The sequence below is a fragment of the Mustela lutreola genome, chromosome 17 (assembly GCF_030435805.1).
Source record: "Mustela lutreola isolate mMusLut2 chromosome 17, mMusLut2.pri, whole genome shotgun sequence".
In the NCBI taxonomy this organism is placed as follows: Eukaryota; Metazoa; Chordata; class Mammalia; order Carnivora; family Mustelidae; genus Mustela; species Mustela lutreola.
Genome location: NC_081306.1, coordinates 31,193,343 through 31,337,521, shown reverse-complemented (window position 1 = coordinate 31,337,521; position 144,179 = coordinate 31,193,343). Strand labels below are relative to the sequence as shown.

General features: G+C 41.6%; 1 long non-coding RNA gene and 1 other non-coding gene across 4 annotated transcripts; both read right to left on the bottom strand.

Moving 5' to 3' along the window:
* Positions 1-19,846: 19,846 nt before the first annotated feature.
* LOC131820204 (U6 spliceosomal RNA) lies at positions 19,847-19,953 on the bottom strand. Its single transcript, XR_009349522.1, has one exon. It is a non-coding gene; the product is annotated as a U6 spliceosomal RNA (small nuclear RNA).
* Positions 19,954-47,213: 27,260 nt separating this feature from the next.
* On the bottom strand, positions 47,214-131,933 carry LOC131819937 (uncharacterized). Of its 3 annotated transcripts, none has more exons than XR_009349391.1 (3): positions 131,765-131,933; positions 58,638-58,697; positions 47,214-47,437 (listed from the first exon to the last, which is right to left on the bottom strand). It is a non-coding gene; the product is annotated as an uncharacterized LOC131819937 (long non-coding RNA). The 3 variants fall into 3 exon arrangements; XR_009349390.1 differs by lacking the exon at positions 131,765-131,933 and adding an exon at positions 67,191-67,277; XR_009349392.1 differs by lacking the exon at positions 131,765-131,933 and adding an exon at positions 60,950-61,036.
* Between the last annotated feature and the right edge of the window lie 12,246 nt (positions 131,934-144,179).

Below are 144,179 nucleotides of genomic sequence, written 5' to 3'. Positions count from 1 at the left end.
GAAAACAGAGTCGGTTTTGTGGGCTGCTATTGTTGCTTGCCTTAGCCTAGTATTCCCAGCACGATGGGAGAAACCCGCATAGAGCGATAGCCTCTTTGCCAGGGCATCCCCTCTGGGAAAGCACAGCATTCTTTGGGATCAGAGTCAGGTCTGTGGGATGCTGCCTGCTGCTTGCGGGAGCTAGTATCCACAGCACGGTGTGATAAACCCACATGGAGCGAAATCCTCTTGGCCTGGGCATCCCCTCTGCCTGAGAGAGAAGCGCGGTGGCGCCTGTGGAAAGAGCCTTAAGGGACACGTCTGTCACTGCAGAGCGACGGAAGCCTGGCTGCTAAGGAGACACGACGGGAAAATTAGGGCAGGGGAAAGGGATCCACTCTGAGGAAGGAGTCTGGGCAAAAAGCCTTTGGGCTCAAGGAGACAGCAGCAGCTCCTTGTCCACCTGTCCGTGGTGGGGACATGGGCTTGCCACCACGCCCTACCCTGAACTCGAGAAACAACTCCCAGAAAGAACTGGCCATCAGATGCCGTCTCCTACCAGGATGTCGAAGCTTGCTGGCGGCACGGGGTTTAACGTGAAAGAGTGGGGATAGTAACCCAAAGCTCCCTATTCAGTGCAAAGAGCAGTGTGCAGGGATCCTGTCACATTCCTCTCCTGTGGGAAAAGCACTGGCCTAGTCTGCGAGTCCTACTGAGCGCCAGAATAAAAGGCCAAGCGATGCCTACACGGGCGATGGTAGTGTGCATAGAGTGCCATCCTAGGCTACGCACGCTACTGCACGGTTGTGGCTTGTCTGCTTAGTTCGTACCGGCAGGGTGAACTCAGGACGCGAACATGGAGCCCGTGAAAGTGAGGCCCAAGAGGCACCAGCTCTCCCGCAGCTCTTCTTCCCTGACGCGACTGAAGCCGTGCGAGGAAGCAGCGGCGAAGTGCTGTTCGCTCCAAGCCAAAGGCTCTGCGAAAGCACAGCATTCGCTGAGAAGTGTTCTGGCGGCTGCTGCTGCTTGCCTGAGCCCAGTCTCGCGGTGGGAGAAACCCGCATACAGCGAAAGCCTCTTTGCCTGGGCATCTCCCCTGGGAAAGCACAGCTTTCCTTGGGAAATCAGAGTTGGGTTTGGGGATGCTGCTGCTGCTTGCCTGAGCTAGTCTCCGCAGCACGGTGGAAGATACCCGCATGGAGCGAAATGCTCTTTGTCCTAGCATCCCTTCTGCCTGGGAGAGAAGAGTGGTAGCACTAGTCTGTCACAAAGCTCCCCAGGAGCAAATGTGGGGAAGGCGCAGCACGCCGCCCCCGGGGAAGAGAAGGAGCCCTTGGCCTTGGGGTCGGGAAACCTCGGGAAGCAGGATAGACTGCTGTACACGAACAGCAGGCCAGTGGCAAGACAAGTGTCACCGGCTCCCTGTGCGGAGAGATGGAAGCCTGTCTGCTAAGGAGACATGAGGGGACGACTAGGGCAGGCGTGCGTGCTCCGCTCTGAGGAAGGAGTTTGGGCAGAAGGCCGGCCGGTCCTGTGCCTCTGGTCCCAAGGAGAGAGCATCACCTTGGACACCTGTCCCAAGGGCAGACTGGTTTCCCCCATGTGCCATACCTGGAACTCGCAGAAACAACCCCATGGAGAAACGGGCAGTCAGATGACGTCTTCCACCAAGATGTGGCAGCGTTGTGGGTGGCAGGGGTGTGCCGGGGAAGGAGTGGAGACAGTCCCCCACAGTTCCCCATCCCAGTGCACGGGCCGTGTGCACAGATCCTGCGCCTCCTCTCTCCTGTAGTGAAGGCACCGGCCTAGACCCCGAATCTGCCTGAGCGCCTGAGCAAAAGACAAAGCCTTACCTAGGCCAGGAGATGGTAATAGGCATAGAGTGCCATGCTAGGCCACGCACGCTGCTGCAGGGTTGTGACTGTGTCTTCTTAGTTCGGCTTAGCAAGGTGAACCCGGTCGCGGACTTGGAGCCCGGGAAAGCAAGGCCTAAGAGGCACCAGCCCTCCCGCGGCTCTTCTTCCGTGCCGCTCCAGAGCCAATGACCAAAGCCTTGCTGGGGAAGCAGCAGCGAAGTGCGGTTTGCGCCAAGCTGAAAACCTCTGCGAGAGCATAGGAGTCGCTGGGAAAACAGAGTCGGTTCTGTGGTCTGCTTTTGTTGCTTGCCTTAGCCTAGTATTCCCAGCACGATGGGAGAAACCCGCATAGAGCGAAAGCCTCTTTACCGGGTCATCCCCTCTGGGAAAGCACAGCATTCTTTAGGAAATCAGAGTCGGGTCTGTGGGAGGCCGCCTGCTGCTTGCCGGAGCTAGTCTCCACAGCACGGTGTGATAAACCCGCATGGAGCGAAATCCTCTTGGCCTGGGCATCCCCTCTGCCTGAGAGAGAAGCGCGGTGGCGCCTGTGGAAAGAGCCTTAAGGGACACGTCTGTCACTGCAGAGTGTCGGAAGCCTGGCTGCTAAGGAGACACGAGGGGAAGATTAGGGCAGGGGAAAGGGCTCCACTCTGAGGAATGAGTCTGAGCAGAAAGCCTTTGGGCTCAAGGAGACAGCAGCTCCTTGGCCACCTGTCCGTGGTGGAGACATGGGCCGGCCACCAGGAACCTACCCTGAACTCGAGAAACAACTCCCAGAAAGAACTGGCCATCAGATGCCGTCGTTCACCAGGATGTGGAAGCTTGGAGGAGGCACGGGGTTTAAGGGGAAGGAGAGGGGACAGTCCCGCAAAGCTCCCTGTTCAGTGCACAGGGCAGTGTGCAGGGATCCTGTCACCTTCCTTTCCAGTGGGGAAAGCGCTGGCCTAGTCCGCGAGTCCTCCTGAGCGCCTGAGTAAAAGGCCAAGCGATGCCTACACCGAGAGATGGTAGTGTGCATAGAGTGCCAATCTAGGCTACGCACGCTACTGCACGGTGGTGGCTGTGTCTGCTTAGTTCGGCCTGGCAGGGTGAACCCAGGACGCGAACATGGAGCCCGGGAAAGCAAGGCCCAAGAGGCACCAGCTCTCCCGCAGCTCTTCTTCCCTGACGCGACTGAAGCCTTGCTGAGGAAGCAGCGGCGAAGTGCTGTTCGCGCCAAGCCAAAGCCTCTGCGAAAGCACAGCATTTGCTGAGAAGTGTTTTGCGGGCTGCTGCTGCTTGCCTGAGCCCAGTCTCGCCGTGGGAGAAACGCGCATACAGCGAAAGCCTCTTTGACTAGGCATCTCCCCTGGGAAAGCACAGCTTTCCTTGGGAAATCAGAGTTGGGTTTGGGGATGTTGCTGCTACTTGCCTGAGCTAGTCTCCGCAGCACGGTGGAAGATACCCGCATGGAGCGAAATACTCTTTGCCCTAGCATCCCTTCTGCCTGAGAGAGAAGAGTGGTAGCACTCGTCTGTCACAGCGCTCCTCAGGAGCAAGTGTGGGGAACGAACAGCACGCCACCCCCAGGGAATAGAAGGAGCCCTTGGTCTTGGGGTCGGGAAACGCTCGGGAAGCCGAATGGCCTGCTGTGCACGAACAGCAGGCCAGTGGCAAGACAAGTGTCACCTGCTCTCTGTGCGGAGAGATGGAAGCCTGTCTGCTAAGGAGACATGAGGGGACGACTAAGGCAGAGGCGCGTGCTCCACTCTGAGGAAGGAGTCTGGGCAGAAGGCAGGCCTGTCCTGTGCCTCTGGTCCCAAGGAGACAGCATCTCCTTGGCCACCTGTCCCAAGGGCCGACGGGCTTGCCCCCAGGTGCCATACCCGGAACTCGCAGAAAAAACCCCATGGAGAAACGGGCAGTCAGATGCTGTCTTCCACCAAGATGTGGCAGCTATGTGGGTGGCAGGGGGTGTGCCGGGGAAGGAGTGGAGACATTCCCCCACATTTCCCGATCGCAGTGCATGGGCCCTGTGCACAGACCCTGTCGCCTCCTCCCTCCTGTATTGAAGTCACTGGCTTAGACGCCGAGTCTGCCTGAGCGCCTGAGCAAAAGACAAAGCCTTACCTAGGCCAGGAGAAGGTAATAGGCATAGAGTGCCATGCTAGGCCGCGCACGCTGCTGCAGGGTTGTGACTGTGTCTGCTTAGTTCGGCTTAGCAAGGTGAACCCCGGGCGCGAACTTGAAGCCCGGGAAAGCAAGGCCCAAGAGGCACCAGCTCTCTCGCGGCTCTTCTTCCCTGCCGAGACAGAGCCAATGACCAAAGCCTTGCTGAGGAAGCAGCAACGAAGTGCTGTTTGCGCCAAGCTGAAAACCTCTGCGAGAGCATCGGAGTCGCTGGGAAAACAGAGTCGGTTTTGTGGGCTGCTATTGTTGCTTGCCTTAGCCTAGTATTCCCAGCACGATGGGAGAAACCCGCATAGAGCGATAGCCTCTTTGCCAGGGCATCCCCTCTGGGAAAGCACAGCATTCTTTGGGATCAGAGTCAGGTCTGTGGGATGCTGCCTGCTGCTTGCGGGAGCTAGTATCCACAGCACGGTGTGATAAACCCACATGGAGCGAAATCCTCTTGGCCTGGGCATCCCCTCTGCCTGAGAGAGAAGCGCGGTGGCGCCTGTGGAAAGAGCCTTAAGGGACACGTCTGTCACTGCAGAGCGACGGAAGCCTGGCTGCTAAGGAGACACGACGGGAAAATTAGGGCAGGGGAAAGGGATCCACTCTGAGGAAGGAGTCTGGGCAAAAAGCCTTTGGGCTCAAGGAGACAGCAGCAGCTCCTTGTCCACCTGTCCGTGGTGGGGACATGGGCTTGCCACCACGCCCTACCCTGAACTCGAGAAACAACTCCCAGAAAGAACTGGCCATCAGATGCCGTCTCCTACCAGGATGTCGAAGCTTGCTGGCGGCACGGGGTTTAACGTGAAAGAGTGGGGATAGTAACCCAAAGCTCCCTATTCAGTGCAAAGAGCAGTGTGCAGGGATCCTGTCACATTCCTTTCCTGTGGGAAAAGCACTGGCCTAGTCTGCGAGTCCTACTGAGCGCCAGAATAAAAGGCCAAGCGATGCCTACACGGGCGATGGTAGTGTGCATAGAGTGCCATCCTAGGCTACGCACGCTACTGCACGGTTGTGGCTTGTCTGCTTAGTTCGTACCGGCAGGGTGAACTCAGGACGCGAACATGGAGCCCGTGAAAGTGAGGCCCAAGAGGCACCAGCTCTCCCGCAGCTCTTCTTCCCTGACGCGACTGAAGCCGTGCGAGGAAGCAGCGGCGAAGTGCTGTTCGCTCCAAGCCAAAGCCTCTGCGAAAGCACAGCATTCGCTGAGAAGTGTTCTGGCGGCTGCTGCTGCTTGCCTGAGCCCAGTCTCGCGGTGGGAGAAACCCGCATACAGCGAAAGCCTCTTTGCCTGGGATCTCCCCTGGGAAAGCACAGCTTTCCTTGGGAAATCAGAGTTGGGTTTGGGGATGCTGCTGCTGCTTGCCTGAGCTAGTCTCCGCAGCATGGTGGAAGATACCCGCATGGAGCGAAATACTCTTTGTCCTAGCATCCCTTCTGCCTGGGAGAGAAGAGTGGTAGCACTAGTCTGTCACAAAGCTCCCCAGGAGCAAATGTGGGGAAGGCGCAGCACGCCGCCCCCGGGGAAGAGAAGGAGCCCTTGGCCTTGGGGTCGGGAAACCTCGGGAAGCAGGATAGACTGCTGTACACGAACAGCAGGCCAGTGGCAAGACAAGTGTCACCGGCTCCCTGTGCGGAGAGATGGAAGCCTGTCTGCTAAGGAGACATGAGTGGATGACTAGGGCAGGGGCGCGTGCTCCACTCTGATGAAGGAGTCTGGGCAGAAGGCAGGCCTGTCCGGTGCCTCTGGTCCCAAGGGGACATTATCTCATTGGCAACCTGTCCCAAGGGCAGACGGGCTTGCCCCCAGGTGCCATACCCGGAACTCGCAGAAACAACCCCATGGAGAAACGGGCAGTCAGATGACGTCTTCCACCAAGATGTGGCAGCGTTGTGGGTGGCAGGGGTGTGCCGGGGAAGGAGTGGAGACAGTCCCCCACAGTTCCCCATCCCAGTGCACGGGCCGTGTGCACAGATCCTGCGCCTCCTCTCTCCTGTAGTGAAGGCACCGGCCTAGACTCCGAATCTGCCTGAGCGCCTGAGCAAAAGACAAAGCCTTACCTAGGCCAGGAGATGGTAATAGGCATAGAGTGCCATGCTAGGCCACGCACGCTGCTGCAGGGTTGTGACTGTGTCTTCTTAGTTCGGCTTAGCAAGGTGAACCCGGTCGCGGACTTGGAGCCCGGGAAAGCAAGGCCTAAGAGGCACCAGCCCTCCCGCGGCTCTTCTTCCGTGCCGCTACAGAGCCAATGACCAAAGCCTTGCTGAGGAAGCAGCAGCGAAGTGCGGTTTGCGCTAAGCTGAAAACCTCTGCGAGAGCATAGGAGTCGCTGGAAAAACAGAGTCGGTTCTGTGGTCTGCTTTTGTTGCTTGCCTTAGCCTAGTATTCCCAGCACGATGGGAGAAACCCGCATAGAGCGAAAGACTCTTTACCGCGTCATCCCCTCTGGGAAAGCACAGCATTCTTTAGGAAATCAGAGTCGGGTCTGTGGGAGGCCGCCTGCTGCTTGCCGGAGCTAGTCTCCACAGCACGTTTTGATAAACCCGCATGGAGCGAAATCCTCTTGGCCTGGGCATCCCTTCTGCCTGAGAAAGAAGCGCGGTGGCGCCTGTGTAAAGAGCCTTAAAGGACACGTCTGTCACTGCAGAGCGACGGAAGCCTGGCTGCTAAGGAGACACGAGGGGAAGATTAGGGCAGGGGAAAGGGCTCCACTCTGAGGAATGAGTCTGAGCAGAAAGCCTTTGGGCTCAAGGAGACAGCAGCTCCTTGGCCACCTGTCAGTGGTGGAGACATGGTCCGGCCACCAGGAACCTACCCTGAACTCGAGAAACAACTCCCAGAAAGAACTGGCCATCAGATGCCGTCTTTCACCAGGATGTGGAAGCTTGGCGGAGGCACGGGGTTTAAGGGGAAGGAGAGGGGACAGTCCCGCAAAGCTCCCTGTTCAGTGCACAGGGCAGTGTGCAGGGATCCTGTCACCTTCCTTTCCAGTGGGGAAAGCGCTGGCCTAGTCCGCGAGTCCTCCTGAGCGCCTGAGTAAAAGGCCAAGCGATGCCTACACCGAGAGATGGTAGTGTGCATAGAGTGCCAATCTAGGCTACGCAGGCTACTGCACGGTGGTGGCTGTGTCTGCTTAGTTCGGCCTGGCAGGGTGAACCCAGGACGCGAACATGGAGCCCGGGAAAGCAAGGCCCAAGAGGCACCAGCTCTCCCGCAGCTCTTCTTCCCTGACGCGACTGAAGCCTTGCTGAGGAAGCAGCGGCGAAGTGCTGTTCGCGCCAAGCCAAAGCCTCTGCGAAAGCACAGCATTTGCTGAGAAGTGTTTTGCGGGCTGCTGCTGCTTGCCTGAGCCCAGTCTCGCCGTGGGAGAAACGCGCATACAGCGAAAGCCTCTTTGACTCGGCATCTCCCCTGGGAAAGCACAGCTTTCCTTGGGAAATCAGAGTTGGGTTTGGGGATGCTGCTGCTGCTTGCCTGAGCTAGTCTCCGCAGCACGGTGGAAGATACCCGCATGGAGCGAAATACTCTTTGCCCTAGCATCCCTTCTGCCTGAGAGAGAAGAGTGGTAGCACTCGTCTGTCACAGCGCTCCTCAGGAGCAAGTGTGGGGAACGAACAGCACGCCACCCCCAGGGAATAGAAGGAGCCCTTGGTCTTGGGGTCGGGAAACGCTCGGGAAGCCGAATGGCCTGCTGTGCACGAACAGCAGGCCAGTGGCAAGACAAGTGTCACCTGCTCTCTGTGCGGAGAGATGGAAGCCTGTCTGCTAAGGAGACATGAGGGGACGACTAGGGCAGAGGGGCGTGCTCCACTCTGAGGAAGGAGTCTGGGCAGAAGGCAGGCCTGTCCTGTGCCTCTGGTCCCAAGGAGACAGCATCTCCTTGGCCACCTGTCCCAAGGGCCGACGGGCTTGCCCCCAGGTGCCATACCCGGAACTCGCAGAAAAAACCCCATGGAGAAACGGGCAGTCAGATGCTGTCTTCCACCAAGATGTGGCAGCTATGTGGGTGGCAGGGGGTGTGCCGGGGAAGGAGTGGAGACATTCCCCCACATTTCCCGATCGCAGTGCATGGGCCCTGTGCACAGATCCTGTCGCCTCCTCCCTCCTGTATTGAAGTCACTGGCTTAGACGCCGAGTCTGCCTGAGCGCCTGAGCAAAAGACAAAGCCTTACCTAGGCCAGGAGAAGGTAATAGGCATAGAGTGCCATGCTAGGCCGCGCACGCTGCTGCAGGGTTGTGACTGTGTCTGCTTAGTTCGGCTTAGCAAGGTGAACCCCGGGCGCGAACTTGAAGCCCGGGAAAGCAAGGCCCAAGAGGCACCAGCACTCTCGCGGCTCTTCTTCCCTGCCGAGACAGAGCCAATGACCAAAGCCTTGCTGAGGAAGCAGCAACGAAGTGCTGTTTGCGCCAAGCTGAAAACCTCTGCGAGAGCATAGGAGTCGCTGGGAAAACAGAGTCGGTTTTGTGGGCTGCTATTGTTGCTTGCCTTAGCCTAGTATTCCCAGCACGATGGGAGAAACCCGCATAGAGCGATAGCCTCTTTGCCAGGGCATCCCCTCTGGGAAAGCACAGCATTCTTTGGGATCAGAGTCAGGTCTGTGGGATGCTGCCTGCTGCTTGCGGGAGCTAGTATCCACAGCACGGTGTGATAAACCCACATGGAGCGAAATCCTCTTGGCCTGGGCATCCCCTCTGCCTGAGAGAGAAGCGCGGTGGCGCCTGTGGAAAGAGCCTTAAGGGACACGTCTGTCACTGCAGAGCGACGGAAGCCTGGCTGCTAAGGAGACACGACGGGAAAATTACGGCAGGGGAAAGGGATCCACTCTGAGGAAGGAGTCTGGGCAAAAAGCCTTTGGGCTCAAGGAGACAGCAGCAGCTCCTTGTCCACCTGTCCGTGGTGGGGACATGGGCTTGCCACCACGCCCTACCCTGAACTCGAGAAACAACTCCCAGAAAGAACTGGCCATCAGATGCCGTCTCCTACCAGGATGTCGAAGCTTGCTGGCGGCACGGGGTTTAACGTGAAAGAGTGGGGATAGTAACCCAAAGCTCCCTATTCAGTGCAAAGAGCAGTGTGCAGGGATCCTGTCACATTCCTTTCCTGTGGGAAAAGCACTGGCCTGGTCTGCGAGTCCTACTGAGCGCCAGAATAAAAGGCCAAGCGATGCCTACACGGGCGATGGTAGTGTGCATAGAGTGCCATCCTAGGCTACGCACGCTACTGCACGGTTGTGGCTTGTCTGCTTAGTTCGTACCGGCAGGGTGAACTCAGGACGCGAACATGGAGCCCGTGAAAGTGAGGCCCAAGAGGCACCAGCTCTCCCGCAGCTCTTCTTCCCTGACGCGACTGAAGCCGTGCGAGGAAGCAGCGGCGAAGTGCTGTTCGCTCCAAGCCAAAGCCTCTGCGAAAGCACAGCATTCGCTGAGAAGTGTTCTGGCGGCTGCTGCTGCTTGCCTGAGCCCAGTCTCGCGGTGGGAGAAACCCGCATACAGCGAAAGCCTCTTTGCCTGGGATCTCCCCTGGGAAAGCACAGCTTTCCTTGGGAAATCAGAGTTGGGTTTGGGGATGCTGCTGCTGCTTGCCTGAGCTAGTCTCCGCAGCACGGTGGAAGATACCCGCATGGAGCGAAATACTCTTTGTCCTAGCATCCCTTCTGCCTGGGAGAGAAGAGTGGTAGCACTAGTCTGTCACAAAGCTCCCCAGGAGCAAATGTGGGGAAGGCGCAGCACGCCGCCCCCGGGGAAGAGAATGAGCCCTTGGCCTTGGGGTCGGGAAACCTCGGGAAGCAGGATAGACTGCTGTACACGAACAGCAGGCCAGTGGCAAGACAAGTGTCACCGGCTCCCTGTGCGGAGAGATGGAAGCCTGTCTGCTAAGGAGACATGAGTGGATGACTAGGGCAGGGGCGCGTGCTCCACTCTGATGAAGGAGTCTGGGCAGAAGGCAGGCCTGTCCGGTGCCTCTGGTCCCAAGGGGACATTATCTCATTGGCAACCTGTCCCAAGGGCAGACGGGCTTGCCCCCAGGTGCCATACCCGGAACTCGCAGAAACAACCCCATGGAGAAACGGGCAGTCAGATGACGTCTTCCACCAAGATGTGGCAGCGTTGTGGGTGGCAGGGGTGTGCCGGGGAAGGAGTGGAGACAGTCCCCCACAGTTCCCCATCCCAGTGCACGGGCCGTGTGCACAGATCCTGCGCCTCCTCTCTCCTGTAGTGAAGGCACCGGCCTAGACTCCGAATCTGCCTGAGCGCCTGAGCAAAAGACAAAGCCTTACCTAGGCCAGGAGATGGTAATAGGCATAGAGTGCCATGCTAGGCCACGCACGCTGCTGCAGGGTTGTGACTGTGTCTTCTTAGTTCGGCTTAGCAAGGTGAACCCGGTCGCGGACTTGGAGCCCGGGAAAGCAAGGCCTAAGAGGCACCAGCCCTCCCGCGGCTCTTCTTCCGTGCCGCTACAGAGCCAATGACCAAAGCCTTGCTGAGGAAGCAGCAGCGAAGTGCGGTTTGCGCTAAGCTGAAAACCTCTGCGAGAGCATAGGAGTCGCTGGAAAAACAGAGTCGGTTCTGTGGTCTGCTTTTGTTGCTTGCCTTAGCCTAGTATTCCCAGCACGATGGGAGAAACCCGCATAGAGCGAAAGACTCTTTACCGCGTCATCCCCTCTGGGAAAGCACAGCATTCTTTAGGAAATCAGAGTCGGGTCTGTGGGAGGCCGCCTGCTGCTTGCCGGAGCTAGTCTCCACAGCACGTTTTGATAAACCCGCATGGAGCGAAATCCTCTTGGCCTGGGCATCCCCTCTGCCTGAGAAAGAAGCGCGGTGGCGCCTGTGGAAAGAGCCTTAAAGGACACGTCTGTCACTGCAGAGCGACGGAAGCCTGGCTGCTAAGGAGACACGAGGGGAAGATTAGGGCAGGGGAAAGGGCTCCACTCTGAGGAATGAGTCTGAGCAGAAAGCCTTTGGGCTCAAGGAGACAGCAGCTCCTTGGCCACCTGTCAGTGGTGGAGACATGGTCCGGCCACCAGGAACCTACCCTGAACTCGAGAAACAACTCCCAGAAAGAACTGGCCATCAGATGCCGTCTTTCACCAGGATGTGGAAGCTTGGCGGAGGCACGGGGTTTAAGGGGAAGGAGAGGGGACAGTCCCGCAAAGCTCCCTGTTCAGTGCACAGGGCAGTGTGCAGGGATCCTGTCACCTTCCTTTCCAGTGGGGAAAGCGCTGGCCTAGTCCGCGAGTCCTCCTGAGCGCCTGAGTAAAAGGCCAAGCGATGCCTACACCGAGAGATGGTAGTGTGCATAGAGTGCCAATCTAGGCTACGCAGGCTACTGCACGGTGGTGGCTGTGTCTGCTTAGTTCGGCCTGGCAGGGTGAACCCAGGACGCGAACATGGAGCCCGGGAAAGCAAGGCCCAAGAGGCACCAGCTCTCCCGCAGCTCTTCTTCCCTGACGCGACTGAAGCCTTGCTGAGGAAGCAGCGGCGAAGTGCTGTTCGCGCCAAGCCAAAGCCTCTGCGAAAGCACAGCATTTGCTGAGAAGTGTTTTGCGGGCTGCTGCTGCTTGCCTGAGCCCAGTCTCGCCGTGGGAGAAACGCGCATACAGCGAAAGCCTCTTTGACTCGGCATCTCCCCTGGGAAAGCACAGCTTTCCTTGGGAAATCAGAGTTGGGTTTGGGGATGCTGCTGCTGCTTGCCTGAGCTAGTCTCCGCAGCACGGTGGAAGATACCCGCATGGAGCGAAATACTCTTTGCCCTAGCATCCCTTCTGCCTGAGAGAGAAGAGTGGTAGCACTCGTCTGTCACAGCGCTCCTCAGGAGCAAGTGTGGGGAACGAACAGCACGCCACCCCCAGGGAATAGAAGGAGCCCTTGGTCTTGGGGTCGGGAAACGCTCGGGAAGCCGAATGGCCTGCTGTGCACGAACAGCAGGCCAGTGGCAAGACAAGTGTCACCTGCTCTCTGTGCGGAGAGATGGAAGCCTGTCTGCTAAGGAGACATGAGGGGACGACTAGGGCAGAGGGGCGTGCTCCACTCTGAGGAAGGAGTCTGGGCAGAAGGCAGGCCTGTCCTGTGCCTCTGGTCCCAAGGAGACAGCATCTCCTTGGCCACCTGTCCCAAGGGCCGACGGGCTTGCCCCCAGGTGCCATACCCGGAACTCGCAGAAAAAACCCCATGGAGAAACGGGCAGTCAGATGCTGTCTTCCACCAAGATGTGGCAGCTATGTGGGTGGCAGGGGGTGTGCCGGGGAAGGAGTGGAGACATTCCCCCACATTTCCCGATCGCAGTGCATGGGCCCTGTGCACAGATCCTGTCGCCTCCTCCCTCCTGTATTGAAGTCACTGGCTTAGACGCCGAGTCTGCCTGAGCGCCTGAGCAAAAGACAAAGCCTTACCTAGGCCAGGAGAAGGTAATAGGCATAGAGTGCCATGCTAGGCCGCGCACGCTGCTGCAGGGTTGTGACTGTGTCTGCTTAGTTCGGCTTAGCAAGGTGAACCCCGGGCGCGAACTTGAAGCCCGGGAAAGCAAGGCCCAAGAGGCACCAGCACTCTCGCGGCTCTTCTTCCCTGCCGAGACAGAGCCAATGACCAAAGCCTTGCTGAGGAAGCAGCAACGAAGTGCTGTTTGCGCCAAGCTGAAAACCTCTGCGAGAGCATAGGAGTCGCTGGGAAAACAGAGTCGGTTTTGTGGGCTGCTATTGTTGCTTGCCTTAGCCTAGTATTCCCAGCACGATGGGAGAAACCCGCATAGAGCGATAGCCTCTTTGCCAGGGCATCCCCTCTGGGAAAGCACAGCATTCTTTGGGATCAGAGTCAGGTCTGTGGGATGCTGCCTGCTGCTTGCGGGAGCTAGTATCCACAGCACGGTGTGATAAACCCACATGGAGCGAAATCCTCTTGGCCTGGGCATCCCCTCTGCCTGAGAGAGAAGCGCGGTGGCGCCTGTGGAAAGAGCCTTAAGGGACACGTCTGTCACTGCAGAGCGACGGAAGCCTGGCTGCTAAGGAGACACGACGGGAAAATTACGGCAGGGGAAAGGGATCCACTCTGAGGAAGGAGTCTGGGCAAAAAGCCTTTGGGCTCAAGGAGACAGCAGCAGCTCCTTGTCCACCTGTCCGTGGTGGGGACATGGGCTTGCCACCACGCCCTACCCTGAACTCGAGAAACAACTCCCAGAAAGAACTGGCCATCAGATGCCGTCTCCTACCAGGATGTCGAAGCTTGCTGGCGGCACGGGGTTTAACGTGAAAGAGTGGGGATAGTAACCCAAAGCTCCCTATTCAGTGCAAAGAGCAGTGTGCAGGGATCCTGTCACATTCCTTTCCTGTGGGAAAAGCACTGGCCTGGTCTGCGAGTCCTACTGAGCGCCAGAATAAAAGGCCAAGCGATGCCTACACGGGCGATGGTAGTGTGCATAGAGTGCCATCCTAGGCTACGCACGCTACTGCACGGTTGTGGCTTGTCTGCTTAGTTCGTACCGGCAGGGTGAACTCAGGACGCGAACATGGAGCCCGTGAAAGTGAGGCCCAAGAGGCACCAGCTCTCCCGCAGCTCTTCTTCCCTGACGCGACTGAAGCCGTGCGAGGAAGCAGCGGCGAAGTGCTGTTCGCTCCAAGCCAAAGCCTCTGCGAAAGCACAGCATTCGCTGAGAAGTGTTCTGGCGGCTGCTGCTGCTTGCCTGAGCCCAGTCTCGCGGTGGGAGAAACCCGCATACAGCGAAAGCCTCGTTGCCTGGGATCTCCCCTGGGAAAGCACAGCTTTCCTTGGGAAATCAGAGTTGGGTTTGGGGATGCTGCTGCTGCTTGCCTGAGCTAGTCTCCGCAGCACGGTGGAAGATACCCGCATGGAGCGAAATACTCTTTGTCCTAGCATCCCTTCTGCCTGGGAGAGAAGAGTGGTAGCACTAGTCTGTCACAAAGCTCCCCAGGAGCAAATGTGGGGAAGGCGCAGCACGCCGCCCCCGGGGAAGAGAAGGAGCCCTTGGCCTTGGGGTCGGGAAACCTCGGGAAGCAGGATAGACTGCTGTACACGAACAGCAGGCCAGTGGCAAGACAAGTGTCACCGGCTCCCTGTGCGGAGAGATGGAAGCCTGTCTGCTAAGGAGACATGAGTGGATGACTAGGGCAGGGGCGCGTGCTCCACTCTGATGAAGGAGTCTGGGCAGAAGGCAGGCCTGTCCGGTGCCTCTGGTCCCAAGGGGACATTATCTCATTGGCAACCTGTCCCAAGGGCAGACGGGCTTGCCCCCAGGTGCCATACCCGGAACTCGCAGAAACAACCCCATGGAGAAACAGGCAGTCAGATGACGTCTTCCACCAAGATGTGGCAGCGTTGTGGGTGGCAGGGGTGTGCCGGGGAAGGAGTGGAGACAGTCCCCCACAGTTCCCCATCCCAGTGCATGGGCCGTGTGCACAGATCCTGCGCCTCCTCTCTCCTGTAGTGAAGGCACCGGCCTAGACCCCGAATCTGCCTGAGCGCCTGAGCAAAAGACAAAGCCTTACCTAGGCCAGGAGATGGTAATAGGCATAGAGTGCCATGCTAGGCCACGCACGCTGCTGCAGGGTTGTGACTGTGTCTTCTTAGTTCGGCTTAGCAAGGTGAACCCGGTCGCGGACTTGGAGCCCGGGAAAGCAAGGCCTAAGAGGCACCAGCCCTCCCGCGGCTCTTCTTCCGTGCCGCTACAGAGCCAATGACCAAAGCCTTGCTGAGGAAGCAGCAGCGAAGTGCGGTTTGCGCTAAGCTGAAAACCTCTGCGAGAGCATAGGAGTCGCTGGGAAAACAGAGTCGGTTCTGTGGTCTGCTTTTGTTGCTTGCCTTAGCCTAGTATTCCCAGCACGATGGGAGAAACCCGCATAGAGCGAAAGCCTCTTTACCGGGATATCCCCTCTGGGAAAGCACAGCATTCTTTAGGAAATCAGAGTCGGGTCTGTGGGAGGCCGCCTGCTGCTTGCCGGAGCTAGTCTCCACAGCACGTTTTGATAAACCCGCATGGAGCGAAATCCTCTTGGCCTGGGCATCCCCTCTGCCTGAGAAAGAAGCGCGGTGGCGCCTGTGGAAAGAGCCTTAAGGGACACGTCTGTCGCTGCAGAGCGACGGAAGCCTAGCTGCTAAGGAGACACGAGGGGAAGATTAGGGCAGGGGAAAGGGCTCCACTCTGAGGAATGAGTCTGATCAGAAAGCCTTTGGGCTCAAGGAGACAGCAGCTCCTTGGCCACCTGTCCGTGGTGGAGACATGGGCCGGCCACCAGGAACCTACCCTGAACTCGAGAAACAACTCCCAGAAAGAACTGGCCATCAGATGCCGTCTTTCACCAGGATGTGGAAGCTTGGCGGAGGCACGGGGTTTAAGGGGAAGGAGAGGGGACAGTCCCGCAAAGCTCCCTGTTCAGTGCACAGGGCAGTGTGCAGGGATCCTGTCACCTTCCTTTCCAGTGGGGAAAGCGCTGGCCTAGTCCGCGAGTCCTCCTGAGCGCCTGAGTAAAAGGCCAAGCGATGCCTACACCGAGAGATGGTAGTGTGCATAGAGTGCCAATCTAGGCTACGCACGCTACTGCACGGTGGTGGCTGTGTCTGCTTAGTTCGGCCTGGCAGGGTGAACCCAGGACGCGAACATGGAGCCCGGGAAAGCAAGGCCCAAGAGGCACCAGCTCTCCCGCAGCTCTTCTTCCCTGACGCGACTGAAGCCTTGCTGAGGAAGCAGCGGCGAAGTGCTGTTCGCGCCAAGCCAAAGCCTCTGCGAAAGCACAGCATTTGCTGAGAAGTGTTTTGCGGGCTGCTGCTGCTTGCCTGAGCCCAGTCTCGCCGTGGGAGAAACGCGCATACAGCAAAAGCCTCTTTGACTCGGCATCTCCCCTGGGAAAGCACAGCTTTCCTTGGGAAATCAGAGTTGGGTTTGGGGATGCTGCTGCTGCTTGCCTGAGCTAGTCTCCGCAGCACGGTGGAAGATACCCGCATGGAGCGACATACTCTTTGCCCTAGCATCCCTTCTGCCTGAGAGAGAAGAGTGGTAGCACTCGTCTGTCACAGCGCTCCTCAGGAGCAAGTGTGGGGAACGAACAGCACGCCACCCCCAGGGAATAGAAGGAGCCCTTGGTCTTGGGGTCGGGAAACGCTCGGAAAGCCGAATGGCCTGCTGTGCCAGTGGCAAGACAAGTGTCACCTGCTCTCTGTGCGGAGAGATGGAAGCCTGTCTGCTAAGGAGACATGAGGGGACGACTAGGGCAGAGGGGCGTGCTCCACTCTGAGGAAGGAGTCTGGGCAGAAGGCAGGCCTGTCCTGTGCCTCTGGTCCCAAGGAGACAGCATCTCCTTGGCCACCTGTCCCAAGGGCCGACGGGCTTGCCCCCAGGTGCCATACCCGGAACTCGCAGAAAAAACCCCATGGAGAAACGGGCAGTCAGATGCTGTCTTCCACCAAGATGTGGCAGCTATGTGGGTGGCAGGGGGTGTGCCGGGGAAGGTGTGGAGACATTCCCCCACATTTCCCGATCGCAGTGCATGGGCCCTGTGCACAGATCCTGTCGCCTCCTCCCTCCTGTATTGAAGTCACTGGCTTAGACGCCGAGTCTGCCTGAGCGCCTGAGCAAAAGACAAAGCCTTACCTAGGCCAGGAGAAGGTAATAGGCATAGAGTGCCATGCTAGGCCGCGCACGCTGCTGCAGGGTTGTGACTGTGTCTGCTTAGTTCGGCTTAGCAAGGTGAACCCCGGGCGCGAACTTGAAGCCCGGGAAAGCAAGGCCCAAGAGGCACCAGCTCTCTCGCGGCTCTTCTTCCCTGCCGAGACAGAGCCAATGACCAAAGCCTTGCTGAGGAAGCAGCAACGAAGTGCTGTTTGCGCCAAGCTGAAAACCTCTGCGAGAGCATAGGAGTCGCTGGGAAAACAGAGTCGGTTTTGTGGGCTGCTATTGTTGCTTGCCTTAGCCTAGTATTCCCAGCACGATGGGAGAAACCCGCATAGAGCGATAGCCTCTTTGCCAGGGCATCCCCTCTGGGAAAGCACAGCATTCTTTGGGATCAGAGTCAGGTCTGTGGGATGCTGCCTGCTGCTTGCGGGAGCTAGTATCCACAGCACGGTGTGATAAACCCACATGGAGCGAAATCCTCTTGGCCTGGGCATCCCCTCTGCCTGAGAGAGAAGCGCGGTGGCGCCTGTGGAAAGAGCCTTAAGGGACACGTCTGTCACTGCAGAGCGACGGAAGCCTGGCTGCTAAGGAGACACGACGGGAAAATTAGGGCAGGGGAAAGGGCTCCACTCTGAGGAAGGAGTCAATGCAGAAAGCCTTTGGGCTCAAGGAGAGAGCAGCTCCTTGGCCACCTGTCCGTGATGGAGACATGGGCTAGCCACCACGCGCCTACCCTGAACTCTAGAAACAACTCCCAGAAAGAACTGGCCATCAGATGCCGTATTCCACCAGGATGTGGAAGCTTGGAGGAGGCACGGGGTTTAATGGGAAGGAGAGGGGGAGTCCCGCAAAACTCCCTATTCAGTGCACAGGGCAGTGTGCAGGGATCCTGTCACCGTCCTTTCAGGAGGGGAAAGCACTGGCCTAGTCCGCGAGTCCTGCTGAGCGCCTGAGTAAAAGGCCAAGCGATGCCTACACCGAGAGATGGTAGTGCATAGAGTGCCGTCCTAGGCTACGCACGCTACTGCACGGTGGTGGCTGTGTCTCCTTAGATCGGGCTGGCAGTGTGAACCCAGGACGCGAACATGGAGCCCGGGTAAGCAAGGACCAAGAGGCACCAGCTCTCCTGCAGCTCTTCTTCCCTGACGCGACTGGAGCCTTTCTGAGGAAGCAGCGGCGAAGTGCTCTTCGCTCCAAGCCAAAGCCTCTGAGAAATCAAAGCATTCGCTGAGAAGTGTTTTGCGGCTGCTGCTGCTTGCTTGAGCCCAGTCCCTCGGTGGGAGAATCCCGCATACAGCGAAAGCCTCTTTGCCTGGGCATCTCCCCTGGGAAAGCACAGCATTCGTTGGGAAATCAGAGTTGGGTTTGGGGATGCTGCTGCTGCTTGCCTGAGCTACTCTCCACAGCAGTTTGGAAGATACCCGCATGGAGCGAAATACTCTTTGCCCTAGCATCCCCTCTGCTTGAGAGAGAAGCGTGGTTGCACACTTGTGTCACCGCCCTCCTCAGGAGCAAGTGTGGGGAAGGCGCAGCACGCCGCCCCCGGGGAAGAGAAGGAGCCGCTGGCTTTAGGGTCGGGAAAATTGAACAGCCACATGCAGAAAAATGACATTGGATCATTTCCTTACACCATACATGAAAATAGACTGGAAATGGGTGAAGAAGTATAATGTGAGAAAGAATCCATCAAAATCCTTTAGGAGAGAGCAGATAGCAACCTCTTTGTCCTCAGCAGCAGCAACTTCTTCCTAGGAACATCGCCAAAGGCAAGGGAAGCAAGGGAAAGAATGAACTATAGCGATTTCCTCAGATCAAAAAGCTTTTGCCCAGCAAAGGAAACAGTTAACAAAGCCAAAAGATGACTGTCAGAAGTTATCTGGGAGAAGATATTTGCAAATGACATACCAGATAAAGGGCCAGTATCCAAAATTTATAAAGAGCTTATCAAACTCAACACCCTAAGAACAAATAATCCAATGAAGAAATGGGCAGAGGACATGAACAGACATTTCTGCAAAGAATACATCCAAATGGCCAACAGACACATGAAAAAATGCTCCACATTACTTGGCATCAGGGAAATACAAATCAAAACCAGAATGAGATACCACCTCACACCTTTCAGAATGGCTAAAATGAACAAGTCAGTCAATGACAGATGCTGGCGAGGATGTGGAGAAAGGGCAACCCTCCTACACTGTACGCGGGAATGCAAGCTGGTGCAACCACTCTGGAAAACAGCGTGGAGGTGCCTCAAAAAGCTGAAAATAGAACTACTCTAGGACCTAGTGATTGTAGTACTGAGTATATACCCTACATATACAAACGTGGCATTCTGAAGGGGCACATGCACCCAAATGTTTATAGCAGCAATGTCCACAATAGTTAAACTATGGAAAGAACCTAAATGTCCTTCAACAGATGAATCAATAAATAAGATGTAGTATATATGTACAATGAAATACTATGCAGCCATCAAAAGAAATGAAATCCTGCTATTTGTGATGTTGTGGATGGAACTAGAGGGTATTATGCATGGCGAAATAAATCAATCTGAGAAAGACAACTATCCTATGATCTCCCTGATATGATGAAGTAGAGATGCAACATAGGCGGTTTGGGGCGTACGAAAAGAAAAATAAAAGAAGATGGGATTGGGAGGGAGACAAACCATAAAAGACTGAATCTCACAAGACAGACTGAGGGTAGCTGGGGGGAGGTGTGTTGGGAGAGGATGGTGGGGGTATGGACATTGGGGAGGGCAAGTGCTATGGTGAGTGATGGTGAGTGCTATGAAATGTGTGAACCTGGTGATTCACAGACCTGTACCCCTAGGGATAAAAACACATTATATGTTTATAAAAAAAATTAAAAAATAATTTAAAAAATCCATTAAAGAGAAAACACATATTGCAAGCCCAGAGCTAATCTCATATTCAATCAAAAAAGTTTGAAAGTTTTCCCCTTAACGATCAGAAAAAAGACAAGTGTATCCACTTTCACTACTCTCATTTGACATACTACTGGATGTCCTAGCCAGAGAAACAAGGAACATAAGGAAATAAAAGACTCCAAAAAAAAAAAGGAAGAAGTAAAATTTTATTTTTTTGGATAACATGAACTTACATGTTAAAAAATCCTAAAAACTTCACAAAAAATTTTGAATAAACAAATTTAGTAAAGCTGCCAAATACAAGATCAATATATAACAGACAAGAATTTTGTTTTGTTTCATTTCTTTTTAATATGGAATGCTTCCCAGTTTTTCATGTCATCCTTGTTTAGTGATCACGCTAATCTTCTCTGCATCATTCCAATTTTAGTATATGTGCTGCCAAAGTAAGCACAAGACAGGAGCATTTTAACACTCTAATGATGAACTATCTGAAAAAATAAAGAAAACAATCTAATTCACAATAGCATCAAAAATAATAAAATACTTAGGAATAGATTTAACTAAGAAGATGAAAGATCTGTACTCCATAAACTATGACATTGATAAAGAAATTGAAGGAGACACAAACGGAAAGATAGCTCATATTTATGAATGGCAAGAATTAACATTGTTAAAATGTCCATACTACCGAAAACCATCTGTAAATCCAATTCCTATCAAAAATCCAATGTTAGGGGCGCCTGGGTGGCTCAGTGGGTTAAGCCGCTGCCTTCGGCTCAGGTCATGATCCCAGGGTCCTGGGATCGAGCCCTGCATCAGGCTCTCTGCTCAGCAGGAAGCCTGCTTCCTCTTCTCTCTCTGCCTGCCTCTCTGCCTGCTTGTCATCTCTCTCTGTCAAATAAATAAATTAAAAATCTTAAAAAAAAATCCAATATTATTTTTTTACAGAAGTAAGTAAAGAATCCTAAAATTTATATGAGACCATAAAAGACGACAAATAATCAAAGCAGTTCTGAGAAAGAATGAAGAAGAGAAATTACACTTCTTGATTTGAAACTATACTACAAAGCCCTCATGCTCAAAACAATAAAGTATACTGGCATAAAAACAGACCCATAAACAAGTAGAACAGAATTGAGAGTCCAGAAATAAATCCTTTCATACAGTCACCTAATATTTGACAGGGGCCAACATATGTAATGGGTAAAGATAGTCTGTTCAATAAATGATATTTAAAACTGAATAGTCACATAAACAGTATGAAACTGGAACCTTATATCACTCATAAGTCTTAACTTGAAATAAATTAAAGACTTAAAGGTTATGCATGAAACTACATTACATTTCCTAAAGGAAAACATAGGACAAATTCTCCTTGACATTGGTCTTGCCAATAGTTTTCTGGATACCAGACCAAAAACACAAGCAAAAAAAGCAAAAATAAATAAATGGTACTACATCAAACTAAAGTTTCTGCATTGCCAAAAAAAAAGAGAGAGAGAATGAAAACACAATCCACAGAATGTAAGAAAATACTTACAAATCTTATATCTGAAAAGAGGTTAATAACCAACAGATACAAATAGAAAAAATATATATAATTTAAAAAATAGCAAAAGGATCTCAATAGACTTTTTTTTTTCAAAAAAGTTATATAAATGACCAACAGGAGCATTAAAAAGTGCTCAACGTAAAAAACTCAGGGCAAAGTCATTATGTTGTTGTTGTTGTTGTTTACCTCTGAAAAACACAGCAAGATATTACTACCTCTTATAATACATACTACCCAAAAATTGAAACTAACAAATTTTGGTAAATATTGGGGAAAATGGGGAACTTATGCACTGTGATAGGGATATAAATTTGTATGGAAAACAGTATGGAGATTATTCATATTATTAAAAGTAAAATTACCATATGATTCAGTAATCCCACTTCTAGGTATATATCTAAAGGCAACGAAATCACTGTTCAAAGACATATCTGCACTCTTATGTTTATTATAAAATTATTAACTCTAAGCAAGAGATGGAAATAACTTCAGTATCCATTAATGGATGAAAGAATAAAATAAGTATGGTAAAAATATACTATGGAATACTACTTAACCATGAAAAATTAAGAAATACTGCCATTTACAACAGCATGGATGGATCTTGAAGGCGTTATACTAAGTGAAATATTTCAAAGATTGTATATATTTTTTAAATTTATGTATTATGATATCCCTTACATACAGAATCTGAGGAAAAGGCAAACTAATGGAAACTTAGAGTTGAGTTGACAAGAGGTGAACCTGGGTGGAATAAGGTGGTCAAAGGGTACAAACTTGCAACTATAATATGAAAAAGTTCTGGGGATCTAATGTACAGCATGATGATCATAGTTAATAATATATACATACATTTTTATTGTGCTTCCCTTTATTAAACTTTGCATATATCACATTCTTACAAGTTGAAAGTTTATAGCAATCTTGTATAAAAGAGGTCTGCTGCCACCATTTTTCTAACAACATTTGTTCATTTTGTGTCTCTCTGTCACATGTTGGTAATTCTTGCAATATTTCAAGTTTTTTCATTATTATTGTATTTGTTATGGTGATCTGTGATCAGTAATTATGACCCACTGAAAACTCAGAACTAGTTTACTTAAGGTATATACATGGTTTTTCTTAAAAAGCATAATGCTTTTGAACAGTACAGTATAGTGATTATTTTTTATATGCACTGGGAAACATAATTTTTTATTTGCACTGGGAAACCAAAAAAAAATAATAATTTGACTTAGTTTTTTGAGATAATCACTTTATTGAGGCAGTCTGGAACAAAACCCACAAGACCTCTGAAGTTTATCTCTACTATACTATATACATAAAAGTTGCTAAGAGAATAGATCTTAAAATTCCTTACGATACATGCATAAAAAACAGTGGCAACTATACAAGATAGTAGATGTATTAACATTTTTATATAGATTATATTGCAATAAAGATGTATACCAATTTATCAAATTGTACAAAATTTACACAATGTTAAAAGTTTGCAATGTTATAAGAAATCATTTCTTACATTTACAAATTATAATATGTCGTTTTTTTAAAATAAAGCTGGAAAAAACTTTTTGTAGAATTAATCTATTTTTCAAAAAAGGAAGTAAGGAAGTAGAAACTGCAACGAACTCTGAAATAATAGAATATAAAATCCATTTTCGTTATAGACACTGTGACAAAAACTATTACTTAGTTTACAATGAAGGAGTACTTATGAAGCATGAAGGATGGCCTATAAATAAGGCTGAAGGAGCTCAGTTTTAAGGTTTAAATTTAAAATCTTCTTTTGAAATACTAAACTGACCACCCATTTTTCCAAACATAAATGTCTTAACTGCATGAATTTATTTCATACAACTCTATAATCTAGTTTCATAAGAAAGCAGCATGCAAATTTTGAATTAGACAGACTTGCTTATTCAGTAAAGGATACTTCACTAAAAATAAATAGAAGAAAAATCAGCATATTTATTATGATAATTATTATTCATAATGAGATTCATATTGAATTAGGGAATATATATCCTCAGAGGGGGTAAAGTAAAATGAAATTTATTTTGGTAAATGTATCTGTGAATAGTCAATACAATGCCTCAATATAAATGAATATTACCATTTTGAACAATTTAATTACTATTATTAGAATTATTATAAGTATAAAAATAGCTATCATTTTAGCATGGAATATGAGACTCTCATGCTCCATGCTTCATCACATCCACACAACAACTCTGCATAATAAGTATTATCATCACCATTTCATGGGTGAAAAAACTGAGGCTAACACATTTAGATAACTGGTTTATGATTAAATGGCTAGTAAAGATGCATCACACTAATTTAGGCTTTATGATTTCAGAATTGTATTCTTTCCACTGCACATTCTATTACTCTGTAAATACTTGGCTTGTTTTCATTTAGTTCTTTAATTTTATTCATGTGGTGATGGCTTAAAGCTTCATTTAAAGGAAGCTTAAAAAATTCATTTAACCAAAAGCTCCCAAGAATTAAAAATGTCATGGATCTAATGTAGACATGGATATCATTAGTTAATGGGTAACTATATATTTTCCACTCTAGTGAGATAACAATCAGAGTATTTTTCTATGTTTTAGACTCTCAGTGTTAAAAAGGACTTTGTTAAAATAGAAATATTTAGACAAAGGTGATCAAAAGTCTGGATCAGGTCACCTTAAGATAAATATGAGGAAACTGAGGAAACAAATGGAGATTTGAACACTGAGCTATGATATAATGAATGGTTTAAAGTATTTAGTAGAGCATAGAAAAGCCCTTTAAAGCCTGGTCTTAGCCTAGCATTGCAGCTTCTGGTATATTTGTCTATCTATCATCTACCTACCTATCTATCTATCTATCTATCTAGATATAAATTTGAAAACTTTTTTAACTTAAAGATTTTGAGAAATAGAACATAATCAGCACCATAGAAGATCTGTTTATGATAACAACCTAGCCCCTCCTCCCAGTTTGTTAATATTCTCTCTTATTTAATGTAACATTGTGCAAATAGACCACTACTGATCTGCCGTTATGAATGAAATAGCTATAATCATCTGTGTGCATATCCTGGTGAAAATATTCATTTAGTTCCATGTTGTATTTCTAGGAATGGACCAAATCTTTATTTAAGTTTTTTAAGTTTTCTAAATATTGTCCAACTTACCTCAAATGTTTTTATTATGGGCACTTTCATTCTTTCACATTCTTGCAAGACAATTTTACTGTTGCCCAATATGGTAAGTGTGTAATAGTATGTCATTTTAGGTTTTAATTTATTTTTAATTTAATTCAATTTAATTCCAGATTCATAATAAAGATAAACAGTTTTTATATATGAGTGGCCATTTGGATTACCCTTTCTGTAAAGTACATGCTCAAATCTTTTGATTTGTGTCATACTGACTTCTTTAATAGATTTTCTGAATGAACTTTTAGCTGTGTAGGTCTTCTCTATTTTATTTTGAACTTGTTTTCATTTCAAAATCTTTATATTTATTTTCATAATCTGCTTTTATTTTGCTTTGTCTATTATCTATGTATCTATCTATTTATTTGCAAGCAAGAGAGAGCGAGCAAGTGAGAGCACAGGGAGGGATAGAAAAAGAAGGGGAAAGAATCTTAAGCAGGCTCCACGCTCAGCACAGAGCCCAACTCTGGGCTCTATTTCACAACCCTGACATCATGACCTGAGCCAAAATGAAAGAAATAAAATACAATTAAGGTGTTAAAAAAAAAAGGAAAAAGAATTGGAGGTTTAATTAAGTGAGCCACCCAGGCACCCCTGTGGTATCTTAAATTAGCTGTCATATCTTTAAAGTTCTAGAGTATCCATTTGGTTCATTTATAAAACCTTTCTCAATATCATTTTTAGTTTCAGTTTTTGTTCAATTTGCTTCCCCTCTCATTTCTTTGAGCAGAGTAATCAAGCCATTTTACAATCTTTATTGATCATTTTAACATCATACTTAATCCCATTTTGTCTATCAAATCTTGTTAATGGTTTTTCTTTGTGTGGTTTGTTACATTTTGCTATGTTCAAGACATTATATTTGAAACTCTTATTGAGTAGGGATAATTAAGAGCTATAATAATGGTATGGTCCTCCTTGGCAGGATTTTATCTTATATTGGAGACTCTACAAGACAATCATACTCCAAATTCAGTGATTGACTTTCTCAGTTTACACAGAAGGCAAGGTAGGCTATAGTCTTATTTCTGCTTCTCCTTGTGCTTTGGGGATCTCAACTTAAATTTGGGTTGTACCAAAGTCCTCAAATTTGATTGCTGCTGGATTTTGAATTTTGTTTCTCTAGTATCAAGAGTCTATTAACAACACAGCTCAGTGTGTTTTAGCAGTTTCAAATGCTCTCATAGCTAAAATGGCTTCAGGGCATATATCTCTAGGCTCTCATTGTATTTCGTATTTTGGCACAGTAATCCCACCCTTGATTTTTATAATCATTCTGATATTTTTAACTTTAAAAGCTATTTTGTCTGGATTATTAGTTGTCTTAAGTAGGAGTTTTTAGATCACCATTACTAGAAGCAACAACAAATATACATGAAAATGTCTGCAGTAGTTTATCACATCTTTATGGCTTTGAACTTCCATAAGCTGAGGCATCCTTCTCTAATCACTTAGGCAAACTCCAATTTACCCTTTAAAACAACACAAGAATTGCTTCATTTAAGAACATGTTCAGGGATGACTCTTCCCCACTGTTCTTACCAACATTCCCACACACTCTTTGCTACCCACACCTTGTTTATGAACTTTCATTAGGTATATCAGCGTGACCAGAATTTTGCTCTATTGTATTTTTGTCCTTTAGAGCTTTAATTAAATATGAATTCCATAAAAAGTCTGTCCCTTTTCTTTCAAACTTGGGTTAGTTATTTCTTCTCATTCTTTGTCAGAAGTTACTTTATTAGAGAAACTTATAGCTCTATTGTGACTTTGGAGCCTTTACAGTTTTTTGACTGGAAAAATCACCCATCCCTAAGATTTTTACACAGCTTCCTAGCTGATATTATTCAGAAATCTGTTCAAAACAGACTTTTTCAGGGAGGCCCTTTCGGACCACTCAGTTAAAAAGCCTCTTCTCAATCACTGCTCTTTTTAAAATGTGCTTATTTAGTTCAAATATGCATCACTATTAAAGAAAAACCAGTACGATTTTTTTTTTTTAAGTTGGCTTACCTATTATCTATCTCTCCAACTAAAATGATTTCTCTGTGCTGGGGTTTTGTTGTTCTCATCTTAAACCAGGCACTCAGTAAATTGTCTCTGAATGATTGAATTGTTTGACTCCCTTGCTAGATTCTCAACTTCATGAGGCCAAGGATTGTTCTATTCAGTTCTTCTTTATCCTCCATGTCTGTTATATTGCAGTCAATTACGTGACTAATGGGAAAAATCACAGAAAGAGTTAAAACAACAGAAAAACCCTGTAGGTTCAATAACATAAAGCTTTCTAAAATTATTTAGCCCAGGAATTGAATACTGGCTGCACTTTTGATTTTTTTTAAATGGTATTGAATTTAATTTAAATGGAAATACTTGAATGGTAGAATAATAAAAAAATTATAAAAGCAACTTGCTCCTTAAAGTAAGAATTATATAGGGCATCTCTCCTAAAAGCAAAATTTTCAAATGTCAAACATCTGAAAGCATAGTAGGAGAAGTAAGAGTGTGAATTGTATTTCAATGCTCTTTTCTTTATATTCAGCAAACAGCTTCATTCACACCTTTCCAATTTTTTCAACTCTTTTGACAAAGCCTTAAGAGGAGTTACTGCTGATGACAACCATCACAGCCTAACAGGAGAAATTTTATAAAGAAAAATAATAGCATGTTTTTCCCAAATTGTTAAGGATATGGTGAAGCTCTGTCGGATTCAAAAGAGGAATGTGCAATTCCATGCTATATATCATAATAACTTATTTTAATAGTGGCTTTGCAATTTTTCAGATATATCCATTTACTGAAACCACTATCAAATAAACAAAACAAACAAATTAACAGGGGTTCGAGACAGAAGTTATCTAATCTAAAAATAGCACATGTTCACAGAATACACAACACATATCCCAAGTACTACTATAGGTTTCAAGTAATAATCAAAACAATAGTAAAAATGATTCAGACCCTACCAGTCAAATCATAAATGGGACCTTAACTGTAAATCCTTATCTTTAGATCAAAGCGCGTAATTGGGTGCTGAAGATACATTATAGAACTAATATGTTATAGAACTCCTCTGAAATGAGTCATTTATTCCATCACTTTTCCTGCACAGCTGCTGACCCATGTTTTGGTTCCTGGAAATAGCTGCTACCCTGTCATACTTCTTAAAAGCACATATATTGATAACTCTACTCATTCCTCCATTCCTCTGTGACTGTCACTGTGTTAAAATGTGGAATCAGCTGACTCACTTGGGGTGGTAATAAAGTAGATGAGTTTGCAAAGTATTTTGTTATTTCTAAAAATGCAAAAACCAAATTACATTGAAATCATAAGGGGTGTTTCAGGGAGAGCTGTAGGATGTGGTTTCTTGTGTAATCCACAGAGATTAGCTCCAACACATATTTCAACTCTCCTCTAGGAGCAACCTTAGTGGTAAAGCAAGAAGATAAACAGATGTATACGCACCCTGGCACAAAATTATCACTTATGTTTGGCTTCCTAGTCTCCTCGTGTTACTTATTTATCTTAACTTCTCTCTGAAATCAGGGAACACAGAATCTCAATCAGTTGACATTTTTCTACTGAATGACCCAATAGTGTGATCATACCCCTAAGACTTTTTTAAATTATTTCACTCATAATCCCAAATCTGCTTTGCTTCCTCATCTGAGTACACTGTAATTTGATTTCAAAATGAGGACAGTTGTCAGTAATGCCACATTCATTAATCTATTTTACAATTCCATGTACTTAGAACTATGAAGATATGTTAATAACATCCATTCCAATAAGCCACCCTAAATTTATTATCATGAAACAAAAGTAAGAGAATTCAAAATCATCCATGTATTTGCAACTTATTGCAATAAAGCCTTTATCAATAGACTTCCCTGTGCACATGGTGGTCAAATTGCTGGTGAAAACCAGCCAGATCTATTACAAGCTTTCTCATGGCTTCTAGGTAACCCAAGTGAGCCTTTATTGATACTGGGAAGGGATAAAGCAGGGAAGGGATAAACAGTGGTGTAAGAATTGGCTAGACAAAAGTAATGACTCTCATTACAAAGTGAGTATTTTAAAGCAAAAGAGCCTGTTGGGTATATTGTTTTATAAAATAGTGGGTTTTTTTTATTAACTTTTAAAAATTCAATTAGTTAACATATAGTGTACCATTACTTTCAAATGTAGATTTCAGTTATTCATCCATAGCATATAATAGCTAATGCTCAGTACTTACTGTTATAGCTTCTTGAAAGCAGAATTTTAACCCACTGAGCCACCCAGGCGCCCTTGAAAGCAAACTTTTAGATCACATTTTCTGATTACTTCCATGTAGTACAACACTTTCCTGCTAGCAACCTTCAAAACATACAGTTTGTGTATGGGAGGGGGTTGGGGAGAAGGGGGTGGGATTATGGACATTGGGGAGGGTATGTGATTTGGTGAGTGCTGTGAAGTGTGTAAACCTGGTGATTCACAGACCTGGGGATAAAAATATATGTATATAAAAAAATATATGTTTATAAAAGGGTGTTAAAGAAGAAAAAAAAAAAAAAACATACAGTTTGTTAGAGGGATTTCTTTAATAATAAATAAATAGGAATTTATTTAAATTTATAAATATATAAAATAAGTAGGAATTTATTTAAATTTATTTAAATATTGCACACTGTTTCATTGTTCATAAATAAGGTAATGATATTATAGCCATTAGTTGGTAGCACTGATATATCACTTTCTTTTTACTCCTCAGTGCATTCTCTTTACACAAAATAGATATATATTTTAAAAGAATCTGAATCTGTGGCAAACTTTTAAAAAACCCTATACAGTAAAGTTTATCATTTTAAGTAATCTCAATTATCTTCCTCAATTGTGATAGTATATCCTTCTATCTAGGCCAGATATTGTATGAGGGATTTGAAGAGACATACTTTTCTAAATTTCACTTTTCTCATCTGCAAAATGCTTATCAGGATCCTACAATAAAATACACTTACAATTTTTAGATGAAAATTTATTTACTTATTTTAAGATTTTATTTCTTTATCAGAGAGAGTGGGCGAGAGAGCAAGCACAGGCAGAATGGCAGGCAGAAGCAGAGGGAGAAGCAGGCTCCCGGCCGAGCAAGGAGCCCGATGCGGGACTCAATCCCAGGATGCTGGGATCATGACCTGAGCCAAAGGCAGCTGCTTAACCAACTGAGCCACCCAGGCGTCCCTTTTGATGAAAATTTAATCTGTATAAACAATATATTTGCTGTAATGCGTGGTTCATGGAAAACATCTTAATTAATTGTAAGCAACAACAGTATTAGAAATTAAGTAAATGTTTCTATAATATTTAAAGTTTTAACACATAATGCCAGTGCTTTGCCTTATTTTCTCAAATCCCTTTACCACTTTCACTGACAGAGTCAAATGTACTTTTTCTACTAGTAGCCAGCTCTTTGTCTTTTGTCAGAAAGATGCCCTTGTGAATTATTTATAATAGAGATATTAGCAATAATAATAATAATAATAATAATAATAAGTAGCAATGAAAATGTTAAAAAAAAGTTTTCTTAACTAATTAGGGTTCTTAGACATCAGTTAGAGGGACCACCTCTGGCAAGCAAATTAATCTGCAAAACATTCCCAGAATTAACAATTCAATCAGATACAGGGTTGTCCGTAGACTGAAAGGTGAAGCAAAAGGACTAGGTTTGGAAAATAGGTAAGGACAGTGAAAAAAATGATCAAATTTTTAGGCAAAATAAATTCTTAGGTGTCCTTTCAATGGAGTCCTGGGCATTATGTAGCAGAAACTCTGGAGATTATCTCAATCCATTGGAATCACCCCGTTTATTAGCTTGCTATTGACAAAGTTATTTACAAACTGTAGAGCAAGAGGTTATAATGTAGAAAACTGATGGTAATGCACAAGATTCTTGTTAACAATAATGCAAGTTAGTGATTTTTCATTAGAAAACATAAATTCTATATCCCAAATTATGGGCCCAGAGCACTACTGCTGCACAACTCTGCTTATATCCCAAATAACCATGTGAACTAGTTTTAATATCTGCTTCTCTTATTACTTTTTGAATAAAAATTCCTGACACTAGTATTTTATAATTGTGTGATAATCATGCATTTAATTTCTTGGAGAACAAAACACACTTTAGCATAGCTAGGTTCGTTCACAGAACCAGCCTTGATAACACACTTCTATAAGTTAGAAATGATGTAATAAATGTAGAATATTGGGCACTTGTTTGGTATTCTTTGCCATGTTTTGCACTATCTAAAAAGAGATCAGTGAACTTGGACTGGAGTTAGTAGACATGGAAGAAAATAAAATATTACAGAGAAGAATACTCTGTGGTCCACAACCTAAACGGGCTGGGATTCCCATCATTTGGATCCCTGTAGCTTTACAAAAGTCAATTAAATTTTTGTATCTCCGATTAAAGTTGATCCCCCAGTACTTTTTCAAACATCTCTTGTAAAGTATTGTTTCCCAGAAAAAAAAGGATTTTGCACATGTATCTGCCTTTGTCTCTGATCATGATCTCAGTCAGGATCCTGGGATCGAGCCCCATATCGGGCTTCCTGCTCATTACGGAATATACTTCTCAGTCTCTCTCTGCCGCTACATCCCCCTGCCCCACTCATGCTCTCTCTCTCTCTCAAATAAATAAATACAATCTTTAATTTTTTAATTAAAAATAAGATAAATAAAATAAAAAGTCTGGTCTTACTGCCCCATTTAGCTCCTTTTTTTTTTCAGTTGTATTTAAAGCAGCATGAGAGAACATGAGGCTCTCAAACTTAAAAAAAAAAAAAGGAAAAAATTGAGTTTTGTTAGGATTTAAGATCTTGTCTGCTAGACAAAAATGTTGGCTTTGTTAACATGTGAAAATTAACAAAAGAGAATAAGATAGAACTCTAATAATTTTTGTAGAAATTAAAAATTTCCTCCAACCCAATTACATACAGACCCATTAAGTAAATTCATTCCAATGTCCCAAACCGACCTTTTCTAATAGTTATGCATCCGTGTAAACAGGGTCAACCCAAGGAATGAATAAATATTATTATTTTTTTCCTGTCTCTTCCACAGTCACATCTGGGTATATTGGTAGCAAGCCAATTATCTATCTTATAAGACATGATATCATAAGGAAGGGTATTCTGTCCATTTGGAACAACTGAAAATCGTTGTAATTTTATCTTGGTGCAGTAACTTGAGATGGCACAGTGTGGGTTATGAATATATTTTATTTTTTTTACTGGGAAGAAGAGATTATAGAGATATTGGTTATCCAAGAGAAACTGACAGGTGTTGATAGTTGCCAGGTCAATATCCATTTACTTTTTCCTTTAATATCAGAAAGCACTGAGGGATTGACAACAAGGAAATTTAAAACAACATCAAATATTTTATTGTCTCTTTTCTAGTTACATTGTAACCATATGACAAAGTATCAGTCGTACAAGATATCATTCTCTTTTACCTCTATCTTTCTGCCAGAAATGTGGGCTTAATAGTGAGAACTCCAACAGCAATTTTTGCAACTGTGAATAAAAAGCCATGAAAACCTCTAAGATACTTCACTTGACTTTCTTAGGACTCTGAACCAACACCAGAAAACACTCTCTGTAGTCTTCTTGTTAAATGAAAAAATATGGTTAAACCACTTTTGACAGTCTACTACATACAGCAAAATGTAAATCTTAATTGAAATATGTCCTCTCAGCTGTGCTTAAGCAACTGAGTCCTGAGCTTTTCAGGTTTTCAGTCTGAAAGAGTACACCTCTGGTGCTCTGAAAGGGAAGAGAAAGGACACCCTGTTCTCCATATAAATTAAAGAAGAGAAATCTGTGCATTTAAGTGGGCCATATAAAATTTATCAAGCAATTATCTCCTAACTCCTTCCTATCCAAATTACCTGATATGCTCTCCCTACTCCTTTAATCCACGTTACTGCCTTTTCCAGGATTCTGTATCACATCACAACATGTCTTCTGTTATTTCCTTCTTGCAAGCTAGTTTTGTTTTCTCCATCTAAAAAAATCAACAATCATTGTGTATTTCAATTCCCATTTTCCTCAAATGCATTGATTCTTCTTATCTATTACTCTTTTCTCATACTCAGTGTCTTTGTCTTTATGGGGTTTGTACTTTGCTTTACCCCATCCTTTACTGCCCTTATATAATCAAATCTAATAACTTCTTAGAGAAAGTTAAAAATTCCTGCATAGCCACACGTGAACACAAAGTCACTGATTTTTAGCAAACCTATAAGATAGTCAGACATCCATTCAATTTCTTTTTTTAAAGATTTTATTTATTTATTTATTTGACAGAGAGAGATGACAAGCAGGCAGAGAGGCAGGCAGAGAGAGAGGAGGAAGCAGGCTCCCTGCTGAGCAGAGAGCCTGATTTGGGGCTCGGTCCCAGGACCCTGGGATCATGACCTGAGTCGAAGACAGTGGCTTAACCCACTGAGCCACCCAGGCGTCCCTCCATTCAATTTCTTAACTGAGTCTCAAATGCATCCTGAGTTCTAACCTAAACCTAAGTTCTACTTCTTACACGTTGTTCTATGACCAAATTCTTTCAGTTCAGTATTTTGTAACATGTAAATATTAATCAATTGATGCTTTGTTTGTGTATTTCTATGAAAATAATTTGAATGATTTATTGTTATATTTATAGATTTATAATCAAAGTTTCATCAGTTGAAGTTTTTGGAAATTTCAGATATAATGATTAACCTAAAATGATACTGCCTCAAATCCCTCTGATATCAAGGCCCAACACCTGATTATAGCCAAACCTGTGGTGGATAGTTCCATGGGAAATTGCAGCTACTTAACACTGATAGCATCTCATGTTCTCTCTCTCATTTTAGAATGTCTCCAACACAACCCAAAAGTGTAGGAGAGTTAATGTCCTCTGAGGACAGCTCTCAGTGAAGTGGAAATAAGAACCATAGGTAAAATTGTCAGTTTTCAGGTCTTCATGAGGACAACTTAAAGAAGTTTCTTAGGACCTTTCAGTAAAAGCAAGCCTTCATTTTCTATCCACAACAATTATATCAACAATGTACCTCTTTGACAAAGTTGCTTCTTCACTGTATCACTTTCCCATTCTTTTCTACCTTGGGTAATCTCCCAGATAAACTAACAGTACTCAAATCCTTTGTCCTACTCTTTGCTCTCAGGATAAATGGAGCCAAAAGTCTTAGATTAATATCAAGTTCTGAATGGGATCTTAGAGCTATTTCTGTCCAGATTTTCATAAACATAGGGACCTTTGAATTATCAGGCTATAAGTAAGTTCTAAATGGAGGGGGCAAAAGCAAAAAGTAGAAATTTTTATGTTTGATTTTTAATCATGATTAATTGACTTTATTGATTATTAAAAATACTAACTTTATAAAAGCGTGGATCTTTGTAAAACAATGTCATTATGTAAGAAATAAGTTGCATAGTCCTTTTGAGAATATTAAACCAAGTGTTCAGGTGCCATCTAATTTCTTGTTTAATCCAGAACTTTGGTGTGCATTATCTTGAGGAATAGGATTTTGAAGTCCAGACAGACTAACAGAAAACTGATCCAAATGTGTGTGTTTATATTTCTGCTTTTGTTGTAAAAATCAAAGTGTGATTGCTGGTTTAAAATGGTAAAACTAATAATGTTCATGGACTCTATTATAAATTTTCTAATTGTATGGGAAGAATCCAATAAACATAGAATTAATTGATTTGCAAATCCTCAAAGAGCTACAGGATCAGGTAGTGGTATGTTCTGATTCAACAGCATCATAATGCAGCATTTTATATGTGTGGCTAATAGATATTTTCATGAGTGTTTGCTAGCTAGTCATCCAATACAGAGAAATATTAGGTAGGGTAATTACTCACAGTTCTGTTTAATAAAATGAGAGAAAATTATCAAATGACACTAATAATAATAATCCTATAGCAGGCTAAATAATTCAATGATAATTACAAGTATTAATCCGGCTTTCTTCCCTGATTATGACTCTTCTCTCCTTTATCCTAATGGGAGTAGCAGATTGTCTGCAATGAATTGTGAAAACCCAGCAGTGACTTTGGCAGTGAAGGCCTCCCATCAATTTTGATAGGTTAAAATGATTCTGGTTGGTCTTGAGCAAATGTGCCAATTTTTTTTTCGGTGTGTGTCAGAAAAGAAAGAAGCAATAGTAAATTCTTGCTGTTATTCCATGGAGCCAATAAAATCATACTGCCAACAAGAGGCTGTTGACACCGTAACTGTAGTTAACTGTCTTGAATACTAGGCCTGGAAATAAAATTCCAATATTTCACATAACCTCTTTTTTTTTTAAAGAAAAAAACAAAACAAAACAAAACAACTATACAGCTTACATATAGGGCCCTGCTATTGTGTAACTATTTTTGAACATGTCTACTGTGTGTGTATATATATATGTATTTTTTTTCTGTGCAATAAATTCATTTGGAGATAAATTTGGATTGCAAATTATTTTGGGGGAGGCATGGTATTTGTGGCTAGTCTTACAAGTAAAAAGGACTAAAAGAAAGAAGAAAAACATTGTTTATTACAGCATATTTACATCTGTCCAAAGTACTTATTTACTATAATACTGACTAATGTATAATACTGTACACAAAGAAAGAAGTTAAATGAGTTATAATTCAGTTGAAGTATAGCTGGCCATTTTAAAACTTACCACTGAATCTTTCTGGTATGAAATGTGATATCTGGCAATCTGGTCCAGTTCATTACATCAGGTCATTTGTATGTTCTTATTACCATTTTGATAGCATAGCACATTTTATAACCCAGACATTTTACAATGGAACTATGATGCATGTATTTTCAAAAGTATAGACATACATGAAGCTAAGAGGTCAAAAAAGATGAATGTCCGTAGTACCATATAGACTCAACAAATAAAAGTGTCCAAGGCTCTGAGTGAGATTTATGAATATTGTATAAGATTAGGCCAACATGTGGTTTTGATATAAATAATCTGTTCTTAAATTAGAATTACAGTCGTTGAGTACAGTGTTGAAAATGGCAGATAGATTTTAGCTATCTTTGCTCACTAGGGAAAATGGAAAAATGTTTAGTTTGGTCAGATTTTCACTTAACTTCTGAAAAATCTTAAGTTTGAGAGAACCCTTCTGAAATAAGAATCGTTAAAGACATAACCCCTTTGGCACAAGTTTTCAAGAAACTTGTTGGATGTTGTAGACAATTATATGGCACGCGTACTGCTCTAGATGTTTCATGCCAATAATATGTAATCCATACCAAGGCGACATATACATATAGAGATGTTCCTCAGCTTACAAGGGGGCTATGTACAGAGAAACACATAAAAAATTGAAAATGCATTTAATACCCCTAAACTATCAAATATCATAGCTTACCTTAAGCTTATTTAAACATACTCAGAACACTTACATTTGCCTGCATTTGGGAAAAATCATCTTAAGCAAAGCCTATTTTATAACAAAGTATCAAATATCACATGCAATTTATTAAATATTACACTAAAAAAAAGAAGAATGGTTATATATAGAATGGTTGTAAGAATATCAGGTGTTCACCCCTGTAATCTTCTAGCTGACTGGGAGCTGTGGCTCACTGCCGCTGCCCAGCATCACAAGATGGCACCACCACATGTCACTGGCCCAAATTTATAAAGACCCAAATTCAAAATTCAAAGTACAGTTTCTACTGAATCACTTTCACTTTCACATCATTGCCAAATATATCATAAGTTGAATCACTGTAAATCAGGAGCCATCTTATTTGAAAGGTAAATCACAGTCACCCATATACACACAAAAAAAGGCCTTCATGTAGGGCCATCTATGGATCTCTAAACAACATAGCATGACATATCAACGGCAAAAAATGGACGTGAAGGGGACAATTGCTTTGCGTCAGTACTCTGAGCAGTAACATACATGGCCTTACTCACCTAGCAGAACTCCAGAGCTAGCTGATGGCAAGGAATTTTACAAATGTTTGCTGAACAGATGAAGCACTATTCTTTTTTTTTTTTTTTAAATTTTTTATTTTTTATAAACATATATTTTTTATATACATATATTTTTATCCCCAGGTCTGTGAATCACCAGGTTTACACACTTCACAGCACTCACCAAATCACATACCCTCCCCAATGTCCATAATCCCACCCCCTTCTCCCCAACCCCCTCCCCCCGGCAACCCTCAGTTTGTTTTGTGAGATTAAGATACAAATGTAGTGATCCAAAGGGACACATGCACCCGGATGTTTATAGCAGCAATGTCCACAATAGCCAAACTATGGAAAGAACCTAGATGTCCATCAACAGATGAATGGATCAAGAAGATGTGGTATATATACACAATGGAATACTATGCAGCCATCAAAAGAAATGAAATCTTGCCATTTGAAGCACTATTCTTTTTAAATTAGTGTGCATATCTGTTTTCTAAAAATATGTTAATTTATTTTATTGACTTATTACAAAACCAAATAATTTCCTCTTATTTAAGTGGCAGGTAAACAGAATTCTTTTTAATTTAAATCAAATGGCTTTTTAGGGAAAATATACTAAAAATTCTGAAACTTGTATTGCTTATGAATCTTTTATTGGAATCCTTATCAAGTTGTATTTTTCAAGTTTTTCCTAAATAATCTTCAATGAATTGAAAATATTTTTTGGATTTTATTCAAGGCTATTAACACACAATTTCACTTTGTTAAATATAGTGCTAAACTTTCAACCAAAACGTTGTTTCTTTTTTTTTCCACTACCACATCCTCCATCTACTGACTGGATTCTCTCCCCAACTAGCACATATATACCATTGTCTATCTTTAGGATAAGTAAGGGTCATCTTTTGTCTTTATTCTATTCCTCGTATGCTTCTGAACTTGTTGAATTTTAATATAGTCACACCATAAGCATCACATATTTGATTCCGCTTTAAATAGTAAACAGTGCACAACCAGAGCATACCTTCAAAGCTATCAATAGACTTACTCTGATATATTATTTTTGTATTTTTGTAAATTAAAATAATTAAATTATAGAACAAGAGTTTCAGGTGGTAGGTATTGTAAGTTTTACCCAAACTGACTTTTGTCAAACTCGTTTTTGTCATCATATATGTCAAGTAGTTTTCTCGGGTTTATTTTTAGAATATCCTTGTATAATGAATATTTACACTGATATCTAGTATAAAAATCTTGCAATTTATTTTAGAAACATTAAGATATTGAAAATCAATCTATTTCTTTAATTCATTGAAGACATTTTTGGCTTGTTTCTAGTACTTTCTTACTGGTTAAAAAATAAATTTGAAGTAGTCTGAATTTCATTATCATATGGCACTTGCCCTTTGATGAATACAAAGACGATATTCTATATTAGCTATCTGAGAAGAATTTATTTTTTTAATTTTACTTATTTGTAAGAGAGTGAGTGAGAGAGAGCACAAGCAGGGGTAGCAGCAGGGTGAGGGAGAAGCAAACTCCCGGCTAAGCAGGGAATCTGTTGCAGAACTGAGTGCCAGGACCCTAAGATCATGACCTGAGCTAAAGGCTCAGGCGTTTAACTGACTGAGCCACCCAGGTGTCCCAATCTGAGAAGAGTTCTGTATGTTATTCCTATTAATATGCAGTTTAAAGTCTAGGTAATTAACTTAATATTTAAGTGGCTATTACATAGATAGCACTATGTTCCAGGCAGAGGGTAAGAAAGAAATATTAAATCAACCATATTCTATGCATTCTAAATGAAAATAATTAATCAATCATAATAAATCATTCTATTTATGGAATATCAACTTATAAGCTTTCCTCCATATGAACAATGCCAAATACCAGAATAAAGGGTCATCTAATACAAATAAAGGATAGAATTAAAGAATTCTGGTAAGCCATTTAATTTTGAAAAATGGTGTTCTATTGTTGCTGAGTTGTGGTTTTCAGTTACATAATATCTGATAAGTGTAGAAGTAACATGAGTGTTACGTGAGATGAGAAATGGTATATAATTAAGATATTTTTAAATGTACAGATAAATACAAATTTGTAAACATAGCATTATGGAGGAATAAAAATAAATGATAGCTACACACTCTAAAGTGAATATCTTGGAAAGCTAATAGAGAAGTAAAACAAGGACAGTGCAAAAAGTATGGTACATTTTTATGAAGTTCAAACAAATTCTGTGAAATCATAGATGGACTTAAAGATACTATTATGTATCAAATATTGTAAAAATTAAGCAAGGAAATAGCAAACATAAAATAACCAAAGCATACAAACTTGGGTAGATACAATAGGTGTGATCATGTTCTACTTCATAAAGAGATGAGTTAATAGATAAATAAAAGTAACTAGACTTTTTAGAAGTTAATAAAACTTTGCCTGTTATTTCTTAGTCATATAAAATATATGGTTTTCTAACAGAAACGTTTATCTTAAAAATATTTAAAAATAAATTTCAGGCTACTCATAAGGTTATATTTACTTTTCCACTGAAGGAAAAGCTGGTTGTTGTAGTTGTAGTTGTTTGTTTGTTTTAGTCTCCTTCTAGTTTTTATTATTATAATGTGGAATGAGGAATGTTAGATTGAAAAGGGAATTATTTTATAGACAAAAATCATTACTTGATTCACCTCCTGGTACAGCAGATGGAACTCCTGAATATATGCCCTTTTGATTTACGGAAGAGTAACAGTTACGCTTACTTCTGAAACATACTTGGTGGTGGCCCTAAATAGTGACACCATAGTAAACATTTTGAATATTTGCAATTAATTTTTATAGTCATAGGGCTCCAAAAGGCACTGCTGGTATCGTAGCAGGTATTTCAATAAAGCTTAAAGTTGCCTGACTGTTAAAAATATTAACAAGGCACAAAACATGGCAGAAGTATTGTCCTCAGATATTATTTTTTCCATATGCTCCTGATTCCAGACATGACAAGTTATTTTTTAAAAAATTTTTTAATAAAAGATTTTATTTATTTATTTGACAGAGATCACAAGTAGGCAGAGTCAGGCAGAGAGAGAGAGGAGGAATCAGGCTCCCTGCTGAGCTGAGAGCCCGATGTGGGACTCGAACCAAGGATCCTGGGATCATGACCTGAGCCGAAGGCAGAGGCTTTAACCCACTGAGCCACCCAGGCGCCCCCATGACAAGTTATTTTTGATAGATATATATACAATGTATTTTCCAGTTATAAGAAAAATGGTTCTGCTATTTTAAACCTTTTTTTAAAATTACATAATTTTTTAATTAAAATTTTATTTTTTAATGTTTTACTTTTCTTTTCTTTTTTAAAGATTTTATTTATTTATTTGACAGACAGAGATCACAAGTAGGCAGAGAGGCAGGCAGAGAGAGAGAGAGAGAGGGAAGCAGGCTCCCTGCAGAGCAGAGAGCCCGATGCGTGACTCAATCCCAGGTCCCTGAGATCATGACCCGAGCCAAAGGCAGCAGCCCAACCCACTGAGCCACCCAGGCGCCCCAATGGTTTACTTTTCAATATACTACTTAGAATATAAAACCTATTCCATTTTGTAAGAAGTTTAACCATTTAAAAAATGGTAATTTTCTCATTGTGTCTTCCCCTCACATTGCTTTATTTTGAAAAAAAATTTTCACAATAAACATAACTGATGCTTTCCTTCTGATGGTCCCTCTGTTGGTCATAGTGTATATGAGCCATGACAATTAGTTTTACAAAATTTATTGATGTTTGTTGATATGTTTTATCATAACTAATTTTCCCTCCCTTATCTAGATTCCCCAGCTTTCAGACAGGTGGACACTTCAATAAACCATACCCAAGGGTTGTATCAAGTACTTCTTAGACATTCTCTCAGATCCTTGAGGTCTAATTTTGCCTAGGGATTTGCAATAGGTTCTGCCAGAGGCACCACTGTGACAACTGATGTCCATGGTCTATCTCCTGCTAAGCTAAAGAGGTCACTGGTTTCCAAGTTTATCTACACAATTAATGCATTCCAGCAAGTTCTTTTTTTTTTAATATTAACAAACTTATTTTAAAGTTTATATGGAGAGGCAAAGACTCACAGTAGTCAACATAGTGTTGAAGGAGAACAAAGACTGAGGACTGACTTAAAAGTTTACCATAACGATGGGGTGCCTGGGTGACTCAGTGGGTTAAGCCTCTGCCTTCGGCTCAGGTCATGATCCCAGGGGCTTGGGATCGAGTCCCGCATTGGGCTCTATGCTCAGCAGGGAGCCTGCATCTCCTCATCTCTCTCTCTGTCTGTCTCTTGCCTATTTGTGATCTCTATCTCTATCAAATAAATAAATAAAATCTTTAAAAAAAGTTTACCATAACGATAATTGTAAGCAAGATATTGTAATACCACAGAAAGACTAGATTAAAGCAACAGAATATATATTATCAATTATATTTTATATTTAATATAAAAGCAAAAGCAATACAAGAGAGCAATATACAATCTTGTAAACAAATGGTTCTGGAGTAATGGTGAAGCTAAATGTAAAAATATAAAATAAAATAAATTAAAAATATAAAATAAATCCAGGCAGATATCATACACTCTTCACAAAAATTAACTCAGATTGGATTATAAACCTAAACATGAAACATGTAGAAGGTAATATAGAAGAAAATTTAAATGACCTTGGTTTTGGCAATAACTTTAGCTACAAAAGCACAAGCCCTGAATTTAAAAATGTCTACTCTGTGAAACACAATGCCAAGAGAATGAAAAGGCAAAGCACAGACTATGAGAAAAAATTTGCAAAATACACATCTGGCAAAGGACTGTTAATCAAAAATACACAAAGACCCCTTAAAACTCAACAATGGGGGAAAAACCTGATTAAAAATGAGCCAAAGACCTTAGCAGATACCTCACAAAAGAAAATATTACAGATGGCAAATAAGCATATAAAAAGATGCTTCACATCATATGTCATCAGGAAAATGCAAATTAAAACAAAAAAGAGACACCAGTACATACCCAGAATCCAGAGCACTGACAACAGAACACGAAATGTTGGTGAGGATGTGGAGCAACAGGAATGTTCTTCCATGTCTATTGAGAATAAAGAATGGAAAACAACTTGGCAGTTTCTTAAAAAACTAAACATATTCTTGCCAGATGATTCAGCAGTAGCAGTTCTTGGTATTCATCCAAAGAAGATGAAATCTATACCCACAAAGATGTCTATAGTAGTTTTATTCATAACTGACAAAAGCTTGGAAGCAACCAAGATATCCTTCCATAGGTGAAAGGAAAAATAAAGTGTAGTATAGGCAAACAATGGAATATTATTTAATGCCAGAGAAATGAATTACCAAGCCATGAAAATATATGGATATAAATATTTAATAAATATTTGATTTTAGGCTTCTACCAGTCTATCAATAGTATTAGTATATTTTAACAGTGAATGCTCAGCATTCATGAATTTACCTAATAAAATATTTTGGTCTCAATATTTTAAATACTTCAACCTCTATGATTATATTCCTAATAATTTTGAATTGGGGTAAATAAACCTTAATTTTTTGTAACTTGTTTCTTATTGCAAAAGAGATCAATGAAATTTTAGAAAATACAAATTTACAAAAAAAAAGTTTAGTTTACTATTGCCAAATAATTTAAAACTTTATCTTATATTCAAATACATATATTTTTCTAAATTGATTTATATGCTACTAAAACCAAAAACTTTTAGTTATACTAGATTTCATATCATGCAATCAATGCCAGAAATCCATCTGGCAATGATTTGTCTTAAATAGAGTTAAGATGGGTGTTATTACAATGCAAGATGGAAACAAAGATAGTATAACAATTGGTGTTACATAACTTTTCCGTTTTGATCAAGTTACTAATCTACAAAAGGCTTTTATCAGTGACAGACTTGGGAATTTAACAAAACTTTTAAACTAGCATGTGCGACTCATTCCTAGAAAACAACACAAGAAAACAACACTTTATTTAGATTAAATCATGACTATTTCTCCATTTGAATAAAAAAGGTCGCAACCCCAATAAGTTTATTGAACATGAAAAGTTGAAATGCTATAATGCTCCTAAGGAATTAAATGATCCAGTCATGAATTACAAAAAAAGGATATAAATTACCAAAGTGTTTGTATAATTGGAATGTACAACTGCCCATTATCGTTCAATAGTGTAGGCTTGTACAAGAACTCTATAAAAGAACTCCACTTCTAAACTGTGGAACATATGTTCCCTTTCCCCCTATATACAACTATTAAGCCATTCATTTAGCTTTTAAAATATCCACTTAATACAGGCTTTTTACACATTTGAACAGGCAGCAGGGCTCTATTCTTATTGCTTACATCTGAAGGATAGACGTCTAGCGTAAGAGGTAAAGCCCATAAAGGAGCCCAATAATAACAACAAAATACAGTTTAGTGAGCCCTTACAATCTGCCAGCTACCTTTCTGAGAATACTTCAATTAATAAAACATATAAAATACCTGACCACAAAGAGCTTACATTCTTTTGAAATATAATAGTGAAATAAACCAATAATAGAGGGGCACCTCGGTGGCTCAGTCCATTGAGTGACTGCCTTTGGCTTGGGTCATGATCTCAGGGTCCTGGGATGTAACTCCCCAGCACGCTTTCTAGGCAGTGGGGTGTTTTCTTCTTCCTCTGCGCACCCTCCCAATTCTCTCTCTCTCTCTGTCTCAAATAAGAAAATAAACCAGTAATAGAATAATGATTGATGGTTGATGGTGATAAGTGTTACAAAGAAATACAAGAAAGGGAAAAGCCATTGCAGAATGCTGGGATGAAAGTTAATTTTATTTTGTGTTGGGTGGTTATATCTCATTTAGGAGATATTATTTGCACAAAGACCCAGGAAGTGAAGGAGAGTTTTATACAAATATTAAAGGAAAAGATTGCTCTAGGCAGAGCAAGTAAGTATATAGACTTTGTGTGAACAGCTTGTCTGTTGCTTTTGAGGAAAAGCAAGGAGGCCAATGTGGAGTTCATACTGGTAGAGAGAGGAAGAATGTATTGATGTATGACCTTCTAGTACATTGAAACGCCTTCAGTTTTTATTTAATATGAAAGGGGAACATACCAAAAGACTTTCAACAGCAGAATAAAATCATCTGACTTGATTTTTAGGTTAAATTGCTGTACCAAAATAAATTTGCAGGGAGAAAGGAGTGCAGTATGTGTGGAAGTGGGGTTATCAATCAAGTCAATAATTCAGGAACATATGATGGTGTTTTTAGCATGCTGGGTGTTAATAGAAGTGGTGAGGTATGGTTTTCATTTTGTATATATTTGGATGGTGAATATTCTGGTGAACGGGATGGGGTATGTGCAGGACAGACAATATCAACATTTATTTTACCTGCACAAACAGAAGGGTGGAGTCTTCATTTCCTGATATGGAGAGAACTCTGAGTTCAAATGTTCTTCCTCATTAAATGGCATAGTGATGATGAGGATTTAGTCAGACAGTGAAAGAGAGCAGTAAGCAAAGTGTTAAGCGGTAAGACATTATAATACATTTGAACATCAAAAAACGTTGTGTTGGATCATCTGTTTATGTGAGTAAATAAATAAATAAAGCTTCCTGGGGTTCTGATAGAGGTAAAGAAGACTGCTATATGATCCAAAGGGGCACGTGCACCAAATGTTTAAGGCAGTAATATCCACAATAGCCAAACTATGGAAAGAACCTAGATGTCCATCAACAAATGAATTTATATATATATATATATATATATATATATATATATATATATGCGATGGAATACTATGCAGCCATCAAAAGAAATGAAATCTTGCCATTTGCGTTGACATGGATGGAACTAGAGGGTATTATGCTTAGCAAAATAAGTCAACCAGAGAAAGACACTATCATATGATCTCCCTGATATGAGGAAATGGAGGTGCAATGTGGGGGGTTTGGGGGACAGGAAAAGAGTAAATGAAACAAGATGGGATCGGGAGGGAGACAAACCATAAGAGACTCTTCATCTCACAAAACAAACTGAGAGTTGCCGGGGTGGTGGGGAGGGTAGGGAGAGGGTGGTGGGGTTATGAACATTGGGGAGGGGATGTGCTGTGGTGAGTGCTGTGAAGTGTGTAAACCTGGCGATTCACAGACCTGTACCCCTGTGGCAAATAATACATTATATGTTAATTAAAAAAGAAGAAGAAGAAGAAGACTACTATAAATCATATGCTCTGGTGTTCAGCAAAGAGTGTGTAATCAGGCATATTTTATTAAAGTAACCAAGTAAAATGATGGTCGAAAATTGGAATAACAGAAAACATAAAAATCAGAGATTTTAAAAAAAATATGGGACAGTGTAGAGAATATAGTCAATGATATTATAATAGTGTTATATGGTGACAGATGGTGGCTATATTTGTAGTGATCATAGAATAATGTATGGAGATATTGAAAACCTGAAACCAATGTAACACTGAATATCAACTATACTCAAATGAAAAAATAGTAAAAATTAAACATTTTAATTTAAAAAGATAAAAAGAGGGACAAGAATTTGAAAAGTCAATTTCAAAAAGAGTAAGATGAGGCTAAGATATACTCTGAACCTTGAGGAAAACACCATTTTGAAAATTCTTCCCATTTTGAGAAAACTCAAATGAATCAGTACCATAAAAGAACCCATTTTAACTGAGAGATGTAATGAATGCTCAAGAAATAATTTTATGACAGGATAATTCCTCCCTCTGAAACAGCATACAGAAACCAGGGGAAACACCTGGAAGCAAAATAAGCTATACTGAAAATAAGAATTAGGAAAAAGATAAATGATGAAAGATAAGAAAATTAGACCTGCGACAAAGACCTAGTGAAGAGAATTTTTAGCTTGTGGTTTAATGTTTTTGAGGATAATCTAGAGTTCATAACTGCCTTTAGGCAGACTGGTTGTAGGCAGTTTAGGCAGACCCCTAAGACAGGCCTACTTTGGGCAGGTGGTGTTGGAGGAGGCCATTGGGCTGGACAAAGACAAATCCAACCATTTGACTAAAGTGTCTGTGAAGATGTTGAAGTCAGATGCAACAGAGAAAGACCTGTCAAACCTAATCTCAGAAATGGAGATGATGAAGATGATTGGACAGCACAAGGACACCATCAACCTGCTGGGTCCTGCACACAGGACGGTCCTTCGTACACTCTCATGGAATATGCCTCCAAAGACAACATACAGGAGTACCTGCAGGCCCAGAGGCCTCCTGACCTGGAGTACTGTTACAATATCAGCCACAATGCAGCAGAGCAACTCTCCTCCAAGGACCTGGTATCCTGTGCCTACCAGGTAGCCTGAGGCATGGAGTACCTTGCCTCCAAGAAGTGCATACACCAAGACCTGGCCACCAGGGAAGTGCTGGTGACAAAGGACAACATGATGAAGATCTCAGACTTCAGCCTTGCCAGAAATATCACCACATCAGTTACTATAAAAAGACAACCGACAGTGGACTGCCTGTGAAGTGGATGGTCCCTAAGGCCATGTTTGACCAGATCTACATCCACCAGAGTGACTTCTGGTCTTTTGGGGTGATCCTGGGCAAAATTTTCACTCTGGAAGCCTCCCATATCCTGGAGTGCCTGTGGAGGTGGTTTTCAAGCTGCTGAAGGAGTCATTTGATGGATAAGCCAATAAGTGCACCAGAGAGTTATACACAATAATGAGGGGTGGCTGGCATGTGGTACCTTCGAGCTGCTGGTAGAAGACCTGGATCATACTGTGGCCTTGACCTCCAACCAGGAGTACCCGGACCTGTCCTTGGCCCTGGAACAATACTGTCTATGCTTTCCCAACACCCAAAGCTCCACCTGCTCCTCAGAGAAGAATTCCACCTTCTCTCATGTGCCGTTGCCCAGGGAGGCCTATCTGCCCTGACACCCAGCCCAATTGCCAATGGTGGACTCAAATGACTAGTATCCCTATTACTCCTGTCCAGATTCTGTCATAAGCTGTAACCCTTACCCCCCACCCTCCCTGAAAGACTCACTGCCTTCTCCTTTGTCCCTTTCCTACTGGCAGGAGCCGGCTGCCTACCTGAGGCCTCCACCCGTTGAAGTTCACCTCTCTTCCCCTTTCTCTTCCTCCTCCTTACAACCTGCTCATGAAAGAAAGGCACAGAGAGGCAGGTACTTGCTCGTGGCTACTTCCTTCCCTCCCATATGTTGGACCAAGACCCCTCCCTGTCATCTGGTACTGCCTGGACGTCGAGGGAGTTGGAGATGAGGCATGCCAGTGAAAGCTGTCGGAGCTTTCCTGTTTTGGTTTTGTCTGCTTAGCATAACATGTAAGACTGAGTTCTGGTGGCAGGGACCTAGTCCTTGGGGCTATAGCACTAGCGAGGGGAGGTCAACTGCTCTGGGCCTTGGCTAAGAGCAACCCCTGCTCCAGAGATATGGTGCCAAGGGCTTATTAATTTTGATACTAATTTGCTTTTCTGACCAAATACCTGGTATCAAAAGATGGGAAGGCAAAGACTGGAAGCAGTGTTGTGACCATTGGGTCCAGCCCCAAACTATGAAGAAAACACAAAGTGTATAAATCTGAGTAAGTATATATTTACACACCTTTTTAAATAGGTTGTTATCAAAGATTTAATCAATGGGTAATATGCTTCTCGTGGCTGGGAAGCATCAGTTGCCATATATTAAAAACAAAGAAAAGAGGTGTCTGGGTGGCTTCCTCCATAAGTGTCCCTTCTTTTCAGGTCATGATCCCAGGGTCCTGGGATGGAGCCCCACATCAGGCCCTATGCTCAGTGGGAAAACTGCTTCTCCTTTACCCTCTGCCCTGCTTATAGTTCCTCTTCTTGTCTCTCTGTCTGTCAAATAAATAAAATATTTTAAAAAATACAAGAAAGAAAAAAATGTTTTTAAAAGGTCTTTTTTTTTTTTAATTTTCTAGGGGTGCCTGGAAGACTCAGTTGTTTAAGCAGATGTTTGCCTTTGGCTGAGGTCATGATTCCAGTGTACAGGGATCCAGCCCTGCATGGGACTACTTGCACCCCAAGGAGCTTGCTTCTTCCTCTCCCTTTGCACGTGATTCCCCCTGCTTGTGTGCTTCTTCTTCTTCTCTCTCTCTCTCTCTCTCTCTCTCTCCTGCTGTCAATAAACAAAATAAAATCTTTTACTAAATAAATAAATAAACAAACAAACAAATAAATAAATAAATAAATCTACTTTCACTCTAGGTCCCTTAACAAAAATTGGTACTGCTTTATTTAAAAAAAAAAAAAAAAGATAATTTAGAAAGATGCTTCCAGAGTTAAAAAGCTGTTTTGTTTCTTTGTCAGGATTAAATATATAAGTGCTTTAAAAAGTAAAAGAAAATATATGCTATATTAACACTAATCACACTATAACTTTGGTGGTTATATCAAGATAATGAAAAGTGATTTTAAAGCAAATTTCATTATCAGACATAAAGATCAATTCAAAATTACAGAAGAGTAAAAGGATGAATTCATCAGGGAGTATAATAATTCTTGACTTTTAATACTTAATAACAGGGCACCTGGGTGGCTCCGTGGGTTAAGCCGCTGCCTTCGGCTCAGGTCATGATCTCGGGGTCCTGGGATCGAGTCCCACATCGGGCTCTCTGCTCAGCAGGGAGCCTGCTTCTCTCTCTCTCTCTCTGCCTGCCTCTCTGTCTACTTGTGACCTCTGTCTGTCAAATAAACAAATAAAATCTTTAAAAAAATACTTAATAACTGATTTGGGGATATATAGGGAAAAACTAAGAACAAAAATCATAACTTCTACCTTAGAAGAGAAATGGAAAAAAATTTCAACACCCTTATTTTAAGATTATATAAGATTATATAGACAAATGGTCATCAAATTGGTAAGATATGTAAGACTTGAACTAAATTATCAACTAACTAGATATGCTTGATATTACAGAACACTCCCAACAACTGCAGACTACATATATCTTAATCCATGATTTTCTTTGCAAAATCAACATTGATAATGTTCTAGTCATACCGCCGTGTACCAGGAAAGAAGTAGCATATTTCTTGAAAAACACAGCTATCAAAGCTCCATTGAGAAACCGTAAAGATGGAGAAGGGATTTGCAAATTATATATCTGATAATGGACATCTACTCTGATTATTAAAAAATGAATAAAAATAAAAAACCTTACTAATAACCAAACAGAGTATCCAATTTTACATGTGAAGAACATTATTGAAGAGACATGTCACCAAAAGTATATGGATGGCTTATAAGCACATGACAAATTTCTCAACATTTAGACATTGAAGAAATACAAATTAAAATCATAATGAGACATGCTTACATATCTATTAGAATGGCTAAAATTATGAAGGCTAATTGTACTTCGTCTGAGCTCGATTGGGAAGCAACAAAAAATCTAAACTGTTGTTGGCATATATCATGATACCACCACTTTGGAAAATAGTTTGAAAATTTTTTTAAATGCAAAATATGTTGCAGTTACACAAATAGCCATTTTACTTCTAGGCATTCAACCAAGAGAAACAAACCCTATGTTCATACAAGGACTTGTATATGAATTTCATAGCAGCTTTATTTTTAAGAATTGAAAACAGTGGAAATGTTCATCAATGTCCATCAATAGAGCAAAGACAAATTATGATCTTTTCATTAAAGAGATTACTGTTCAACATCAAAATGAACTATTTACAATTGGAGATTCTCAAAGTAATGATGCTGAGAAAAGAAAAGCCAGACAATGAATAGTATATACTGTGTGATTCCATGACTATAAAAAATCTAGAAAATACAAATTTATATATAGTCACAGTCATCAAATATATTGGTGTGATTTTAGTGCCTTCTTCTGTGCTCCCATAGCTTCCTCCACTTGGATCTCCGAGCATTTGTTACACCATGTGAAAATATGAACTCTTTTTCTTTATTCTGTATTACTAGAATAAGAATCCTTGAAATTTTATGGACATTTGAACTCTCCGTTATTAGCAGAAATTCTATCACACAGTAAGTTTCCACATATAAAAGCCAGAGTTTTACAATGACTTCTAAGCTTTTACATGATCTAGCCACTCATTTAACCTCTGTGACCTCTTTCCCTGCTACTCTTCAGTCACTCACAGTGGCCTCCTTGCTATTCCTCAGATATGCCAGGCATGATCCAACCTTATGGCCTTCAAGATAGCCAATTCCTTTGTCTGGAGTGACCTTATTGCTGATAGTTCTGGGCAAATTCATCACCTTTCCATACCTTTGTTCAATTGTCAGCTTCATTGTAACTACCCTGATCTTCCTATTAAAAATTTTAACTCCCCATCCCCTGCCTAGCAATCTTGATTTTTCTCACCCTGATCGAATTTTTCTTTTTCCCCATTGTACTCATCATTTTTGAATGCACTATGCAATTTTTATTAAGGTGTATAGCTTTTGATTGTCTCACCCATTAAAATAAAAGTTCTACAAAGCCAAGTATTTCATTTACCAGTGTAGTCTGAAGTAATATCTGCCATATAATAGGTTCAGAAGACAACTGGTAAATTTCAAAATAAATTAATGTTGAGAGTATACTGAATTTCATAAGTCATTTCAATATTTTTTCCAAAAAATAAACTATGTAAAACATACTTTATATTTACTTTCAAAATATTTTATAGCATATAATGGACAATATACATAAGCCTTAAAGAAACAATCATATAAATAACCATTTCATACCTGCTTAAAAATTGCATAATACCACACTCCTAGATCCTCTCTGAACGCTCTAAAATAACCCATCAAAGGAAATACATTTTTAAAAATAACAGAGTTTTTGGCAAATAATTTAATAAAATTAAAGTTTCATTCATCTATGTAGATCATAATAAATGTTTTTAATAAGCATGAAATTATAACTCTGAAGTGTGCTAAAATGAAACCACCTGCGAAGGGTGAGAGAACAAAAATAAACATCATTTTTCCAAATAAGAGGAATTTATTGCCTTTGAATCAAAGCATGTGGATTTGTTCAAACTGGCAATAAAGGATTATGGAAACACAAACCATAGAAAGTCAGATTTTAGATTTCTAAAAGACTTCGAAGTGAAGAGTATACATTTTTTAAATGCTACATAATGCTACATAATGACAAGATGACAGGTTGTGACAAATAGCATTTTAAAAGCTCTACTCATAATGGAACGGAAGGTGTCATTTCCCTATAATTTTATATATATCATTAATTTACTATATCTGGATACAACATATTACCAAACAGATGTTCATCAAAGACTAAATCATTTCTAATGGAACATAATAATTTGAACCTACATGTATTAATCATTTTTTCCGATCTAACATTTATAGTCTCGCTAAACATTTTATCAGTTGTCGACAAAATTCAAATAAAATAGGATAAAAAGTCGTGTTTGGAAAAGTAGATTTTTTTTCAAATTTGCATTTAAATGAAAATATTTGCTGATATTTTTAAAACTTTAAATGTAATTTTATATATATCTGACCTATCAGATGATATAAAATTCTTAGAGAAAATATGACATATTTTTTTATCTTGGTTGAATGTATTAATAAAGAGCAACTGTTTGTATTATTTGTATTGTGATATCTTAGTTAATAAACATGAATAACTGGTATAAAATATGTTTTTTTAAAAATTTTATTTATTTACTTGACAGAGATCACAGGAAGGCAGAGAGGCAGCCAGAGAGAGAGGAATGGAAGCAGGCTCCCTGCTGAGAAGAGAGCCCACTGTGGGACTCAATCCCAGGAACCTGGAATCATGACCTGAGCTGAAGGCAGAGATTTTAACCCACTGAGCCACCCAGGCGCCCTAAAATATGTTTTTTTTTTTAATATAGAATTATAGTTCTTGCCAAAATATGGAACTAGCTGGAACTGAATGCCTCCTTCAAAGTCCGCTCTGGAGAAATTATGCAAGTGTAATATGGAACTATTTCAGATATTAACCAAAAACAAAGAAATGATGATAAATTCCTTAAAAGACTCAAAGTTGCTCTTGACTGGTATGTTTCAAGCTCTATTCCTGGTTTGAAGACAGGTTTTAACAGGCCTGTCACTGTAGAAATCAGCTGGATGTTTAGAGGCTATCAGAACTGTACAAAAACCTTAAAGGGGTAAGGACTTGAAAATCCTTTAGAGAGATTAGATCCCTAAGGCATTATTCCTCCACACATTTTCCTCCAATCAATTAAGACTGATGGATGAGGGGCACCTGAGTGGCTCTCTCATCACGTGGGTGGTGGGTTAAGCCTCTGCCTTCATCTCAAGTCATGGTCTCTGGGTCCTGGGATCCAGCCCCACATCGGGCTCTACTCAAAAGGAAGCCTGCTTCCCTCCCTGCTTGCCTGCCTCTCTGCTTACTTGTGATCTCTCTCTCTCTCTCTCTTTCTCTCTCTCTGTGTCCAATAAATAAATAAAATCTTAAAAAATAAAGGCTGATGGATGATAAATTATGAAAACTGCTCCCTCCAAATGATGCTTCTTCATAAGGATTTAAGAATTTAAAATTTTAAGAATTTAAAATTGAAACTTGATCATAGGATTTATCTTATAGAATAACATCAAGTGAAGGCAGTTATTATTAGTTCTTAAGTATTTGTGATTCTGAACTCTTGGCCTCATTAGTAAATTTATTTTTAAATTCTCCCATGGAGTGGTGATTGGCCTTCAGTCTTTCATTGATGTACATCATTGGGTCAAATGAGATGTGTGTGCCCAGAACTATATATAATCTTCTTTGTATTTCACTGGAGATGGCATTTCTGAGTTTTGTTCAATTGAATTTGGACAGATGTTTTAATAGTCACTTCTAGAGTTGGCCCTGGAGAATATCTTCCTTTTTTTCTCTTCCCGATTCTCTGAAAAACCTAATTCACATTATCACAGTGATATCACAATTCAAGTTTTTCCAAGCACTATAGCTGCAAAATAGAAGGAAGCTACTCAGAATGTAATACTATTGTGAATGATTGAGAAAGAAAACATTATTATAATTAAGCTACCAGGTTTCAATGTATTTTATTGTTGCTTAGAAAATCCTAGCATACCCAGACTTTACAGAGATTTGATGATCCGAAGAGGAGCTGAACTCATGGACCAAAATAACTATGCACATAAAAAGTACAATTACTTACCTAAAAAAGATGATGTGGTTAACTTTATATGGCAATCCAAGTGTTATTGGAACAGGAATTTAAAAAATAGCTTAGGGGCGCCTAGGTGGCGCAGTGGATTAAGCCACTGCCTTCAGCTCAGGTCATGATCTCAGGGTCCTGGGATCAAGTCCTGCATCAGGCTCTCTGCTCAGCAGGGAATCTGCTTCCCTCTCTTTCTCTCTCTCTCTCTGCCTGCCCTCCTTCTACTTGTGATCTCTCTCTGTCAAATAAAGAAAGAAAGAAAATCTTAAAAAAAAAAAAAAAAGAATGACTGTACTTTTAAAAAATAGCTTAAAAGGGGCGCCTGGGTGGCTCAGTGGGTTAAGCTGCTGCCTTCGGTTCAGGTCATGATCTCAGGGTCCTGGGATCAAGCCCCACATCGGGCTTTCTGCTCAACAGGTAGCCTGCTTCCCTTCCTCTCTCTCTGCTCGCCTCTCTGCCTACTTGTGATCTCTCACTGTCAAATAAATAAATAAAATATTTTTAAAAATAGCTTAAAAGTATATGATAAAATAATGATATACATATACAAAGAAAAGATACTATACTGTGAATATAAATTAAGTGAAAATTGTTGAAATAAAGAATACAATAAATGGAGACTAAGATGAATATAGCTGTAAAATGAATAAATGAGTTGGGAAAAACAAACAAACAAACAAATTAATGACTTCTGCCCAAATGCAGCAGAAGAGAAAAAAAAATAAAGAAAATATTTAAATAAGTACTGAGATAAATTTTGGAGAATTAAAGAAAGATAAAAGACACCAGACTTAAAATGATGCCAAACATGAGAAATCAGAAACAAAACAAAACAAAAACCACACACAAAAAAAAACCACTCATATACATTATGGTGAGTTTTAAGAATATCAAAAACAGAGAAGAGCATAAATGATGCCCAAGAGAAGAACAGATCACCTAAAATGTACAAGAATAATACTGACAACAGAATTCTCAATAGTAATAGCATATAAAGGAGACAGCTGGGTGTTTGTATAGATGGAAAAGATATTTGAAACTAGATATTATACATCAACCCAAATTATTTTTTTTAAAGATTTTATTTATTTATTTGACAGAGATCACAAGTAGGCATAGAGGCACAGAGGCAGGCAGAGAGAGAGAGAAGGAAGCAGGCTCCCCGCCAAGCAGAGAGCCCGATGCGGGACTCGATCCCAGGACCCTGAGATCATGACCTGAGCCGAAGGCAGCGGCTTAACCCACTGAGCCACCCAGGCGCCCCCATCAACCCAAATTATTGATTAAATTTGAGAGCACAGTAAAAATACAATGAAGCATGTTAGGTCTTAGAACATTTATCACACAGCGACACACATTTTAGAAAACTTCCTTGGAGGACAGCTCAATTTAGATAGAGAAAACAGAATTATGTACTCAAAGGCACATTTTGAAGGAAGGATTGAATATAGTCTGCACTGCAAATATTCTTTAATCGTATGTTCTGAATTTCCTAAATTTAAGAAGTATTTGTTTAAATATTTATCTTTAAATAAACCCTAGGAGACTTTTTCTTGGATTCTGGAAAATCAGTCCATTGGGATACAAATCTTTTTGCCACTGATGGAAATTGCCTAATGTATTGTTACAGCAATTGTGATTTGCCAATACATGGGTGATGTGTGTGTGTTGTGTGTGTTTATTTTTATTTTTGATGGTTTTACTCTTCTATGAGATTTTTAAGTAGACATAATTTTAATAAATTATGATTTGTTGAAATTTATCTGAGGTTATATATAATAAAATGAAATTTGTGTGAACTAAAGAAGTGCGTCTCCATTTTTTTGTTTTAAGAGTAGACTGGTCTTTAAATATTGTCCAAAGAAGTACATTATATTCATTATTAAATTTGATAATATACAATAAAGTATTTATGGGCATATGGAACCATATCAAATTCTACTATTAATTCATATTAATAATTACCATAAGAGGAAAAAGGGATATTTTTCAAAATGAAAATTAGCATATTCTTCGGAATATGATATAGTGTTATTCACTGAACAGAGGGAACAAATGTCAAAGTTTAACACAGTTTACAGAATGTTTTAACATAAATTGAAATTTAAATCTGACCAAATTTCACAGTTTTAAGTAAAATGGTAGCATTTTATATCCTTGAAAAGTGGTAAGTGACCCAAAACATTGCTTAGAAAAACAAATTTAGGGGCGCCTGGGTGGCTCAGTGGGTTAAGCCTCTGCCTTTGGCTCAGGTCATGATCTCAGAGTCCTGGGATCGAGTCCCACATCGGGCTCTCTGCTCAGCAGGGAGCCTGCTTCCTCCTCTCTCTCTGCCTGCCTCTCTGCCTACTTGTGATCTCTCTCTGTCAAATAAATAAATAAAATCTTTAAAAAAAAATAAAAAAAAAAAAAAAGAAAAACAAATTTAACACTACACTAGTCTGCGATGGTTAAGTGATGGTACAACTTGCCATTGTGTATCATCAAATGGTATATTTTTTTCTTTTGGTCTTGTCATTATATTTTATTTTAGCCATTCTGGTAAGTGTGTAGTGATATCTCAGTGTCATTTTAATTGCATTTCCTTGATGTCTAATTATGTCAAAATATATTATTTTGATGTTTAATGTTCTGAGCTTTCTCAGTTCAAGACCATGAAGCCACTTGGGAAAAATACAGTTGCAGATGCACTCATAGACCAACTCTTATTTAGAAATAAGAAGAAACATTACTACCCATTCCAACAAAAAATAGACTTGTTATGCAGTAGGGATTTTATAAATTACCTGACACAACTTATATAGTAAGATGAAATGGGACAGGTGGCTTCTTGCAGCTATATACAACATCATTTTAATTTCAATTTTCAGTATAATTTTTCCAAGGTATACACAGAATATATATTTAATGTAAATTGTGAACATTTTAAACTCTGTATATGGAAATTAATCAATCTTAAGTTTATAACAATCAAAATTAACGGAAGTTTATTTAAAATTAGTTAGCTTTCTCTGCATTGCAAGACAGAATAATCAAGAATTGGTAAGAAAAAAATAATCTCTGTAAAATTACCGGGGGTGCATTAATAAGTGTTCGGTAACCGATCAAACTCACAATTTGGATTGAATGGCAAGTGATTTTTAAAATCTGGAACTCATTGTCAATTTTTTTTTCTTCATTGTGTCTTAATAAATTACTCTGTTCATTTGCATGGAAGTGAAGAAAAATGCATGACATTTCATCTCAACACTAACACTTTTAACTGGCAACTCTGAATGTACTTTACAGCAGTGTCACAAAGTAAAGATCAATGATGTTTCATGAAATATTTGTTATAATTCTCAAGGAGATAGGGAGTTTGTGCAAAAATGCAAATCACTTTGCGACTAAACACATTGTTTATTTCAGCTAATTTTAAGAAAGTATGCTAAGACTCTCTCAAAAAAGGAAGCAATGATTTAGGTTTTCCTTCAAACTCCTTATCTAATCCTGAACCAACAGCACATAGTTCAAAGAGCAACTAATTGGAGCAGCTCCAATTTACACGTTTCCTAACAATGCTTAATTTAGTGGAATTTCTGTCCAATTATGTTAATTTGGTGTAGTGAAAGACAAACATTCAAAAAGATCATCCTTAATTTATATAGATTGCCAAACTCTGCATTTTCTGAATGACGCCCAGGAACGTATTTTCAAAAACAAACAAACAATGGCAGAACCACTATTATGTCATCTCTAGGCAGAAAGTGACTCAGAGCCTACATTACTCTCTACCTGAAAGTATACTGTAGGCACTGAAACTACTACCCTGAGTCTGTGCTATCAAATTCCTTAAGTTAGAAAGTTTTAAACCCGTCTGTGTGGGAGTATTTCATTTACAGATAGAGACTTGGTTGTTTATACATTTTCATACTTGATTTTTAGGGTGTAATAACTATGTTTTAAAATTCATGGTGGTGGGACGCCTGGGTGGCTCAGTTGGTTAAGCAGCTGCCTTCCGCTCAGGTCATGATCCCAGCGTCCTGGGATCGAGTCCCACATCGGGCTCCTTGCTCGGCGGGGAGCCTGCTTCTCCCTCTGCCTCTGCCTGCCACTCTATCTGCCTGTGCTCCTGCTCTCTCTCTCTCTCTAACAAATAAATAAATAAAATATTTAAAAAAAAATTCATGGTGGTTTTGAATACTGTTGGATAATTGTGCTAAAATGGTATATCCATTCCTCCTAGGAAACAGAAATTATAGAAAGGTAGTGCTTTTCAGATCTGACATCTTTGAGTCATTGCAGTTTCAGTATAAATGCAATAGGAAAAGTGACATTCATGTTTATGATATTTTCTATAAATAAATTAGAATGTACTGGAGGCCTGATATAAAGTGGGATGCCTAAACTTCAGTAAGATCTTGTTTTCAATTCAAAATAAATTTTATTTTTTATTTTTTTTATAATGTCCCTCAATTTCAGATAAGTACCCCCCATTAGGTCCACTCCATTTTTTTTAAGATTTTATTTATTTTATTTGACTTATAGAGATCACAAGTAGGCAGAGAGGCAGGCAGAGAGAGAGGGAAGAGGAAGCAGGCTCCCTGCTAGGCAGAGAGCCCGATGCGGGGCTCGATCCCAGGACCCTGGGATCATGACCTGAGCCAAAGGCAGAGGCTTTAACCCACTGAGCCACCCAGGCGCCCCCAAAATAAATTTTAAAGTGAATTATGCACCTCTAAGTTCAGAGACAATAAACATCAACCAACACAATTAATAAGTTCTATTTCTTGAAATTTCGGGAGCATTGATAGTCTCATCTCCTGGAAGAACAACAGCTAAAATTTTTGGTCATGGATTCTTGCTAAAATATCACTTTCCCAAAGAAAATTAATCGAATTTTCATTGATTGTTATTGATCATGAAGAATATAACAACCACGATAAAAAGAATAGGAAAACCATGATATCTCATCTGTAAGGGCATGTGGAAAGTAGGAAATGCTAATAAAAATAACTACCATTATTTCCTAAGTTTACATAATATAACAGAACAAAAATATTTCATAACAATATTTTCTAGGCTCATTCTGATAACTCTTTTCTACATTCAAATTTAAAGGTTGAGGCATGTGATATATATTACACAAAAAACATCCCAAGGAATTTGTTAAAAAAAAAAAAACTCTTAATAAAGGACAAATGCAAAGGAATTTTTTTCTAATTTAATTAACAAATTGTGAATCGACTTACCTATTTCATCACAGTGTATCAGGCACCAATAATATTTTTTAATCGTCATACCTGATGCAATAGTTACCATCTTTCAGACATACTGATCAGGAACAAGCAAATAAACAAGAGCACTGTAGCTTAAGATCTACCTGCATAAATATAGGACTACTTCAGACAATCTCTTCACCACAACATAGCAATGAATAGAAATCATACATGCTCTGTAATGGACATACAGATGAGATAGAAGGGGATGGGTGTTAATATATGCAGAATCTTTATTAATTACATTGTAAAACATAATATGGAAAAACAGAATACAATTTTAGAAATACCCAGGTCACCATCATTGTTTTATTTTTATATGTGTAGATAAGGAGTTTAATAAACAATCCATGACTATTCAACTTCTTATATTTTGTAAATTTTAGCAAAAGTAACAAACCTAGCAACTAGAAAATTGTATCGATCTGCAAAATACAGCTTTGCCAGTATGGTAGAGGAAAAGCAAAACAAAATAAGTAAGAAAAGTTTAACATTTCACAAGAGTTTTACTTTTATTTTTTTATTTATTATTTTTTATTTTTCATTTATTATTTACTTCTATTTTCTACTTTATTTTAATGAAAATGTCATGACCATAACATAAAAGCAGAATTAAACCAACATGAGAAATTATTTTTTCATAAGTTATAATAAACTAGCTTGGTGATTCATTCAAAAATTATATTACAAACTTCAGTGTTCTTGCAGTAAGTATCACTGCATAAACAAATGAGTCAGGAGTCATAAACTAATGATGATTCTAAATGTTATTTAGAGAGACATTCTGTTCTTAATATATTTCAAATATTCTACACAAGGCAAAGTGGATCCAAGTAATCTGTAGGCAAAATAAGATTTTAGAGAAGTATATATTTCCAACAGTATTTATAAAATATTACCTTTATGTAAGGCATCATCCTGGACTTTGTGGAGAACACACAAAGGAGTAAGAAGTGGCCCTTCAAGAAACATATACAATATCAAGGTTTAACATGAAGCAGCATGTCTTCTCTAAGTAAAAACACATTGTACCAACTGACTTTACTGAAACTTTATATTTATTGCTCTCGTTTTAGGTCATAGTGTCCTTCTGCATGCAGGCTGCTATAACGGACATGATATAGACTGAATAGCTTATAAAGAACAGGAATTTATTTCTCACAGTTCTAGAACTGAGAAGTTCAAGACTAAGGAAGGGGCAGATCCAGGGAGAGCCCACTTCCTCATAGATGGCTATCTTCTCACTGTAAACGTACATGATGAATGAATCAAGAGAACTCTCTGGGGTCTCCTTTAAAAGGACTGTCATCCCACTTATGACCTAATCACCTCCCAAAGGCCCCTATGTTTTAATACTATCACTTCCAGAGTTAGATTTCATAATATGATTTTGGGAGACACAAACATTCACACCATAGTATATATAAACAAAAAAAGACACAAAAACAACAAACAACAAAAATTATTTTAACTACCTATTATTTTCAACTACATAAAATTTTAATTTGTTTCTATATAATATTAAATAACTCATTTGAGTGATTCACTTATATCCAATGCATCTGAGTGCAATTAAATTTGCTTACCCAACATATCCAGCAGCACATTTCTTCAGACTATCCCATTCCCCACCTTACAGGATTTACCACAATTAGAAGACAGGGGATAGAGGATAGATAGATAGATGTATACGTAAACACACTTGTACATACACATATGCACAATTTTCCCTGTTAATGATACTCATGCAAATAAAATTGAAGCTCAAGGAAACCTGTCTTGTGTGTTACTTAATATCCAGTTTTTAGTCAACATCCAAAAACAAATAATCCAATAAAAACCTGGATAGAAGACATGAACAAGTGTTTCCCCAAAGAACACATTCAAATGTTCAGTAGATACATGAAAAGATGTCCATCATCATGTATCATCAGGAAATTGCAAAGCAATACTAGAAAGACATACCACCTCACACCTGTCAGAATGGCTAAAATCAACACTACAAGAAACAAAAAGTGTTGGAGAGAATGTGAAAAAGTAACACTTGTGGGGGCTGCCTGGGTGGCTCAGTGGGTTAAGCCTCTGCTTTCAGGTCAGGTCATGATCTCAGGGTCCTGGAATCAAGTCCCACATCGGGCTCTCTGCCAGGCATGGAGCCTGCTCCCTCCTCTCTCTCTCTCTACTTCTGATCTCTCTCTGTCAAATGAATAAAATCTTAAAAAAAAAAAGAAAAAGTAACAATTGTGAACTGTTGGTGGTGATGCAAACTGATACAGCCATATTTGAAAACAGTATGGAATTTCCATAAAATTTAAAAATAGAAGTCCTTTGTGATCCAACAATCCTGTTGGTGTGTATTTACCCAATGAATATAAGAAAACTTATTCAAAGGGATGCTAGCACCCCTATGTTTATAGCAGCATTATTTGTAAAGCTAAGATATGGAAAGAGCCCAAGTATCCATCAATTTATGAACAAATAAAGAATAAGTGGTATGTATATACAATGGAATTTTAATCTGCCATAAAAAAGACTGAAATCTTGCCATTTGCAATAACAAGGATGGAACTAGACAGCATAATGCTAAAAGTGAAATAAGTCAGTCAGAGAAAGACAAATACCTTTACTCATATATGGAATAAAAGAAAAGGAAACAAACAAGCAAAGGGGAAAATAATAAGACATAGAAAGAGAAACAAAGCAAGAAACAGACATTTCATTACGGAGAGCAAACTGATGGTTACTTGAGGGGATCGGAAAGGAGTGATGGATTAAATAAGTGATGGGGGTTAATTAGAGCACTTGTCATGATGAGCACTGAGTGCTATATGTTATATTGTACACATGAAACTAATACAACCATATATGTTAACTAACTGGATTTCAAATGAAAACTTTTTTAAAATCCCAGTTTTTAGCTCACATTCTGGCTTACAAAAGGGATTTAGTCAGGAATTTGGAAATTAGTTAATGAACAAATAAGGGGTGAACAGGCAGTTGTTAGATAAAATTACTATCCTTTCTGGCATGATCTTATACCTTTTATCTAGAATTATTTTTAGCACATTAGACTCTTCTTATTTTATTTTGAGTCATTAAACAAAAATTTCCTCAAAAGACCTTAGACTCCATCCAATTTGAGCAACACTGTGAGAGAGGAAATGGTGTCAAGGAGGAAAAAAAAAAAAAAGATGAAACTACATGTGTTTACTAGTGAATGCATAGTTCTTCCACAGAAGAAGCTCTAAATGGTCATGGCTCCAGCTTTATATGTGTTCAGTCATATGTTCAGAAGTAGGTAACACTATCAAAAAATATAAAGCATCTGAGATTATTTTCCCTTATTTGAAAGCTGGTGTATGAGTCTGCCGTGGCTTCTTGGGTGTTGATAGAAGACGCAGACTCATGGTTCAGAAATAATATAGTTTATTATTCACAGCAATAGAGGTAGCCAGAATATTAACAGTATTTGTGTGTGTGTGTGTGTGTGTGTGTGTGTGTGTTTGTGTGTGTGTGTGTGTGTGTGTGTGTAGGGGTGGGAGTTATATATCAGGTCTGAGCCTCAGTTCCCACAAAAAGAATCAAAACAGAGGCAGATAATATTTGCAAACACAACAGGTTAAGTTAAAAAAAAAAAGATACTATTTCTGTCTTCCAAGTCTATTCAATACAACCATCTTCAAAGGATGGTCTAGAACAAATAATAAATGCAGAAATGTAAGCAACCAATTGAAAAGTGTCTCCCAAGAAACACACTTTGAGAGTCTTCATTTGACAAAAATACTATAGGATATTACATGGATCAGGTGCATTGAATACTGGAAGGTTAAAATTACAAGGGACCAAATATTTTTAAGCAGTTCTGGCATCCAGTAGAGTTCAAATAGGTTTTATAAGATTGAGGAAAGAAGCCATCAAAACCTGGGCCCAGGGGCGCCTGGGTAGCTCAGTGGGTTAAGCCTCTGCCTTCGGCTCAGGCCATGATCTCAGGGTCCTGGGATCGAGCTCTGCATCAGGCTCTGTGTTCAGCAGGGAGCCTGCTTCCCCCTCTCTCTCTGCCTCTCTGCCTACTTGTGGTCTCTGTCTGTCAAATAAATAAATAAAATCATAAAACAAAACAAAAAACCTGGGCCCAATTTTCCCAAAAGTATGATTCTGATCCCAAAAGTATGATTCTGATTCTAGTCTCTATGATGTTATCCCTTGAAGACAATGTCTCTAATTGACTTGAATTAGTTTACTAAAGAGCATACCCCCATTTGTTGTAGGAGATGAACAATATTTTAACCTATGCTCACGTAAGTAACTTGGTGCATAATCCCTTTTCTATTAAACCATAGTGCAAGGACCAATGCCGCGTTTTTGAGAGAACCCCAAGCTATTTTTCTAGAATGGCCGTATGCCTATATATCAGGCGTCCTGTTTTCACTCCCTTTGTGGAGCACCTACCCTGGAGGTCATGTAATAACCAATGACCAAAAAACAATCAAAAAGCCCAAACATCCAGGTCGAAGTGCCATCCCTGCCTGGAGATGAGTAGACTGCTCAACAGATCCCGGGCAGGCATCTCAGCCCAGGCCTGTGCTGGGGAAGCTGGTTGCTGGCTTTGGGCGCAATCAGGAAGCCAGCAAACTGACTGGAGAGTGCAGCCAGGGTTAACAGGACTGATGACCTTTTCGCAGCCAGGCCATGGGCGGACACCCGCTCAGGGAGCCAGGCTAGGAGTCTGCCCAGAGCCGGCGCTGGCCACGCTTGCAGCCCCCCAGGGCTTCGGTCCCGCGCCCCAGCCCGGGCCGGCCTCAGGAGGGAGGGGGGCGGGGGCGGCGCAGAGAAGGGGCTTTGCTAATTGCCAAAGCGGGTAGTGAGCTCGGGGAGGACTCAGGAGGGATGGGGGCGGGGGCGGGTCGAGGGCGGCGGGAGAAGGGACTTTGCTAATTGCCAAAGCGGGAAGTAAGCTCTCGGAGGATGTGGCGGAGAGTCTGGGAGGAGGTGGAGCGGCTGGCGGAGGAAAGGCACGCAGCGCCGCGGGGCTGTGCTGCGGCCCAGTCGGGACTGCAGGACCCACCGGACTCGCCGTCCGTGGGCTCCTGCGTGAGGCCCTGCAGTCCCGCTCCTGCTGCCTGCTGCCCCTTCCCGCCCCAAGGCTTCTCCGAACCACCCTCTGCGCACAGGTAAAGTTACACCGCGCCGCGCCCTCACCAGGAGCAGAAAGCTGGGGACGCGACCTGGGGGCGGGGAGGGGGGTTGTCTAGGCCCAGCCTCCCAGGAACCCCAGGGCACCGGGACCACCCCGGACGCTGGGCCGAACCCGGGTCCGCATGGGGTCGGGCTGGGGACAGTGCCTTGCGAGGTGCCCCCCACCAGCGGGCGCACTAGCCCCCATCGTTGGGCACCCCCACTCCCGCGTGCTGAGGACCACCTTCCCTCCCCAGCCTTGGCCCCGCTGCTTTTGTTCTGGACTTGGGATCCCAGGTGGAAACTAGACCCTCAGACCTCCCTGGCAGCAAGGAGGGCAGGGAGGGATTCTTGGTCTTCTGCCCTGGCTCTTCCTCTCTCCCCATTCACAAGCCTTCTGGCTTCCCTTTCCTCTCCTCATTGTCAGTTTTATTAAATGGTTTTCTTCTGCATGTTGACCCGAAGAGCTATTTCATGAAAGAATATACACGAAACTGAGTCGGAGCCCACCTGTGAGAGCCCACCTGTAGAGGCCTTTCTTTAGAATGGTCTCTGGTTCTAGCCTCAGTTCAGAATACTGCATGTACCTGAGGACCTAGTCCAGATGTTTCTTTCATCTCTGACTTGAATTTGAAATCCTCCTCAGACTTCAGCTTCCAGGATTTCTCCAGTCCTTGCTCTCCCACTGTCTTGGTGGGGATCCGCCATGAGTGTTGAACCCAGGAATGAATGAATGATATATACCACAGATCGCTGGGGCTTTGTCTTGTTTTGCTGAGGTTGGAAAGGCTTGGGAGAGACCCCCTGTATGCAGATACAGAGCAGCATGCAATTGCTTAGATAAACGTGATCCCCACTATATTGCTTGGGCATTGAACATTTCGCCCTTAACCTGTGGCTTGAGCAGTTAGGAGGAGACAATCTGGAGGTGAATCAGAAGATGGCTGAATCCACATGGTGGTGGTCTGGGTTTGGGAGATTTTCCTGGAGATTCAAACGAAAGATCTAAATTCTTCCAGTGGGGAGTGGTAAACATTTTATGGATGGGAGATGGAAAATAAATGGTCTGGTTAACCTTTCCCTCCCCCTCAAAACCCATTATTTGAAAAAACAAAAAGAGAAGTGAAGGGAGAAATCCTCCCACTCCCATCCCCACTCACCTCCATAGCCACCTCCTCTTCCAAGAACCGAACAAACAAGGTGCCAAGAAGTGTTAGGTACCAGCAGTGGTCTCAGATCTCATTCAAGGATCATGGTGAAAGGCATTCAGAGATTGTGGGGGCACAGGGATCCAATTAAGGGGGACAAGTTTAAGGTTTGCCTGGCCCCCTAAAAATTAATGGCACTAGAGAAGATGAGTTTTGGGAACTATAGGTTAATGGATACAATGTGTAAAAAGCTTCAGTGAGTCATGGTGGGAAGAGGCCATGAGGGCAGCAAATACAGTCTTAGATGATGTTATTAATAGCACTACAGGCTCTAGATTTCCTGTGGTGGCAAGACCAGCCCGGCCAAAGTGGATACTCACAACCTGGAACAGAGGGTCTTGGAGATCCCAGCACGTGAGTTATGATGAGAAGGTAAAATGATAGGAGGTGTCCTTTGGAAGGGCTGTCTCCTTGACTTTAAAAGGGAGAACCCACATCTGTAGGTGAAATCTTTTTGGCTACAAAGAGGGCCGAGGCCTCCTAAGGTCAAGGTCTCCTCGTCACTTGCAAAGATGTTGAAGAACATATTCAGACATTTCAAAGATGTCCTCATGTCCATCGGTTCCCACTCTGGAATTCTATCAATAAGGTGAGAGTTCCTCTAGTTGCAAAAAAGATCTAAAAAGACGTCCCTTTCTCATGTAATTTCTGTAACCTCCAGGGCACACCCACCTCCACCTTCCAGCTCTGTAATGAAGCCACAGCTGGTGCCAATTTGTGGAACTCCTTAAAGGCTATTCTCCCTTATATACCCCCGGACCAAGTTCCCATGCTCCCTCACCTGATTTCCTGCACTCACCTCCCACCTGGTGTGTTCACACCTGCAAGTGCCTTTTACCAACCCCTTTGCCAAAAGGCAGCCAGAGTGACCTTTCAAAGACCTATCAGTTCCTGGCATTTGTCTCCATAGAAATCTGCACTGATCTTCTAACAAATTCCCAGTCCTCCAAAGGCACCCATAATCCTCGCATCAGTTTCTTCATAGCCCTCCAACTGACTGATGCCTGTTCTGCCCCATCTCTCTGCCCTTCAACCACACTGCCTCCCTCTTCCTGTGGAGACCCCTCATGGCGCCTGCCTCCAAGCACAGGTGATTCCCATTGATGGGAAGACCCTCTTCCTCTCCCCTATCTCCCCACTCCAGTTACTCCCAGTTATTCCTGAGCTCACAAGCCCCATGGTACACACTCTCCATGCAGCCTGCTCTCTCTTTTCTAGCACTGGCCTCCGTTTCTAGCTGTGGTTGTGTCATGGATGTCCCTCCCCAGCCAGCCTCCAAGCTCTCCTTCCCTTTAGCTCCAACACCTGACACAGTGCCTGGCACGTAGTAAGCCCTGGCTAGCTTCTAAGAGCCTCACTGAGGGACTGAAAGCATTTTAAAAACGTCACCACGTAGGCTCCAAACTGTAGGCAGAAAAATCTTTGCCTGGATTGACATTTTAGAGACGTATTCGTCAAGTTGGATATGTTCACTGACTTTACCTTGTAAAATTAAAAAAAAAAAAAAGGACCTCTGTATCGCTTCGCATCTAACGAAGGCACATGTATACTATTAGACCACGTTATGAGCTTAATGGAAGGAGACAAGATGTTTTCGCTAAGAAAATGTATAAGACTGTTGAGGTCAAGTGGGAGGAAACAGTCCGTTTGTTGGAGCATTGCTATCTTACTCTATCACAGCCACTCATAAAAATCTGACACGGGGTGAGTCAGAATTGTCTGTCGGAGATGAGTTAGATCTTGCTCATGTTCCTACAGACATGAAATCCAGGAATGAAGAAGGAGGCTTTGAAAGCCTGGGTTGAGGAGGCGGTGTGGTTCACTGCGATGAGCTAAGTGCCCAGGGCCACCGGAGGACATGCGGGCCTGTGTCCTTCCTTTGTTCTGGGGTCCCTCTTGCACCATGTGGTGAGGCTGGTGGCTGGGAGCAGCTCAGGACAGGACCCGGTGGCATCTTACCTCTCCCACCCTCCTGTGGGCTCCAGTGGGCTCCAGTAGGTCCCAGGGGACAGCCTGCCTTCCTTGCAAAGCCCAGTAGCACTGGGAGCAGAAACTGGGACCAAAGAGTGAGCACCCTGTTTGACAAGCTGGACCAGCCACCTCTTCTCCAGATGCAGGGGGAGCCCTGGCATGCTGACTCCTCCCTTCTCCCTTTCCCCTTTCCTCTCTTCCTCCCTCTTCCCTTCCCCTCTCTCCTTCCCTGGTGGTGCCCTTTCCCAATGCCCACTTCATCCCTTTTCCTTTCTACATGCCTGTCTTCTAGAGTTTCTTCTCTTTCCTCCCCATTACTTCCCTTCATCTGAATCTCCTCTTTGGTCCCTTTGTCCCTGCTCTCTGCTCCTCCTCCCCTTCCCTGGCCCCTGTTCCCCTCCATCCCGACTGCAGGCAGAGCTGGACTAACATGCTCACTTGCTAGCTCAGCCACCCTCCAGAGAATCACTCCTTGGTGGCCACCTTCCTGACCCCCTGGTCCCTTCTCCACTTGTTCAGATATTGCTCTGAAGTCTGAGGAGGACAGAGGCGGGGCTGCCACAGAATCAGGCCAGAGGAGAACCAAACCATGTGTCCACACTGTCCCCCAGCACTGCTGCTCTGAGAGCTTTCAGAGTCCTCAACAGGGTTAGGATTTAGGGGCTTCTTCAGAACCGGGAGTGAAAACAACCATAGGTCAAAAGAAAAGCTATGGCCCCCACACAAAAATAATAATCACAAATGAAAACTATGTAAACTCTGAAGTCCCAAAGTCGAAGAATTGCCTTGAATCTGTCGCCAGAAAGCACCCAAGGCCTCACTCTCTGGGTTCTGGGTGCCCTGGGAATGGCAGGAGGCTCTGACATGCTCCTGCCAAACGATGGGGGCTAGCCCGCCCACTGGCGGGGGGGTGGGGGTTACTTCGTGCAGCGCTGTCCCCGGCCAGACCCCTGGCGGACGGGGTGCAGGGAGGCGTCCGGGGTGTTCCCGGTGCCCTGGGGTTCGCGGGAGGCTGGGCCCCGACACCCACCCACCCCGCTCGTGCTCGTGGCCCGGGTTTTCTGCTCCAGGTGAGGGCGCGGTGCGGTATCACTTTACCTGTGAGCAGAGGGTCCTCCGGAGAAGATATGGGGCGGGGAGGGGCAGCAGGCAGCGGGAACAGGACAGCGCGGCCTCGGAGGCTAGGCTGGAGCACGGGAGCGCAAGGGCGGCGAGTACTGTAGGTCCTGCAGTCCCGACTGGGCCGCAGCACAGCACCCTGGCGCTGCGCGCCCCTCCTCCGCCAGCCCCTCCACCTCCTCCCGGACTCTCCTCTGCATCCTCCTCGAGCTCACTTCCCCCCTCAGGAATTAGCAAAGCCCCTTCTCCGGGCCGCTCCCGCCCCGCCCCCGCCCCCCTCCCTCCTGAGTCCTCCGCGAGCTCACTTCCCGCTTTGGAAATTAGCAAAGCCCCTCTCTGCGCCGCCCCCGCCCCCCTCCCGCCTGAGGCCCGGGCCCTGGCTGGGGTGCAGGGCAAAGCCCAGGCGGGCTGCGAGCATTGCCAGCGCCCACTCTGGGCAGCCTCCTAGCCTGGCTCCCTGAGCAGGTGTCCTCGCGCGGCCTGGCTGCAAAAAGATCATCAGTCCTAAACGCCAGCTGCACTCTTGGGTCAGTTTGCTGGCTTCCAGATTGCGCCCAAAGCCAGGAACCAGCTTCCCCAGCACAGGCCTGGGCTGAGATGCCTGCCCGGGATCTGTCTGAGCAGTCTCCTCTTCTCCATGCAGGGATGGCACTTCGACCTGGATGTTTGGGTTTTTTGTTTGTTTTTTTTGGTCATGGGTTATTACATGACCTCCAGGGTAGGTGCTCCACAAAGGGAGTGAAAACAGGACACCGTGATATATAGGCATACGGCCATTCTAGAAAAATAGCTTGGGGTTCTCTCGGAAACGCGGCATTGGTCCTTGCATTATGGTTTAATAGAAAAGGGATTATGCACCAAGTTACTTAAATGAGCATAGGTTGAAATCGTTTACTGAGAGTAAATATGTAAAATAGTTATATTTTAACTATAAATCTATCATCAATCATAAATCTATTACACGAAGGTTACAGGCAATTGAAATGCAAGAGCACTCTCTTCAGGGTTTTAAATAATCCGTGTCTGTCTTGGCACATGAGAATGCAAAGATAGGAAATGGTTTGTAAAAGATCATATAATAGCTTTTACTAATTCTATTTATTTGACAGACAGAGATCACAAGTAGGCAGAGAGGCAGGCAGAGAGAAAGATGGGGAAGCAGGCTCCCCGCCAAGCAGAGAGCCTGATGAAGGGCTGGATCCCAGGACCCTGAGATCATGACCTGAGCCCAAGGCAGAGGCTTAACACGCGGAGCCACCCAGGCGCCCCCAGATGAAATACATTTCTGACTTAGAAACTCCATATAGAATTTTTTTGTCCATGATGACAACTGAAGAAAATGTGTCATCCCTAAACCTAACCTTAACCCCTAACAACGCTGAAACCTAAGCTGACCTTAAAGCCCAAACTAGAACCCTGAATCCCAAACCTGAAATGGAACCCAAAGCCTGTACCTGAGCCCTGGATCCAAGCCCTGAACCACGAACCCAAACCCTAAACCAGACCTCCAAGTCATGAACCCTGAACCCAAATCTCAGCATGAAGCCAAACCCCAAATTTGACCTTGAACTTTATCCCCTAAGCCCTGAGTCTTAAAGCCTAAATCATAAACTTAAAGCCCTAAACTATAACTCTGTTCCCTTGTCCTTCACTCTAAATCCTCACCCTAACACTAAACCCAAAGCCTGATCTAGAACTCTGACTAAAACCTGAACCTGAACCCAAATTCAAACCCTTCACCACACTTTGCTTATGCACTTGCCATTGATGGATATTTGCAGTTTCTACCTTTTGATTCTTGTGAACATTGTTTGGGTTGGGGGCTAGGGTTAGGGTCTTGGATTAGGGTAGGGTCCAGGCTTGAGACCAAGTTGAGGTCAGAGTGTGGGTCTGCATCAGGGCCATGTTCAGTGCCACTCTTTGGGTCAAGGACTGTTGTAATTCCACATTGTTTCCAATTCATTGTTCCTTAGCTATTTGGGGGGAAGTTGGGGGGTATTGGGCTCCATGCAGCTTGAATTTCCGGAATGAAATGGCGTCAGCTGGACCCCGGGAGGGAGCAGGACCTTCCACTGAAGGGTGAGCTCCCACAGTCCTGCACTGCCTTCCACCGCCTGCAGAGGGCGCCAGACCGCAGCTCCCGCCCTGAGCCCAGGCTGCGCAGCCACAGCTGGGTTCGGAGCCCCGGAGCCCCGCCTCTTCAGGACCCACTGTGGAGACTTCTGGAGAATGTGGGGCGCCTCCCACCCTGACAGGACAAGCTGAGGAGGGTGTGGCTCTGCAGCCACACTGACCGGACCCGTTGTGGAGGACGCGCCCACACTGGCAGCAGTCCGACCTCCTAAGGACTCTGGAGGAGGTGAGGAGAAGCCGCCTGAGTGGACTGTCAAGGGGTTCGTGGTCTCAGGACCCCACAGAGGAAGGGCGCCCTGTGTAGACACTGGGGCTTCCGTCGTTTTGTGTGAGGAGACGTGGCCTCCTGCTGTGCTGTGCGCGGGGCTGTGGGGTCCCCCCTTTCTGGGCTCGGGTGCTCCTCGGTCCTTGTCTGTGTTTGTGTGCTCGCGGATTCGGTTCCTGGGGCTCCTCAGATGGTCTGCAGTCAGGGAGCGTCCGCCTGCTTCGGTGCTTGTGCTCCCCCCACCTCAGCCCTGCGGGGTCCTTCCCGTGTCCACACCCACTCCAGGCTTGTGCCGAGTCCCGAAATTCAGGAGCCAGAGTGAGGACTCTGTAGACGGTTTTGGGGAGAGTAGGTATTTTCCCAGTGTGGGTTCTTCCCTGAGCACAGTGCCTCCCCATCTCCGTGTGTCCCCCTCCCTGTCTGTCGTCATTGTTGCAGGGCTGTCAGAGGACAGGTCTGTCACCTTCTTGGTTCAGGGGCCTCCCGGGTATCTTGCTGCCTTGGATGCAGGTGTAAATGAGATCGTTCTCCGTAGTCTCTTTCTGATGGTTCCTTCTGAGCACGTAGGAGTGCCACTAATTTGTGCATATTGATTTTTTTCCTTGCAAGTTCTTGAATGTATTAGTTCGATTTGCCTTAAACTCCATCTGCCAGTTATTTGACCAGCAGCATGGGTTTATTTGGGAAGAGCAGAGAATGGCAGTCTGGGCTGAGCAAGCTACGGTCCCATCACAGGCAAGTGCGAGAAACAAAGGAGAGGAACATTATTTCATGGAGGAGGAAGAAGTTGGGAAGGGTGCTTGAAGGAAAGTCCCCTGGAGAAAGGCAGAGTGATGGAGAATTCTCACCAGCTGAGCTGCAAAGCTCCTACAAAAAGTCAGGAGATGAACCTCCGGCTTCCCCTGTGGGGCCTGGAATTGGTGAGTCTCTCCTGTGGGGGATTGCAATGTGGGGTCTGTAATGGGCACTGAGCACCAGGCGCCCCCTTCCAGCCTCCCCTTCTGGCATCCCCCGTCCACTTTACTGGGGCTTCCCTTCCTGCTTTTGCACAGTTCTAACCAGCTTGTGGTGGAAGGTTGTGGAAAACTGAAATTCCAAGTCCACTGCTTCTACTGCACCTGAGATACAGGGGTCCATTATTTAATCCTCCCATGAGTCTCTTGCTAACATGTGTCCTCTCCATGTTGGGTGACCTGGATCTGGGAGGGCTTGGCCTCCATCCCAAAGTCTGATGTTCTCCCTGCTTCCGTGTCGTCGTGCTAACATGGATGTTTGGAAGAGTCATTTCCTCTGCGGTGATTTCAAAGTGCAGTCAGCTTGTTATAGCAGCACAAATACGTGCTGTCTCCACACTCAGATTCCCCAGCCGTCATTTCTTTACCACGTTTGCCACTTCACACGGGATGCTTCAGTGTGTTTGATCCCACACCAGGACAATGTCCTGCAGAACCACCACATAACCTGAAATGAGGAGATCATTACAGAACCCATCCAAGGGTTAGTGTTAGGGACCAGGGACATGGCAGGACTAACCTGAAGACCCCATGGAGAGCTGTCTGGGTGGCTGAGTTGACAGTGTACGTGAGGGTGTCTGGCTCTGGCTTTGTGTCCAGGAGTCAGCTCTGTGTGGGTGTGTCCTCAGCTGGGCATGCAGATTTCTGCTCCTCTGAATCCTTTCCGGAGTTCCAAATGGCACAGTTTCCTTCTGGGCGGCAGGCTGAGTCCTCTGGGATTGCCCAGGTGTCCCCAAATTGTAGGGCACCTACTGCAAGGCCTTAGGGGTCAGAATCCTGAGAACCAAACCAAAGGTTATGGTTAGGGCCCACCACATGGCAGGCCCGATCTGCCAGCACTCTGTCCATCTTTCTGGGGGAGGGGGCAGTCGAGGGATTTGTTCAGGGTGAGTGTCAAGCTCCAGGTTTGCATCCAGGGGCCTGCTGAATATGGGGGTGTCCAGAGGTAGGAATGCAGATTTCAGTTCCTCTGAATCCTTTCTGGGGTTCCAAATGGCATGGTTCCTTTCAGGGTGGCAGGGTGAGTCCTATGGTGTTCCTACTGTCTTCAATCTCTGAGGCTTTGGAGCCAGGCCGTCGGGGACAGACCTCTCAGGACAGAATCTAGGCTTAAGAGTTTGTGCCTATGGGCATGGCTGCACTGATCTGAAAGCACTGTGGCGAGGATCACAGGGGTCTGAGTTGAGAGCATGGTTCAGGATCAGTATCAAGGTCTGGGTTTGTGTCCAGGGGACCGCTGAATGTGGGGGTGGTCTCAGATGTTCAAGACGATTTCCCCTACTCTGAATCCTTTCCAGCATTCCAAATAGCCGGTGGCAAGCTGAAATCTCTGGGATTTCTCAGGTCTTGCCCTTGCCCTTGCAAGGGCAAGATACTTTTTACAGTAAAAGAATTCACCAGATGAGCTGAACAGCAGAAAAGACACAGCTCAGGAGTAAATCAGTGAACAGGAATATCATGCCAAAATCTTCTTTGAGAACACACTACAGAGCAAGGGAAGATAGGAGAGAAAGCTGAGATATAAAGGACAAACCCTCCAACTTTCCAACATCATTCCCTACTTGTTTATTTCCATTGCTGTCAGCTCCTCCCCAGTCAAAAATAAGTCACCTGAGCCAGCCTTTTTTCTTCCTGAGTTTGGGGCACTGCAAAGCCCACCAGAGGGGCCAAGGGCACCCCTGTACCTGCTGAGCTGAGCCCATTTGTACCCCAACATGGAGAAGGTACCAGCCTGGCCCTCTGGTGCTCCATGGTCTGTGGCAGTCCTTCCTTCTGGACCCTGCTTTGCTGCTCTTCCTTCCCTAACCCTGGTCTCAAACTAGGGATTGCTCCTGGAGGAGGAACTCAGGGAGATGAGGCTCAGGAGGGCCTCCCTGCCTGGAATCTCCGTGTGAGGAGTGCACAGCCAACAGATTTTGCGCAGGGACTTGCAAAATGCAGAGAGGCAGATTTCCTTTCTCTCTTTCTCTCTCTCTCTCTCTAGCCTCATACCAACCGGGAGTTCTTAGAACTTTCTTCAGTGACTTCTAGGTGTAGCTTGGCCACTATTTCCACAGAAAGGCCACTTGAGCATGATCAAACACACGTATAAGCAATTACATTAAAAAAAAAAAAACAATAAGCCAATGCACACAGACCTTTGACAGCAGCACAGGACGCTCAAGGGACCAGAGTTCCTACCTTGGGCAATAGTGGTAGAGGCCGGGTTCTGCCACGCAGGTCCCTAGACCTTTGGCAGTTTCCATGATTGCAAATCCAGACATTCAGAATCCTGAGGGGCAACATACTAACCACAAAAGAGCAAAAATTCATCAGGATTCAGAGAGTGGAAATCCATTTGTACTGGAAAAGAAAGAAGTAGGCTTGCTGTGAATCCAGCAGGGAGGACAGGCATAGATAAAGGCTGGTGTATGGGTCACGGAAACTATTGTTTCTCAAGGGTCATGCTGTCTCTGTAAAATGCTATGAGGACTGTCTCTTGGGGAACTCCTGCTTTCCTACCAGTGACGCCCCCAGATTCTGCTTTGCTAGTCCCATGGATTCCTGGGGATACCCAGTTGATAAGCTACGCTGTCCTCATGACAACACTTGCTAATGGACTGAATGTGTGTGTCTTGTCCCAATTCAGATGTTGAAGCCCTGACCCTCAAGGAGTGCCATCAGGAGGTATGGGCTTTGAGAGGTGATGAGGTCATGAGATTGGAACACTTGTGAATGAGATAAAAGCACTTCTGAGAAAAGACCTGAGAGATTGTTCTGCCAGCTGTCATCCATGCAAGGCTACAACAGAAATATGGGCATCTATAGATAATGAAGCAGTCTCTTGCTAGATATCAGATCTCCCAGGATCTTGCTTTTGGACTTCTCAGTCTCTAGAACTGCAAGGAATAGTACATGTTTTGCTGTTTCAGCCACCCAGTCTGTCATCATTTGTTGCAGCAACTTGAACTGAATAAGGCAGAGCCCAAGTCCTGGTTAATCCCTGCTTCTACTCATTTCCCCTCAGAAAGAGCTTCTAATCCAGAACTGACCTCTGCTTTCCATTCACGTGCTTCAGACTCCTTCTGTGAGAGCCCAGACTTTGTAAAAGACTCTTCCCTCATGGCAACCAGCATTCTGTGACTCCTGAGGAATGTCCTCCCTGACTATATTGAGTCAATCAATCTGATTTTGATTCTGGAGTCCCAGGATCAAGGACTGCATCAGGCTCCCAGCTTCATGGGGAGTCCGCTTCTCCCTCTGACCTTCTCCCCTCTCATGCTCTCTCTCTCACTCTCTCTCTCTCTCTCAAATAAATAAATAAAAATCTTTTAAAAATCTGATTTTAACGGACCATAAGCTTGTTCTTGCTGGTCTTTGGAAGATTAGGCATTAGCCCTTCGGAGAAAGTTCTGAATGTCTGCTTCATGAAGGGGTGAACTGTGTCCCCAAAGTCTAATCACAGATGCTGAGACAAATCCTCCCAGGTGCTGGTTTTTCAAAGCACTTAATGCTTTGGCTTTGAAGTTCCTCACTTGACAGTTCTGCTTTAATCAGTTTGTGACAAAACAACCAATTGGTGGTGGATGCAAAGTGCACTGATAAAGTTAATGTCAGGGAACAATTTTTTGAGTATCAAGCATGTGCATGTGTGTGCACACACATATCCATGTGCTAAGCATTATGGTAAATGTCTGACAAGAACTAAAACATCAAAATGTCAGGATACCCCATTAGCTGATATTTTTATTATTCCTACATCCTAAACTATGAAAATCAGGGTCAGAGAATAAGAAGTGGCAAAAAGAATCAAGATTTGAGGCAGTTCGATTTCACAGCCAGCCTTGATCAATAGGCATGTACACCTGTGTCTACTTTCAGCTCTGTGTAACCTTGCCATAACCTTGGATAAGCCATTCATCTCTCAAGTTCAGGTTCTTGGTCCAAAGAGGGAAGGGGCACAGGTTGAGTACCTCCGGTGGGACTTCCTGGCAGGCTTGTTCATCCAAGCATTCCTGTTTCAGTTTGAGTAATTGAATCAAGTCTTTGTTTTACCGAAGGCCAAGCTTGTCCAGTGTGTCCATGCCACCAGCCAACAACATTTGTCCATGCCATGTAACAACTGAGCAACGTTCATAGGAATGGGGGGAGGAAAAGATGTCCACAGGTGTTGACAGATGTTCTGCATGGAGGGACAGGAGCTGGGGCCATCACCTGCTGTTTCTAGTGGCCTTCTCTGTCGAGTTAAAATAAATGGCAATAATTTGCAACGACAGGGATGAAAGTAGAGGGTATTATGCCAAGCGAAATAAGTCAGTCAGAGAAAGACAATTATCATATGATCTCACTCATATGTGGAGTTTAAGAAACAAAACAGAATCATAGGGGAGTAAAGGAAAAAAATAAAACAAGATGAAGTCAAAGAGGGAGACAAACCAGAAGAGACTTTAAAAAAAAAAAAAGATTTTTATTTACTTATTTGACAAACAGAGATCACAAGTAGGCAGAGAGGCAGGAAGAAAGAGAGAGGAGGATGCAGACTCCCCAGGGAGCAGAGAGCCTGATGTGGGGCTCGATCCCAGGACCCTGAGATCATAACCTGAGTTGAAGGCAGAGGCTTTATCCCACTGAGCCAGCCAGGTACCCCTCAGAAGAGACTCTTAATCACAGTAAACAAACTGAGGGTTCTTGGAGGGGAGGGGGATGGGTGGATGGGGTAACTGGGTGATGGACATTAAGGAAGGCATGTGATACAGTGAGCACTGGGTGTTATAAAAGACTGATGAATCACTAACCTGTATGTCTGAAACTAGTATTATATGTTAATTAATTGTATTTAGATTAAAATTTTCTTTAAAAATAATTTTAAAATAAAATAAATAACAATCAAATAATGATCAGAGTTATCCAGCAGGGAGTATCAGATCTAGATGTCAGTTAAATTTAAGGGGCTTGCCGAAGTTTAGGAGAGTCACGCTAGGTCATTTTCCTGTGTGGGGAAGTCTTCAGGGGCAGTTCCAAAGACAAAGAATATTAATATTTCTCCTTCCCCCATTCCTCCTAGAGCCAAAGATGTTTCCTCCACTCACCCACTGGCCCTGTATGTAGGTGTTGCTTTCTCTCTACCAATCAAAAAATCAGTGAGTAACTAGAACTTCACCTTTTCCAGTATCCCCCTACCCCCGACCTTTTGTCTTTAATGGCCATGGGCAACAGGGACAAAGACATTTTTTAAAAACTTACAGAGATCTATTATGCTCTACTACCTTGGCCCGCATGGGCCACTGCAAAGGGATTCTGTGAACCGTGTACTCAGATGAATGGTCATTATCTTCAAAAAGGCAGGGGCAGTGATAGACACAGGAATCAAAAAAGCAAGAGTTAATGGACCATCAGAATAATGGAGTACCAACACTTTTTTGTCCTTGGCTTGAATCCTCAAGGTCCAGTGTCTCAACAGAATTTTCATTTTGGTCTCATCTGACTCACTTGTCCACCCCTGGGCCAGTTGGCAGTTATACTGAGAACTGGAAATTTTCCTTAGAAGAGAGAAAGAGTATTTGTCAGGTAAACCAAGGAAATGTCCATTATAGGAAGTTAGGCCTTTTGTCGTGGTACTCCATTAGCACCCTCCTGACTGTTAAAGAAAAAAAAAATTTGTGACACCCATTAAAGACAGTAAGGAAGATTTTATTCAAGGGATGCTACTACGATGGGATTTTATTTTATAGTATGGGAGAGAAATCTGGCTCAGCTCAGACAAATGGAGATTTACAGCTAAAGAGCATGGTGGGGGTCACTGAATGTAAAATTAAGATGGAACATCAAGGGTAAGGATGAAGGGATTCTGGCTAAACCATCTGGACAGTAATATTGTTGAAGAAAGGCTAGGGTCATAAACTATTGAGATCAGGGGATAAGGAATTTTTTAAAAGACTTATTAATATATTTTAGAGAGAGGGAGCAGGGGTAGGGGTAGAGGGAGAGGGAAAGAGAATTTTAATCAGACTCTTCACTGAGCATAGAGCCTGAGGTGAGGCTTAATCTCAGGACCGTGAGATCATGACCAGAGCAGAAACCAAGAGTCAAACGTTCAACCAGCTGCACCAACCAGGTGCCCTGGGAATAAGGGATTTGATCAGATATTAAGCATTATAGATACTGAAGCACCTGGGTGGCTTAGTTGGTTAAATCTCTGGCTTTGGCTTAGGTCATGATCTGATCCCAGAATCAAGCCTGGCATTGGGCTTGCTGCTCAGTGGGGAGTCTGGTTCTCTCTCTCCCTCTGCTATTCCCCCTGCTCAGGCTCTCTCTCTGTCAAAATAAATAAATCTTAAAAAAAAAAAAAAAAGAGTGGTAAGATACCAGGGGTGAGAGATAAGGAATTTGATCAGATATGAAGAGTAGGATAGGAGATTGCTGAAAAATTGACTAAGCAGATTTCTTGCTAAAACTGGGCTAAGTGGGCGGAGCCTGAGGTCAAGGCTGGACAGAAAGAGGACTCAGAGGAACTTGACTCCAGTCTGGTCAAGGAGAAAATCTTCATCATCCATGACCATTGTATTTTCTGCAGTCACACATTTTACTAATTCTTTTATCAGACATTCAGTGAACGAGAAACATGAACACAGCAGCAATAATATAACAAATGTTATATTTGTTCTAGCAGAGACAAAGGCAGTATAGGAATCCACTTCATCAGATTTAGAATATGCATGACTCCATGACTGAATTACTATCACTGCTTGACTGTTGAGATTAAGATGTAGTACAGAGGATCAGAGGGAAGGAAGGGAAATCTGAATGGGAGTTATCAGAAAGGGAGACAAACCATGAGGCACCTTTAACTATAGGAAACAAACTGAGAGTTGCTGGGGCGGGAGGGGAGTGGGAGACATGGAGTAACTGGGTGATAGGCATTAAGGAGGACACGTGATGTGATGAGCACCAAGGGTTATCCACAACTGATGAGTTACTAAATTCTCTGAAACCAATGATGTACTATCTAATGGCTAATTGAATTTAAATATCTAAAAAAGACACTTAAAAAAAAGATGTAGCATAACTCACAATATCCTTTGAGTGGAAGAATGTGCGGACTTTCCACACCTCTGCTGTCCAAGTCCCATGGCTAGTAGCCACATGTGGCTAATGACCACTTAAAAGGTGGCCAGTTCAAATGGAGAAATGCTGTAAAAGCAGGATAAACACTGGCTTTCAAAGACATATTGTAACCAAAGGTCAGAGAGTATTGCCACCCTCACATCACAAACATCGCATGACTTCTACAGCTAATGAGAGTGGGACCCAAGATGGGAGAGGTCAACCTGAAAGTCCAGGATGTCAGAAAGAATATGGGGAAGAAAGAGTCACAATCCTGGAGTGGATGGGCTGAGGACTGTCAGATTGCCTTTCTTTTTTTTTTTTTTTTTTTTTTTTTTTGGTGATTCTGTCTGTATACGGACAAGGATAATTCACTGGAGATGACATCTGTATGCCTCACCTTTTCAAGGGAAAATTATGAAAACGCATATACACCCACAGCCATAGTTTAATTATATTTGAAATGTATTCAGAACTACTCCAGTCAGTAAATTGCATATTTTCACATTTAGCTTCTCAATTTTCTCTTCGGCACCTCCCATTCTTGAAATGCCAACACAAATCCCATCTCTTGACTAAGGACCATAAACTACCTCACTATCAGAGTCTACACAGTTCATTCATTCATTTGATTCATTCAAAGCAACCTAATCTTGAGTGATGTCTTAGGCGCTCTTCTAGGGACTGGTGACACGGTGAACAAAATAGGTAAAGATCTCACTTTCATGGAGCCTATCTGGTATTTAGGGGAAAATCTTTCCTTATCAACATAAAAAGACTTATTATGGATGTTGCTTAGAATTTCAGTTTTTTTTTTTTTCTTGACAGTATCTCAGGTGATCATCTTTGAGGGGGTTCTCCTGAAAAATACCTTTGGGGGGTGCTGACTCGACTTTCTGAGTCAGACACTTTCCTAAAGACAGGGGTCACAGAAAAAGTGACAACTGTCACTCTTGCAGTAAGAACAGGGATCACAGTACTTGAAACAGAGATATGCTGCTCAGCTGTCAGAAAGTCCACAAGGCTCCAAATGTGTGTGGCCAACTAATGGAACCTGTAACTCAGAGGTTGTCATCCTGAGAGCAATGGGAAATCCCTCTATTTAAGGAATCTCCTTGACGGAAGCTTGACAATGGCCTTGATTTACTTACTATGATGTTTAGGTGATTATACACATTAAGAAAAGTGCACAAGGCACTTACATTTCCATGATACCATCAAAGATATTGTTGTTTTATTAAAATGTTACATCTAGAGCTGTAACGTATAGAGTAGTTAAGTCAATCAGTATGTGGTACAGGTGAGACTATTGTAACAGCCATACTTCCATAAAAAAGAAAAATTTTTTGTGGTTTCTGATCTAGGAATCAGCCAGTGAATAATTCTATATCAGTGTCCAGTTACCGGGCTAAACATGTAATCTATTTATATTTCTGAGGGTAAGCTGAATTGTGATCACTGAGCCAGCTGTGTTCTAGTAACTACTCATTTACCCAACATAACAGATATAAGAAGGTAAAAGGCTTCTAAGGAGACTGGTTACTTATATTTTGAACCACATTTTGGCAGGTATAACTTGCAACTTGTGCTTAGTGCTAAGATTTCTGATATTTACTTTCTCCTTCCTTTGGCAAGTCAAGTTAGTTAAAAAGTAATTAGAGTTGAGTCCATTGTTTTTCTTAAATGTTTACAGAGATATAGAACTCTCAAGTTTCTTTACTAGACAGGATTAGATCACATTAGTGATAAAGATCAGAATGATTTACATTGCTAAAACGAGAACTTCCTGTCAGTTTGGAGAAAGCTCATTTTTATAACCAACATATTGGCTGGGCTAGAGATTAATGAGTGCTATGGGTGGGGTGATGAAAGTGATATATTCAATGACCTGTGGAATTTGTTCTGTAATTTCCCCACTCCTCTGGTCAGCAGAGCGTCTTCTTCAGTACCCAGCACTGCCCATAACTGCATTCAGAAAATCACTCTCCAAAAATGGTTATTTGTTTTGCCTTTTTGATAATTTTTTAAAACATTTGATTTATTTACTTGTCAGAGAGAGAGAATGAGAGCATAAGCAGGGGGAGCAGCAGAGGGACGGGGAGAAGCAAGCTTCCTGCTTGGTGGGATTGCACAAGGGCTGAAGAAGACAGAATGGGAAGGGGACAAGGAGAATAGTGGGTTTCAGATTCTTGGGAACAAAGCCCACATTTATTTCTATGTTTATCTCACTGCTCTAAACCCAGGTCACAGCACAGTGCCTGCAGCAGAGTCATGGAAGTGCTCCAGAACTGATAACTATTGCTATTTATGCTACTCAAATTCCTCCACAAAGGGCCAAGTGTCATAGCTTCTCCCAGTTCCCCACACTGAACGCAATGAAGAATCAAACTATCGGGTTAAGGATGGCGAGGGGCATTTAACAGGACCCAGATCACAGGAGCCATATTGTATTGCAGGACCAGGGGTCTTACCAGTGACTAGGTATTCACTCCTCTTGAGAGGCTAGCTCCTTGGATCTCCCTCTTCAATCCTCTGAACCCATGTCTGGCATCAGAAACAAAAGTAAACATAACGTATCGCCCTCGTTTATTTTTTACTATTATTTGTTACAGAGGAAGAGAGAGATCACAAGCAAGGGGAGCAGCAGGCAGAGGGAAGGCAGGCCCCCTACTAGAGCCTGGTATGGGATCCAATCCCAGGACCCTGGGATCATGACCTGAACCAAAGGTAGATGCTTAACTGAGTAAGCTACCCAGGCATCCCTTATTGTCCTTCTTTAAAATTTAATGTATTCTCTCTCCCTCTCTCTTTGTCCCCACTCTGTCACTCATACTCACACAATCACAGAGTCACAGACAATAGCAAGGTATTTCCCATTCTAATTCGCTAAGGCACTATGAACTTAAGCTCAACAGAATCACTTTGCCAGCTGCTGCTCTACCGTGCCCTGATCCCTGCTCTATCCCCAAGCTCGATCTGTAACTCAAGTGTCATGGTGGTGCCTCTTTCTGCCCTCCCTCCACAAGGCTGTCATCAGCACACTCTTCCCCGTGGCTCCACTCCCCGGCACTGGCTGCCTTTGGTCTACTGGTATGCCCTCTCCTAGAGCTTTTCCACTCTCCCTGAGGGGAAGACAACCCTTACTTCTCCCCTGTGGCTGTCACGTGTCCGCTATATATTGTGACGATCAGCCCAATTAAGAGATTGGGAACTAAAAGACCGGCTTCTGCTTATGGATAAAACTAACTCTGGGGTTTGGGACACATGACAGCAGCACATGGTGGTAGAACTGAGATGGTTAGGGAGTTAATCTGCATTTTCACATCTGGTCAGCAGCAGAACAAAGAGGACACCCCAGATCTCCTATCTCCCAGAACAGTACTCTTCAGGTAACTTACAGCACCATCCTTCTCCAGCTTTGGAAGTGGCACTTTTCCAACCCCAAAGTCTTGATTCTAGGCAGCACTCCGAGAGATACTCCCTCCAGAATCACCCCTGGCTGGAAGTAGTGGTTGGCCAAGGCCTCTCAAATATCTTCCCTTCAGAGTTGCGCTTGCATCAAACTCAAAACTGTGGCACGTACGGGACTTTCCTGTCGGCCTCTAGCTCTAATGACCTATTGGACTTCAGAGGTGCTCTTTTATACCCACTTACCTTATAACATCAACGTGTGACTCCTCTAGAATTCTCTCCATGGTTTTTCTCCTGTACTAATTGTTATGGACTGAATTGTGTCCCCACAAAAGTCATATGAAGAATTCCTAATCTCCAGTGTGACTGCATCTGGAGATAGGGCCTACCCAGAAGGGGGTACTGAAGGCTTGGTGAGGTCACAGGAGTCCTAATCTGCTAGGACTGGTGTCCTCATAAGGGCCCTCATAAGGGCCCCCTCTCTGGGGGCCCACAGAGAAGAGGTCATCTGAGGGCACAGTTGAAAAGATAGTGATCTATAGACCAACAAGAAAATGCTCACTGGAGACCAACCTTGCTGGCACCTTGATCTGGAACTTCTGGCCTCCAGATCTGTGAGAAAATACATTTCTGCCATTTAAGCCCTCCAGCCTGTGTTTGGTATAGCATCCTGAGTAGACAAAAATATACTGATAAAGCCTTCTGTCAAGCTTGGGAGAAACTTTCTATACACTGTGATCCATGCTTTTGGGTCTAACCCTTCTCTCCATAGCCATTGCTAATATTTGAGCCAGAGAAGTCATAAGTACTAGCAATGTTGGAATTGGATAGGGGATCAATAACCATCTAACACAGTATCCCCAGCTATGAAGAATTAACACACAGACACACAGACACACACACACACACACACACACACACACACTACAAACATGGTTATCCCACTTAATTACATTGGTGATTTCTTGATACCCAAGCCCACATGCCAGCTCCCCTTCGGAGTACTAACCTCACTATCTCCCTGTGACCTACCCACCTCCATGCAGACCTAGGACCTTATAACTCAACTCCTGCTGAGCTAATGACAAAAGTTTATGATTCAGTTCCTATCTCTCCTGCTTTATTCATGACCTCTTAAAGTCTAGTGACCCATCCTCCTCTTCTTTCTAAAAAACAAAACAAAACAAAACCCACTGCTTCCTGGGAACCTTTCAGATTTTTAAAAAATTTTTAAAATTTTTTATTTCTTTTCAGCATAACAGTATCCAGTGTTTTTGCACCACACCCAGTGCTCCATGCAATACGTGCCCTCCCCAGTTCCCACCACCTCATTCCCCCTACCCCCCCACCCCTTTTAAATCCTCAGATTGTTTTTCAGAGTCCATAGTCTCATGTTTCACCTCCCCTTCCAATTTCCCTCAACTCCCTTCTCCTCTCCATCTCCCCTTGTCCTCCATGCTATTTGTTATGCTCCACAAATAAGGGAAACCCTATGACCATTGACTCTCTCTGCTTGACTTATTTCACTCAGCATAATCTCTTCCAGTCCCGTCCATGTTGCTACAAAAGTTGGGTATTCATCCTTCTTTCAGATGTTTTTTACCTCTATAATCTACTGGAGGATAACAATGTACCAGAACCCTTGAGTGACCATTAATGCCTATTGGTCACATCGTGTATGCTACGTAGGACCCTATTCTGTGTTCTTAACAATCATGGCTTCGACTCGTTCTGAAGGTGGACTTTAACTGGAGTCTATTGTGCAAATACCTGAAGCAGGAAGTCCCCTGCCCAGTGAATGAGGCATGCAGACTTCCAGAGGTCTTGAGGTCCTCTCTTCAAATATACACATTCACTTTGAGAAATCAGGATTCCCACCCAAACGAGAGACAAATGAAAAGAAAAAAAGTAAAAAAAGAAAAGAGGAAAAAAGAGAGAGAGAGAGAGAGAGAGAGAGAGAGGGGAAAGAAAGGGAAGATGAAAAATAAGGTTCAGCCCAGATGGGCCCCAAAATAAGATTAATGAAGTAGACAAACAAAAAGAGATAAAAAGACTGATACAAGTATATGACAAGAGAAATATATATATATATATATATATACACACACACATATATGTATATATATACATGTGCAAATAAAGAAAGAACCTCGTCAAAAAGAACCACAAGTGTAAAATTTATATGCTATCAGGACAAACACAAAAAACACAGAAACACTGGTGGAAGAACATGGGAAAGTTCTTATAAATTCTCAGTGTGTGCGAGGAAGGTTGTTTTGATTCTTCCTGGATGTATCTTGATATCTTTGTTAAAGGACTCAACTTTCCTAAGATAATGGGGATTAAAAATTGGTTTACCTATAGGGGTAGTATTGATTGGGGAAAGGGGATTACTTTAGAGTTTAACTCTATATGAATATTAGAGGATAAAACTAAAAAGGAATAAACTAGACTAAACTAAAATTTTAAAAAGGGAATTCAAAAAATAAAAATGCAAAAGAAAAACATAGGTGTATGTATCGAAAAGTTAGGTTAGAAAGGTATTTGGAATTTGATGTACTGTACAACTCGCTGTGATGGTAAATAGGTTAAAAAAATTACCTATGTGTAAAAAAAAAAAAAAAAAAATGAACCGGAATAGTGGGAACAAGTGAACAATACAAGTTTTCCTATGAAGTAGTGGTTGTTCTCTTGTAGTCGTTTTTTTTTCTTTCTTGGTTTGTTTTCTCGGGGAGGGGCCTGCCACGTGGGTTGTCAGTCAATTATGAGTGGCTGCCTTCGGCTCAGGTCATGATCCCAGGATCCTGGGATCGAGTCCATCTTCAGTCTCTCTGCTCAGCAGAGAGCCTGCTTGTAACTCTCCCTTTGCCTGAAGCTCTGCCTACTTGTGCTCTCTCTGTCAAATAAATAAATAAATAAAATCTTTTTAAAAAACTGGAAGGGCTTCTCAGTCACTCTTTCCTACTATCCCCATTTGTACATAAGGAAAGGCAGTGCAAACCTGGAGGGAGGATCCAAGAATAAAAATGAAAGAAAGAAAGAGAGAAAGAAAGAAAGAAAGAAAATGAAAAAGAAAGAAAATGAAAGGAGAACTGGATGAGAGACTAGAACCAGAGCTTCACCAAAGTATAGCCTTCCAGGAAGTAGAAAATGGGATGTTTGCTTCCAGCTTGGAGAGTATTGGAGCTTGGGTAAAAGAAACAAGCAAAATCCCAATGATTACGAGGCTCTGGAGGAATGGGGTGGGGTACCCAGGTGACCAGTAGGTTACAAACACTGATTCTACCCATTTTCATTAGAAAGAAAAAAAAATACCCTGCAGTTCATCCTCTTCATGCCCCTCCCTCCTGAAAAGAGAGTACAAAGCAGTGACTCTCGAGGTACATAAAAATGAGTGAGACATAAACCAACAATCACAAATGTTTCAGAAAAATCAAGCCACGGAATAAAAGAACAGCTTTAATATGTTTTATCCTTTCTTTCAAGAGAGAATATGCACCTAAGGGGGGGAAAAAGTGTTAGACATTAACATCAATGTAATTAAATTAATCATATGGATAAGCCAGAATATCTTATCATGAAATGAGAGCAGGCAGTTATAAAAATAATTAACCGATATCTTGGAAATACAAATAGCAACAGAAGTAAAAAGAAACCTTTCAAAGAGATGGGTTGAATAGCAGAATGAGCACTGCTTAAAACCAAACCAGAGAGATGGAATATCAAGCTAAGGAATTCTCTAAGAAGGCAACCCAAGGAAGTAAAAGAAAAAACCTCTGAGTGACAGGTAAGGAATTACAGAAGACAGACCTAAAAGTTCCAGTAGAAGTCTACAGACATCCCATCGGTTTGTTATCCTTCCTGCTTATCTTCTCAGCCAAAAGTAAAGCACCTTAGCGCCGTTGGACATTTTCCCAGTTATTGTTGGCTTCTGGCTCAGAGGCTCAAGTGCTGGTTTGGGCCCCAGTTTTCCCCCAGGATTCCCCTACCAGCACCTGTGACTTTTTCAGACAGCCTCTTCAGGAAGCCCAGGACAACCAGCAGCTTCAGCGCTACCCAGTCCCTAGCACTGTGCCTCCTAAGCTAACACTTCGTTACACTCTACCCGTCGAGAGCCGGTCCGAGGCGACGCCCCAGGACTCCAATGAGTCCAGCTGCCAGATGCCAATCCAGCGATGAGAAAGCTCCTGAGCTCCAGAAAGCCACATGGGGACGCTGAGCCCCAAGACCCCTGCATCATGGTCCCGCCCCTCCACGCAGACCCCGCCCCTTTATCAGCCAGGCTCTGTTGGAGTGCGGGGCCTTGTGGGAGTTGTGGTCCCCGCAGGGCCTCCAGCCTCCTGCGGGAAGGTGGGGCTGGCAGCTGGAAGAACCCGGGAACCACAGCTGCGAAGGATGAAGGACGCCTCTGCCTCCCTGGGAACTCAGGCTCTATGGCGGCCAATTAGGCAGGACCACGTGAGTCTCCAAAACAAAGAGCAGGAGCAGGCTGGGCGCCTTCCCCTAGGCCCGCCGCCCTCCTGTCCTCCCACCCTCTCGCACTCCCTCACTCCCATGAGCCCCCTCTCAGGTTTGGGACTTGATGAGGGAGCAGGAGGCTGACTGAGGAAAAAGCAAAAGCTGGCACCTTGCACCCCCTCTCCACCCGCTCCCCTCTGTAATATGTGTAACATTCCTCAGGCACCCCTGACCGCCATAAACGAGAAACAAAGAGTTAACTTGCAGAGCTCACAATCCTGCAAGACAGGCATCTCCCAACTATCTTGATGTTAATGGCTTGGTAAAAGACAACTCCTCTTTAGCATATGAAAACTCCCTTGAAACCTCCCTTACCCTCACCTTCCCCCAACCACAGATTTCTTAACCTGCAGCTCTTCCTGCCCACAGGTGCTGTCCCCATGCCTCAATAAACCACCCTTTTGCAGCAAATATGTCTCAAGAATTCTTTCTTGGTCATCAGCGCCGGACCTCAGCCCACTGAACCTCGACATTAAAGAAATACAAATTAAAATCATAATGAGACATGCTTACATATTTATTAGAATGGCTAAAATTATAAAGGCTAATTGTACTTGGTCTGAGCTAGATTGAGAAGCAACAAAAAATCTAAACTGTTGTTGGCATATATCATGATACAACCACTTTGGAAAATAGTTTGAAATTTTTTTTAAATGACTACTAATATCACCTACATTATTTTAAAGCCTGTTTAAGGCTTCTGAAATACATAGGTTTTGTAAACACTTATTAAGCATCTTGTATATATCAAACACTTTAAAAATCTCTGCTTTAAAAACAAAACAAAACAAAAAAACTCTACCTCAATGGAACTTTGAGTCTGAAAAAGACACAGGCAATATACAAGGCAACAGATAGAATAATTACATATTTGATTATATACTCCGAGGATGTCACATTAAATTGATATGAAAATGATGAGAAGGATCTGGATTTCTTGTCAAAATTTTTTGCCTTAAAAAGAAATTGATATTTAGGGAAAGTTGTTACTGAAAGAGGTCCTGTGTCAACCAAAAATGTTAAACCATGATCTGACTAAATTTTCCAGTTGTGATCATTGCTTTGTTTAGCTGTCTTATATTAAGACTGAATTTAGTAATTCAGTCTCAAATTTCAGTAAGTCTTTTTTTAATGATTTTATTTATTTATTAGAGAGCGAGAGGGAGGGGCAGAGGGAGAGGAAGAACCAGACTCCTTGCTGAGCAGGCAGCTGATGCAGGACTGGATCCTAGTACCCTGGCATCATGGCCTAAGCTGAAGGAAGACACTTAACCAACTGAGCCACCCAGGCACTCTAGACTGTAAACTTCTTAAAGGTAAAAACGTTTATTCTTCTAGTAGTTCCACAGACATTTCTAACATCCATAAGAAAGCATGTACTGATGTAAAATGCCAGCAAATCCAATTATTTAGAAAAGAAAGAAAGAAAGAAAAGATATATCTGGATAAAGAGAAAAACAGAAAATCTAATAATACATTGAATTATTAGAGCAAAGAGTGGAGGAAGAGAAAATAAATATGAAATAGAGATTTCCACTAAAAGAAAAAAATTGAATAAGGCAGGAGATTTAGAAAATTATTATGACAGACTTGAGAAAAAAATAAAATGGGAATTTTTAGAAAATAGCAATGAATGAAAAGGTAAATTGCTCCTACCTCTATAATATTAGCTGTTTGTTGTTGTTGTTGTTGCTAATTTACCTATTTAAGCTAATAAACAAAGAAAGGTTTCATTTAGGGATAAGGTATATATATATATATATATATATATATATATATATTGCATTTAGGGATAAGATATATATATATATATATACATATATTAATTTTCATTGTTATAAAATGTGTCACAGGGCGCCTGGGTGGCTCAGTGGGTTAGGCCGCTGCCTTTGGCTCGGGTCATGATCTCAGGGTCCTGGGATCGAGTCCCGCGTCGGGCTCTCTGCTCGGCGGGGAGCCTGCTTCCTCCTCTCTCTCTCTCTGCCTGCCTCTCTGCCTGCTTGTGATCTCTCTCTGTCAAATGAATAAATAAAATCTTTTAAAAAAAATATGTGTCACAGAAAGTGTTTAAACTTTAAGATACAGATGCAACATGTAACGAACTACGTTGTTTGAACGTCCAATTTGTAAATGCTATTAGAGGAAACTTGGTGGAAATGTCCTTATGTGGTTGTGTTTCTGGAACTAAGTATATTTATTAATAAGGAATAGTTTAAAATTATGAAATGACCAGGAGTGGACAATTTTCCTAATCCTATCAGCTCTTTGCAGCTCTTTTATTAGCCCCCTTCAGGAATATCAGTTTTATTTATCTAATTAAATTTTATATTAATGTGCTTTTGACTTTTGGCCTTTCTCTTCCTTCTGTTCTTTTTTTCCCCCTAAATTACATGTTTCTGTTTAACAGCTACTATCAATTTTTTGATATGAATTCTCAGCATCAATTTACTAACTCCAGAGATGAAGCAGCATCAATATTTAGAAGCGAAGAATACAAAGCCTTGGGCATCTGGATGGCTCAGTCAGTTAAGCATCTGCCTTTGACTCAGGTGGTGATCCCAGGGTCGTGGGATGGAACCCCAGGTTGAACTTTCTGCTCAGCTGGGAGCCTACTTCTCCCTCTCCCTCTGCCTGCAGCTCCCTTTGCTTGCGTTCTCCCTCTTTTTGTCAACTAAATAAAATAAAATAAAATAATGTAAATAATACAATTATTTATTTATTAAAATGCATTTATTACACAATACATAATGTACTGCATAATTATAATAATGATTAAATAATTTATTAAATATTTATATTAAATATATCGATTTAATTAAATAAATATTTTTTAGAATTTAAAATATTTCAAATTTAGATTGTTAAATATTAAATCATTAAATTAATAAATATCTAAACATAATTAAATAAAATAATTTATTTATTAAAATGAATAAAATAATGTTGTCATTATCTGAGCATGTATTTTTAAATAGTCTAAAAAAACCATCTAATACAGTCTAAATACATTGAGTTCAGATATTTATACAAGTTAACCCAGACACTCAACCCACAGACAGTTTCAAAACATTTGTTTTTATCTACTACTCAAAATACGATTGTAATGTATTTATTTATAACTTTGACATAGCAAGGAAACTTGGAGGAAAAGGAGACATTTGCTTTTAATATTTGAAAATTATTTTGTTGATTTAAAAACAATAAAAACCTTAACACATGAGCATTTCTTCTTAAAAAACACTGTGAAGTTTCTGAGTCACATTCTATTAAAAGTGCTGATAAAATGGCCTCAGTTACTCATTTAAATTATCAGCTGAATGGGTAACAAATGAAGTAGAGAGCTTTTTAATTATTTATGAATGTATTGCTTGTGGATGGAGTGCCACATAGAGTTACCTCTCTTTTTGGCTTTGTTTTGTGAGCAGCAGTGGAATCTATGAATGAGATTAAACATAAGGACATTCACAGAAATTCTTAATGAACTTCTGGGGAAGGGCAATAAGTGCAAGGAAAAACTGCAGCAAGACTAATTACAAATTTCAAGTGGTCATCGCTTAATTATAGAAGCTTTTAAGTTCAAGTAATATATCTTTTTTATGAGCCTATCATATTGTATTAATTACCACAAACTGCACTCTTGAACACTTATCTTTTCACATATTTCTTATTCTTAGTACTTAAAATTACCCTTATGATTGATCAGTAAATGGATTTTACTGACAATGCATTTATTTACATAAATAAATAATGCTGTTTATATATATAAAAACAATTGAATATGTGTATGTGTTCAATGAAATTTTTTTTCAAATTAACATCTTAATTCTACCACATAGGTTACAAATAGATATAGACTTTATAGATTCATCAAATATTTTATTCTCAAATTTATATCTCCTTTGTGAAGTAAATGAAACTGTATATTTTAAATATAATCCTATCACATGTAACAGTTACTAGTGCATCCCAGGACATACATAGGTCAGGTCCTACTCAAGGCATCACGGATAACTGGATTTAACTTTCTATCCTGGGAGTCTTCTGTATATTTCTGTGGCTTTTATACTACAATCAGGAGGAAGAATTCTTTTGCTAAAAGCTTCCAAATCACTATGTGAGTAGATTATTTGTAGACTAGTGATATAATATTATAGTTTAATATGTAAAGCATGATAAAATAAAATGCTATTGCCATATTTAATTTGTTCAGTAAAGCATTCATTTAGTTATCAAGCATTCATTTGCTTTTTTTTAAGATTTTATTTATTTATTTGACAGACAGAGAGCACAAGTAGACAGAGAGGCAGGCAGAGAGAAAGGAAGGGAAGCAGGGTCCCTGCTGAGCAGAGAGCCTGATGTGGGGCTCTATCCCAGGACTCTGGGATCATGACCTGAGCAGAAGGCAGAGGCTTTAACGCACTGAGCCACCCAAGAGCCCCAAGCATTCATTTTCTTTATACAGAAGAGATAGAACAATATTATATAGTAGAAAATACAGTAAATAATCTAGAAACCTTGGTCATTTTGTTTTGGCAATTTTAGAACATAAAATTAGCTAAAGCTCAAGTGCAAGTTATATTTGTATCATAGGAGGAAAAGTTAATTAAAAGTTTGTTTATTACCATAGTTTAACACTTCAACAAAATGATAACGAGTCAAAAATTAATGAATATATGAAGTATACAATAAAAACAATAATCTTGAGTGTACGTGACTCACTGTAGGTATTGATAGGCTAGAAATCAAAGGGAAAGTATCTATAGGGTTTGTTCAGTTCCATGCTCATCAGATTAATAGGCTTTCTCATATTGCTTCCTTCACCACATTAATTTGTCTAATGAAGTTTTCAAGAGTAAAAGACAGTGATAGGTTCATGGCTGGAGAGAAGGTACAGAATCTAAGATAGTTCAGCAGTGCTTATTATTTAAGAGAAAGACAGCATGGGAGGTGAGGGGTGGAAGTAAAGGGATAAGAAGAGAGAATCTTAAGCAACCTCCTTGCCCAGCACAGAGCCTATAGGGGCTTCGTCTCATCGCCCTGAGATAACAACCTGAGCTGAAATCAAGAGTCAGATGCTTATCTAATTGAGTCACCCAAGTGCACCATTTTTTTTTCCTGTATCTTTATTTTCATCTCTTTCTGTAACTGAGTTTCCCTTCAAAATCAGGACTTGCATACACAATCTAAATAATTATTTTGGGATTTGATCACGTGGAAGAGGAGAGAATGAGAAGAGCTAAGTGGTCCAGGAGAAACATATATGAGTTCAGACTGAGTGGATTATGATTGTGGACAACTGAGCATCAATCCTAATGCACAGAATACATCTCAGAATTATTTTCCTGAAACAAGAAAGAATCTGTTTAACCCACTGGCTTCTGCATCCTATCCACAGTGGTTAAAATTCATCCCAGAAGTAATTAATGTCCCTGACTTTTCTATTACTGGGCATGAGAGAGGAGCTGAGTGGGCTTGGTCAGTGTCCCACCTAATGAAAGGCAGAGCAGATTCAGGCAAAAAAAAAAAAAATTATTAGTTCTTTCCAAATTAGATTTAATGGGATTCTATTTTTCATTCATGAATTCATTTTACATTTTATATTTTATCGATTTTTCTAAGCTTTGGCCAATATTCACTGCATTTTTGAATAGCTTTTATCTATTATTGTAAATCATTTTTCTGCTACATTTGTTTAGTCATGGTTATCCATTTCTTCTTCCAAGTTTTTCAGATATGTGATATCAATTTCCAAATAAATTATTTAAAATGTTTATTTTTTATACTAAACTTCTATGAAAAACATTGATATATGTATTATGGCATATTGTTCCCCTTTCAACTTATTTTTTAAAATGTGAATGTGCCTTGGCAAATATATATTGTTTCTTTTTATGTTTATGTAGATTCTTCATAATTTTCCCAAGTTCATTGGCTTATGGTTTCTATTTTTTAAATAATTTTCCTACTGCCAATTAATAGATTTTTTTCCATTACCTTGTCTAAGTTGCTATTGCCATTATAAGTAAAAAGCATCTGGAAATCTATATCCCTGTCCAGTTTCCTCAAATCACTCATTATTTTCAGGATCTAGTTGGATTTTCTTACAGGTTCCAGGTGGACAAGCTTTTGAACTGGTGCTAATTATTATTTCTGTTTCTGGCTTCCTGCATTTACCAGCTTAGGGATCATTTTTAACAATTATGATGAAATGAGGCATCCTATTCTTATTCTCAACTTCATTAATAATGATATTAGTGTAACATGTCCTACAAGATAATAATAGATACATGTAAAATAATTTCATTGACCAAAAAAGTGGTGGAAAATGTAAATAAAACACAGTGGCAACCAACTAGTCATTTCAAGTTGAGCTATTTTTTTCCCCCTTTATCTCCCTGTCTCTTTAATTTCCTGTAGCACATTCCTACAAAGTATTTTAAGGTGTTTTATATGCACATACATAGAGATCATCATGGAGTCTAAATCTAATAATTCCTTGTCAGTTTTAAATATTTTAAGTATTGTTCATTCCTATGTCAGTTGTCTATTAACTTTTTCTCCACACTGCACTTAATTGCAAGGAAATATTTAATTTTAATATAAATTAATTAATCACTTTAATAAATATTTTTACCTTATGGATTAATCTTTGATGCTTATTTCTTAATTTTTTTTAACTTTTAAAATTTTATTTATTGAGAGAGAGAGAGTGAGAGAGAGAGAGAGAACAAGCGCAAGCAGGGGAAGCTGCAGAGGGAGAGGGAAAAGAAGAAGCAGGTTCCCCACCAAGCAGGGAGTCAAGCTCAGTCTCAGGGCCTTGGGATCATGATCTGAGGTGAAGGCAGAGGCTTAGCTGACTGAGCCACTGAGTCTAATTGTTATCTTTGATATTTAAGGAAATACTTTATCATCTCTAATTGATCCCCTATGTCACAAATACAGTTTTCTCTATGGTGCTATTAATTTTATTGTCTTCAGATTAGACTCTTTTTCTAGAAGCATTTTTAATCAGTCTCTTAGGTCTATAATTTAGTTTTTATACATTTCATTTAGTATTTTATTTTATCTTCATCATTTCTGAGTATTCCTGACCAGTACTCATTGGTCAAATCTTTCTTATTAATCTATTCCAAAAATTTGTTTGTTTCTATAAGATTTTGTTATTACTGCTGTCGTTCTTAGGTTTTGCCTTTATATTCTTTTTGTTTTGTTTTGTTGTTTTATGCTTTGGTGTTTTTGTTGTATTGTTTTCTCTTTCTTTTGAATTAATACAATCAAAGCTTTAGATTTCCTTCATACCTTTAATTATTGTCACTTATTTTCACAAATGATATTACCATAGTACAGTGATTCTAAATATTTCTGAATTAGCTGTATTATTTCTTTTTAGGTATAAAGTTAACTTCCAGTTACATGGACTTAATATTTTGGTCATTCTATTCTAGTTTTATTGCCTTATCATTGGAAAATATAGCCTGATACTGAACTCTAGGTAATGATGTGGGAGAGCTAGGTTCTTGTCTCTTGGAGTCAAAGAAGGAATCTCGTGGGCAATGGAGAGTGAGTAAGTGACAGAAGTTTACCAAGTGAATATATAGAAAAAGCTCTCACAACTAAGAGGGATCCCCACACAGTTAACAATGAGTGCCTTCAGGGTTTATTTTTTACAAAAAGGTAACCAGGCAACTTTAATCCTTTTAACATCTCTATCAATAACTGCTGCAATGGCTTACCTCCTTTTTAGGGTCTGATTATTCTTTTTTGGTTACAGGTGTTTATCATAGAGACACCCACCCCACATGACCCACCCCATACACCTAGAGCAGGGTGGTCCTCCATCCCACATGCCTAGATCAGGGTGCTCTTCCCTGGGGTAGGGTGGTCCAATTTATCTCTTTACTCTGGTTTTGCCACACCACATTTTGGGGATTTCTGAGAGGCTGTTCACAAAGTTCCCTGTGGATCTCTTCTTCCTTAGCCCCACATGTCCATTACTCATTTTGAGAGTTGATATTACCAAGTACTGTAATTCTAAAATTTTCTGAATTAGCTGTATTATTTCTTTTTAGGTATGAAGTTAACTTCCAATTATATGAATTTAATATTTTGGTCATTGTTTTCTAATTATATTGCCTTATTCTTGGAAAATATAGCCTGATATTTAACTCTAGGAATTTATTGGCATATACTTCTGGCCTAAATAATGGCCTGTTTGTGTAAATGTTCAACTTATGCTTATATAGTTACTGAAGACTATAGTTTTGGGGTCAGGATTGCTACATTTATTAATAAATCAGGACTATTAGATTCTGTAAATTTTAATGTCTCTTAATTTAATCTAATTAAATTATCAGTTAATGAAAGAAGTTAAATTTTTTATGTACTACTGTATCTAAACTTATCAAAGTCTTTTGCTATAATTAGACAAGTATGTCATCCTATTTTTATACCAAGTTTACATTTAAAAAAATCATACTATCTGAAATATTATTTATTATTATTATTATTATTATTATTTTTAAAGATTGTATTTATTGGGGTACCTGAGTGGCTCAGTCAGTTAAGTGTCTAACTATAGCTCAGGTCATAATACCCGGGTCCTGGGATAGAGCCCCGCAGGGGGTTCCCTGCTCAGTGGGGTGCTTCTTCCTCTCCCTCTCTTAATCCCCCTGCTGTGTGCATGTTTTCCTTTTCTCACTCTCTCTCAAATAAATAAGTAAAATTTAAAGATTATCTCTCTCAAATAAATAAGTCAAATTTTTTTCTCAATGGGAGGGAGAAGCAGACTCTCCACTGAGCAGGGAGCCTGATGCAGGGCTCAATACCAGGACCCTGGGATCATCACCTGAGCTGAAGACAGACACTTGAACCGACTATGTCACCCAGGCACTCCAGTTGTTTATTTATTTATTTATTTTTATTATGCATATGTTTTATCTCTCTTTTCTTCAAGTCTTTTTTCGATCTTTTTACTTTTTTCATAAAACTGAATTATTTCAAGATGACTTGGTCATCCTCTTTTCCCCCACCCCATAGGTCATAGAGTACATTTTAACTGTTAAAATAATATTAGTATTTAAGTGCTGCCTACACAAATTAAGGCAAATTATCTGTGGTCTGTATTCCTGAAAATATTTTTTTTTATTATGCCTTCCTAATCCAATGACATTTTATAAGGATCTAAATGTTTACATTTGTGATTATTTTTTTCAAGATAATAAAGCTATTACTTCATTCTTTTTTATATCTGATGTTATTTAAAAAATTTCTGTCAGTCTGATTCTTGTTTCTTTATTAATGAATTATTTTTTTTTCTCTCTAACACTTATGATTTTTATTTTTTTTTGTCTTTGGTATGTATGCCCTAGTTTCGGATTCATAGATTCAACTATAGTTATGAATATTTTCTTTCTTTTCTTGTATGTAAGTTTTAATCCAGTGTCTTGACTATTTTATGATTGAGAAATAGATGTTCATTAATATTCAAATATTTCTTTCCGTTTTCTTCTTTCATTTAAAAAAAGTCATTTATTTTATTTTATTTAAAAAATATTTATTTATTTATTTGGAGTAGAGAGAGAGGGTCATGAAGAGTGGCTGATTATATACTTTCAATTTGGGAGGAGGTTAGGGATAGCACAAGCCTCCAAGGTAGTTTATAAACAAGGTTTCCAGGACCTTGAGGGGGCTAGCTATTGTTAGGGAAAGGTCATTTATTACTATTTAGTAAAAACTCAGGGAAGAGACTCTTCTGATGTGTATCAGTGGGTATATGCTTGGGAGATGATTGCCAATGTATATCTTGAGGGCAGGGGTGGGGAGTAGAGATAAAGAAGTTTCCAAAGTAATTTTTACATGTGAAAGTAGATTTTCAGTATCCTGGGGGGGTGGACTAAGAATGCTTTTTGCCCTGAGTGGTTGTGTCCACATGGAAGCATCTGAGTCCCCAGAGGAACTTCAAGGACTTGTCAACAGGCTATGAGTAGTAAGGAAATCTAATTTTTTCTCTAGCTTTTGTTCCACACACATCACCTACATCTTACACCTCTTTTATATTGATAATTTTAATGCTTTGCTGGTATCCAGATGACTATATCCTTAAGTGACTTCTTATCTCTATTGAATCCATTACGTATTCTATCCATTGTATTCTTAATTCAACTAGATTACATATATTTAATCTAGTAGTACCACTAGGTTCTTATTCTTGTTTTTATTTCAAAATCTTTCCTTATTTCCTTACATTATTTATTGGGTATATTTTAAATCCCTGATATACTCACTTAGTATATATAAGCTGTCAACCTTATTCTTATTTTGAGGTAGCTATATCTTTTTGGGTTTTAGGACATCATACCAACAATGCCAAATAATTTTCAGACAACAGCAGGATCTCCAAGAATTCGACTAAATTCTGACACTATCTACCTGAACATAGCCTAAGATTTCATCAGTTAAGGGATCAGTCCTCCAAGACTATCTCCAACCCCATCTCAGATGCCAGTCTCACTGTAGGCCCCAGGTTATTACCTGTGCTTGTGACGGAGCAACTACAGGTTGGAAGTCCCAGTGGCCTACTTCTTACGTTCTTTTAATTTGCTACAGGGACTCAAAAAACTCAGAAAAATACTTACTTTATGTTTGCCAGCTTATTAAAAGATATAATAGAAGATTTAAATCAATAGATAGATAAAGAAGTGCACAGGGCAAGGTATGGAGAATGGGCACAGAGTTTCTATTACCTTCTGTAAGACTGCCACTCTTCCTGCCTTTTCATACATTTAACAAACTAAAAGCTTTCTGAACCCAGTCCTTTCAGGTTTTCTGTGGAGGCTTCATGACATAGTCATGACTGACTAAATCATTGTCATTTGCTGATCTAATCTCCAGCTCCTCTTCCCTCCCCAGATAATCCTGAATTGGGAGGAAGGGGAGGCATGTTGGGCAAAAAGTTATGAAGGCTTTCACCAAGTGGTTGGTCCTTCAGGCAAACAGCCCTTGCCTTGAGTGAGGTCTGAAGGTCACTTCATTAACATAACAAAACACACCTGTCTCACCCTTATCACAGGAAATCCCAAGAGTTTTAGGAGCTGTGAGTCAGTAGCCATGGTTGAAAACCAAATATTCAGATGACCAAAATATATTTCTTGTAAACCACTATATTACACTACATGCTTAAGTATTTAACTATGTGATCTTTTAAACTAATATTTTTCTAAGAGTCTAAACTGTTCTGTCAGTAATCTGGATTGGGGAGTGATGCATTGCCAAATTTCTGTCGTTTCAGTCCAGGAAGTCAAAGAGAAACAACAGGAGAGCCCCTTAGGGCAGGAAGTTCAAAGTAACAATGTTGACTACTACTCCCTTTTCTTGATTTTTTTTTTAAACAAGCAAATCATCTCTTCAGAGTTGCAGTTTAAAGCCAAGAACATGCGGAATTGGGAGAAAAAAATAGTTAAATTTGGAGACTTGCAGAGGTAGAATCAGAGTAGTGAAAGCCATTACAGTAACGGAACTAACTGAGGTCAGTCTTTGGTGAATCACAGAAACAGGTGGAGTTGTCAAACAAAGGAATCTTTGTTTACAACATACAAGGAGATCACAGGGAATAAGTTCCAAAGCCTTGACTGTTTGAACAGGAGAGACATTTTTATTTAGTATTTAAGATGAATACTCAGAAGGGAGAGTTTTATTATCCCATGTATGGTTGGTCATAAGGTTGTGGATGCATGCACATCCACATATGTATTTGTGCAATATGTATTGCATGTTCACCTGAATGAAGCTTGTATTCCACCGAGGGCAGAAACTTCAACGTTAGAATAAAGCAGAGGTAACTGTTGGACAAGGGAAAGGGACTCTGCAGGCTTCAAGAGCAGCTATAAACTAGATGGGGTCTTGGGCTCATTTTCTGGGACAAGGAATGCAAGGCCTTGATTACTTTTGAAATAGCACTAGGAGTTTTACCACTGATTTATTGTCTCAATAGCTTAGGCTATTTCCTGGTCTGGTGGTGACTGTGAGTTTTCCCATTGCCTTGTTCCCTCAAAATCCTTAACTAGTGAGGTTTTTGCATTTCTTTGTAAGAACCTCCCAGGGAGTTTTGGAAGAAGTGTGCTTGGGCAAGTACACAGGTGGGGTATAGATCATTGAAAATAGCTGGGGACAAAAAATGACTTTTCTTATGTCAGGAAAACTATATCTCATCTTTAATTTTCTGGGAACCTCTCACTCTTTCTGCTGATGTTACCAGCAGTCATCTGAGATATTACTGATTGTTCTCTTGAACCTAAGGAAAAGGAAATGTAGAAAGCAAAAGACAAATCTTTAAAATCTATCCTGCAACTCATCAATTCACTGCAGCCACCTCTCTGTCTTTCCCTTTCTCTTTTTCTCTCTTTCTCTTTCTCTCTCACTTTCTCTCTCACATATGCACAACACATGCAAATCAACTTAAAACAAATTTTAATTTTCCCTATTCCATTTTAATATACTTGAGGCATGATCATTTTCTTAGTAAATACAAGAAAAAAAAATCTAGGATTCCATCTTCTGTGTGATTAAAGTATTGAGGAATTTACTTCCAATAGCACTTATAAAAACATATTTTATTTAAGTAATATTATATAATTAGGTGCCTGCATTTTTCTTATTCTCCAACTAGTGTTATTTGGCAATTAATATTTTGTCAATCAATATTCCCCTATATCTGAATGTGTGGGCAGTGAGAGATGAGTTAGAGGCAAGGATGGTGAACACTCCCAAGAACTGCAGACTACATATATCTTAAGCCATGATTTTCTTTGCAAAGGTCAACATTGATAATGTTCTAGTCATACCTCTGTGTACCAGGAAAGAAGTAGCATATTTCTTGAAAGACACAGCTATCAAAGCTCCATTGAGAAACCGTAAAGATGGAGAAGGGATTTGCAAATTATATATCTGATAATGGACATCTACTATGATTATTAAAAAATGAATAAAAATAAAAAACCTTACTAATAACCAAACAGAGTATCCAATTTTACATGTGAAGAACATTATTGAAGAGACATGTCACCAAAAGGATATAGATGGCTTATAAGCACATGACAAATTTCTCAACATTTAGACATTAAAGAAATACAAATTAAAATCATAATGAGACATGCTTACATATCTATTAGAATGGCTAAAATTATAAAGGCTAATTGTGCTTGGTCTGAGTTAGATTGAGAAGCAACAAAAAATCTAAACTGTTGTTGGCATATATCATGATACCACCACTTTGGAAAATAGTTTGAAAATTTTTTGAAATGCAAAATATGTTGGAGTTACACAAATAGCCATTTTACTTCTAGGCATTTAACCAAGAGAAACAAACCCTATGTTCATACAAGGACTTGTATATGAATTTCATAGCAGCTTTATTTTTAAGAATTGAAAACAGTGGAAATGTTCATCAATGTCCATCAATAGAGCAAAGACAAATTATGATCTACTCATTAAAGAGATTACTATTCAACATCAAAATGAACTATTTACAATTGGAGATTCTCAATGTAATGATGCTTTTCTCAAAGAAAAGCCAGGCAATGAATAGTATATGCTGCGTGATTCCATGACTATAAAAAATCTAGAAAATACAAATTTATATATAGTCACAGTCATCAAATATATTGGTGTGATTTTAGTGCCTTCTTCTGTGCTCCCATAGCTTCCTCCACTTGGATCTCCGAGCATTTGTTACACCATGTGAAAATATGAACTCTTTTTCTTTATTCTGTATTACTAGAATAAGAATCCTTGAAATTTTATGGACATTTGAACTCTCCGTTATTAGCAGAAATTCTATCACACAGTAAGTTTCCAAATATAAAAGCCAGAGTTTTACAATGACTTCTAAGCTTTTACATGATCTAGCCACTCATTTAACCTCTGTGACCTCTTTCTCTGCTACTCTTCAGTTACTCACAGTGGCCTCCTTGCTATTCCTCAGATGCCAGGCACGATCCAACCTTATGGCCTTCAAGATAGCCAATTTCTTTGTCTGGAGTGACCTTATTGCTGATAGCTCTGGGCAAATTCATCACCTTTCCATACCTTTGTTCAATTGTCAGCTTCATTGTAACTACCCTGATCTTCCTATTAAAAATTTTAACTCCCCATCCCCTGCCTAGCAACCTTGATTTTTCTCACCCTGATCGAATTTTTCTTTTTCCCCCTTGTACTCATTAGTTTTGAATGCACTATGCAATTTTTATTAAGGTTTATAGCTTTTAATCATCTCACCCATTAAAATAAAAGTTCTACAAAGCCAAGCATTTCATTTACCAGGGTAGTCTGAAGTAATATCTGCCATATAATAGGTTCAATAGACAATTGGTAAATTTCAGAATAAATAAATGTTGAGAGTATACTGAATTTCATAAGTCATTTCAATAATTTTTTCCAAAAAATAAACTATGTAAAACATACCTTAAATTTACTTTCAAAATATTTTATAGCATATAATGGACAATATACATAAGCCTTAAAGAAACAATCATATAAATAACCATTTCATACCTACTTAAAAACTGCATAATACCACACTCCTAGATCCTCTCTGAATGCTCTAAAATAACCCTTCAAAGGAAATACATTTTTAAAAATAACAGATTTTTTGTCAAATAATTTAATAAAACAAAAGTTTCATTCATCTATGTAGATCATAATAAATGTTTTAATAAGCATTAAATTATAACTCTGAAGTGTGCTAAAATGAAACCACCTGCGAAGGGTGAGAGAACAAAAATAAACATCATTTTTCCAAATAAGAGGAATTTATTACCTTTGAATCAAAGCATGTGGATTTGTTCAAACTGGCAATAAAGGAATATGGAGACACAAACCATAGAAAGTCATATTTTAGATTTCTAAAAGACTTCGAAGAGAAGAGTATACATTCACTTCTCACTTATTGCTCCTACATATTCATGAATTTGAGAGAAAAAATAGGCCCTGTGTGTCTTAGCAGCTAATGGGATATATTTTGATATTTACATGCTTACACATATTATGTGTTATAGTCTTCTCTTTTACATGCTGTGAAAAGGTTAACCCCTATTCTGCAGAGATCTGAAAATGTAAAACAGTGCCTGAGTAGCTGAATTCATCTAATTCGAATTTCTTGCAGGTCTAAGACCTATTGTTTTTCACTTGACTGCCTCCTTTTTCATCTGTCAATTGGTTACAGATTCTGGTACTGAAGAGAATACATTGGGGCTGGTGGCTCAGTGGGATAAAGCCTCTGCCTTCAGGATCTCAGGATCCTGGGATCGAGCTCCACATCGGGACATAATGTAACGACAGATAGTTTATATGGGAGCCCTTTGGGTACTCTGGTGGATGAATGCTTTTAAGTTAATTTTTCATGGACATGGGGAGTTAGAGAAGAGAAGGGAGGTGGGGGAAATTGGAAGGGGAGCTGAACCATGAGAGACTATGGACTCAGAAAAACAATCTGAGGGTTTTGAAGGGGCGGGGGGTTGGGAGGTTGGGGTACCAGGTGGTGGGTATTATAGAGGGAACTGCTTGCATGGAGCACTGGGTGTGGTGCAAAAAGAATATTCACTTGATAAACTTCTGTCACTTACTCACTCTCCATTGCCCACGAGATTCCTTCTTTGACTCCAAGAGACAAGAACCTAGCTCTCCCACATCATTACCTAGAGTTCAGTATCAGGCTATATTTTCCAATGATAAGGCAATAAAACTAGAATAGAATGACCAAAATATTAAGTCCATGTAACTGGAAGTTAACTTTTTTTTTTTTTAAAGATTTTATTTATTTATTTGACAGAGAGAAATCACAAATAGATGGAGAGGCAGGCAGAGAGAGAGAGAGGGAAGCAGGCTCCCTGCTGAGCAGAGAGCCCGATGCGGGACTCGATCACAGGACCTGAGATCATGACCTGAGCCGAAGGCAGTGGCTTAACCCACTGAGCCACCCAGGCGCCCCTGGAAGTTAACTTTATACCTAAAAAGAAATAATACAGCTAATTCAGAAATATTTAGAATCACTGTACTATGGTAATATCATTTGTGAAAATAAGTGACAATAATTAAAGGTATGAAGGAAATCTAAAGCTTTGATTGTATTAATTCAAAAGAAAGAGAAAACAATACAACAAAAACACCAAAGCATAAAACAACAAAACAAAACAAAAAGAATATAAAGGCAAAACCTAAGAACGACAGCAGTAATAACAAAATCTTATAGAAACAAACAAATTTTTGGAATAGATTAATAAGAAAGATTTGACCAATGAGTACTGGTCAGGAATACTCAGAAATGATGAAGATAAAATAAAATACTAAATGAAATGTATAAAAACTAAATTATAGACCTAAGAGACTGATTAAAAATGCTTCTAGAAAAAGAGTCTAATTTGAAGACAATAAAATTAATAGCACCATAGAGAAAACTGTATTTGTGACATAGGGGATCAATTAGAGATGATAAAGTATTTCCTTAAATATCAAAGATAACAATTAGACTCAGTGGCTCAGTCAGCTAAGCCTCTGCCTTCACCTCAGATCATGATCCCAAGGCCCTGAGACTGAGCTTGACTCCCTGCTTGGTGGGGAACCTGCTTCTTCTTTTCCCTCTCCCTCTGCAGCTTCCCCTGCTTGCGCTTGTTCTCTCTCTCTCTCTCACTCTCTCTCTCTCAATAAATAAAATTTTAAAAGTTAAAAAAAATTAAGAAATAAGCATCAAAGATTAATCCATAAGGTAAAAATATTTATTAAAGTGATTAATTAATTTATATTAAAATTAAATATTTCCTTGCAATTAAGTGCAGTGTGGAGAAAAAGTTAATAGACAACTGACATAGGAATGAACAATACTTAAAATATTTAAAACTGACAAGGAATTATTAGATTTAGACTCCATGATGATCTCTATGTATGTGCATATAAAACACCTTAAAATACTTTGTAGGAATGTGCTACAGGAAATTAAAGAGACAGGGAGATAAAGGGGGAAAAAAATAGCTCAACTTGAAATGACTAGTTGGTTGCCACTGTGTTTTATTTACATTTTCCACCACTTTTTTGGTCAATGAAATTATTTTACATGTATCTATTATTATCTTGTAGGACATGTTACACTAATATCATTATTAATGAAGTTGAGAATAAGAATAGGATGCCTCATTTCATCATAATTGTTAAAAATGATCCCTAAGCTGGTAAATGCAGGAAGCCAGAAACAGAAATAATAATTAGCACCAGTTCAAAAGCTTGTCCACCTGGAACCTGTAAGAAAATCCAACTAGATCCTGAAAATAATGAGTGATTTGAGGAAACTGGACAGGGATATAGATTTCCAGATGCTTTTTACTTATAATGGCAATAGCAACTTAGACAAGGTAATGGAAAAAAATCTATTAATTGGCAGTAGGAAAATTATTTAAAAAATAGAAACCATAAGCCAATGAACTTGGGAAAATTATGAAGAATCTACATAAACATAAAAAGAAACAATATATATTTGCCAAGGCACATTCACATTTTAAAAAATAAGTTGAAAGGGGAACAATATGCCATAATACATATATCAATGTTTTTCATAGAAGTTTAGTATAAAAAATAAACATTTTAAATAATTTATTTGGAAATTGATATCACATATCTGAAAAACTTGGAAGAAGAAATGGATAACCATGACTAAACAAATGTAGCAGAAAAATGATTTACAATAATAGATAAAAGCTATTCAAAAATGCAGTGAATATTGGCCAAAGCTTAGAAAAATCGATAAAATATAAAATGTAAAATGAATTCATGAATGAAAAATAGAATCCCATTAAATCTAATTTGGAAAGAACTAATAATTTTTTTTTTTTTTGCCTGAATCTGCTCTGCCTTTCATTAGGTGGGACACTGACCAAGCCCACTCAGCTCCTCTCTCATGCCCAGTAATAGAAAAGTCAGGGACATTAATTACTTCTGGGATGAATTTTAACCACTGTGGATAGGATGCAGAAGCCAGTGGGTTAAACAGATTCTTTCTTGTTTCAGGAAAATAATTCTGAGATGTATTCTGTGCATTAGGATTGATGCTCAGTTGTCCACAATCATAATCCACTCAGTCTGAACTCATATATGTTTCTCCTGGACCACTTAGCTCTTCTCATTCTCTCCTCTTCCACGTGATCAAATCCCAAAATAATTATTTAGATTGTGTATGCAAGTCCTGATTTTGAAGGGAAACTCAGTTACAGAAAGAGATGAAAATAAAGATACAGGAAAAAAAAATGGTGCACTTGGGTGACTCAATTAGATAAGCATCTGACTCTTGATTTCAGCTCAGGTTGTTATCTCAGGGCGATGAGACGAAGCCCCTATAGGCTCTGTGCTGGGCAAGGAGGTTGCTTAAGATTCTCTCTTCTTATCCCTTTACTTCCACCCCTCACCTCCCATGCTGTCTTTCTCTTAAATAATAAGCACTGCTGAACTATCTTAGATTCTGTACCTTCTCTCCAGCCATGAACCTATCACTGTCTTTTACTCTTGAAAACTTCATTAGACAAATTAATGTGGTGAAGGAAGCAATATGAGAAAGCCTATTAATCTGATGAGCATGGAACTGAACAAACCCTATAGATACTTTCCCTTTGATTTCTAGCCTATCAATACCTACAGTGAGTCACGTACACTCAAGATTATTGTTTTTATTGTATACTTCATATATTCATTAATTTTTGACTCGTTATCATTTTGTTGAAGTGTTAAACTATGGTAATAAACAAACTTTTAATTAACTTTTCCTCCTATGATACAAATATAACTTGCACTTGAGCTTTAGCTAATTTTATGTTCTAAAATTGCCAAAACAAAATGATCAAGGTTTCTAGATTATTTACTGTATTTTCTACTATATAATATTGTTCTATCTCTTCTGTATAAAGAAAATGAATGCTTGGGGCTCTTGGGTGGCTCAGTGCGTTAAAGCCTCTGCCTTCTGCTCAGGTCATGATCCCAGAGTCCTGGGATAGAGCCCCACATCAGGCTCTCTGCTCAGCAGGGACCCTGCTTCCCTTCCTTTCTCTCTGCCTGCCTCTCTGTCTACTTGTGCTCTCTGTCTGTCAAATAAATAAATAAAATCTTTTAAAAAAGCAAATGAATGCTTGATAACTAAATGAATGCTTTACTGAACAAATTAAATATGGCAATAGCATTTTATTTTATCATGCTTTACATATTAAACTATAATATTATATCACTAGTCTACAAATAATCTACTCACATAGTGATTTGGAAGCTTTTAGCAAAAGAATTCTTCCTCCTGATTGTAGTATAAAAGCCACAGAAATATACAGAAGACTCCCAGGATAGAAAGTTAAATCCAGTTATCCGTGATGCCTTGAGTAGGACCTGACCTATGTATGTCCTGGGATGCACTAGTAACTGTTACATGTGATAGGATTATATTTAAAATATACAGTTTCATTTACTTCACAAAGGAGATATAAATTTGAGAATAAAATATTTGATGAATCTATAAAGTCTATATCTATTTGTAACCTATGTGGTAGAATTAAGATGTTAATTTGAAAAAAAATTTCATTGAACACATACACATATTCAATTGTTTTTATATATATAAACAGCATTATTTATTTATGTAAATAAATGCATTGTCAGTAAAATCCATTTACTGATCAATCATAAGGGTAATTTTAAGTACTAAGAATAAGAAATATGTGAAAAGATAAGTGTTCAAGAGTGCAGTTTGTGGTAATTAATACAATATGATAGGCTCATAAAAAAGATATATTACTTGAACTTAAAAGCTTCTATAATTAAGCGATGACCACTTGAAATTTGTAATTAGTCTTGCTGCAGTTTTTCCTTGCACTTATTGCCCTTCCCCAGAAGTTCATTAAGAATTTCTGTGAATGTCCTTATGTTTAATCTCATTCATAGATTCCACTGCTGCTCACAAAACAAAGCCAAAAAGAGAGGTAACTCTATGTGGCACTCCATCCACAAGCAATACATTCATAAATAATTAAAAAGCTCTCTACTTCATTTGTTACCCATTCAGCTGATAATTTAAATGAGTAACTGAGGCCATTTTATCAGCACTTTTAATAGAATGTGACTCAGAAACTTCACAGTGTTTTTTAAGAAGAAATGCTCATGTGTTAAGGTTTTTATTGTTTTTAAATCAACAAAATAATTTTCAAATATTAAAAGCAAATGTCTCCTTTTCCTCCAAGTTTCCTTGCTATGTCAAAGTTATAAATAAATACATTACAATCGTATTTTGAGTAGTAGATAAAAACAAATGTTTTGAAACTGTCTGTGGGTTGAGTGTCTGGGTTAACTTGTATAAATATCTGAACTCAATGTATTTAGACTGTATTAGATGGTTTTTTTAGACTATTTAAAAATACATGCTCAGATAATGACAACATTATTTTATTCATTTTAATAAATAAATTATTTTATTTAATTATGTTTAGATATTTATTAATTTAATGATTTAATATTTAACAATCTAAATTTGAAATATTTTAAATTCTAAAAAATATTTATTTAATTAAATCGATATATTTAATATAAATATTTAATAAATTATTTAATCATTATTATAATTATGCAGTACATTATGTATTGTGTAATAAATGCATTTTAATAAATAAATAATTGTATTATTTACATTATTTTATTTTATTTTATTTAGTTGACAAAAAGAGGGAGAACGCAAGCAAAGGGAGCTGCAGGCAGAGGGAGAGGGAGAAGTAGGCTCCCAGCTGAGCAGAAAGTTCAACCTGGGGTTCCATCCCACGACCCTGGGATCACCACCTGAGTCAAAGGCAGATGCTTAACTGACTGAGCCATCCAGATGCCCAAGGCTTTGTATTCTTCGCTTCTAAATATTGATGCTGCTTCATCTCTGGAGTTAGTAAATTGATGCTGAGAATTCATATCAAAAAATTGATAGTAGCTGTTAAACAGAAACATGTAATTTAGGGGGAAAAAAAGAACAGAAGGAAGAGAAAGGCCAAAAGTCAAAAGCACATTAATATAAAATTTAATTAGATAAATAAAACTGATATTCCTGAAGGGGGCTAATAAAAGAGCTGCAAAGAGCTGATAGGATTAGGAAAATTGTCCACTCCTGGTCATTTCATAATTTTAAACTATTCCTTATTAATAAATATACTTAGTTCCAGAAACACAACCACATAAGGACATTTCCACCAAGTTTCCTCTAATAGCATTTACAAATTGGACGTTCAAACAACGTAGTTCGTTACATGTTGCATCTGTATCTTAAAGTTTAAACACTTTCTGTGACACATATTTTTTTTAAAAGATTTTATTTATTCATTTGACAGAGAGAGATCACAAGCAGGCAGAGAGGCAGGCAGAGAGAGAGAGAGGAGGAAGCAGGCTCCCCGCCGAGCAGAGAGCCCGACGCGGGACTCGATCCCAGGACCCTGAGATCATGACCCGAGCCAAAGGCAGCGGCCTAACCCACTGAGCCACCCAGGCGCCCTGTGACACATTTTATAACAATGAAAATTAATATATGTATATATATATATATATATCTTATCCCTAAATGCAATATATATATATATATATATATATATATATATATAAACCTTATCCCTAAATGAAACCTTTCTTTGTTTATTAGCTTAAATAGGTAAATTAGCAACAACAACAACAACAAACAGCTAATATTATAGAGGTAGGAGCAATTTACCTTTTCATTCATTGCTATTTTCTAAAAATTCCCATTTTATTTTTTTCTCAAGTCTGTCATAATAATTTTCTAAATCTCCTGCCTTATTCAATTTTTTTCTTTTAGTGGAAATCTCTATTTCATATTTATTTTCTCTTCCTCCACTCTTTGCTCTAATAATTCAATGTATTATTAGATTTTCTGTTTTTCTCTTTATCCAGATATATCTTTTCTTTCTTTCTTTCTTTTCTAAATAATTGGATTTGCTGGCATTTTACATCAGTACATGCTTTCTTATGGATGTTAGAAATGTCTGTGGAACTACTAGAAGAATAAACGTTTTTACCTTTAAGAAGTTTACAGTCTAGAGTGCCTGGGTGGCTCAGTTGGTTAAGTGTCTTCCTTCAGCTTAGGCCATGATGCCAGGGTACTAGGATCCAGTCCTGCATCAGCTGCCTGCTCAGCAAGGAGTCTGGTTCTTCCTCTCCCTCTGCCCCTCCCTCTCGCTCTCTAATAAATAAATAAAATCATTAAAAAAAGACTTACTGAAATTTGAGACTGAATTACTAAATTCAGTCTTAATATAAGACAGCTAAACAAAGCAATGATCACAACTGGAAAATTTAGTCAGATCATGGTTTAACATTTTTGGTTGACACAGGACCTCTTTCAGTAACAACTTTCCCTAAATATCAATTTCTTTTTAAGGCAAAAAATTTTGACAAGAAATCCAGATCCTTCTCATCATTTTCATATCAATTTAATGTGACATCCTCGGAGTATATAATCAAATATGTAATTATTCTATCTGTTGCCTTGTATATTGCCTGTATCTTTTTCAGACTCAAAGTTCCATTGAGGTAGAGTTTTTTTGTTTTGTTTTGTTTTTAAAGCAGAGATTTTTAAAGTGTTTGATATATACAAGATGCTTAATAAGTGTTTACAAAACCTATGTATTTCAGAAGCCTTAAACAGGCTTTAAAATAATGTAGGTGATATTAGTAGTCATTTAAAAAAAATTTCAAACTATTTTCCAAAGTGGTTGTATCATGATATATGCCAACAACAGTTTAGATTTTTTGTTGCTTCTCAATCTAGCTCAGACCAAGTACAATTAGCCTTTATAATTTTAGCCATTCTAATAAATATGTAAGCATGTCTCATTATGATTTTAATTTGTATTTCTTTAATGTCGAGGTTCAGTGGGCTGAGGTCCGGCGCTGATGACCAAGAAAGAATTCTTGAGACATATTTGCTGCAAAAGGGTGGTTTATTGAGGCATGGGGACAGCACCTGTGGGCAGGAAGAGCTGCAGGTTAAGAAATCTGTGGTTGGGGGAAGGTGAGGGTAAGGGAGGTTTCAAGGGAGTTTTCATATGCTAAAGAGGAGTTGTCTTTTACCAAGCCATTAACATCAAGATAGTTGGGAGATGCCTGTCTTGCAGGATTGTGAGCTCTGCAAGTTAACTCTTTGTTTCTCGTTTATGGCGGTCAGGGGTGCCTGAGGAATGTTACACATATTACAGAGGGGAGCGGGTGGAGAGGGGGTGCAAGGTGCCAGCTTTTGCTTTTTCCTCAGTCAGCCTCCTGCTCCCTCATCAAGTCCCAAACCTGAGAGGGGGCTCATGGGAGTGAGGGAGTGCGAGAGGGTGGGAGGACAGGAGGGCGGCGGGCCTAGGGGAAGGCGCCCAGCCTGCTCCTGCTCTTTGTTTTGGAGACTCACGTGGTCCTGCCTAATTGGCCGCCATAGAGCCTGAGTTCCCAGGGAGGCAGAGGCGTCCTTCGTCCTTCGCAGCTGTGGTTCCCGGGTTCTTCCAGCTGCCAGCCCCACCTTCCCGCAGGAGGCTGGAGGCCCTGCGGGGACCACAACTCCCACAAGGCCCCGCACTCCAACAGAGCCTGGCTGATAAAGGGGCGGGGTCTGCGTGGAGGGGCGGGACCATGATGCAGGGGTCTTGGGGCTCAGCGTCCCCATGTGGCTTTCTGGAGCTCAGGAGCTTTCTCATCGCTGGATTGGCATCTGGCAGCTGGACTCATTGGAGTCCTGGGGCGTCGCCTCGGACCGGCTCTCGACGGGTAGAGTGTAACGAAGTGTTAGCTTAGGAGGCACAGTGCTAGGGACTGGGTAGCGCTGAAGCTGCTGGTTGTCCTGGGCTTCCTGAGGAGGCTGTCTGAAAAAGTCACAGGTGCTGGTAGGGGAATCCTGGGGGAAAACTGGGGCCCAAACCAGCACTTGAGCCTCTGAGCCAGAAGCCAACAATAACTGGGAAAATGTCCAACGGCGCTAAGGTGCTTTACTTTTGGCTGAGAAGATAAGCAGGAAGGATAACAAACCGATGGGATGTCTGTAGACTTCTACTGGAACTTTTAGGTCTGTCTTCTGTAATTCCTTACCTGTCACTCAGAGGTTTTTTCTTTTACTTCCTTGGGTTGCCTTCTTAGAGAATTCCTTAGCTTGATATTCCATCTCTCTGGTTTGGTTTTAAGCAGTGCTCATTCTGCTATTCAACCCATCTCTTTGAAAGGTTTCTTTTTACTTCTGTTGCTATTTGTATTTCCAAGATATCGGTTAATTATTTTTATAACTGCCTGCTCTCATTTCATGATAAGATATTCTGGCTTATCCATATGATTAATTTAATTACATTGATGTTAATGTCTAACACTTTTTCCCCCCCTTAGGTGCATATTCTCTCTTGAAAGAAAGGATAAAACATATTAAAGCTGTTCTTTTATTCCGTGGCTTGATTTTTCTGAAACATTTGTGATTGTTGGTTTATGTCTCACTCATTTTTATGTACCTCGAGAGTCACTGCTTTGTACTCTCTTTTCAGGAGGGAGGGGCATGAAGAGAATGAACTGCAGGGTATTTTTTTTTTCTTTCTAATGAAAATGGGTAGAATCAGTGTTTGTAACCTACTGGTCACCTGGGTACCCCACCCCATTCCTCCAGAGCCTCGTAATCATTGGGATTTTGCTTGTTTCTTTTACCCAAGCTCCAATACTCTCCAAGCTGGAAGCAAACATCCCATTTTCTACTTCCTGGAAGGCTATACTTTGGTGAAGCTCTGGTTCTAGTCTCTCATCCAGTTCTCCTTTCATTTTCTTTCTTTTTCATTTTCTTTCTTTCTTTCTTTCTCTCTTTCTTTCTTTCATTTTTATTCTTGGATCCTCCCTCCAGGTTTGCACTGCCTTTCCTTATGTACAAATGGGGATAGTAGGAAAGAGTGACTGAGAAGCCCTTCCAGTTTTTTAAAAAGATTTTATTTATTTATTTATTTGACAGAGAGAGCACAAGTAGGCAGAGCTTCAGGCAAAGGGAGAGTTACAAGCAGGCTCTCTGCTGAGCAGAGAGACTGAAGATGGACTCGATCCCAGGATCCTGGGATCATGACCTGAGCCGAAGGCAGCCACTCATAATTGACTGACAACCCACGTGGCAGGCCCCTCCCCGAGAAAACAAACCAAGAAAGAAAAAAAAACGACTACAAGAGAACAACCACTACTTCATAGGAAAACTTGTATTGTTCACTTGTTCCCACTATTCCGGTTCATTTTTTTTTTTTTTTTTACACATAGGTAATTTTTTTAACCTATTTACCATCACAGCGAGTTGTACAGTACATCAAATTCCAAATACCTTTCTAACCTAACTTTTCGATACATACACCTATGTTTTTCTTTTGCATTTTTATTTTTTGAATTCCCTTTTTAAAATTTTAGTTTAGTCTAGTTTATTCCTTTTTAGTTTTATCCTCTAATATTCATATAGAGTTAAACTCTAAAGTAATCCCCTTTCCCCAATCAATACTACCCCTATAGGTAAACCAATTTTTAATCCCCATTATCTTAGGAAAGTTGAGTCCTTTAACAAAGATATCAAGATACATCCAGGAAGAATCAAAACAACCTTCCTCGCACACACTGAGAATTTATAAGAACTTTCCCATGTTCTTCCACCAGTGTTTCTGTGTTTTTTGTGTTTGTCCTGATAGCATATAAATTTTACACTTGTGGTTCTTTTTGACGAGGTTCTTTCTTTATTTGCACATGTATATATATACATATATGTGTGTGTATATATATATATATATATATATATATATATATATATATATATTTCTCTTGTCATATACTTGTATCAGTCTTTTTATCTCTTTTTGTTTGTCTACTTCATTAATCTTATTTTGGGGCCCATCTGGGCTGAACCTTATTTTTCATCTTCCCTTTCTTTCCCCTCTCTCTCTCTCTCTCTCTCTTTTTTCCTCTTTTCTTTTTTTACTTTTTTTCTTTTCATTTGTCTCTCGTTTGGGTGGGAATCCTGATTTCTCAAAGTGAATGTGTATATTTGAAGAGAGGACCTCAAGACCTCTGGAAGTCTGCATGCCTCATTCACTGGGCAGGGGACTTCCTGCTTCAGGTATTTGCACAATAGACTCCAGTTAAAGTCCACCTTCAGAACGAGTCGAAGCCATGATTGTTAAGAACACAGAATAGGGTCCTACGTAGCATACACGATGTGACCAATAGGCATTAATGGTCACTCAAGGGTTCTGGTACATTGTTATCCTCCAGTAGATTATAGAGGTAAAAAACATCTGAAAGAAGGATGAATACCCAACTTTTGTAGCAACATGGACGGGACTGGAAGAGATTATGCTGAGTGAAATAAGTCAAGCAGAGAGAGTCAATGGTCATAGGGTTTCCCTTATTTGTGGAGCATAACAAATAGCATGGAGGACAAGGGGAGATGGAGAGGAGAAGGGAGTTGAGGGAAATTGGAAGGGGAGGTGAAACATGAGACTATGGACTCTGAAAAACAATCTGAGGATTTAAAAGGGGTGGGGGGGTAGGGGGAATGAGGTGGTGGGAACTGGGGAGGGCACGTATTGCATGGAGCACTGGGTGTGGTGCAAAAACACTGGATACTGTTATGCTGAAAAGAAATAAAAAATTTTAAAAATTTTTTAAAAATCTGAAAGGTTCCCAGGAAGCAGTGGGTTTTGTTTTGTTTTGTTTTTTAGAAAGAAGAGGAGGATGGGTCACTAGACTTTAAGAGGTCATGAATAAAGCAGGAGAGATAGGAACTGAATCATAAACTTTTGTCATTAGCTCAGCAGGAGTTGAGTTATAAGGTCCTAGGTCTGCATGGAGGTGGGTAGGTCACAGGGAGATAGTGAGGTTAGTACTCCGAAGGGGAGCTGGCATGTGGGCTTGGGTATCAAGAAATCACCAATGTAATTAAGTGGGATAACCATGTTTGTAGTGTGTGTGTGTGTGTGTGTGTGTGTGTGTGTGTCTGTGTGTCTGTGTGTTAATTCTTCATAGCTGGGGATACTGTGTTAGATGGTTATTGATCCCCTATCCAATTCCAACATTGCTAGTACTTATGACTTCTCTGGCTCAAATATTAGCAATGGCTATGGAGAGAAGGGTTAGACCCAAAAGCATGGAGCACAGTGTATAGAAAGTTTCTCCCAAGCTTGACAGAAGGCTTTATCAGTATATTTTTGTCTACTCAGGATGCTATACCAAACACAGGCTGGAGGGCTTAAATGGCAGAAATGTATTTTCTCACAGATCTGGAGGCCAGAAGTTCCAGATCAAGGTGCCAGCAAGGTTGGTCTCCAGTGAGCATTTTCTTGTTGGTCTATAGATCACTATCTTTTCAACTGTGCCCTCAGATGACCTCTTCTCTGTGGGCCCCCAGAGAGGGGGCCCTTATGAGGGCCCTTATGAGGACACCAGTCCTAGCAGATTAGGACTCCTGTGACCTCACCAAGCCTTCAGTACCCCCTTCTGGGTAGGCCCTATCTCCAGATGCAGTCACACTGGAGATTAGGAATTCTTCATATGACTTTTGTGGGGACACAATTCAGTCCATAACAATTAGTACAGGAGAAAAACCATGGAGAGAATTCTAGAGGAGTCACACGTTGATGTTATAAGGTAAGTGGGTATAAAAGAGCACCTCTGAAGTCCAATAGGTCATTAGAGCTAGAGGCCGACAGGAAAGTCCCGTACGTGCCACAGTTTTGAGTTTGATGCAAGCGCAACTCTGAAGGGAAGATATTTGAGAGGCCTTGGCCAACCACTACTTCCAGCCAGGGGTGATTCTGGAGGGAGTATCTCTCGGAGTGCTGCCTAGAATCAAGACTTTGGGGTTGGAAAAGTGCCACTTCCAAAGCTGGAGAAGGATGGTGCTGTAAGTTACCTGAAGAATACTGTTCTGGGAGATAGGAGATCTGGGGTGTCCTCTTTGTTCTGCTGCTGACCAGATGTGAAAATGCAGATTAACTCCCTAACCATCTCAGTTCTACCACCATGTGCTGCTGTCATGTGTCCCAAACCCCAGAGTTAGTTTTATCCATAAGCAGAAGCCGGTCTTTTAGTTCCCAATCTCTTAATTGGGCTGATCGTCACAATATATAGCGGACACGTGACAGCCACAGGGGAGAAGTAAGGGTTGTCTTCCCCTCAGGGAGAGTGGAAAAGCTCTAGGAGAGGGCATACCAGTAGACCAAAGGCAGCCAGTGCCGGGGAGTGGAGCCACGGGGAAGAGTGTGCTGATGACAGCCTTGTGGAGGGAGGGCAGAAAGAGCCACCACCATGACACTTGAGTTACAGATCGAGCTTGGGGATAGAGCAGGGATCAGGGCACGGTAGAGCAGCAGCTGGCAAAGTGATTCTGTTGAGCTTAAGCTCATAGTGCCTTAGCGAATTAGAATGGGAAATACCTTGCTATTGTCTGTGACTCTGTGATTGTGTGAGTATGAGTGACAGAGTGGGGACAAAGAGAGAGGGAGAGAGAATACATTAAATTTTAAAGAAGGACAATAAGGGATGCCTGGGTAGCTTACTCAGTTAAGCATCTACCTTTGGTTCAGGTCATGATCCCAGGGTCCTGGGATTGGATCCCATACCAGGCTCTAGTAGGGGGCCTGCCTTCCCTCTGCCTGCTGCTCCCCTTGCTTGTGATCTCTCTCTTCCTCTGTAACAAATAATAGTAAAAAATAAACGAGGGCGATACGTTATGTTTACTTTTGTTTCTGATGCCAGACATGGGTTCAGAGGATTGAAGAGGGAGATCCAAGGAGCTAGCCTCTCAAGAGGAGTGAATACCTAGTCACTGGTAAGACCCCTGGTCCTGCAATACAATATGGCTCCTGTGATCTGGGTCCTGTTAAATGCCCCTCGCCATCCTTAACCCGATAGTTTGATTCTTCATTGCGTTCAGTGTGGGGAACTGGGAGAAGCTATGACACTTGGCCCTTTGTGGAGGAATTTGAGTAGCATAAATAGCAATAGTTATCAGTTCTGGAGCACTTCCATGACTCTGCTGCAGGCACTGTGCTGTGACCTGGGTTTAGAGCAGTGAGATAAACATAGAAATAAATGTGGGCTTTGTTCCCAAGAATCTGAAACCCACTATTCTCCTTGTCCCCTTCCCATTCTGTCTTCTTCAGCCCTTGTGCAATCCCACCAAGCAGGAAGCTTGCTTCTCCCCGTCCCTCTGCTGCTCCCCCTGCTTATGCTCTCATTCTCTCTCTCTGACAAGTAAATAAATCAAATGTTTTAAAAAATTATCAAAAAGGCAAAACAAATAACCATTTTTGGAGAGTGATTTTCTGAATGCAGTTATGGGCAGTGCTGGGTACTGAAGAAGACGCTCTGCTGACCAGAGGAGTGGGGAAATTACAGAACAAATTCCACAGGTCATTGAATATATCACTTTCATCACCCCACCCATAGCACTCATTAATCTCTAGCCCAGCCAATATGTTGGTTATAAAAATGAGCTTTCTCCAAACTGACAGGAAGTTCTCGTTTTAGCAATGTAAATCATTCTGATCTTTATCACTAATGTGATCTAATCCTGTCTAGTAAAGAAACTTGAGAGTTCTATATCTCTGTAAACATTTAAGAAAAACAATGGACTCAACTCTAATTACTTTTTAACTAACTTGACTTGCCAAAGGAAGGAGAAAGTAAATATCAGAAATCTTAGCACTAAGCACAAGTTGCAAGTTATACCTGCCAAAATGTGGTTCAAAATATAAGTAACCAGTCTCCTTAGAAGCCTTTTACCTTCTTATATCTGTTATGTTGGGTAAATGAGTAGTTACTAGAACACAGCTGGCTCAGTGATCACAATTCAGCTTACCCTCAGAAATATAAATAGATTACATGTTTAGCCCGGTAACTGGACACTGATATAGAATTATTCACTGGCTGATTCCTAGATCAGAAACCACAAAAAATTTTTCTTTTTTATGGAAGTATGGCTGTTACAATAGTCTCACCTGTACCACATACTGATTGACTTAACTACTCTATACGTTACAGCTCTAGATGTAACATTTTAATAAAACAACAATATCTTTGATGGTATCATGGAAATGTAAGTGCCTTGTGCACTTTTCTTAATGTGTATAATCACCTAAACATCATAGTAAGTAAATCAAGGCCATTGTCAAGCTTCCGTCAAGGAGATTCCTTAAATAGAGGGATTTCCCATTGCTCTCAGGATGACAACCTCTGAGTTACAGGTTCCATTAGTTGGCCACACACATTTGGAGCCTTGTGGACTTTCTGACAGCTGAGCAGCATATCTCTGTTTCAAGTACTGTGATCCCTGTTCTTACTGCAAGAGTGACAGTTGTCACTTTTTCTGTGACCCCTGTCTTTAGGAAAGTGTCTGACTCAGAAAGTCGAGTCAGCACCCCCCAAAGGTATTTTTCAGGAGAACCCCCTCAAAGATGATCACCTGAGATACTGTCAAGAAAAAAAAAAAAACTGAAATTCTAAGCAACATCCATAATAAGTCTTTTTATGTTGATAAGGAAAGATTTTCCCCTAAATACCAGATAGGCTCCATGAAAGTGAGATCTTTACCTATTTTGTTCACCGTGTCACCAGTCCCTAGAAGAGCGCCTAAGACATCACTCAAGATTAGGTTGCTTTGAATGAATCAAATGAATGAATGAACTGTGTAGACTCTGATAGTGAGGTAGTTTATGGTCCTTAGTCAAGAGATGGGATTTGTGTTGGCATTTCAAGAATGGGAGGTGCCGAAGAGAAAATTGAGAAGCTAAATGTGAAAATATGCAATTTACTGACTGGAGTAGTTCTGAATACATTTCAAATATAATTAAACTATGGCTGTGGGTGTATATGCGTTTTCATAATTTTCCCTTGAAAAGGTGAGGCATACAGATGTCATCTCCAGTGAATTATCCTTGTCCGTATACAGACAGAATCACCAAAAAAAAAAAAAAAAAAAAAAAAAAAGAAAGGCAATCTGACAGTCCTCAGCCCATCCACTCCAGGATTGTGACTCTTTCTTCCCCATATTCTTTCTGACATCCTGGACTTTCAGGTTGACCTCTCCCATCTTGGGTCCCACTCTCATTAGCTGTAGAAGTCATGCGATGTTTGTGATGTGAGGGTGGCAATACTCTCTGACCTTTGGTTACAATATGTCTTTGAAAGCCAGTGTTTATCCTGCTTTTACAGCATTTCTCCATTTGAACTGGCCACCTTTTAAGTGGTCATTAGCCACATGTGGCTACTAGCCATGGGACTTGGACAGCAGAGGTGTGGAAAGTCCGCACATTCTTCCACTCAAAGGATATTGTGAGTTATGCTACATCTTTTTTTTAAGTGTCTTTTTTAGATATTTAAATTCAATTAGCCATTAGATAGTACATCATTGGTTTCAGAGAATTTAGTAACTCATCAGTTGTGGATAACCCTTGGTGCTCATCACATCACGTGTCCTCCTTAATGCCTATCACCCAGTTACTCCATGTCTCCCACTCCCCTCCCGCCCCAGCAACTCTCAGTTTGTTTCCTATAGTTAAAGGTGCCTCATGGTTTGTCTCCCTTTCTGATAACTCCCATTCAGATTTCCCTTCCTTCCCTCTGATCCTCTGTACTACATCTTAATCTCAACAGTCAAGCAGTGATAGTAATTCAGTCATGGAGTCATGCATATTCTAAATCTGATGAAGTGGATTCCTATACTGCCTTTGTCTCTGCTAGAACAAATATAACATTTGTTATATTATTGCTGCTGTGTTCATGTTTCTCGTTCACTGAATGTCTGATAAAAGAATTAGTAAAATGTGTGACTGCAGAAAATACAATGGTCATGGATGATGAAGATTTTCTCCTTGACCAGACTGGAGTCAAGTTCCTCTGAGTCCTCTTTCTGTCCAGCCTTGACCTCAGGCTCCGCCCACTTAGCCCAGTTTTAGCAAGAAATCTGCTTAGTCAATTTTTCAGCAATCTCCTATCCTACTCTTCATATCTGATCAAATTCCTTATCTCTCACCCCTGGTATCTTACCACTCTTTTTTTTTTTTTTTTAAGATTTATTTATTTTGACAGAGAGAGAGCCTGAGCAGGGGGAATAGCAGAGGGAGAGAGAGAACCAGACTCCCCACTGAGCAGCAAGCCCAATGCCAGGCTTGATTCTGGGATCAGATCATGACCTAAGCCAAAGCCAGAGATTTAACCAACTAAGCCACCCAGGTGCTTCAGTATCTATAATGCTTAATATCTGATCAAATCCCTTATTCCCAGGGCACCTGGTTGGTGCAGCTGGTTGAACGTTTGACTCTTGGTTTCTGCTCTGGTCATGATCTCACGGTCCTGAGATTAAGCCTCACCTCAGGCTCTATGCTCAGTGAAGAGTCTGATTAAAATTCTCTTTCCCTCTCCCTCTACCCCTACCCCTGCTCCCTCTCTCTAAAATATATTAATAAGTCTTTTAAAAAATTCCTTATCCCCTGATCTCAATAGTTTATGACCCTAGCCTTTCTTCAACAATATTACTGTCCAGATGGTTTAGCCAGAATCCCTTCATCCTTACCCTTGATGTTCCATCTTAATTTTACATTCAGTGACCCCCACCATGCTCTTTAGCTGTAAATCTCCATTTGTCTGAGCTGAGCCAGATTTCTCTCCCATACTATAAAATAAAATCCCATCGTAGTAGCATCCCTTGAATAAAATCTTCCTTACTGTCTTTAATGGGTGTCACAAATTTTTTTTTTCTTTAACAGTCAGGAGGGTGCTAATGGAGTACCACGACAAAAGGCCTAACTTCCTATAATGGACATTTCCTTGGTTTACCTGACAAATACTCTTTCTCTCTTCTAAGGAAAATTTCCAGTTCTCAGTATAACTGCCAACTGGCCCAGGGGTGGACAAGTGAGTCAGATGAGACCAAAATGAAAATTCTGTTGAGACACTGGACCTTGAGGATTCAAGCCAAGGACAAAAAAGTGTTGGTACTCCATTATTCTGATGGTCCATTAACTCTTGCTTTTTTGATTCCTGTGTCTATCACTGCCCCTGCCTTTTTGAAGATAATGACCATTCATCTGAGTACACGGTTCACAGAATCCCTTTGCAGTGGCCCATGCGGGCCAAGGTAGTAGAGCATAATAGATCTCTGTAAGTTTTTAAAAAATGTCTTTGTCCCTGTTGCCCATGGCCATTAAAGACAAAAGGTCGGGGGTAGGGGGATACTGGAAAAGGTGAAGTTCTAGTTACTCACTGATTTTTTGATTGGTAGAGAGAAAGCAACACCTACATACAGGGCCAGTGGGTGAGTGGAGGAAACATCTTTGGCTCTAGGAGGAATGGGGGAAGGAGAAATATTAATATTCTTTGTCTTTGGAACTGCCCCTGAAGACTTCCCCACACAGGAAAATGACCTAGCGTGACTCTCCTAAACTTCGGCAAGCCCCTTAAATTTAACTGACATCTAGATCTGATACTCCCTGCTGGATAACTCTGATCATTATTTGATTGTTATTTATTTTATTTTAAAATTATTTTTAAAGAAAATTTTAATCTAAATACAATTAATTAACATATAATACTAGTTTCAGACATACAGGTTAGTGATTCATCAGTCTTTTATAACACCCAGTGCTCACTGTATCACATGCCTTCCTTAATGTCCATCACCCAGTTACCCCATCCACCCATCCCCCTCCCCTCCAAGAACCCTCAGTTTGTTTACTGTGATTAAGAGTCTCTTCTGAGGGGTACCTGGCTGGCTCAGTGGGATAAAGCCTCTGCCTTCAACTCAGGTTATGATCTCAGGGTCCTGGGATCGAGCCCCACATCAGGCTCTCTGCTCCCTGGGGAGTCTGCATCCTCCTCTCTCTTTCTTCCTGCCTCTCTGCCTACTTGTGATCTCTGTTTGTCAAATAAGTAAATAAAAATCTTTTTTTTTTTTTAAAGTCTCTTCTGGTTTGTCTCCCTCTTTGACTTCATCTTGTTTTATTTTTTTCCTTTACTCCCCTATGATTCTGTTTTGTTTCTTAAACTCCACATATGAGTGAGATCATATGATAATTGTCTTTCTCTGACTGACTTATTTCGCTTGGCATAATACCCTCTACTTTCATCCCTGTCGTTGCAAATTATTGCCATTTATTTTAACTCGACAGAGAAGGCCACTAGAAACAGCAGGTGATGGCCCCAGCTCCTGTCCCTCCATGCAGAACATCTGTCAACACCTGTGGACATCTTTTCCTCCCCCCATTCCTATGAACGTTGCTCAGTTGTTACATGGCATGGACAAATGTTGTTGGCTGGTGGCATGGACACACTGGACAAGCTTGGCCTTCGGTAAAACAAAGACTTGATTCAATTACTCAAACTGAAACAGGAATGCTTGGATGAACAAGCCTGCCAGGAAGTCCCACCGGAGGTACTCAACCTGTGCCCCTTCCCTCTTTGGACCAAGAACCTGAACTTGAGAGATGAATGGCTTATCCAAGGTTATGGCAAGGTTACACAGAGCTGAAAGTAGACACAGGTGTACATGCCTATTGATCAAGGCTGGCTGTGAAATCGAACTGCCTCAAATCTTGATTCTTTTTGCCACTTCTTATTCTCTGACCCTGATTTTCATAGTTTAGGATGTAGGAATAATAAAAATATCAGCTAATGGGGTATCCTGACATTTTGATGTTTTAGTTCTTGTCAGACATTTACCATAATGCTTAGCACATGGATATGTGTGTGCACACACATGCACATGCTTGATACTCAAAAAATTGTTCCCTGACATTAACTTTATCAGTGCACTTTGCATCCACCACCAATTGGTTGTTTTGTCACAAACTGATTAAAGCAGAACTGTCAAGTGAGGAACTTCAAAGCCAAAGCATTAAGTGCTTTGAAAAACCAGCACCTGGGAGGATTTGTCTCAGCATCTGTGATTAGACTTTGGGGACACAGTTCACCCCTTCATGAAGCAGACATTCAGAACTTTCTCCGAAGGGCTAATGCCTAATCTTCCAAAGACCAGCAAGAACAAGCTTATGGTCCGTTAAAATCAGATTTTTAAAAGATTTTTATTTATTTATTTGAGAGAGAGAGAGAGAGTGAGAGAGAGAGCATGAGAGGGGAGAAGGTCAGAGGGAGAAGCGGACTCCCCATGAAGCTGGGAGCCTGATGCAGTCCTTGATCCTGGGACTCCAGAATCAAAATCAGATTGATTGACTCAATATAGTCAGGGAGGACATTCCTCAGGAGTCACAGAATGCTGGTTGCCATGAGGGAAGAGTCTTTTACAAAGTCTGGGCTCTCACAGAAGGAGTCTGAAGCACGTGAATGGAAAGCAGAGGTCAGTTCTGGATTAGAAGCTCTTTCTGAGGGGAAATGAGTAGAAGCAGGGATTAACCAGGACTTGGGCTCTGCCTTATTCAGTTCAAGTTGCTGCAACAAATGATGACAGACTGGGTGGCTGAAACAGCAAAACATGTACTATTCCTTGCAGTTCTAGAGACTGAGAAGTCCAAAAGCAAGATCCTGGGAGATCTGATATCTAGCAAGAGACTGCTTCATTATCTATAGATGCCCATATTTCTGTTGTAGCCTTGCATGGATGACAGCTGGCAGAACAATCTCTCAGGTCTTTTCTCAGAAGTGCTTTTATCTCATTCACAAGTGTTCCAATCTCATGACCTCATCACCTCTCAAAGCCCATACCTCCTGATGGCACTCCTTGAGGGTCAGGGCTTCAACATCTGAATTGGGACAAGACACACACATTCAGTCCATTAGCAAGTGTTGTCATGAGGACAGCGTAGCTTATCAACTGGGTATCCCCAGGAATCCATGGGACTAGCAAAGCAGAATCTGGGGGCGTCACTGGTAGGAAAGCAGGAGTTCCCCAAGAGACAGTCCTCATAGCATTTTACAGAGACAGCATGACCCTTGAGAAACAATAGTTTCCGTGACCCATACACCAGCCTTTATCTATGCCTGTCCTCCCTGCTGGATTCACAGCAAGCCTACTTCTTTCTTTTCCAGTACAAATGGATTTCCACTCTCTGAATCCTGATGAATTTTTGCTCTTTTGTGGTTAGTATGTTGCCCCTCAGGATTCTGAATGTCTGGATTTGCAATCATGGAAACTGCCAAAGGTCTAGGGACCTGCGTGGCAGAACCCGGCCTCTACCACTATTGCCCAAGGTAGGAACTCTGGTCCCTTGAGCGTCCTGTGCTGCTGTCAAAGGTCTGTGTGCATTGGCTTATTGTTTTTTTTTTTTTTAATGTAATTGCTTATACGTGTGTTTGATCATGCTCAAGTGGCCTTTCTGTGGAAATAGTGGCCAAGCTACACCTAGAAGTCACTGAAGAAAGTTCTAAGAACTCCCGGTTGGTATGAGGCTAGAGAGAGAGAGAGAGAAAGAGAGAAAGGAAATCTGCCTCTCTGCATTTTGCAAGTCCCTGCGCAAAATCTGTTGGCTGTGCACTCCTCACACGGAGATTCCAGGCAGGGAGGCCCTCCTGAGCCTCATCTCCCTGAGTTCCTCCTCCAGGAGCAATCCCTAGTTTGAGACCAGGGTTAGGGAAGGAAGAGCAGCAAAGCAGGGTCCAGAAGGAAGGACTGCCACAGACCATGGAGCACCAGAGGGCCAGGCTGGTACCTTCTCCATGTTGGGGTACAAATGGGCTCAGCTCAGCAGGTACAGGGGTGCCCTTGGCCCCTCTGGTGGGCTTTGCAGTGCCCCAAACTCAGGAAGAAAAAAGGCTGGCTCAGGTGACTTATTTTTGACTGGGGAGGAGCTGACAGCAATGGAAATAAACAAGTAGGGAATGATGTTGGAAAGTTGGAGGGTTTGTCCTTTATATCTCAGCTTTCTCTCCTATCTTCCCTTGCTCTGTAGTGTGTTCTCAAAGAAGATTTTGGCATGATATTCCTGTTCACTGATTTACTCCTGAGCTGTGTCTTTTCTGCTGTTCAGCTCATCTGGTGAATTCTTTTACTGTAAAAAGTATCTTGCCCTTGCAAGGGCAAGGGCAAGACCTGAGAAATCCCAGAGATTTCAGCTTGCCACCGGCTATTTGGAATGCTGGAAAGGATTCAGAGTAGGGGAAATCGTCTTGAACATCTGAGACCACCCCCACATTCAGCGGTCCCCTGGACACAAACCCAGACCTTGATACTGATCCTGAACCATGCTCTCAACTCAGACCCCTGTGATCCTCGCCACAGTGCTTTCAGATCAGTGCAGCCATGCCCATAGGCACAAACTCTTAAGCCTAGATTCTGTCCTGAGAGGTCTGTCCCCGACGGCCTGGCTCCAAAGCCTCAGAGATTGAAGACAGTAGGAACACCATAGGACTCACCCTGCCACCCTGAAAGGAACCATGCCATTTGGAACCCCAGAAAGGATTCAGAGGAACTGAAATCTGCATTCCTACCTCTGGACACCCCCATATTCAGCAGGCCCCTGGATGCAAACCTGGAGCTTGACACTCACCCTGAACAAATCCCTCGACTGCCCCCTCCCCCAGAAAGATGGACAGAGTGCTGGCAGATCGGGCCTGCCATGTGGTGGGCCCTAACCATAACCTTTGGTTTGGTTCTCAGGATTCTGACCCCTAAGGCCTTGCAGTAGGTGCCCTACAATTTGGGGACACCTGGGCAATCCCAGAGGACTCAGCCTGCCGCCCAGAAGGAAACTGTGCCATTTGGAACTCCGGAAAGGATTCAGAGGAGCAGAAATCTGCATGCCCAGCTGAGGACACACCCACACAGAGCTGACTCCTGGACACAAAGCCAGAGCCAGACACCCTCACGTACACTGTCAACTCAGCCACCCAGACAGCTCTCCATGGGGTCTTCAGGTTAGTCCTGCCATGTCCCTGGTCCCTAACACTAACCCTTGGATGGGTTCTGTAATGATCTCCTCATTTCAGGTTATGTGGTGGTTCTGCAGGACATTGTCCTGGTGTGGGATCAAACACACTGAAGCATCCCGTGTGAAGTGGCAAACGTGGTAAAGAAATGACGGCTGGGGAATCTGAGTGTGGAGACAGCACGTATTTGTGCTGCTATAACAAGCTGACTGCACTTTGAAATCACCGCAGAGGAAATGACTCTTCCAAACATCCATGTTAGCACGACGACACGGAAGCAGGGAGAACATCAGACTTTGGGATGGAGGCCAAGCCCTCCCAGATCCAGGTCACCCAACATGGAGAGGACACATGTTAGCAAGAGACTCATGGGAGGATTAAATAATGGACCCCTGTATCTCAGGTGCAGTAGAAGCAGTGGACTTGGAATTTCAGTTTTCCACAACCTTCCACCACAAGCTGGTTAGAACTGTGCAAAAGCAGGAAGGGAAGCCCCAGTAAAGTGGACGGGGGATGCCAGAAGGGGAGGCTGGAAGGGGGCGCCTGGTGCTCAGTGCCCATTACAGACCCCACATTGCAATCCCCCACAGGAGAGACTCACCAATTCCAGGCCCCACAGGGGAAGCCGGAGGTTCATCTCCTGACTTTTTGTAGGAGCTTTGCAGCTCAGCTGGTGAGAATTCTCCATCACTCTGCCTTTCTCCAGGGGACTTTCCTTCAAGCACCCTTCCCAACTTCTTCCTCCTCCATGAAATAATGTTCCTCTCCTTTGTTTCTCGCACTTGCCTGTGATGGGACCGTAGCTTGCTCAGCCCAGACTGCCATTCTCTGCTCTTCCCAAATAAACCCATGCTGCTGGTCAAATAACTGGCAGATGGAGTTTAAGGCAAATCGAACTAATACATTCAAGAACTTGCAAGGAAAAAAATCAATATGCACAAATTAGTGGCACTCCTACGTGCTCAGAAGGAACCATCAGAAAGAGACTACGGAGAACGATCTCATTTACACCTGCATCCAAGGCAGCAAGATACCCGGGAGGCCCCTGAACCAAGAAGGTGACAGACCTGTCCTCTGACAGCCCTGCAACAATGACGACAGACAGGGAGGGGGACACACGGAGATGGGGAGGCACTGTGCTCAGGGAAGAACCCACACTGGGAAAATACCTACTCTCCCCAAAACCGTCTACAGAGTCCTCACTCTGGCTCCTGAATTTCGGGACTCGGCACAAGCCTGGAGTGGGTGTGGACACGGGAAGGACCCCGCAGGGCTGAGGTGGGGGGAGCACAAGCACCGAAGCAGGCGGACGCTCCCTGACTGCAGACCATCTGAGGAGCCCCAGGAACCGAATCCGCGAGCACACAAACACAGACAAGGACCGAGGAGCACCCGAGCCCAGAAAGGGGGGACCCCACAGCCCCGCGCACAGCACAGCAGGAGGCCACGTCTCCTCACACAAAACGACGGAAGCCCCAGTGTCTACACAGGGCGCCCTTCCTCTGTGGGGTCCTGAGACCACGAACCCCTTGACAGTCCACTCAGGCGGCTTCTCCTCACCTCCTCCAGAGTCCTTAGGAGGTCGGACTGCTGCCAGTGTGGGCGCGTCCTCCACAACGGGTCCGGTCAGTGTGGCTGCAGAGCCACACCCTCCTCAGCTTGTCCTGTCAGGGTGGGAGGCGCCCCACATTCTCCAGAAGTCTCCACAGTGGGTCCTGAAGAGGCGGGGCTCCGGGGCTCCGAACCCAGCTGTGGCTGCGCAGCCTGGGCTCAGGGCGGGAGCTGCGGTCTGGCGCCCTCTGCAGGCGGTGGAAGGCAGTGCAGGACTGTGGGAGCTCACCCTTCAGTGGAAGGTCCTGCTCCCTCCCGGGGTCCAGCTGACGCCATTTCATTCCGGAAATTCAAGCTGCATGGAGCCCAATACCCCCCAACTTCCCCCCAAATAGCTAAGGAACAATGAATTGGAAACAATGTGGAATTACAACAGTCCTTGACCCAAAGAGTGGCACTGAACATGGCCCTGATGCAGACCCACACTCTGACCTCAACTTGGTCTCAAGCCTGGACCCTACCCTAATCCAAGACCCTAACCCTAGCCCCCAACCCAAACAATGTTCACAAGAATCAAAAGGTAGAAACTGCAAATATCCATCAATGGCAAGTGCATAAGCAAAGTGTGGTGAAGGGTTTGAATTTGGGTTCAGGTTCAGGTTTTAGTCAGAGTTCTAGATCAGGCTTTGGGTTTAGTGTTAGGGTGAGGATTTAGAGTGAAGGACAAGGGAACAGAGTTATAGTTTAGGGCTTTAAGTTTATGATTTAGGCTTTAAGACTCAGGGCTTAGGGGATAAAGTTCAAGGTCAAATTTGGGGTTTGGCTTCATGCTGAGATTTGGGTTCAGGGTTCATGACTTGGAGGTCTGGTTTAGGGTTTGGGTTCGTGGTTCAGGGCTTGGATCCAGGGCTCAGGTACAGGCTTTGGGTTCCATTTCAGGTTTGGGATTCAGGGTTCTAGTTTGGGCTTTAAGGTCAGCTTAGGTTTCAGCGTTGTTAGGGGTTAAGGTTAGGTTTAGGGATGACACATTTTCTTCAGTTGTCATCATGGACAAAAAAATTCTATATGGAGTTTCTAAGTCAGAAATGTATTTCATCTGGGGGCGCCTGGGTGGCTCCGCGTGTTAAGCCTCTGCCTTGGGCTCAGGTCATGATCTCAGGGTCCTGGGATCCAGCCCTTCATCAGGCTCTCTGCTTGGCGGGGAGCCTGCTTCCCCATCTTTCTCTCTGCCTGCCTCTCTGCCTACTTGTGATCTCTGTCTGTCAAATAAATAGAATTAGTAAAAGCTATTATATGATCTTTTACAAACCATTTCCTATCTTTGCATTCTCATGTGCCAAGACAGACACGGATTATTTAAAACCCTGAAGAGAGTGCTCTTGCATTTCAATTGCCTGTAACCTTCGTGTAATAGATTTATGATTGATGATAGATTTATAGTTAAAATATAACTATTTTACATATTTACTCTCAGTAAACGATTTCAACCTATGCTCATTTAAGTAACTTGGTGCATAATCCCTTTTCTATTAAACCATAATGCAAGGACCAATGCCGCGTTTCCGAGAGAACCCCAAGCTATTTTTCTAGAATGGCCGTATGCCTATATATCACGGTGTCCTGTTTTCACTCCCTTTGTGGAGCACCTACCCTGGAGGTCATGTAATAACCCATGACCAAAAAAAACAAACAAAAAACCCAAACATCCAGGTCGAAGTGCCATCCCTGCATGGAGAAGAGGAGACTGCTCAGACAGATCCCGGGCAGGCATCTCAGCCCAGGCCTGTGCTGGGGAAGCTGGTTCCTGGCTTTGGGCGCAATCTGGAAGCCAGCAAACTGACCCAAGAGTGCAGCTGGCGTTTAGGACTGATGATCTTTTTGCAGCCAGGCCGCGCGAGGACACCTGCTCAGGGAGCCAGGCTAGGAGGCTGCCCAGAGTGGGCGCTGGCAATGCTCGCAGCCCGCCTGGGCTTTGCCCTGCACCCCAGCCAGGGCCCGGGCCTCAGGCGGGAGGGGGGCGGGGGCGGCGCAGAGAGGGGCTTTGCTAATTTCCAAAGCGGGAAGTGAGCTCGCGGAGGACTCAGGAGGGAGGGGGGCGGGGGCGGGGCGGGAGCGGCCCGGAGAAGGGGCTTTGCTAATTCCTGAGGGGGGAAGTGAGCTCGAGGAGGATGCAGAGGAGAGTCCGGGAGGAGGTGGAGGGGCTGGCGGAGGAGGGGCGCGCAGCGCCAGGGTGCTGTGCTGCGGCCCAGTCGGGACTGCAGGACCTACAGTACTCGCCGCCCTTGCGCTCCCGTGCTCCAGCCTAGCCTCCGAGGCCGCGCTGTCCTGTTCCCGCTGCCTGCTGCCCCTCCCCGCCCCATATCTTCTCCGGAGGACCCTCTGCTCACAGGTAAAGTGATACCGCACCGCGCCCTCACCTGGAGCAGAAAACCCGGGCCACGAGCACGAGCGGGGTGGGTGGGTGTCGGGGCCCAGCCTCCCGCGAACCCCAGGGCACCGGGAACACCCCGGACGCCTCCCTGCACCCCGTCCGCCAGGGGTCTGGCCGGGGACAGCGCTGCACGAAGTAACCCCCACCCCCCCGCCAGTGGGCGGGCTAGCCCCCATCGTTTGGCAGGAGCATGTCAGAGCCTCCTGCCATTCCCAGGGCACCCAGAACCCAGAGAGTGAGGCCTTGGGTGCTTTCTGGCGACAGATTCAAGGCAATTCTTCGACTTTGGGACTTCAGAGTTTACATAGTTTTCATTTGTGATTATTATTTTTGTGTGGGGGCCATAGCTTTTCTTTTGACCTATGGTTGTTTTCACTCCCGGTTCTGAAGAAGCCCCTAAATCCTAACCCTGTTGAGGACTCTGAAAGCTCTCAGAGCAGCAGTGCTGGGGGACAGTATGGACACATGGTTTGGTTCTCCTCTGGCCTGATTCTGTGGCAGCCCCGCCTCTGTCCTCCTCAGACTTCAGAGCAATATCTGAACAAGTGGAGAAGGGACCAGGGGGTCAGGAAGGTGGCCACCAAGGAGTGATTCTCTGGAGGGTGGCTGAGCTAGCAAGTGAGCATGTTAGTCCAGCTCTGCCTGCAGTCGGGATGGAGGGGAACAGGGGCCAGGGAAGGGGAGGAGGAGCAGAGAGCAGGGACAAAGGGACCAAAGAGGAGATTCAGATGAAGGGAAGTAATGGGGAGGAAAGAGAAGAAACTCTAGAAGACAGGCATGTAGAAAGGAAAAGGGATGAAGTGGGCATTGGGAAAGGGCACCACCAGGGAAGGAGAGAGGGGAAGGGAAGAGGGAGGAAGAGAGGAAAGGGGAAAGGGAGAAGGGAGGAGTCAGCATGCCAGGGCTCCCCCTGCATCTGGAGAAGAGGTGGCTGGTCCAGCTTGTCAAACAGGGTGCTCACTCTTTGGTCCCAGTTTCTGCTCCCAGTGCTACTGGGCTTTGCAAGGAAGGCAGGCTGTCCCCTGGGACCTACTGGAGCCCACTGGAGCCCACAGGAGGGTGGGAGAGGTAAGATGCCACCGGGTCCTGTCCTGAGCTGCTCCCAGCCACCAGCCTCACCACATGGTGCAAGAGGGACCCCAGAACAAAGGAAGGACACAGGCCCGCATGTCCTCCGGTGGCCCTGGGCACTTAGCTCATCGCAGTGAACCACACCGCCTCCTCAACCCAGGCTTTCAAAGCCTCCTTCTTCATTCCTGGATTTCATGTCTGTAGGAACATGAGCAAGATCTAACTCATCTCCGACAGACAATTCTGACTCACCCCGTGTCAGATTTTTATGAGTGGCTGTGATAGAGTAAGATAGCAATGCTCCAACAAACGGACTGTTTCCTCCCACTTGACCTCAACAGTCTTATACATTTTCTTAGCGAAAACATCTTGTCTCCTTCCATTAAGCTCATAACGTGGTCTAATAGTATACATGTGCCTTCGTTAGATGCGAAGCGATACAGAGGTCCTTTTTTTTTTTTTTTAATTTTACAAGGTAAAGTCAGTGAACATATCCAACTTGACGAATACGTCTCTAAAATGTCAATCCAGGCAAAGATTTTTCTGCCTACAGTTTGGAGCCTACGTGGTGACGTTTTTAAAATGCTTTCAGTCCCTCAGTGAGGCTCTTAGAAGCTAGCCAGGGCTTACTACGTGCCAGGCACTGTGTCAGGTGTTGGAGCTAAAGGGAAGGAGAGCTTGGAGGCTGGCTGGGGAGGGACATCCATGACACAACCACAGCTAGAAACGGAGGCCAGTGCTAGAAAAGAGAGAGCAGGCTGCATGGAGAGTGTGTACCATGGGGCTTGTGAGCTCAGGAATAACTGGGAGTAACTGGAGTGGGGAGATAGGGGAGAGGAAGAGGGTCTTCCCATCAATGGGAATCACCTGTGCTTGGAGGCAGGCGCCATGAGGGGTCTCCACAGGAAGAGGGAGGCAGTGTGGTTGAAGGGCAGAGAGATGGGGCAGAACAGGCATCAGTCAGTTGGAGGGCTATGAAGAAACTGATGCGAGGATTATGGGTGCCTTTGGAGGACTGGGAATTTGTTAGAAGATCAGTGCAGATTTCTATGGAGACAAATGCCAGGAACTGATAGGTCTTTGAAAGGTCACTCTGGCTGCCTTTTGGCAAAGGGGTTGGTAAAAGGCACTTGCAGGTGTGAACACACCAGGTGGGAGGTGAGTGCAGGAAATCAGGTGAGGGAGCATGGGAACTTGGTCCGGGGGTATATAAGGGAGAATAGCCTTTAAGGAGTTCCACAAATTGGCACCAGCTGTGGCTTCATTACAGAGCTGGAAGGTGGAGGTGGGTGTGCCCTGGAGGTTACAGAAATTACATGAGAAAGGGACGTCTTTTTAGATCTTTTTTGCAACTAGAGGAACTCTCACCTTATTGATAGAATTCCAGAGTGGGAACCGATGGACATGAGGACATCTTTGAAATGTCTGAATATGTTCTTCAACATCTTTGCAAGTGACGAGGAGACCTTGACCTTAGGAGGCCTCGGCCCTCTTTGTAGCCAAAAAGATTTCACCTACAGATGTGGGTTCTCCCTTTTAAAGTCAAGGAGACAGCCCTTCCAAAGGACACCTCCTATCATTTTACCTTCTCATCATAACTCACGTGCTGGGATCTCCAAGACCCTCTGTTCCAGGTTGTGAGTATCCACTTTGGCCGGGCTGGTCTTGCCACCACAGGAAATCTAGAGCCTGTAGTGCTATTAATAACATCATCTAAGACTGTATTTGCTGCCCTCATGGCCTCTTCCCACCATGACTCACTGAAGCTTTTTACACATTGTATCCATTAACCTATAGTTCCCAAAACTCATCTTCTCTAGTGCCATTAATTTTTAGGGGGCCAGGCAAACCTTAAACTTGTCCCCCTTAATTGGATCCCTGTGCCCCCACAATCTCTGAATGCCTTTCACCATGATCCTTGAATGAGATCTGAGACCACTGCTGGTACCTAACACTTCTTGGCACCTTGTTTGTTCGGTTCTTGGAAGAGGAGGTGGCTATGGAGGTGAGTGGGGATGGGAGTGGGAGGATTTCTCCCTTCACTTCTCTTTTTGTTTTTTCAAATAATGGGTTTTGAGGGGGAGGGAAAGGTTAACCAGACCATTTATTTTCCATCTCCCATCCATAAAATGTTTACCACTCCCCACTGGAAGAATTTAGATCTTTCGTTTGAATCTCCAGGAAAATCTCCCAAACCCAGACCACCACCATGTGGATTCAGCCATCTTCTGATTCACCTCCAGATTGTCTCCTCCTAACTGCTCAAGCCACAGGTTAAGGGCGAAATGTTCAATGCCCAAGCAATATAGTGGGGATCACGTTTATCTAAGCAATTGCATGCTGCTCTGTATCTGCATACAGGGGGTCTCTCCCAAGCCTTTCCAACCTCAGCAAAACAAGACAAAGCCCCAGCGATCTGTGGTATATATCATTCATTCATTCCTGGGTTCAACACTCATGGCGGATCCCCACCAAGACAGTGGGAGAGCAAGGACTGGAGAAATCCTGGAAGCTGAAGTCTGAGGAGGATTTCAAATTCAAGTCAGAGATGAAAGAAACATCTGGACTAGGTCCTCAGGTACATGCAGTATTCTGAACTGAGGCTAGAACCAGAGACCATTCTAAAGAAAGGCCTCTACAGGTGGGCTCTCACAGGTGGGCTCCGACTCAGTTTCGTGTATATTCTTTCATGAAATAGCTCTTCGGGTCAACATGCAGAAGAAAACCATTTAATAAAACTGACAATGAGGAGAGGAAAGGGAAGCCAGAAGGCTTGTGAATGGGGAGAGAGGAAGAGCCAGGGCAGAAGACCAAGAATCCCTCCCTGCCCTCCTTGCTGCCAGGGAGGTCTGAGGGTCTAGTTTCCACCTGGGATCCCAAGTCCAGAACAAAAGCAGCGGGGCCAAGGCTGGGGAGGGAAGGTGGTCCTCAGCACGCGGGAGTGGGGGTGCCCAACGATGGGGGCTAGTGCGCCCGCTGGTGGGGGGCACCTCGCAAGGCACTGTCCCCAGCCCGACCCCATGCGGACCCGGGTTCGGCCCAGCGTCCGGGGTGGTCCCGGTGCCCTGGGGTTCCTGGGAGGCTGGGCCTAGACAACCCCCCTCCCCGCCCCCAGGTCGCGTCCCCAGCTTTCTGCTCCTGGTGAGGGCGCGGCGCGGTGTAACTTTACCTGTGCGCAGAGGGTGGTTCGGAGAAGCCTTGGGGCGGGAAGGGGCAGCAGGCAGCAGGAGCGGGACTGCAGGGCCTCACGCAGGAGCCCACGGACGGCGAGTCCGGTGGGTCCTGCAGTCCCGACTGGGCCGCAGCACAGCCCCGCGGCGCTGCGTGCCTTTCCTCCGCCAGCCGCTCCACCTCCTCCCAGACTCTCCGCCACATCCTCCGAGAGCTTACTTCCCGCTTTGGCAATTAGCAAAGTCCCTTCTCCCGCCGCCCTCGACCCGCCCCCGCCCCCATCCCTCCTGAGTCCTCCCCGAGCTCACTACCCGCTTTGGCAATTAGCAAAGCCCCTTCTCTGCGCCGCCCCCGCCCCCCTCCCTCCTGAGGCCGGCCCGGGCTGGGGCGCGGGACCGAAGCCCTGGGGGGCTGCAAGCGTGGCCAGCGCCGGCTCTGGGCAGACTCCTAGCCTGGCTCCCTGAGCGGGTGTCCGCCCATGGCCTGGCTGCGAAAAGGTCATCAGTCCTGTTAACCCTGGCTGCACTCTCCAGTCAGTTTGCTGGCTTCCTGATTGCGCCCAAAGCCAGCAACCAGCTTCCCCAGCACAGGCCTGGGCTGAGATGCCTGCCTGGGATCTGTTGAGCAGTCTACTCATCTCCAGGCAGGGATGGCACTTCGACCTGGATGTTTGGGCTTTTTGATTGTTTTTTGGTCATTGGTTATTACATGACCTCCAGGGTAGGTGCTCCACAAAGGGAGTGAAAACAGGACGCCTGATATATAGGCATACGGCCATTCTAGAAAAATAGCTTGGGGTTCTCTCAAAAACGCGGCATTGGTCCTTGCACTATGGTTTAATAGAAAAGGGATTATGCACCAAGTTACTTACGTGAGCATAGGTTAAAATATTGTTCATCTCCTACAACAAATGGGGGTATGCTCTTTAGTAAACTAATTCAAGTCAATTAGAGACATTGTCTTCAAGGGATAACATCATAGAGACTAGAATCAGAATCATACTTTTGGGATCAGAATCATACTTTTGGGAAAATTGGGCCCAGGTTTTTTGTTTTGTTTTATGATTTTATTTATTTATTTGACAGACAGAGACCACAAGTAGGCAGAGAGGCAGAGAGAGAGGGGGAAGCAGGCTCCCTGCTGAACACAGAGCCTGATGCAGAGCTCGATCCCAGGACCCTGAGATCATGGCCTGAGCCGAAGGCAGAGGCTTAACCCACTGAGCTACCCAGGCGCCCCTGGGCCCAGGTTTTGATGGCTTCTTTCCTCAATCTTATAAAACCTATTTGAACTCTACTGGATGCCAGAACTGCTTAAAAATATTTGGTCCCTTGTAATTTTAACCTTCCAGTATTCAATGCACCTGATCCATGTAATATCCTATAGTATTTTTGTCAAATGAAGACTCTCAAAGTGTGTTTCTTGGGAGACACTTTTCAATTGGTTGCTTACATTTCTGCATTTATTATTTGTTCTAGACCATCCTTTGAAGATGGTTGTATTGAATAGACTTGGAAGACAGAAATAGTATCTTTTTTTTTTTAACTTAACCTGTTGTGTTTGCAAATATTATCTGCCTCTGTTTTGATTCTTTTTGTGGGAACTGAGGCTCAGAACTGATATATAACTCCCACCCCTACACACACACACACACACACACACACACAAACACACACACACACACACACACAAATACTGTTAATATTCTGGCTACCTCTATTGCTGTGAATAATAAACTATATTATTTCTGAACCATGAGTCTGCGTCTTCTATCAACACCCAAGAAACCACGGCAGACTCATACACCAGCTTTCAAATAAGGGAAAATAATCTCAGATGCTTTATATTTTTTGATAGTGTTACCTACTTCTGAACATATGACTGAACACATATAAAGCTGGAGCCATGACCATTTAGAGCTTCTTCTGTGGAAGAACTATGCATTCACTAGTAAACACATGTAGTTTCATCTTTTTTTTTTTTTCCTCCTTGACACCATTTCCTCTCTCACAGTGTTGCTCAAATTGGATGGAGTCTAAGGTCTTTTGAGGAAATTTTTGTTTAATGACTCAAAATAAAATAAGAAGAGTCTAATGTGCTAAAATTAATTCTAGATAAAAGGTATAAGATCATGCCAGAAAGGATAGTAATTTTATCTAACAACTGCCTGTTCACCCCTTATTTGTTCATTAACTAATTTCCAAATTCCTGACTAAATCCCTTTTGTAAGCCAGAATGTGAGCTAAAAACTGGGATTTTAAAAAAGTTTTCATTTGAAATCCAGTTAGTTAACATATATGGTTGTATTAGTTTCATGTGTACAATATAACATATAGCACTCAGTGCTCATCATGACAAGTGCTCTAATTAACCCCCATCACTTATTTAATCCATCACTCCTTTCCGATCCCCTCAAGTAACCATCAGTTTGCTCTCCGTAATGAAATGTCTGTTTCTTGCTTTGTTTCTCTTTCTATGTCTTATTATTTTCCCCTTTGCTTGTTTGTTTCCTTTTCTTTTATTCCATATATGAGTAAAGGTATTTGTCTTTCTCTGACTGACTTATTTCACTTTTAGCATTATGCTGTCTAGTTCCATCCATGTTATTGCAAATGGCAAGATTTCAGTCTTTTTTATGGCAGATTAAAATTCCATTGTATATACATACCACTTATTCTTTATTTGTTCATAAATTGATGGATACTTGGGCTCTTTCCATATCTTAGCTTTACAAATAATGCTGCTATAAACATAGGGGTGCTAGCATCCCTTTGAATAAGTTTTCTTATATTCATTGGGTAAATACACACCAACAGGATTGTTGGATCACAAAGGACTTCTATTTTTAAATTTTATGGAAATTCCATACTGTTTTCAAATATGGCTGTATCAGTTTGCATCACCACCAACAGTTCACAATTGTTACTTTTTCTTTTTTTTTTTAAGATTTTATTCATTTGACAGAGAGAGATCAGAAGTAGAGAGAGAGAGAGGAGGGAGCAGGCTCCATGCCTGGCAGAGAGCCCGATGTGGGACTTGATTCCAGGACCCTGAGATCATGACCTGACCTGAAAGCAGAGGCTTAACCCACTGAGCCACCCAGGCAGCCCCCACAAGTGTTACTTTTTCACATTCTCTCCAACACTTTTTGTTTCTTGTAGTGTTGATTTTAGCCATTCTGACAGGTGTGAGGTGGTATGTCTTTCTAGTATTGCTTTGCAATTTCCTGATGATACATGATGATGGACATCTTTTCATGTATCTACTGAACATTTGAATGTGTTCTTTGGGGAAACACTTGTTCATGTCTTCTATCCAGGTTTTTATTGGATTATTTGTTTTTGGATGTTGACTAAAAACTGGATATTAAGTAACACACAAGACAGGTTTCCTTGAGCTTCAATTTTATTTGCATGAGTATCATTAACAGGGAAAATTGTGCATATGTGTATGTACAAGTGTGTTTACGTATACATCTATCTATCTATCCTCTATCCCCTGTCTTCTAATTGTGGTAAATCCTGTAAGGTGGGGAATGGGATAGTCTGAAGAAATGTGCTGCTGGATATGTTGGGTAAGCAAATTTAATTGCACTCAGATGCATTGGATATAAGTGAATCACTCAAATGAGTTATTTAATATTATATAGAAACAAATTAAAATTTTATGTAGTTGAAAATAATAGGTAGTTAAAATAATTTTTGTTGTTTGTTGTTTTTGTGTCTTTTTTTGTTTATATATACTATGGTGTGAATGTTTGTGTCTCCCAAAATCATATTATGAAATCTAACTCTGGAAGTGATAGTATTAAAACATAGGGGCCTTTGGGAGGTGATTAGGTCATAAGTGGGATGACAGTCCTTTTAAAGGAGACCCCAGAGAGTTCTCTTGATTCATTCATCATGTACGTTTACAGTGAGAAGATAGCCATCTATGAGGAAGTGGGCTCTCCCTGGATCTGCCCCTTCCTTAGTCTTGAACTTCTCAGTTCTAGAACTGTGAGAAATAAATTCCTGTTCTTTATAAGCTATTCAGTCTATATCATGTCCGTTATAGCAGCCTGCATGCAGAAGGACACTATGACCTAAAACGAGAGCAATAAATATAAAGTTTCAGTAAAGTCAGTTGGTACAATGTGTTTTTACTTAGAGAAGACATGCTGCTTCATGTTAAACCTTGATATTGTATATGTTTCTTGAAGGGCCACTTCTTACTCCTTTGTGTGTTCTCCACAAAGTCCAGGATGATGCCTTACATAAAGGTAATATTTTATAAATACTGTTGGAAATATATACTTCTCTAAAATCTTATTTTGCCTACAGATTACTTGGATCCACTTTGCCTTGTGTAGAATATTTGAAATATATTAAGAACAGAATGTCTCTCTAAATAACATTTAGAATCATCATTAGTTTATGACTCCTGACTCATTTGTTTATGCAGTGATACTTACTGCAAGAACACTGAAGTTTGTAATATAATTTTTGAATGAATCACCAAGCTAGTTTATTATAACTTATGAAAAAATAATTTCTCATGTTGGTTTAATTCTGCTTTTATGTTATGGTCATGACATTTTCATTAAAATAAAGTAGAAAATAGAAGTAAATAATAAATGAAAAATAAAAAATAATAAATAAAAAAATAAAAGTAAAACTCTTGTGAAATGTTAAACTTTTCTTACTTATTTTGTTTTGCTTTTCCTCTACCATACTGGCAAAGCTGTATTTTGCAGATCGATACAATTTTCTAGTTGCTAGGTTTGTTACTTTTGCTAAAATTTACAAAATATAAGAAGTTGAATAGTCATGGATTGTTTATTAAACTCCTTATCTACACATATAAAAATAAAACAATGATGGTGACCTGGGTATTTCTAAAATTGTATTCTGTTTTTCCATATTATGTTTTACAATGTAATTAATAAAGATTCTGCATATATTAACACCCATCCCCTTCTATCTCATCTGTATGTCCATTACAGAGCATGTATGATTTCTATTCATTGCTATGTTGTGGTGAAGAGATTGTCTGAAGTAGTCCTATATTTATGCAGGTAGATCTTAAGCTACAGTGCTCTTGTTTATTTGCTTGTTCCTGATCAGTATGTCTGAAAGATGGTAACTATTGCATCAGGTATGACGATTAAAAAATATTATTGGTGCCTGATACACTGTGATGAAATAGGTAAGTCGATTCACAATTTGTTAATTAAATTAGAAAAAAATTCCTTTGCATTTGTCCTTTATTAAGAGTTTTTTTTTTTTTTAACAAATTCCTTGGGATGTTTTTTGTGTAATATATATCACATGCCTCAACCTTTAAATTTGAATGTAGAAAAGAGTTATCAGAATGAGCCTAGAAAATATTGTTATGAAATATTTTTGTTCTGTTATATTATGTAAACTTAGGAAATAATGGTAGTTATTTTTATTAGCATTTCCTACTTTCCACATGCCCTTACAGATGAGATATCATGGTTTTCCTATTCTTTTTATCGTGGTTGTTATATTCTTCATGATCAATAACAATCAATGAAAATTCGATTAATTTTCTTTGGGAAAGTGATATTTTAGCAAGAATCCATGACCAAAAATTTTAGCTGTTGTTCTTCCAGGAGATGAGACTATCAATGCTCCCGAAATTTCAAGAAATAGAACTTATTAATTGTGTTGGTTGATGTTTATTGTCTCTGAACTTAGAGGTGCATAATTCACTTTAAAATTTATTTTGGGGGCGCCTGGGTGGCTCAGTGGGTTAAAGCCTCTGCCTTTGGCTCAGGTCATGATCCCAGGGTCCTGGGATCGAGCCCCGCATCGGGCTCTCTGCCTAGCAGGGAGCCTGCTTCCTCTTCCCTCTCTCTCTGCCTGCCTCTCTGCCTACTTGTGATCTCTATAAGTTAAATAAAATAAATAAAATCTTAAAAAAAAATGGAGTGGACCTAATGGGGGGTACTTATCTGAAATTGAGGGACATTATAAAAAAAATAAAAAATAAAATTTATTTTGAATTGAAAACAAGATTTTACTGAAGTTTAGGCATCCCACTTTATATCAGGCCTCCAGTACATTCTAATTTATTTATAGAAAATATCATAAACATGAATGTCACTTTTCCTATTGCATTTATACTGAAACTGCAATGACTCAAAGATGTCAGATCTGAAAAGCACTACCTTTCTATAATTTCTGTTTCCTAGGAGGAATGGATATACCATTTTAGCACAATTATCCAACAGTATTCAAAACCACCATGAATTTTTTTTTAAATATTTTATTTATTTATTTGTTAGAGAGAGAGAGAGAGCAGGAGCACAGGCAGATAGAGTGGCAGGCAGAGGCAGAGGGAGAAGCAGTCTCCCCGCCGAGCAAGGAGCCCGATGTGGGACTCGATCCCAGGACGCTGGGATCATGACCTGAGCGGAAGGCAGCTGCTTAACCAACTGAGCCACCCAGGCGTCCCACCACCATGAATTTTAAAACATAGTTATTACACCCTAAAAATCAAGTATGAAAATGTATAAACAACCAAGTCTCTATCTGTAAATGAAATACTCCCACACAGACGGGTTTAAAACTTTCTAACTTAAGGAATTTGATAGCACAGACTCAGGGTAGTAGTTTCAGTGCCTACAGTATACTTTCAGGTAGAGAGTAATGTAGGCTCTGAGTCACTTTCTGCCTAGAGATGACATAATAGTGGTTCTGCCATTGTTTGTTTGTTTTTGAAAATACGTTCCTGGGCGTCATTCAGAAAATGCAGAGTTTGGCAATCTATATAAATTAAGGATGATCTTTTTGAATGTTTGTCTTTCACTACACCAAATTAACATAATTGGACAGAAATTCCACTAAATTAAGCATTGTTAGGAAACGTGTAAATTGGAGCTGCTCCAATTAGTTGCTCTTTGAACTATGTGCTGTTGGTTCAGGATTAGATAAGGAGTTTGAAGGAAAACCTAAATCATTGCTTCCTTTTTTGAGAGAGTCTTAGCATACTTTCTTAAAATTAGCTGAAATAAACAATGTGTTTAGTCGCAAAGTGATTTGCATTTTTGCACAAACTCCCTATCTCCTTGAGAATTATAACAAATATTTCATGAAACATCATTGATCTTTACTTTGTGACACTGCTGTAAAGTACATTCAGAGTTGCCAGTTAAAAGTGTTAGTGTTGAGATGAAATGTCATGCATTTTTCTTCACTTCCATGCAAATGAACAGAGTAATTTATTAAGACACAATGAAGAAAAAAAAATTGACAATGAGTTCCAGATTTTAAAAATCACTTGCCATTCAATCCAAATTGTGAGTTTGATCGGTTACCGAACACTTATTAATGCACCCCCGGTAATTTTACAGAGATTATTTTTTTCTTACCAATTCTTGATTATTCTGTCTTGCAATGCAGAGAAAGCTAACTAATTTTAAATAAACTTCCGTTAATTTTGATTGTTATAAACTTAAGATTGATTAATTTCCATATACAGAGTTTAAAATGTTCACAATTTACATTAAATATATATTCTGTGTATACCTTGGAAAAATTATACTGAAAATTGAAATTAAAATGATGTTGTATATAGCTGCAAGAAGCCACCTGTCCCATTTCATCTTACTATATAAGTTGTGTCAGGTAATTTATAAAATCCCTACTGCATAACAAGTCTATTTTTTGTTGGAATGGGTAGTAATGTTTCTTCTTATTTCTAAATAAGAGTTGGTCTATGAGTGCATCTGCAACTGTATTTTTCCCAAGTGGCTTCATGGTCTTGAACTGAGAAAGCTCAGAACATTAAACATCAAAATAATATATTTTGACATAATTAGACATCAAGGAAATGCAATTAAAATGACACTGAGATATCACTACACACTTACCAGAATGGCTAAAATAAAATATAATGACAAGACCAAAAGAAAAAAATATACCATTTGATGATACACAATGGCAAGTTGTACCATCACTTAACCATCGCAGACTAGTGTAGTGTTAAATTTGTTTTTCTAAGCAATGTTTTGGGTCACTTACCACTTTTCAAGGATATAAAATGCTACCATTTTACTTAAAACTGTGAAATTTGGTCAGATTTAAATTTCAATTTATGTTAAAACATTCTGTAAACTGTGTTAAACTTTGACATTTGTTCCCTCTGTTCAGTGAATAACACTATATCATATTCCGAAGAATATGCTAATTTTCATTTTGAAAAATATCCCTTTTTCCTCTTATGGTAATTATTAATATGAATTAATAGTAGAATTTGATATGGTTCCATATGCCCATAAATACTTTATTGTATATTATCAAATTTAATAATGAATATAATGTACTTCTTTGGACAATATTTAAAGACCAGTCTACTCTTAAAACAAAAAAATGGAGACGCACTTCTTTAGTTCACACAAATTTCATTTTATTATATATAACCTCAGATAAATTTCAACAAATCATAATTTATTAAAATTGTGTCTACTTAAAAATCTCATAGAAGAGTAAAACCATCAAAAATAAAAATAAACACACACAACACACACACATCACCCATGTATTGGCAAATCACAATTGCTGTAACAATACATTAGGCAATTTCCATCAGTGGCAAAAAGATTTGTATCCCAATGGACTGATTTTCCAGAATCCAAGAAAAAGTCTCCTAGGGTTTATTTAAAGATAAATATTTAAACAAATACTTCTTAAATTTAGGAAATTCAGAACATACGATTAAAGAATATTTGCAGTGCAGACTATATTCAATCCTTCCTTCAAAATGTGCCTTTGAGTACATAATTCTGTTTTCTCTATCTAAATTGAGCTGTCCTCCAAGGAAGTTTTCTAAAATGTGTGTCGCTGTGTGATAAATGTTCTAAGACCTAACATGCTTCATTGTATTTTTACTGTGCTCTCAAATTTAATCAATAATTTGGGTTGATGGGGGCGCCTGGGTGGCTCAGTGGGTTAAGCCGCTGCCTTCGGCTCAGGTCATGATCTCAGGGTCCTGGGATCGAGTCCCGCATCGGGCTCTCTGCTTGGCGGGGAGCCTGCTTCCTTCTCTCTCTCTCTGCCTGCCTCTGTGCCTCTATGCCTACTTGTGATCTCTGTCAAATAAATAAATAAAATCTTTAAAAAAAATAATTTGGGTTGATGTATAATATCTAGTTTCAAATATCTTTTCCATCTATACAAACACCCAGCTGTCTCCTTTATATGCTATTACTATTGAGAATTCTGTTGTCAGTATTATTCTTGTACATTTTAGGTGATCTGTTCTTCTCTTGGGCATCATTTATGCTCTTCTCTGTTTTTGATATTCTTAAAACTCACCATAATGTATATGAGTGGTTTTTTTTTGTGTGTGGTTTTTGTTTTGTTTTGTTTCTGATTTCTCATGTTTGGCATCATTTTAAGTCTGGTGTCTTTTATCTTTCTTTAATTCTCCAAAATTTATCTCAGTACTTATTTAAATATTTTCTTTATTTTTTTTTCTCTTCTGCTGCATTTGGGCAGAAGTCATTAATTTGTTTGTTTGTTTGTTTTTCCCAACTCATTTATTCATTTTACAGCTATATTCATCTTAGTCTCCATTTATTGTATTCTTTATTTCAACAATTTTCACTTAATTTATATTCACAGTATAGTATCTTTTCTTTGTATATGTATATCATTATTTTATCATATACTTTTAAGCTATTTTTAAAAATATTTTATTTATTTATTTGACAGTGAGAGATCACAAGTAGGCAGAGAGGCGAGCAGAGAGAGAGGAAGGGAAGCAGGCTACCTGTTGAGCAGAAAGCCCGATGTGGGGCTTGATCCCAGGACCCTGAGATCATGACCTGAACCGAAGGCAGCAGCTTAACCCACTGAGCCACCCAGGCGCCCCTTTTAAGCTATTTTTTAAAAGTACAGTCATTCTTTTTTTTTTTTTTTAAGATTTTCTTTCTTTCTTTATTTGACAGAGAGAGATCACAAGTAGAAGGAGGGCAGGCAGAGAGAGAGAGAGAAAGAGAGGGAAGCAGATTCCCTGCTGAGCAGAGAGCCTGATGCAGGACTTGATCCCAGGACCCTGAGATCATGACCTGAGCTGAAGGCAGTGGCTTAATCCACTGCGCCACCTAGGCGCCCCTAAGCTATTTTTTAAATTCCTGTTCCAATAACACTTGGATTGCCATATAAAGTTAACCACATCATCTTTTTTAGGTAAGTAATTGTACTTTTTATGTGCATAGTTATTTTGGTCCATGAGTTCAGCTCCTCTTCGGATCATCAAATCTCTGTAAAGTCTGGGTATGCTAGGATTTTCTAAGCAACAATAAAATACATTGAAACCTGGTAGCTTAATTATAATAATGTTTTCTTTCTCAATCATTCACAATAGTATTACATTCTGAGTAGCTTCCTTCTATTTTGCAGCTATAGTGCTTGGAAAAACTTGAATTGTGATATCACTGTGATAATGTGAATTAGGTTTTTCAGAGAATCGGGAAGAGAAAAAAAGGAAGATATTCTCCAGGGCCAACTCTAGAAGTGACTATTAAAACATCTGTCCAAATTCAATTGAACAAAACTCAGAAATGCCATCTCCAGTGAAATACAAAGAAGATTATATATAGTTCTGGGCACACACATCTCATTTGACCCAATGATGTACATCAATGAAAGACTGAAGGCCAATCACCACTCCATGGGAGAATTTAAAAATAAATTTACTAATGAGGCCAAGAGTTCAGAATCACAAATACTTAAGAACTAATAATAACTGCCTTCACTTGATGTTATTCTATAAGATAAATCCTATGATCAAGTTTCAATTTTAAATTCTTAAAATTTTAAATTCTTAAATCCTTATGAAGAAGCATCATTTGGAGGGAGCAGTTTTCATAATTTATCATCCATCAGCCTTTATTTTTTAAGATTTTATTTATTTATTGGACACAGAGAGAGAGAAAGAGAGAGAGAGAGAGAGATCACAAGTAAGCAGAGAGGCAGGCAAGCAGGGAGGGAAGCAGGCTTCCTTTTGAGTAGAGCCCGATGTGGGGCTGGATCCCAGGACCCAGAGACCATGACTTGAGATGAAGGCAGAGGCTTAACCCACCACCCACGTGATGAGAGAGCCACTCAGGTGCCCCTCATCCATCAGTCTTAATTGATTGGAGGAAAATGTGTGGAGGAATAATGCCTTAGGGATCTAATCTCTCTAAAGGATTTTCAAGTCCTTACCCCTTTAAGGTTTTTGTACAGTTCTGATAGCCTCTAAACATCCAGCTGATTTCTACAGTGACAGGCCTGTTAAAACCTGTCTTCAAACCAGGAATAGAGCTTGAAACATACCAGTCAAGAGCAACTTTGAGTCTTTTAAGGAATTTATCATCATTTCTTTGTTTTTGGTTAATATCTGAAATAGTTCCATATTACACTTGCATAATTTCTCCAGAGCGGACTTTGAAGGAGGCATTCAGTTCCAGCTAGTTCCATATTTTGGCAAGAACTATAATTCTATATAAAAAAAAAACATATTTTAGGGCGCCTGGGTGGCTCAGTGGGTTAAAATCTCTGCCTTCAGCTCAGGTCATGATTCCAGGTTCCTGGGATTGAGTCCCACAGTGGGCTCTCTTCTCAGCAGGGAGCCTGCTTCCATTCCTCTCTCTCTGGCTGCCTCTCTGCCTTCCTGTGATCTCTGTCAAGTAAATAAATAAAATTTTTAAAAAAACATATTTTATACCAGTTATTCATGTTTATTAACTAAGATATCACAATACAAATAATACAAACAGTTACTCTTTATTAATACCTTCAACCAAGATAAAAAAATATGTCATATTTTCTCTAAGAATTTTATATCATCTGATAGGTCAGATATATATAAAATTACATTTAAAGTTTTAAAAATATCAGCAAATATTTTCATTTAAATGCAAATTTGAAAAAAAATCTACTTTTCCAAACACGACTTTTTATCCTATTTTATTTGAATTTTGTCGACAACTGATAAAATGTTTAGCGAGACTATAAATGTTAGATCGGAAAAAATGATTAATACATGTAGGTTCAAATTATTATGTTCCATTAGAAATGATTTAGTCTTTGATGAACATCTGTTTGGTAATATGTTGTATCCAGATATAGTAAATTAATGATATATATAAAATTATAGGGAAATGACACCTTCCGTTCCATTATGAGTAGAGCTTTTAAAATGCTATTTGTCACAACCTGTCATCTTGTCATTATGTAGCATTATGTAGCATTTAAAAAAATGTATACTCTTCACTTCGAAGTCTTTTAGAAATCTAAAATCTGACTTTCTATGGTTTGTGTTTCCATAATCCTTTATTGCCAGTTTGAACAAATCCACATGCTTTGATTCAAAGGCAATAAATTCCTCTTATTTGGAAAAATGATGTTTATTTTTGT